Source organism: Callorhinchus milii, unplaced genomic scaffold (genome assembly GCF_018977255.1).
Source record: "Callorhinchus milii isolate IMCB2004 unplaced genomic scaffold, IMCB_Cmil_1.0 Scaffold6, whole genome shotgun sequence".
In the NCBI taxonomy this organism is placed as follows: Eukaryota; Metazoa; Chordata; class Chondrichthyes; order Chimaeriformes; family Callorhinchidae; genus Callorhinchus; species Callorhinchus milii.
The window spans coordinates 4,540,925-4,685,103 of NW_024704747.1; the positions used below are offsets into that span (position 1 = coordinate 4,540,925).

General features: G+C 40.6%; 1 protein-coding gene across 1 annotated transcript; it reads right to left on the reverse strand.

Annotated features, from left to right (window-relative positions):
• Positions 1-1,313: 1,313 nt before the first annotated feature.
• On the reverse strand, positions 1,314-64,791 carry LOC103180467 (activin receptor type-2A). Its single transcript, XM_007896356.2, has 11 exons — positions 64,483-64,791; positions 23,879-24,086; positions 23,604-23,710; positions 17,871-18,025; positions 10,628-10,771; positions 9,750-9,893; positions 9,128-9,273; positions 8,534-8,648; positions 7,419-7,557; positions 5,985-6,115; positions 1,314-4,666 (listed from the first exon to the last, which is right to left on the reverse strand). Exons 1-11 carry the CDS (start codon positions 64,535-64,537, stop codon positions 4,472-4,474), a joined length of 1,539 nt encoding a protein of 512 aa, XP_007894547.1. The 5' UTR covers positions 64,538-64,791; the 3' UTR covers positions 1,314-4,471.
• Between the last annotated feature and the right edge of the window lie 79,388 nt (positions 64,792-144,179).

Genomic DNA, 144,179 nt, shown 5'->3' on the forward strand with positions numbered 1-144,179 from the left:
AGATATTTAAATCTATCACCCAGTGATATTCTGGAAAGGTTAGACTACACAACCATAATTAAACGAGCATAATTAAACTGACATCAATATTATTCAGATGCAGTGCTAACTCTGGGAGGTTGAAAAAAAACGGATAACATTTTTATCTGAAACAAGTACTTTTGCAAACAATGCAGTCACAATGCCAACAAGAATCTCAGTTTATATTAATATTAGCAAACACTCGGTTCTTACCTGCACTTTAGCAGCAACTGCAGGGCAGAGAGGATTAGCCACTAAAGTGACTATCCTCCATATAAGAGTCAATCTAAATTGAACATACACGAGTTAGCACATCTATATTGGGCAAGCTTTTACAAACCATAGTATGGGATAATGACAATCATTATTTAGGTAGTCATAGGCTGAGTGATGACAGCCCAGTGTGGATTTGTTATAGGCAGGCCTTCATTGACAAATCAAATGGGAGTTCTTTGATGAAAGGATCTAGAGAAGAAACAGAAGTAATTTCAGAAAGCTTGAGATAAGATGCCACATTAGATGCTGGTTAAAAGATTAAGGGTTTGGTATTAGTAGAAAGGTGGCAAAATGAATAGAAAGTTGGTTAAAGGATAGAACACAGAGTGGGAGCACATCAATGTGAAAAAGAACACGAGTTCTGACTCCGGATAATAATAATCCTTGCATTTGAATACAGCGCCTTATCACGTCTTCGAGTTGTTTCAAAGCGCTTCACAGAATATACTGTAAAGTGAATTGACTGGGGGAAACGCGGCAGGCAATTAATTGCACACGGCACCGTCCCTTAAACAATCGTGGATTGAGCGACCACATTTTTTTTGACCCTTACTAGTGCATGTGCATCTGAGCATCCTTCGTACATCTACCGACAGTACTCAACACGCACTCGTGGGTCCTTAGTGTTATTCTGGAAAGGTTAGACTACATAGCCATAATTAAATAAGCATAATTAAACTGACATGAATATTGTCTTTTGCCAATACTCTCCGGAATTAGATAACCAGGATGTGTCACTCCGGGAACTTGAGCACGCATTCCATTCTAATAAATATTTCGGGAATTTCCATGTGTAGGTGGGATGCATGGTTTGGATACTCTTAAGCATGGTGATAGGTTTCCGCATGTGTCAGACACTACCCAGCTGACTAAAACAAAATCGTGCACGTAGGGCATCTGAAAGTGAACACTTATTGTATAAGCCGTAAAACTCAAGGTAGTGCATTTAACAAAAACATAAACCACGTACAGTACCAAACTTTAAAAATCTTCAAACAAAATACGAGCAAATATACTCCATTTCATGTATAGAATGCATGTCATACAGCAGTCACTATACAGTTTATTCTTAGGGGAACAGCAAAAGTTTCTGTACAATATTTAACAATCTTATCCATCTATCCAGGCCTCTCCCTGGGGCCTCTGTTTGCTAGGTATTTGTAGAAATTGCCAAGTACATATCCAGTATTACAGTAATTTGTGCCCACAAATGCACAGAACATTGATACAGACTAAAGCAAACATAGCTTAGAGGTATGTGTATCAAACAAACTGCTTTAAGAACTCCCTGGTGGTAAGTTCTGAGGTAAGCAATGCTTAATATAGAGTATATTTTGTATCATTCCGTCCAACAGACCCATCTTGCGAGTGGCCACTTGTTATAGACAATTCAGTAGAAATGGTCATTGTATTGCATCATAAACTCGAATTGTACTTCAGAGCAAACATGTCTACCCTACAAAATGCAGGCAGCAAACGGAGTTCAAATCTACCAAAGAATAATTTTGGTAATAGTTTAAAATTTGACATTACAACGAACAGTTTGTTCTCGGGAAGAAATGATACAAACCACACTTTATATAGTACAAGTATTTCAACAGAGAAGATTCCTCTGGCTGTAATGAACCTGTGTTTTTGAGACAGACACCAACTGACGGTTTAATCTGAAGTTGTACAAGTGGGCATGTTGAAATACATACACCATTGCATTTGCCCTTTCTTCCCTCTCTGCTTGGAGTATGGGGACAGATTTTTTTTTCTTCTTTTAACGTTGCAATTTTCTTGCTCTGAGGCTGTGCATAACAATTAGTGTTTTTTTTCTCCAGTCTATTAAAAGATCTGTCATTTTCATAAGCAAGCACTTCACATATGCATAAAACATTCATTCACAGTGAGTTCCTGATTTGCAAATGTTTTAAAGCTGCAATATATTCTAGGAGAAATTTAACATGGGGGAGGGGAGGGAAATAATGCAAAAAAAAAACTAAATGAAGTTATTTTGTAGAAAGTAATGCTAATGTTCAATTTTCTTCAGTATTGTTAAAACCACTTTTGGTAAAAATAAATCTGATGCACTGAAAATTGGGTCTAATATTAAACAATTAAAATGTCAACTGAAGTCTGTTAGAAACTTACTTGCACTCTAAGAAAAAAAATTCTGACACCTGAAACTTATCATGAAAAATACCAATTGTAGTGAACCTGAAGGAGAGAGAAGCCAGTGGGGCTAAAAATTCAGGAAGAGATGAGAATAAAGAATACACAAAAGGAATATCAGGAATATTTCGCTCTAAATTACAAATGTGTGCTTCTTATACTTTTTTAGTGGGGTCTTGGAGGAGGCTGCTGAGAACAAATCTGTAAGGAACCTTTTTTCTCAAAAGTTGCTTTCATGATGATATACTGCAGCTTTAACTAATACTTTTTTTTGTCACTATTCTTTTACAATGGGATCCTGACAAAATTAAGAGCTTTAAGTGAACAAGCTCTTCATAACGCAGTCTGTTCGGTCAAACAACTCAACTTTAACTGTAAATCTATTGTAAAATATGAACACTTCAGTGTTGTTAACTATCTCAACCATTTGGCACCTAATCACCATTCACACAGTGTAATTTTACTGGTTTTGTGGTAATCTACACTGCGTTGTTTTGTACTGAAGGATTCAGTTATGTTGTGACAATGCAATGCATGGTTAACACTCGGTTGAAGACAACCAATCCCTAGCCCTAAAGGGTGATCTGAGCAGCACTTATAGTGGTTAGTTTTAATTTAAGTTAGTTCTGCTACAATGTGTAAAACTGTGTATCTGTCTGGGAACAGAAGAAGTCAGTACCAGTCATCTCTACATATATCTATTGCATATATTAAAAATATAAAAACTTATTTCCTTTGTCCTGAAAGCTTTTATAACCTATTCAAATGGCACTACAATTAGTGTAGGTCTGCCACCACAACTCAAAACAGAGAGGGTTTTTAGGGTAACAAATTCCTGAGGTTATGTTGGTACAGTGACAGGTAGAGTAATGACTGCACTTTTGCTAACAGATAAGCAAAATTACTTTACATATGTAATGAAAGGGAAAACTTAAAAATGATATATTACTTTACAAAATAAAAGCATTCAGATTTAAAACACCTCCAGTGTTATTTATATATCGCAAGCTAAAAACAGAAAAGCATGCGTACACCTTCGAATTCTCTATAGACACAGCAAATCTAAAATAAGGAAGTGCTTTCGGAAGCCAATACTGGGGCAAAAGATACTTGCAAAGCCTCACTTAGCAAAGGAGCTATTAGAAACGGACAACTGCATGATAAAAATTATTACAAGTAGCTAGCACAGGAAAACAAGGCAGAAACACTTGAATGGCCATCTCCCATTGGCATAGAAAGGTATAATTTACCTTTTTTTAAAAAATGCAGTAATTTTATACATAAAACTACATTAAGGTCAATTTTCAATTCAAATCTGTTAAGAGTTATCAAACTAAAAGTACTAATATAGTTTATCAAATATGGAAACTGAGGTATACCTTGTTGAGGGAGGTTTATGGTTATAATGTAATGCTTGAAGCTTCTTTGCTATGTCCCATCAAAGAATCTTGATTTGTTTATACATATAACAGCAGCACACTAAACATTCACAACTATGTCATATTGGCATTACAATAGTTCTTTGTGAACGCAAACAGCAAATGCGATAAAAACGAATTGCCCTTTTTTTCTGAAATGAAATGCACTGTCATTAAAAACTAAGTTTTTTTTCTGAAGGACTGAAACATCCTTTTGAGAAGCCACCTGGTTCACTCCAGCTTTGACCGCCCTCATTTTACCAAAGGAAGAACCAACGTCTTTCTATGGCACGTTCTTGAGGACTCGTCTATTTTCCTGCTCAGCTTCACCTATGTCAGAAGAACGTAATACATACTACTTCTTTCAATGTCTCCAGTGAAGCTTATTGAAGTATTGAGTGACCCATGCTATAAACATGTTGTCTTCCAATGCCACCAGCAGTGGTGCACTATGCCTTTTTTATCCACTCGTCTTTCCATTGGCGACCAGTTCTTTAGCGGGTAGAGATACGATACTGAGTTTGTCGTAACCGGTCAATTAAATTCAGCATAGCAGCTCTATTGAGAGTCCAGTGTCTGTCTTATGACCCCTAGAGCCATCATAGGCTGGATTCTTTGGGTGGAAAGTCAACATTTGTTACCATGGTGACTACTGTCACAATGTTATCTGTAGTAATGGTGCTCGTTAGTCTTTGCATCTGAGTGATGCGTTCTGCTACGCAGCAAGCAGATAATCTGGCCTCCGCATCGTGATCCCAGCATTCTTCCGTCGTCTCACACAGCACGGCCATTCCCTGTCAGGGGGGGGGAAAAAAAATTTAATTGATCAGATTGAAATGAAAAGTGTTACACTTCTAAAAGGATTCCACAATACATAAATGAAATCTAATTTGGACTCATCCAATGAATGACAAGTGGGGGATTGGCCCCAACATCAGGCAATGTGGAGTCCTGTAGCTCAGTGCTAACCACTTTGGAAGCGAGAGACCTGAGTTCAATTCCAGGCAGAGGGCGAAACCTTGGGCAAGTTTCCTTACTCCACACAGAGCCTAATAATAATCCCTCCAAATACCAAAAACAATAATAAATTGGTCATTTTCAATCTACGACTGTCTGTGGGACATTGCTGTGCACAATTGGCTGCCGCGTTCGCCCACAAATATACAGTCAATTCACTTTACAGTGTGTTCTGTGAAGCGCTTTGGGACGTCCTCCCGACGTGAAAAGCGCTATATCAAATGCAAGGATTATTATTATTATAATAATGTGGACTAGAAAGTTCCAGGTTCAAACTTTGGTATCACTTGTGTCGTGCTCCCATTGTTAAAGAGGCACCATCATAGACTATTACAGGACAGAAAGAGGCCATTCAGCCCATCATTCCTGTGGCATCCACCCCATTTTAAGGTGTACATAAAGCGAAGAGAGGATTGGTCTCAGCTGTGATGGCTTCCGCACTGAAATAGTCTGCCAGAATTCAGTACCAAGTCTCACAGAAGAATAATGGGCACAGAAAATATTCAACAAATTAAAACAATGCATTAATTCTTCTCATGTAGAGCCAAATACATCTAACGTTTTTTGCCACTTGCTGCATATCCCAACTTAGGCATAATATTATTTCAACTATACCGATTTGTAAATACCATTTTTTTAAAAAAAACTTCAGAAACTGAATAAACTAATAAAATCTGTCCAGTAATGAACACAAGTAATTTTATTTAATCAGCTCTGACCTTTTATGCAAAGGAGCCAAACTGACAGCACTTAAAAGGCTACTACAAATGCCAAAATCCATCTTACTTAAAACTGGAGAAGCAGAATTTGTTTTACTCTAAAAAATACAATGCGTAAAACTTGAAATCAATATGTATCTGGACTTTTGATTGCCCATATAACCTTGTTCCAATTTTCTGAGCATTCGCAATTCACCTTCACCGAATACTTTAATCAAACTGAGGTGTTTCATCTTGTTAATATGATGGAATAGTATACAGATTCTTTGTGTTGCAGCACCTCTGTTGAGCAGAACATACTGCAACAAATCATAAGGTTTGCTGTTCAGAATTGCCCCTCGAAAATAAAAAAAATCCAGAAAGAAAATTTACTCACAGGATGTTTTTGCCAACATTCTCTGAAGAGAGGCCTGATCTTCTTATGCACAACCACATCTTGCATATCCTCAAGAGATGGATGCTGTCCGACTTCCTCTTCAAATGGCAACATATATTCATCCACTGGACCTGCGGGTCAAACACATTAAACAGCATCTCCTCAGTACAGGTTTCAAATATTGATCAAGACAACAGCAAACATTGCCCCTAAAACGTAAGCGTTTCTGCTATTCAGTTTTTTTTAATAAGGTCAGAGGTAGGAAAAATACATGTCGTCTTTAAAAGGGGGGAGTGTATAGAGCATCAAAACACAGAATTCTTTATATTTGTAAGAGACAGAGGACATTGAATGTAAGAGAAAGCAGTTAGTGTTAATCTGTAGAAAGGGTCAGTCATAGGAAGATGTATACCGATGATCACCTTAAACAAAACTGAGATAGGAGTGGACTGTTTTTGAAGTTCGAGAGGAGGATTTTGCCAAAGAAAAGAAAATGTGTACTCTTTAAACTCAAATAGGTTCAAAGACTTTTTCCCTCTCCATTCAGCCAGACCATCTGGGTCATATAGCTAACATGAAACTGACAGTCAAAGCATATTTGGGAGCTTTAACTTTTTAAGTGCTAATCTAATTGCATTTATTTTTAACTCATTTTGGACTACAAAAATTATTGGTTGATGAATGTGGTCAACGAGGCCAGTATATAAATGAAGACTGCCAGTGGGTGCAATCCACCCCACCCCATAAAAAACCTTCTTCAATGGTTAGTCTCAAAACAGTCACTAACTAAGTTTCAGTGTTGCCTAGTTGATTGGATTAAGGCATTGCTAATATATAGTTTGATCTTTGTTTTGAGGGATAGTTTTCTTCAATAAGTATCCACTTTGCTAAAACCTTCTTTAAAAGTGTATTGGGGAGCTAAGCAAATGCAACCTATAATGAAAAATATAATAATTTGGTAACTCAATCCACGAGTTTGTGAGCACTGCTGCGCTCAACTCGCTGCTGCGTTTCACCCACAAAATATACAGTCAATTCACTTTACAGTATATTCTGAAGTGCTTTGAGACGTCTCAATATCAAATGCAAGGATTATAATTATTATTACATTAACCTATTATTAGATGTATTAGAAGCAGGTGGAGGAGTGGAGAAATTGCAATGGGGTACCAAAGAGAAACAGCAGAGAATTCCCACAGCCTTAGAAGCTACAGGAAGTAAATCTAGATGACTCTGCAATTGAATCTTGGTGGACAAGAAACAGAACCTTGGTACGGAGGATAACCGCTAGGAATGTTGCCTCCGTGGTCTCACAGGCAGAAGTGGTACACAAATCAGCATGATGAATATGGTATGTGAACTTGAAATTGACCGACCACCACAAGTAGATAAATGTATTTTGCCGTTGTACGGAAGAAACAAAATATGACCCACCATCTGCAGCTGTGCACCTTGATGCCAACTCCCAGAGTACAAGACCCATCGAGTACATGTCTATCCTTAAGAATGCATCCCTCTGGAAATTTATGGCACCTTCCAGCACCTCTGGAGCCATATACCTTCGAGTGCCCACCTTGGATGAAGGAAAAACAGAAGTTTTTGTGAATTCTGTAAAATGCAAGCTGCCATCTTCAGGTCGTGCCTGAAGATCTTCCTCTTTGACCGTGTTTATGGTCACCTCCCTCCTTCGCCACTGTCAAGCTCTCTGGGATGCAGTGCTGTGTGAGGGGTGCTGTGCAAATGCAAGATGTTGTTTACTGCAGAAATTTCCATCAATCAATCATGGGTGGCAGTGTCAGGATTCTCACGAACATCCAATGCAAAATGACTCTAGATTTTTACCAGAACGTAAGAAAAAAAATGGAACAGGAGAGAATGAAAGAATATGCACAAAAAGGCAATTTTCATTCCCTGCACATTTCAAATTCATCGTACGATTCACGTATGTTCTTGTACAATTCTGATTAAATTGTCACAATCAATGCAAAATCAAGTGGGCGAAAAAAAAAATCATAAAAGTAGCTTGGGAGATTAGAATCTCAATAACTGTGAGACATTTGCAAATAAATTGTGGAGTCCTGTAGCTCAGTGGTTAGAGCACTCGCTTTGCAAGCGAGAGACCAGGCAGAGGGCGAAACCTTGGGCAAGTTTCCTTACTCCACACAGAGCCTAATAATAATCCCTCCAAAACAAAAAAAAACAACAATAAATTGGTCATTTTCAATCTACGACTGTTTGTGGGACATTGCTGTGCGCAATTGGCTGCCACGTTCGCCCACAAATATACAGTCAATTCACTTTACAGTGTGTTCTGTGAAGCGCTTTGGGACGTCCTCCCGACGTGAAAAGCGCTATATCAAATGCAAGGATTATTATTATTATTATTATTAAATAGCCTAGGATGCATTTCAGATGAGGTTTATGGATTAAGGCTTAGCCCAATTTATTTGTGACTTTAAAATCACAAGCAGTACATCAGAATGACTCGAGAATTCTTAAGTTCTCATTTTTCATATGATAATTTCTGGCAACATTTTTGCCGTCTGTACCTGTCCATGAGTGTCGCCAGCTGACTTCCCCGCTTCAAATCTCAAAGCTAGACCAAAGTCTCCGATACAAGCTGTGAGGTTGTTCTTCAGCAGCACATTTTTACTTTTGAAGTCCCTATTGACACAAAGCAGAAATCTTACAAATTAATATCAAGATTTCAAAAATCAAATTGCATTTCTTCAATAACAATAGCAGGACTACCTGTACAGCACTTGTTTTCCATTCCTATATAAAACATTCCTATATAAGGTGTCAGTCAGCGTGGCTCAGTTAGCAACATGTGCCTCTAGGTTCTGTGTGCACACTGGGAGTTTGAACTCAGCCTCTGCTGACACTCCAATGCAGTCCTGTTTGAGGGCTGCAATGTCAGAGGTGCTGTCCTTCGGATGAGATGGAAACCAAGGCCCCATCTATCTATTCAGGCATTTTAAAAGAGAAGGAAATGTCTCCCAGTGACCTTGCCAACCATCACCCAGATAAAACAAAATGACCATTTGCTTCATAGCTCTGTGTGGGGAAATGGGGTTTTACAAATTAGCCACCAATCGCCCAATCTCAAAAATAATCCCTGTTGCAGTAAAGCAGCAGCGTACCTGTGAGCAACAGCAGGTTTGTGCCCATCCTTCAATCTAGGAATATCTTCATGAAGATAAGCAAGGCCTCTGGCCATGCTCTCAGCAATGTGACATAATTCATTCCATGTGATCACATTTGCTTTCAGAAAATCTGAAAGGGAACCCTGGAAAGGTACAGATTAAAAATTAAAGTCCTTTTGCTAAAACTGATTTACGCACGACTCTTTTTCTTTGGGATCATTTACTTTTCTAATATTCTTACTAGCATTATCCACCTACATTATGCATCTTTTTAAAGGACTCTAGATATTCCTTAGCACACAAATATATATAAAAAAGTTATATTCAACAAAAAAACATGGGGCTGTTTTGGAAACAAAAAGTCCACAGCGTTTTGATTAATTCCTCAAATGTGTTCTATGCATCAACTCACATATTACTGTTTAACATTTTTAAGCACTCTGAGATGTACTGAGGGGCGCAACACAAATGCAAGCTGTTGTTGAAGTAGTCTTTATTTTTGCGGTGACATTATAATGGCCTACAAAACTTTTACTGAAGTCAGGATTAAACAATAAGTGATTTCAGAAGCTGAGTTTTCCCTCTACAGTCTGGGCTACAGTCCTCAAATCTATTTTACCTTTTCATGGAAGGTAGTTATCAACCACAGCTCCACATCAATATTTGTGCCTCGTTTCTCTGCACCAAGGAAATTCAAAATATTGTCATGTTTCATTCCAGGTAGAGTGAAGATTTCATATTCGTTTTGCCAAGATTGTTTGTCCTACAAACAAAAGGTAGAAAACAATGCAACAGATCAATGTGGGGATCAAGCTTTACTGAGCAAAGCACTTTACTTTAATAGAACCACAATATTGTAAAATACCTTTATATTAAATTGCCCAACAATATTATGTAGAAACGTAATATTCAGATCCTAAACATCAAACATTTGACCAAAGTGCTGTGACTTACACCCAGCTTTTTGCTCCTTTGCTGCTTCAACCCAACAGGTGATAAACAAGTGGTGTGTGTGTGTGTGTGCGCGCGCGCGCGCGCGTGCGTAAGAAGAAATCTCAGACTTTTTCTGAGTTTTTAGATGCTGCCTTCCGAACAAACTACATAAACTGAAAAAGAAATAACTGTTAGCATGAGGTTACCTCCAGTAAAGGGGAAGCAATTATAGCTAAGCAACATTAGCAGTAGCAGAGATACTCTCCTAAAAAGGCACATAGAAAACCCTTCGCTGTGTTCGCACAAATAAAATTGTGTGCACCTGACTGGCGCGATTCACCCGCAAAATACAATCTACTCTACAGTTTATCCTACGAAGAATTTTGACACGTTTTAACTATTTGATAAGGCACTTTTATCAAATGCACGGATTATTACGGAGACCGCCTTCGTCGTTTGCATTGAAGCAACGTCGAGTGAAACGCATATTCACACAAATTGACAACAGGGGGAAAAAAAATGAGGAATGGGAAGAAAAAAGTAACAACAAGCACTGTACTGTACCTGAACTGGGAATATTTTGACGGCCACATAGTCATTGAGCAGCTGGGCCTTCCACACGCAACCAAAGCGCCCCCTGGCTTTGATCTCCAGTAACTGCAGTGGTTTCAGACCAAGTATGGGAGAAGGTGGAGGTGGCCCGGGGTCCTGTAAAGAGTTAAAATAATTCTGGATGAGAAGCTCGTCAAAAAAAAAAAATCTTGCGTTTAATCTACGAGGAAGAAAAGGTCATCCAACCCCATTGTTGCAAAAATCTCTATTCCACATTTCCTTTCTGATAAGCATTTTGGAAAAAAAAATCATGAAAATTCAAAACGGGTCGAAACGTGTTTTTTTTTGAAAATCCAAGATAAAGGCCGACCCACCAAATGTTATGTCCTATGGAGAATAATTCTAGAACTTGACATTGGGGGGGGGGGAGAAAGCAAGTGAATAGTTATACAATACAATTTTAGGTTTAATGTAACACCTTGCAAGTCAGTAGGACACCCGAAAGTGCTCAACAATGCTGACTGGGCACCTGAGCCATACTATATTATTACGCAATACAAAATTACATTTGTATAGACCCTTTCATGTCTGGAGGACGTCCCAAGGTGCGGGACGGTAGGCATTTGGACTATACATCTGGCAATGGATATTTTGGGCTCTAAATTTTTTTTTTTTTATAAATCAACTGTACATAAGGCAATTTGCATTTACGTGCAGCTTCTTTCGTTGTAAACCTGGAGCTGAGAATATTTCATTAGCGCAATAATTTCAAAATGGAATACAAATTTCAAATTTTTTTTTGACAGAAGTAATGGTGTTTCAGCCTGACACTCGCGGATACAAAAACGCTGTGCTCTCAAACTGGAAAGCAAACAGCAACCATCAGAATATGCTCTGCAAATACATGTCTCATCATTGATATCTAATAATACAAAAATTCTCCCCCTGCAATTGGTTGGGGTGAGAAGAGAAAGCTACAAGAAATGGTGAGTGAGTGCTTTCTGTGAATCAAAAGTCCTCAGCCTTCTTTTAAGCTAACAGTTGTCATGAGGTCCAGAAGCAAGTCTTTTGCAGCTAAGAAACCTGGCTAGAACAAGCTTTATTAAAATATTGTTGAGCAAAAACATCCGAAAATGGTAGAGTTAGCAGAAAGCTGCCCAACAATCACCTAAATCAAATTTTTAAAACAAAATCCAGCACCTCAACAAAAATCTAACACCTAAGGTTTGCAAAATTCATGAAGCTACACTGAATAAAGGTGTGTTATAACAGTAATGGAAGACTGAAGGAAATGTATGAATCCATAAGTGAAAGAAAATGTTGCACATAAAGCATGAACACTGGTGGAATGCTACATACAGGTGCACACAAATATTCCTTTGAGGGGACTTGCAAACTAGGTTGTGGTGCTTGCTGGCAATGGTTGACAACTGTCCAAAGACCGTCTAGTCTACCTGGACCAGTGCCCCAAACTGTGGAGAGACACTAATGGAAGACTGAGGTAGTGGATGAATGTTACACCTAACATGCATCTGTATAAAATGTTTTCATTTTGGGAGGGGGCCCTGACGGGATAAATGACGTTTGTACAGAGGAGCTGATAGCATTCTGGAAAATTCGCCCACAAATATACAGTCAATTCACTTTACAGCATATTCTGTGAAGCACTTTGAGACGTCGAGAAGACGTGAAAAGCGTTATATCAAATGCAAGGATTATTATTATTAACAGTTGATCTTTCAGCATCGATGCGGTTTCCCCATTTCAGGTATTTATTTAATTTCTCAGAAGTTGATCCCTCGTATCGCAACAAATATTACACTTATCTATGTTATTCACTTGGTAAACAACACAGACAACGATCAGGCCCGTCAGTAATGCTGTAGACCAGACTACACTTGGTACAATTAAATGTTTTAAACTGCAGTAAACCTTTTTGTATAGCGATGACATTGGCAAAATCTTTTTGTGGCTCTTTTAAAAATTAAGTATACATTATTTTCAACAAACAGACAATTTTTTTAAAAAGCAAAGGAGCATTAAATATTGTGCACTTACTATCAATGCCTACATTTAAAAACTGTAAACAATATATATTTATATCTCTAAACAAATTTATTTACAACAGGATTAAATACAATGACAAAACAAACTTTTGGAGAGGATTCAACTAAAATCTGGGAACCAAATGTCGTTCCAGCTTGTGCATTCACATTTTCAGCTGCAAGAACACAAGCATCAGTGTTTGTAAGGATGTCAAAGTTTAAGTGTCATCTACAATCAGTTTTCATTGATGGACTCAACCTCAAGTGAAATGTAGATAATGCAGAATTAAAGGGGAAAAAGGGGAGAGAAATTCTCTCTTGAAACATTGGCATGAAAAATGAGTGAACCCTCTAGATAATCTGATATTCCAAACCTGAAGAGTTACGAGTTAATTAAATTTATCTTACCTCTATCTCTATATGAAAGGCATGCTTGAGAAAGGAAAAGCAAAAGAAATTACTGTTTGCGCAAAGCATGGAGTCAAAACAGATAAAGCATTTCAGTGAATGATAAATGTTCTCAGAAGAATACTGATGCATTTTTTTTTAATCTGCCATCTGATTCCTGGAATTGGCATTAGCTCGTGTGCAGAGCTTATTTCAACATCTGCAATATGACGAACACCATTGCTGCATTGTTGATACAGATTGCAGTACTGTATGAATACCATAATACTTAGTACTGAAAATCGATGCAAACTAAACACAGATTGAATGGAGTGAAAATGAGCTCAATGGTCAAAATTTCAAGCAAAATCAGAAATAAAAATAAGTCTGTATGGCTATTAGAGTATCTCAAATTATAGTATTTCATTCAGGATATAATGCCAGTTTTTTGAACAAAATATTAATTGAAATTAACTTCTCATCTTATTTCCTTGGCATCTCCCCCTCCAACAAAAAAATTAGAGGGTTATTCAATTATTAAGTTTGAGAATCCCCCCAGACTTTCAATTTTGATGTTCAAAACTTCTACTTAATACTGACTTAGAAATAATACATTCCACTATCTACAACTCACAAATGAAAAGAAAAAAAACAAAAAGCTTAATACTCGATTCAGACAGCTGAAAGAATTATGGTGACAATATACGGCAAGTGATTTATCTGTAGCACTGTAAAAAAAAAAGAGAATCCAGGTGACTTTAAAACAACTTTTCAGCTGCGTGTTAATTTGAGTCTTTCACGTGGTCAAAGCCGCAAATGTTGCGTACTCAACTTTCAAGGGATTCCAAAAGAGACTTTTCAAAGGAAAAAGTAATTCAAGGAATTTACAGATTATGGATTAAAGATGTTCACTTAGTGTAAAGTTGAAGAAAATCATAATTTCTTCACAATATTACTTATTGATAAAAGTAATCCAGAGACAAGTTGCTGAACGGTTATTCTACAGAGCTCACTGAGGAGGATGCATTCAATGTACATTGCTTAGTAGTAAATGGTTTCCATAAGGATCCTCTAAGTATTAATCTTCTGAGAAGCTACTCGCTCCAGTTTCCAAACCAATTTGGAGGTGAACATTTTCACTTTGTTCCTACAACAGTCAAAACTCTGTGGAGGCGGAAATTAATCCTTGTATTTAACGTTGAGCCTATAACATCAGAATGTCTAAAAGCATTTCGCAGATAACCATCGTGAGTCGCGGCTGTGCATTTGTAGGCAAAGGTGCCAGCCAACACCTGCACATTTTGGTCTCACAACCAGCCGTGAAGTGAATGACCGATTTATCCAGAGGAATGCTGCCTTGACACTTGAACGAGACTCCTCTCTCTTTTCTAACAGTGTGACGGGGTATTTAACATCCACCAGAAAAGGTAAAGTGGTTCATAAATAAGAGATAGAGACAGTCTGAACTGGAGTGGCCAATCTCAGCTGGGAGCAGTAACATTAGTCTCAGGATCCCCTTGGCTATAGCAGAGAAAAATATCAGCCAACGCTCCTACTCCTCAGCACCATCCAGTGATCACCGCTGTAACTGCACATGCAAAGGCCCTAAACTAAAGACAAGACGAACAACAGCAAATAAAATCTGCTGTCGAATCTCACGCAATTCGGAAGATTGCAGAGTTTTTTTTTTTCAAAAACCACCCGGGGGATCACGTCTCAAAATAAGTGAGCGACTTTCAGAAAGAAAGGGTACAGGGCAAAACTGAAACATTAAAACCGCCTTCACGATAATCGGAAAATATATTCGATAATTTAAAGACGCTAAACATACACCTGAAAAATTTGGACATCGCTTCAAAACTATACAATGATGCTAATCCGTTACAGTACTTTATTTGGTTGAAATAGTATGCTAATAACTATGTAAGACAGTTGATAATGTCCTTTTTCTAAGAAATTGGCCTTTTTGAAATTGCACTAGATTCATATGAAGAAATCTTCAGCACTATTGGAAGGGAAGTACAATAGTTAGTAAGATAACCAATGAGATATGTCCTAACAATAGGATCTGAATTGTTTTATTCACATCTGCCATGTGGCCAACTGTCAGAGAAAGATTTAACACTGGAACTTTCTTTTCAAAGCCAGTTCAAATTAGTTAGTTATTTCAAAATGTTGAAATCCTCTTTTACTGGGGGGGAAATATTCTAATATCAATTGCATTATTTGGTTTCATAAATATGAGAAATTACAGGACATTTCCAATCACACTAAACTAAATATAGTGAACAGAGAACAAAGCAGGAAACTGAAAAAGGACAGATATTTTAAGCGAATGTTTGGAATGCTGGATAGTGCAATTCGATATGCAAAGGTTTGGATACAAGAATTACAAAAAGGATAACTTTTTAAACATAGACACATAAGATGGGGCAGGACAATAAAGATCCAGGGCTCAGATGTGAATTAAAATATTTTGCGAGTACAGAATGCTAATCAAGAAGAATAATGAGACACTGGGCTAGATTACAAAAACATGGAATATAAAAGCAAAGACGTAGTGCTACAGTTGTATGGAGTGTTGAGTAGATCTGACTTGGAGTAACATGTTAAAAATATGGAAAAAATTGGTGCTATAAACTTTATGGCAGAGTAGAATAGAAATTGTTTGGCCCACTGTATACCATTCCTTACAATGTTCCCATCTGGCTTTCCTGAAAAAAATACTTAAACCTATTCCCCTCCTACAAGTTAATCCATCTTGGATAAATATATACCGATTTAAGATCCTATCGTTGAAAGATACTATCACTGACATTCATGAATTTAAAACAAAACTGGGAAGCGTTCCACAGCACCTTTTTTTCTTAATGCATCAATTGCATATCCACACACAAAATATAAATAATACACAAAAAAAAACTAAGGGGTGAATGCATCCGAGAGAAATAACATTTTACATCAAAAGATATGATCAAAGCAACATTAGCTGTGCGCAATTGACTGCCGCGTTCGCCCACAAATATACAGTCAATTCACTTTACAGTGTGTTCTGTGAAGCGCTTTGGGACGTCCTCCCGACGTGAAAAGCACTATATCAAATGTAAGGATTATTATTATTATTATAACTGAACTTGCAGCTTTAAACACTGGATGGCAGTAATACCTTATAAAATTAATTCTCGTTGATGCAAAAAAGCACTGAGTTCTTGCGAATTGACAATGCAGAGAAGCAAATAAAACACACATTGTGCAGAATCACTGATTAGCCTGTGCTGGAAAATTCTACATCAGTCCCGTGACTTTGTTGTGAACTGGCAGTATTCAAGTTATTTGTATGGGAATGAATACTTCCTTGACGAACAACACAAGGTGAAATTGAAGGTTTTTTTCGGTTCACGTCTCAAGACTTTCCTCTTCGACCGTGCACTCACCTATCCCCTCCCCCGGCTCGGCGCCAGGCTCCGCCACTATCAAGCGCTCTGAGACACTAGCCTGCAAGAAGAACGCTATCTAATGCAAACTTGTTGTTTTAGTCTTAATTCGTAGCATGTTTTGACACAGATTTCAGATGCAGCACTGATAACTGCTCAGCTACTGTCAGCTACACACTAAGCCAAAGAACAATTCCACTAAATTAACGTCATTCAGCTAGATGCTGATGAAAAGCTATCATTCTGCAATGAGGCATCACCTGAGTTCAAAAGGTAAACAAATCCCTCCGTTGCTTTGTTTAAAATTGCAATTAACATTTATGTCGCGCCCTCCGTGCTGGGCAGTGTCCCAGAGGGCTTGGCAGCGGCAGCATCTGACACCGTGCCAGAGGAAGAGGTGGGAAGGTGTCGGTCAGCACGATCAAAATGGAAGCTCTTTAGGCGGGATTTGAAAGTGGGAAGGGAGGGGGCAAGGCGGAGGGATTGAGGGAGAGTTCCAGAGTTTCGAGGCGTAGTGGGTATGGAGGTTTGTGCGGGTGAGGATCAGGGCGGCAGAGCTTTAGATTAATTGAATTTTGTGTATGGTGGAGCTGGGGAGACCAGCGAGGAGGGCATTGGAATAAAATGCAGTCTTGGTCAGGGAATGGATGTGGGGTAGATTCAGCTGCAGGAAATTTGCGCTCCTCCAGGCCTTGATGCCCATCAAACAAGCTGACAGGACTTCAGTGGACTGTTATCTAAATTTAATTTGTTAAATTTAATTAACGAACGGAAGGCCTATGGAAAGAAAAATCCCAGTCCAATCCAAATGTCCATGTCTCGAAGCACTCAGTAAATTTTTAATTTATTTTGGTTTCAAGGAGCTATCGGAAACCACTACGAGGGAGGAATTCTATAAAGTACTGTTCCCATTTGCTCTCACTAAAGATAGTTTTAAAGTAAGCAGTTCAGCCCAATTTGTAAATCTATTTTTGTTACTGTATAATTAAAGTCTCTGCTATTCCATTATCAACTGACCCAAGAAATAGCAACTAGTTTATTAAGAGAAGTATTCGGAAGTCTATACAACCTTGTCTTTCCCCGCCTGGAACCTTCCTTCCACAAGTACCAGAACTCTTTGGCCAATGCTTACAAGACTAACATCAGACAATTATTCACATTGAAGTAAGGTCATTGTTACAATCCTGCATCCCTACAAAATCCAGTTAACAGTATTTAATATTTTTTGAGAACAATGTACAACTTTCTTCCCAAGCCCAAATATTACTTACGCACATCAAAAAAAAGGAATAATGTTTTAGGAGAGCAGAAAAATAAATATGTATTAAAATTATCTTTTCATGTGCAAGTTTAGGATGAAATAACTGAAAGGATCTGTGAGTGACATACCTGAGTTGGAACAAGCACTGGTGGATATGCCAATTTATGATGCCTGTACATCCAGAAAGAGAACAGCACAACCACAGCAAATCCCATGATGGGTACCAGTGAATAAAGCAATATGTTGAACAGTGGTGGTCTTGGTGGAACCGGATTTGATGTTGCTGTGAAGGAAAGAAAATAATGAAGGAATTGTAGGAAACAAATTGCAGCACTGCCAGACCCAGATTACACTACTTACAATGAATTCTGAGGACTTAATGAGTTCGCTGCATTACAGGAATCTGCTTGGAGTAAACCAGCAAACCATAAAATTCCATTTACATTGAAAACATTCCATCTGTTGGGCTTATTAACTAGATTCAGTAAAACTCTTGTTATAATGAAATGATGACCTTCCAATTATGAATATCAGGACACTAACCTTCATGGACTGCTTGCCACCCCCCACCACCTCACCTCTAAGTGGGAAACTTACCTATAATTTTCTCCTGTTCAACAATGGACCTATCCTCATTTACTGATAATAAACAAAGGAATAATTTCTTTAAAAATCTTTCTAAAATGTTGCTGCATGATGTGTTTAATAAATCCTGTTTAAGCCTGAAGTTTTTATTTGAATCTCTTTTTGCAGAGGAGATTAAAATGTTTCAATAAAATTAAATAGTTTATGCATTATACCATACATTTTATTTGAAGGTTATCTTTAGGGCTTCCAATGTTTTCTATATATCTTTACTGACAGATTGGCTCCTATAATATCAGAATAGATTGAACAGCTGTTTCCCGTAGGGACATTATTCTAGATTTAAGATGTTTCAAATGTAAACAGAGCTTCAGATCCTCAATTTTACAAAAATAACTGGAACTGACAGTCCCTGTGGGTTACATATAAGAAATGTTGTGTTTGCTGTTACCCGTTAAGATAGCTTTAAAAGGTTGTCCACATCACAGCTGACATGCATTATGTATTTTGGCAACAGAAAAGAACATCAATACAAAGCAATAAGTACAGCAATTCTAAAGCAATGGCAGCTAATTTCCAAACGTGCAAGAGCTTTTTTTGCCTATGTTTCAGTTGCAAGCACATTCATTCAACTAATCCAAAACAAAGCATTGAAGAATCATTCAGATTTGAAATCAAGTGTGTTTTTGGAGCAAGATCTATATATACATATATTGTATTCAAGATTGTATCTTGAATATAATTTAGATGTTAAGATGGGTTTAATTACTACACCAAATTTTTAAGAGAATTTACGCCTTTAAGAAGTTATAAATTAAGTCATGTGTTGACTGCACGACACCCACATGATGTGATCTGCCTTTCTTACATTGTATATATGCTAAAAAGCCACTTTATATAAAAAGACGAGAAGAAAGTTGTAGCTATAATCAAACATGGACGCAACTATTTCTGATGCATTCTTATCAAAAGGTTTGTAAAAATCGGGATAGCTGCAATATCAGCATTTAGTGGGCCCGACAAGGTGCTTGTTTTTATTACATTCTGGAAACTTCCACTTACTGCAGGAGACATAGCATTTTATGCACAGGAGGTTCTTTTATTCCAAACTATACCAAACCAAGGTGCCGAATTACAGGTGAATTTGTAACGGTTAGTAAATGATAATACTCATTATTAAAATTGCTCCAAGGTTGGGTTGTAAACATAAGTTAGTGAAGTTTCATTAGGTTGCAGAGGTAGGAAGGAGTAAGACCGTGGACAACTTTAAAGGTGAGGAGTAGGATCTTCTGGAGCATGGGGAACCAGTGGAGCCGCGTGAGGATGGAGGTGATGGGTTCATGGAGCTTATTGAGGGAGAGGACACGAGCTGCAGAGTTCTGAATAATCTGCAATTTATGGAGGGAAGAGTTGGGAAGTCTGGTGAACAGGGAGTTAGCATAGTCAAGCCTGGACATAATGCAAATGTGGATTAGGGGTTTCAGTAGCCCAAGGGAATAGATAGTGGCAGAGGTGGGCAGTGTTACGAAAGTGGGGAAGGCAGAATGGTCAATGTTACGGATGTGAGGTTTAAAGGACAGTTGAGGGTCGAACAAGACATCAGAGTTCTGTTCTAGCTCTGTGAGGTGGAGAGTTCATCCATGAATAGTGATGCTGTCAACGCCTGAGGTGAGGAGGCGCTGATGGGAGCCAAGCAGGAGAGCCTTGGTTTTGTCGACATTCAACTGTAGGAAATTGGCCCTCATCCAGGATTTGATGTCTGACAGACAATCCGTCAAGACAGCAGTGGTCCTGGAATCGAGGCTGGAGGTAGAGAGATAGAGTGAGGTATTATCTGCTACATGTGGAAGTTAACCCCATGCCTGCGGATAATATCCCCGAGCGGGAGCACGTAAATATTAAAAAGGAGAGGACGGAGGACAGAGCCCTGGGGAACACCATACGTGACGTTGCGAGGGATAGAAGAGAAGCCATTGGTGTAAACAAAGCAGTTAACTGCTAGATTTAACTTTTTTTTGCCGACTAATCGAATTGTGTTTGCCCAGATCATTATTGGAGCGCTTAGTCTATAAATCTCCATGGCTATTAAAATGTTAGAAGCAGGAAAACTTCACAATTAAAAAAAAAAACACAGAATATTTCGGCATGTTTAAAACCTAGGACGGTCATCGTTATTTTCTCAGTGCGGGCATCGTTAAAATGGCGGGAGAAAGATATTTAGGCAGAGTTTCCGAAGCTGATAAAACTTATAAAACCATAAAACTGCCAGAGAGCACGTAAAAAAATAACCTTCTTAGTAGCTGGTTTTAGCTTGTTAGTAATTCACAACAGTACCGCAACCTGCACTTGTCTTTTGCCAACCTGCCCTCGGGTTCTCTGTGCTAGGCAAACAGGGGAAGGAAGGCTGTACATTTTCTCTTCTCCTGAAGACATTACCATACTGGCAAACAAAAACTGCTTTGGGGAATTTTCAGTAGTTCACAACTGAGAGACTAGCACACCTTGCATTTGTCAAGGTTCTTGGCTGACCAAACAAAAAGATGAGCATCAAAGTAACACTGAGCCAAATAATCTGTTCTTGTCTTTCTTCTCTAAATATGTAACTTTAAATCACTCCCCATTTTCTTCAAAACACAATTGTCTATTTTGAAGGACACTGGGAGGAAATCCCTTCTAGGCAGCTTCAAGAGATCATTAACATCCACCTGACCCAACAAGCCCTCATTTAATGTCTCACCCAAACAACGCCACTTACTCACCTGGTACTGCATTGGAGTGACAGCACAGACTAACTTGAGGCACTTAGTTAGGACTTGAATCCACAATGAACCCAGAAGCAAGAGTGAAAATGACACACATTGGCTAAGTGCGGAGCCAATTTATTGTATTTTAATTTAAGAGAAAATGCCAGAGAATTTGACCTCCCACATCTCGTTTCACGTGCCACATCATTCCCACCCTCGCTCGCCTCCACTGGCTCCCCATCCCCCAGAGGATCGAATTCAAGATCCTCATCCTCACCTACAAGGCCATTCGCCTTGCCTCCTCCCCTTCCTCCTTCAAGGCCGGTCTCAAGACCTTTCTCTTTGACCGTGCCTTCAGCTCCCCTCTCGACTCTCTTCCCCCTCCCCGCTCCCTCCCTTCCCTCCCCTCACCCTGACCATTTCCCCCCTCCTCGCTCCCTCCCTCCCCTCCCCTCACCCTGACCATTTCCCCCCTGCTTGGGTCCTGACCCAACTGTACAGCGCCTTGGGACGTCCTCCCGACGTGAAAGGCGCTCTATAAATGGAATCTTGTTGTTGTTGTTGTATACAATTAGACACTGTCACAAGTAGACATGTTTGGATCGCACCAATTCAGAATCTTGGCAGATTTCCACAAGTTCATTTCAAACAGTCATTGGAAGTTTGTGGAGTTAACAAATATCCCATGTTAATTCAGCACACTAAATAGGTTATTTGATCAGATCATCTCCATTCCAATTGTAACCCTTTTCCATCAGGACACACAACTACTTATTTTTTGCCTGCATTCGGATCTATTGCTATTCACTTCGGGTCTATTTTCCTCAAACCGAGACTAATGCAGAGTTTTACTAGACTGTTCCAATACAACTTTTATGCCTCAAAAATACTTGTATGCATTTGGGCATTGAACTCTAAAATGACCACTTACTTGCCTAGTTTAAAAAAAGTACCTGCTCTTTTCCATTTAATTGTAAACTTAAAAATTACAGAACGTAGTGAAGATAATTACAGAACTGGATATATTGCTGGAACACTGAATTAGCAGTTCAATCCTAGGACAATTATGTGTTTGCAATTGAGAACCTGTTTGTTCCAATAGAATGCAAAAAACTTAAATTATACAATGCATTCCCTGGTACCCCAAAAGCTTAGAGGTGTAATAACTACTACATTTGTTAAATGGGAACAAAAAATATGTTTTGCCATAGGCACAATCAGCAATATTTTCATTCTTATTGGTGCCAACTCAAATATGAAACTTCAAAATAGTCCTACTGATTTTACATAATGCAAATATAATAAACGTGTGCTACTTTTAATCTATTTATGTTGGTGTTCCAATTGCTGTTTGCTATCAAGAAACACCAGATGGAAAATGCTTGTTATGCGAACGTCAAGTGAATGTAAGATGTAAGAATGTAAGATCGGTCTTCCCTGTGATGCCTCTTGGTCAAATACTCTTAACATGCAATTTCTGCCCACACATGAACAACAACAGCAAAATTACGTTTATATAGCGCCTTTCATGTCGGGAGAACGTCCCAAAGCGCTGAACAGTCTGGTGTCGGGGCCCGAACATGGGGGAGGTGTAGTTGTGAGGGAAGGCAGAGAGGTGGGAGGGAGACCAAAGGCACAGTCGAAGAGAAGGGTCTTGAGACCGGCCTTGAAAGAGGCAAGGGAGGAAGCGAGGTGAAGGGATCATGGGATGGAGTTCCAGAGCGTGAGGGCAGAGAGGCTGAAAGCCCAGCCACTGATGGCAGGGCGGTTCGGGCGGGAGACATGGAGCAGGCCAGAGCCCAATGAGGGAGAGAGCAGGTTGGTAGGGAGTCAACAGGTCAGAGAAGTAGGAAGGGGTAAGGCCATGGATGGTCTTAAAGATGCGGATGAGGATCTTGAACTCGATCCTCTGGGGGATGGGGAGCCAATGGAGTCGGGCGGGGGTGAGAGGGATAGGGTCGCGGAGCTTGGTGAGTGAGTACACGAGCTGCAGGGGAGTTTTGGATGATCTGCAGCTTGTGAAGGGAAGAGTTGGAAAGAGTGAAGAGAAGAACAATGTCCACCTGGGAAAGGTAGATGGAGAAAATCTGGTTCCTATGGAACCATACCTCAGCAACGTCAGGAGGAGGGAAGAAAACAAGTGCACAAAAACAGGACGGGCGAGGGTGGAGCACAGGTACTGTGCAATGAAAAATTCAAACTGGTAAATTTCATAATTCTCTCCCCCTCCCAAAGAGGTCCATGGAAAAGGAATGAAATGGAATGCAAATTGAGGATTCCAGCACATGGAATATTTAGTTTTATTCAAAACATTACATTTCTTCTAAACTTCGATAGGAAAATATACTGTTTGCCTAGTTTTGTTTATTTACAAAGATACCCAATGTGAACTGTAACTTTTGCAAACTTGTCTTCAAGCAAAGTATGTGTTTCAAGATTTGAAAAAGTTCCTGTTCAACTTAACTATCCATTCATAATGGTCAATTACTCAATCATTTAATATCTAGAAAGATAATAAAGATGCAAACTTACGTTGCGGTGGAATAACCGGGGCATAAAAGAAACGCTCATTACACTTGGTACCTTCGCAACAACAGAAGAACACATCGGGGCTGGCTTTTGTTTCAATGCATTCACCCCTAGAAGACAACAAAATCACACCCTTTTGTTTTACATTTCTGCAGTTCCAAGTGGTCACACTGAACCGTATTAAAACTCACAATGAGGAGAATGCTAAGCTTATGAATTAAAACAGCAAAGCTAAGAATTCAGCAGTATATTTGAAAAGATTATCATGTAAAACGTACTTGTCATAGCAGTTCCGGTGATCCAGCCAACAGCCTTGTTTCACAATTTCTATTGAACCAGAGTTGTTTTTCCAAGTAGCAAAACAGTGTCGCCTTTTATCTTTTTCCCCATCACACTGTTCAATGCCACTGCGATTTGTTCGATCTTTCTCCCAGTATGCATTGAAGAAAATGCAGATTTGGTTCTCGGATCGACCCAAGATTGCACCTAAGAGGACATTTGAAATTCAAATTAGTTACGTTAAAATGTAAAAATATCTCAACACAAAAATAAGCTTGGCCTACAAAACACTGGACATATGCCAAAACATGTTTTGGGATTAGTTTAAGCAACTGCCACATACACATTCTGCAAACAGTCCTTTCTTTGTGAGGACACACCATAATACAAATAACCCTTACAACTGATGCTTTACATTGCCAAGCCATCTCAAAGTGCTTCACAGGATTCACTTTCAAGTGCAGTGACTCTGTATTTTGTAGGCGAATAAGGCAGCCATGTCGTGCGCGACGATATCCCACAAACTTCATAGTGATAAGTGGGTCAAGAAAAATGCATTTCACTGCCAAACCATCCAAATATTTTGGGAGAAGTAAACAATCCAAATATCCTGAGAAAGGAACTTTGTAGCAATGCCATTTGTGAGATTTATGATGCAATAATGGTTAACAATGCTGGAATATATGCCAATATCTTTGACACAAATCTTGCATAATACGGTTTATTACTAGTTTTCTGTTGTACTAACATAAACAGAGCAACAATAGTCAAGCATTGCAACATTTCAGTCTCCATGTTCTGAAAAGGGTATTGTTCAGCTTCACTGATTATATCGCTTGTAGTCATTTCAAATAAACTTAAGGCTTTTCTCTAATATAGTACAGAATCTAAAACACTTGCAATTGCTGCAGATAAATCACATTTTTGCAAGCAAATTACTGGTACATATTGTTGAAAAGACCAGCAGTGACCAACAAGTGAAATACCCTGTAGATTTGCAGTTAGTTACTTATTCTGCCCAGCGTCAATCTTGCCTTCTGACGAATACTTCCCAAGAGTAATGACACTGCGAAAGTAAACGTAAAGCTGATACCCTTGCAGAATACAAGATTCTGAACACTGCAACTAATCTATCATATCTTTTTACTTGTACACTACCTGCATTGAATAATCTGTTACAGCATGGGGTTTTAACTCCTTCAAAAGGGCGGCAATGTTTTCCGATCGAACATAAATTACAAAATAGGAATTTCGGTACGTCTACCAGAATATCAAGTGTTTTTCAAATCCCACCCAAGCTTTTTTAAGGACAGTTTTACCTTTTGTGTAAAAGTCAGGTGCACACTTTTAGTTTTTAAAAACAATAGTCATTACACAGGACACTTTAAGTGCTTCGAAATATTCAAGATGATGAGATGCCTAAAAAAAATTTATTTTCTTTAAATTAAATTTTTCTTTAATCCCACTTAACAGAAAATTCTATATTGTAATGTATTAGTTAGGCAATATGCAAATATCAACAACATGTATTTATACAGCACCCTTCACATGAGGTAGCATCTCCTAGAAGTGAAAAGGCCAACAAGTAGGTGCTATACCTTAGAATGATAATAATAAATAATAATCCTTGCATTTGATATAGCGCCTTATCACGACTGAGACATCTCAAAGCGCTTCAGATTATATTGTGAAGTGCAAATGTAATTTTGTTGTGAGCGACTGTACTTTGCGGCAATACAATGTAGGTCCTTCACACAATGAATTAATCATCATGCTATCAGGAGGTGACGGCGTAGGGCAGGTAATTCCCATATTTAGGATTTTAAAAAATTGCAGAGAGCATTCTAGGCTGTTAAAAAGTCACTATTCCTGTTTAAGGAGTCACAGAGACCTGGGAATGTTGGCAAGTTGCCAGACACTTGGTTGGCCAAAGAATGGTTTGTGGAGACGTACAATAATTTAGGGGAAGGGAGACGAAAGCTGTGTTCAGTTAAACCACACTATCTGCACATCTATTTGCCAAAACCTTTCACAGGTGGATCTGGATTGAACGGTTGGTGTTGCGCAAGCCTGGCACACAGTATTGAACTTGGACATCTAGAACATGAAGTTGTCTGGCACGTCATACTTCATACACTTAATCCTCGACGAGACAGACTATTGGAGGAAGAGCTGGACCAGAATTTCTGGCTATGTAAACATTGGTGTAAACAATTATACTTCAAACATTGTAAGAGAAATATGACCCCTGTTACAATGTTAATACAATTCAAACTTTGTAATTGTTTGAATCTCGTGAGCAGATAACTGCTCGAGGGATTCAAACAATCTTTCAAAGGGAATTGGATATTTTCTTGAAAAGAAAACAAATTGCAAGGCGATGGGGAAGGGAGAGTGGGATTAATAGGACAGCTCTTTCAAAGATCCGGCACAGGCACGATGGGTCGAACAGCCTCCTTCTGTGCTGTAGGATTCTACGATTCTAAGCTCTAACTGTTGGAATCATTGCCCAATCCGCAGGGATATTACGCACGTCTGAACTGGGGGTAGAGGATGGTGACAATGCTCTTACATGATTCATGCAGAGTTGTGCTGTTCACCACAAGCTCGTAGCGGGTTCACAGCAGTTCCTGCTAAACACCTAGTGAGAACTCAAAGCTGCACTTCTTAAATGACCAACAAGTGACTACCCTGGGAAGGGGGTAGAAATAAGCAGGGTCTCTTCGCAGCTGAGGCGGCCCCAAACTGATGTGTCTGGCAATGAAATGTCAGAATTGAATCAGCCCATTGTGGCGATCCCAGTAAAGTCTGGTTACAGCAGCCATACCACCTCGGGTCATCAACAGGACTTGGAAAGGTAGACTGGGGATATTTCTTCCCTCTTGGCTCCTGTTAACCCTTCAAGCTAAAGCCCTAATGGGTAAAGATGGTGCTAGTGGATAAGCACACAGTGCTCTCAACGACAAGCTATGCAGTTTTAGCTGTTTAAACTCCAAAAGTACCTAAACGTACACTTTGGGATGCCAAGACTTGGCCCTCGCTGATCTGACCCTTACTCTGTAGAATTAGGTAAACAGCATGTGTCACCTTAGGGAGAGAGAGCTCTTTTCATTCAGACATAGGAAGCTTTCCACGTGTAGATGGCACACACCTGCTGAACTCTCTGTTCCTCCAATATGTACAGTAGTTTGCATACTGATTGATCACCACCCTATTGATTTGAGATATTTTCACTTACACATATTTGGGATACGGAACTGATTAATTCTGAGAGCCCACTGTCTACCTTTCTGCAGAAAACTCTGTTAGACTTGCTTGTAAGAAATAGCCATAAAGTCAAAATAATGGTGATAGAATATCCCCAGCCTCCAAAAAATACCAAAAACAATTTCCTTAGGTTGCAAAATACCTTGATACTTGGCTTGTTTTTGTTTAAAAAAAATGAATATAGGGTACTTTTCTAAACAGTCCAAAACCACTTTTGTAGTGCTTATATAATCCTTGATTGGATTTCAATCAGCCTTATTCCCACATGAACTAGATACATTTTTTAACACGATACCAGGAGTAGAGTTTCAAACAATCAATTCAACAATTCTCCTATTGTTCAGCTCACTGCTCCAACGTAGATATTTGCTAAGTTTAATTATAACCACCAATAAAAAAACAAAATTATCACCTCTCATCACATTTTGTTGACTATGCACATACATTTCAAGCTCACAACAGACAGACTGCTTCAAGCTACTAAAATATGGATCTGGTTAACAGATTTCAGAAAGATAGAAAACAAATTCAGTTCTGTACTTTTTAAACCATGGACAGAAACTAAACACACCATTAAGTACAACAGAAATAAGTATCCACTGAAAGCAAAATGAATAGGCATGTGCATATCGTCAATATGAGGTTTTTAAAAATATGCCAGCTTCTAAATTCGGAAATTCAGGATTTTGCACATTATGCACATTTCCAGTCCTACCTGTAACACACAGCAAAACCAGATAAGATAATAGTAGTTGGGATTTATAAAATTCCAACACTCCTGATATCAATGCAGCTGCCAACAAGCACTTCTGCGTCCACCTTTCAAACTGTATTTGTTTCTCCTGATATCCCATGGCCAACATCTTTAGCATTGGGTGAAAAACAAAGCTGTAATTGTTCAGGCCATTAGCACCATTCTCAAGTGTCCAGATCGTCATTGTGGAGCTTAAGCATCAAGTATCTATGCTATATTTGTTTTACCCATCCTCAGATTGCACCTGAAGACTTTCTTCTTCGACCACGTCACCAGTAATCTCTCCCGTCCCTCCGACTCAATGTCAAACTACGCCACTATTCGGCGATCTGAGAAGCTATCCTGCACTATAGGATTGCAAGTTGCTATTGTTGTATTCAACCAAAGGATCTTTAATATACACCTTCATAAACTGACCAGACCTCAGCTTAACATCTCATCTGAAGGATGGCACGCACCTCCAACAATGTAGCAACTCCTCTGCACTTCATTGGATTGTCTACATAGAATTTGTGAAAGTAGTGAAAAATTTGGATTTACTTAGTATACACCCGAACAGATCAACATCCAACCCAAACTGTCGAATGTCAAAACTATTATGCCAAAGCGGTTTTGATTAAAACATCAATAATCAACTAATCATACATTCAGAAACTGTACACAATATTGTTTAGTGAGCAATGAATATAAAAATCATTTGAACATTGTGCTTTTACACTTTTTTTCTGATCCTTCAGTTAAAATTGCTTTTTGGTCAGCCAGGTATCTGACACATGTGGAAACCCATCTCAATGCTTAAGAATATCCAAGCCAGAGTTTTGTGCATGCCAACTACTCATGGAAATTCCCGTGTTTGGAGTGGAACACAGACTCGCCCTGGAGCAACACATCCTTATAAACCAATTCCGGAGAGTATTAGGCACAGGTTGGCAAGAGCCAAGGATGGCGGACCTCAGAGTGTGTGTTGGGGTATAGCTAACCTTGTATAAACTGAATTCATCAACTAAAACCTCATAGCTTCCTGCTGCTTTGGGCTTGTAGGGCTTGTAGCTATGTGGGAAGAATCCACTGGTCTGTCCATGTTTTTCCGATGAACCAGTTAAATATTGAAATATTGAAATCTGATTTCTCATACAATTCCTTACCACATGCTTTAGATAGGGTTAGTACTATTCAGAAATGCACTATAAGCTAGTACTTTACGAGCTTGGTAAAAATTGCTCGTAACTGGCATAAGATGAATTCATCAATGTACACACAACTAGATCTACTACAGCTTGCATGGTTGTTCTATAATGTCTGACTTACTCCTGAATCAAGTCAACTTCATTTTCTTTCTAGACATTGCTGGTGGGTTTGAGCCAAGCAGAACAACTGGCATCTTTCCCAGGAAATTTCCCTGAGGTTAAAATGCATTAGGCTCCAAAGCACAGCGTGTACAGCACAAGGTTTAACTGTAATCATTTCTTGAAACTTTTGCTATACACAGATGATGTAACCCTATATTGCACACAGTACAGTACCAGAGAACTTGGTAGCATTAACTCTTCTGATGTACCTATTACCTATGTGCATTAAATGTTTTAGAAAGTTGGCAAATAACATTTTAAACACAACCCACTGGCTCCAAAATGAGTCAACTCCAACTGAAAATGTTTCAATACAAATCATAACTTCAATTGGAATTCCAATACGTTTCCATTACAAACCTTGCATAGCATAGCAAAAATACAAATTACCACAACATCCACTTGACAAAATCTGCTCAACTGTTGACACATATCAACTTCAAATACTGTATTCATACCCACCAAACTAAAGGTGCTGAGCGATATAAGAGGCAATAAAAAGGTAGTTATCAGGCTTCGAAAAACACACCGTTATTTGTCACATAAATGGTTACAGGTTTTTGCAACTAACCTATTTGCTAAATGCCAGAACTTTTATTCCAAGTTAACTGCTCTGAGCAAACTAAAAAGCTGATGAATTGGATGCACAGGCACCTGTTTCAAAATATCAACAACTTGCAGCGATATACTGGAGCACCCTTCATGCAGGATAGCGTCATGGAGCAATGCACAATGGTGGGGTTGGATCCCAAGCAAGAGGTAAGTCTGACGGTGGGATTCAAAGATAAGAAAGAGGGGGCAAGAGGGACTGAGGCAAGATGTTCGGGCCGTAGTGTCTGAAAGCAAGGCGGCAGGTGCAGAACTGAGGAGATGAGCAGGGAGCGTTTTTGAGAAAACAAGGCAGAAGCTGATGAAGACAAACAAAAGAAATACCAAGACACCTGCCTCTGTGTTTCAATGCTAACTAAAGTCCCTAAGGGGGTTATCATAATCGAAGGAATCCATATAATGCCCATAGCTGAAATCCTGACTGCTATCTCCTCCCCTCTCTCCGCTAGTATTGGAGTATTTCTTCTATTTTCTGCACCCCTAGGCGAGATTAGCAAACACATCAGATTGAGGATTAAATAAGGAATTTCCCTGGTTTATTTATGACTCAGCACATTTGCTCAGTGGATCTTTGGAAACACAGACCTTTAAGCCTCGCCATATCCTCTGTGGTCTAAGTTGGTTATTACAGAAAATTAATGGAACAGCTGGAGTATTAAAATGTCACTCATTGATATGCCTTCCTAATTTATCTTTTACAATCATCCTTGGATTTGATGTATCGCCTTTCATGTCAGGAGAACATCTCAAAGCATGCCACAAAACTTTATGATAAAGTGTAGTGTATTTGAGATAATCTTTGAAGTGCACGTAGTCTTAAGTATAAGTAGACCTGGATTTTGCAGGCTATAACACAGACACCACCTGGACTTGACAAAGAGCCGGCAGTTCTGCGTAGCTATTCCAATCATCATGTTTGGGGAGATTGTCACTGAAGTAATGTGATCTCCTGTATGTATAAAATAACTTCAAGATACATTAACTGTTCAATGAAATTCTTGCGATTCAAGTTATATTTCCTATAACTTGAATAGCAAGAATTTCATTGAACAGTTGGTACAGGATTCATTGGTTAGGCCACCTGGAAAGTTAGCTTCTTTATGCAACAATGAAAAAAGGTAAGAGTCCTGAAACTTAGTCAACCACAATTCATGCATCATTTGCACAGATGGTCAAAGATAATCCAATAAATGCTTGAAATACACTGCATTAAATCACTTCAATTGATAATCATGCTAATCATGTGCAAGGCAGCTTCCTACAAATTGCTTCCAAGAAAAATAATAATAAATTGGTCACTCAATCCGCAACTGTTTGTGGGACTCTGCTGTGCACACTTGGCTGCCACATTTTTCCCACAAAATATACAGTCAATTCACTTTAATACATTCTGTGAAGCACTTTGAGGCATCTCAAAGACGTGATAATGTACTGTATCAAAAGCAAGAATTATTTTTATTATTGCTACAACGATCAAAGCAATGTCATTCCAGGTTTAGCCATCAGGAAACTTGCTTGTTGCCTGCCTTCTGGGAAAGGTAACTTTCTGGACATTGGAAACTTGCAGTCCAAATAGAACAATGAAGAGTTCCTATATCATGCTTCAAAAATTGGCTGAAGTTTCAGATTGCAGCTCTCTTTTGATTTTTGCTTATTAATTGTAAATTGAAGGGAAAACATGCAAAGTTGGAAACTTTCAAAACTAAATGCAAATTACAAGCCAAGAACAAGTAAGCCATTGAGCTATCTATCCAGCACGGTTTCAATGTTCCCCTCTTGGAGGTGGAGAAGTGGGAACTGGAATTGCAAAAGTAAAGTTTACCCACCTTAAAAATATTACCTTTTAAAATGATTCTTTTTTTTCATTTTTAACCTCATTTAGCTAGTTAATATGAAGCACGTTTAGTAATTAGTTTCTTGTTCAGTGCTATTTCAGGATCTACCCAATTTTACTCAAAATAAAAATTGTCAGCGATGTGCATTTCAGTGCAGTTAAAACAAGAGAATTTAAGTGGCAAGATATTAAAGAATGAATTTTTAAAAAATATGTATTGCATTTTACTTGTTCTACCAATGTTCTACTAATCTCTGATTAGCTAAGCTTGTATATACACCCGCGCACGCGCACACACAGAGTAGGGCCCTTGTATGCTTCTACATTTTTAAGGAGCAAGGCTCCAAGCAGTTTTCCCCTCCTAGTTTGGGCAACAGGAGATATTGAATGAATGAGGTGAAAAAATAATGAATGGTAGTACACTGAATTTAAGAAGTTGAGACAAAGGAACCCGAGCGATATTACGAAAATAGTAGCATGCTACACTACTGTTTTCAGATTGGTAAGCAAGTACTGCTTGAGCTCCAAGGTCTCTGCACAGGTCTGAATACTTACGGAAAGAATATTTTTGTTTTTCGAACAAGTACTATTGTTACAGAACTCTGAAGGGTCTCAAGTCAGGAAGTCAGCCAATTATGAACAGCCTACATAAATTACCAGCACAAAGCCTAGATCTTTAAAACTATAGCTGTCACTTGCTGCGTTCTCCTAGGACTTTGGAACATTTATGTCCGCTCTATGGTTGTGATGTGAAGTATACTATACGTGGATCTCAGGCCCTTTGCTCTGCAACTTCAGTCTATCAAGAAATTTGAATCGTTAAGTAGCAACAACTTCATGGCTTTCCCTGTATACAAAACAACAGAGTAGCTGTACAACAGACCAATGGACAGAATCTAACATTTCAATTTTTATTGACTAAATATAAAAGAACTCAAAATAGTTTGTGGAAACACTGATTGCTCTTTCAGTTAATAATTGATTTGTCAATTGCTTCTACTGGATAGAGCTGGTTAACACAAAAACAATTCTAGAAAATTAAATGTGTATTAATATTAAGACAGATGGCATTCAAGTGTTAGTACTGTGACTTCTTGTCATTATGTACATTTGTGGTTTAAAAAATAATTAGTATATATTAACGGAATCTGTATGTCTCCTTTAAATACATGCCTCATTTCAATTTTTTTAAATTTAGAAATACCATCAAACAGACAAGAAACTGTGCACGTACATAGTTCAAGCAATTATTTTTTAGTCATATCAACTGCATCCACACTACAAACAAGTTTTTCCTCCTCCTGATCTACCACGTTTCCCCCACAAAATAGTCAATTCACTTTACAGTATACCCTTTGAGCCGCCTCGATGACACGATAAGGCGCTGCATCAAATGCAAGGATTATTATTATTACTACCATAACCTCAAATTATATCATAAAACATTTTCCCCAAGCGCTGAAGAGGCAAAGAGCCCAGAGAAAACATTTGAACAGTTTAGTAGCTCTAAAACCTGAATTCAAAAAAAGTTTCTGTCTCACTGCTCATTTTACTTTCAATTGGACTATCTTGAAAACACATCTACAGCAATGGAATAAACACGGGAAGTGCTTACGAAGAACATATCCTGATAGGATAAGAATACAAGCCACCACCCAAGCAACATTCCACGGCAAGGAATTCAATCAAACCATATTTGGTCATAGTTTACAAGCAATTCTGAACTTTGAACAATGTCTGTTAATAACATTACACCCACTTGCATTTTTTTCTCACACCAGGGTATACTTTCAGTCACGCAACTTGCCCTTCCCAAGCTCCTTCAATATCATTGTGCCAATTTTCAGTCTTCCGCACATATTTCAGAAGAAAAAAGTCGAATTTTTTAAAAAAACAAGGAAAGTAGTTTTTTAAAAAAAAAACCTATCAATCGTGCCAGCATCAAGCACTCTCAAAATGGGGTAAGTTGGTCAGATGCAATGTAAAGCAACTTCTACATGTCGTGACCCTAACATCAGAAAGGCTGTAACATCATCTGCGCCAGGTGTGATTCTCCCTGCCCCAGAATAATAAAATACACCACGAAAAGTACACAGAGCTGGGAATTTGATTACTCAGACCCATAGTCATTTCTCTCAGTTCAGAAATATCCCAATGAATTATACTGATCTTCATACAAAGTGTTCTGCATTTCGGGCAGAGCAGGTAGGATAAAGAAACAACAATAATAATAAATGCATTTGATATAGCACCTCATCAAATCGTTCAGACATCTGAAAGCACTTCCCAGAAGATATTGTAAAGTGAATTGACTGTCTTGTAGGAGAAACGCAGTAGCCAATTAAATATTTATTTCCCAGCATAGATTAGTGACAGGTGCCTTTTGTGGTTTGGCATTCCGCATAACGCCTCGTAAATTCCAGTAGTCTGAATAATTATTTTAAATCCTATATTGTTTGCTCTAAACTGATGGCAATTTTTTTTATTCCATTGCCATGGTCAAAGTGACTCAGAACATTTTGGTTCCATAGCATTTGAACATCCTTAACTATATGTATAAATTATGTTCCTAACTAGATACTCATGCTAGCCTTTTCAAAGCTGCTAATTGACAGGATAGCAGCTTTATCTGAAAAATTGTTCCACATACTAATTCCTTTGAGATGAAAAATATTTCTTCTAAATATAAGATCTTGCTTCAGGCACTTAATTTTGTACCACTTCTCTAGTTCTGACATTACAATTCAAGTTAAAATCTGTTTATACCTACAATAATAGCATTCTAAAACTATATCTTAATATTTTTTTTAAAAAAGTTTAACTTTATTCAATTTCACAAGCGCTCTGGGACTCTACCCTCCATGAGGGGTGCTATATAAATGCAAGTTGTTGCTAATTTAATATGCCTGAATGCTCTTCTTTGAACTATCTTCAGCGCATCAATTTTCTATTGAAGGAATGATGCTCAAGACTGCATGCTACTTCTCCATCCTCCAGGCATCAATGAAATAGCCAATATATGTTAAACTATTCAGCCTGCCTGATTTCCATTTTCCCTATTGTTTTTAATATTTAATTACATTTTTCTGTATAATTGCATCTTTGTGCCTTTAGTCACTATGCTCTGAACCTCTGGAAGTCTCTCCCTCAATCCCTCTGCTTTCACTCCTCTTTGCCCTTCTTCAGATCGCACCTGAAGACTTTCCTCTTCAAATGTGCCCATGGTCATCTACCCTTCTCAGCACCAAATCACACTATTGTTTAGTACACCAAGATACTACCATACGGAAGGACCCTATGTTATAATATTTTCTCACAGGTTTTACTTCTTTTGGAAGTGGATACATTTTAAAAACATTGACCCGTCAAAATTTGGCTCCAAACAATTTTTTCTGAGTCATTTTTAAGGCTCAAAGTGTATAAGATTGACAAGTTCAATCCTTGACAAATAAAGCACGTCAAATAAGTCATCCAAAAACACTGCTACAGGTCTAGAGTATATGTTTTGGCAGCTGTGGAACCTGATTGAGGCCCAATATGGGTTAATTGAAAGTCAAAGCAACATTTTGATCTGTTTATCTGCCATTCCTCAGAAGCCTAACCATAAATATGACTCAGATTCCTTTCAGTGAGATAATTTTCTCTTAAATATATGGGCAAACTGCTTGGTGTCATCTACAAAACGTATTACAAGAACCATCATTCTGTAAATAACCCAAACAGAAGGGAACCAGAACAGATTCTTGTGAAATTTTGCTAACCACAGGCCACAAATTAAAGCCTTTTTAAAACTGATCATCACCTTACAATTTTAAATGAGACTTTTCAATTCAAATAGTTACTTTTCCATTGTTACTGCAAAATGTATTGTGTGTTTTTGCATCCAGCCAATGTACCAAACAACCATGAAGTGAATGGCCAGTTTTATCTGGGGGATTGTTGGCCAGAACACCAGGAGAAACTCTATCAAATAGTGCCATATGATCATTAATATCCACCTGAACAGGCAGAAGGGACCTGGGTTTCACATTTCCCTCCAAAGGACGGCAATTCCAACAGTGCAGCGCACCGGTGCCCCAGCTTTGGATTGTCAGCCTAGACTGAGTGCAAAGTGGCGCTTGAATCCACAACCTTCTGAATCAAAGGCGGGAGTATTAGCAACTGAAGCTGACACCTACCTGAATTGTCCTCACCAACCAATTTAGTTACCTTCACAAACAATGAAAACAGATTTGTGAGACCTGTATTGCTTCTAAATCTGAGCCAACTATTCCTCAAGTGTGTGCTAACAACATCCATTACATGTTCAATATATCGCTAAGATAACCGGTCAATTGATTAGGCTAAATGGTCAATGAATCCCATCTTCTTGCAATGCATATTTGTGAGTGTAACATTAACTTTGTTCCAATCCCTTCGACAGAGACTTACTTATGGGAACTCCTAAAATATTAGCTTGATGCTAATCTTTTGACTGTGAACTTAGATCTTAGTGGTGAATTTAGCTTTATTTGTTTGTTTTTAGACCACACAATCATAGCGCAGTACATGATCGAGGTGATACTGCTACCAATTGAGGTTGCAGCTTGCAAACACGTTTCGCTTTGAAGACTCATTGTTCAATTACTTAGATGAAAAATAAATATGAAAAAAGTTCCTCTCCTTCAAGTACTGTACTCACTAATGTAAATTATAAAGACAAACTTTTAATTTGCTACAACCACAAAATAAACAAGACTTGCACGTGATATAGCACCTAATGAAAAAGTCTAAAAAGAATAAATTACATTTATAGAACACCTTTCACGTCAGGAGGATGCCCCAAGGTGCTAGTTTGCACCCAAGCTGTAGGTTGGATACAAAATGGATGGGGTTGGGAAGATGACCAAAATAATGCTATTGGGTCATTACCATCCACTTAAATGGAACAGCATATATTCGAGGAGTATCATAAAATATACATACTTTGCATTGTCTAACATGCCTATACCATTGGTCAGGAATTGCCCTCTGAGCTATAAGTCTATACACAGAAGACTCAGACACAGTTGAAAAGACATTTAATCTCATGAGGACTGAAAAGTAGAATGTGATATATATGAAACAACCAGCTTTAATCAGATCAAAGTAAAAATGGATGACAGTCTAGACCATAATCTGCTCCAAGACATCTTTGAAATAGGACACATTTGCAAGGAACATGTACTGTACGTAGAAAAGTGTTTGTATATTTTTATAAACAGCTTCCAAATCAGAATTTCCTTAATTCATTTTCTTGTGAATCTCAGTAAAACACATACGATTAAGATATATGCTCCATATAGATTTTCTTCAAGATGCTAGATAACACTTTTTTTTAAAAAAAACACACATTCCAGACACGTGTCCTAACATGTTTCATTATTCAGGGTTATTCATATTTTCCAATTACAAAGAAGCATATTTTTCTCTAAACAAGATCACCTCCATGTTATGCCTTTACCAGATCAAGAGATGTGGACACATAAATATCTTCCACGTGATTCAGTGATGAAAATAAATTCTTGCATTTGATATAGCACATTATCACATCATCAAAACGTCTCGAAGCACTTCACAGGATTTACTGTTAAGGGTAGTGACTCTGTATTTGGAAATGAATAGGCAGCCAATTTATGCATAGCAATGCGACATAAACAACTATTTTGACCTTTTTTCCAACCTGGGGAATTGTTAGCTAAGACACCAGGAAAAACTCCCCTTCTTTTTTCAAATCATACCAAGGGATTTTTAATGTCCATCTGAACAGGGCCGACAGGACACCTGAATGGCAGCATCTCCGACAAAGTCCCAATGTGGGGTTTGAACCCACAACTTTCTGACTCATGAAGCAAGCGTGCTACCAACTGAGCCAGGCTGGCACTGCTGGGGTCACTTACTAGGAACAACAAGCTGAAAAAAATCAAAATCATATAAATAACTAAATTAAACTCAGTTTGTTAATGTAGGTGAATGCAAGTTACTGTGGAATGAAAAGGGAGACACAAATATTCCAAAGGTGGAATAGAATTACATGAAAGGAAAAGCTGAAAAAGACCTAGGGTTACCGTCTTACAAAGCACGCACTGTCTAAAACAGTAAAGGCATCAATAAAGCAAATAGGATCTTGAGCTACAATTGTTTAATAGTTGAATTTAAATGATCCAGCTGATCACAATGACACAGCAGGCTGCCAAAGCCTAGAAACAGAGTAGAAGGGAGTAACAAGGCTGATCCAGTGCTGTAAAGTGAATTGACTACCTTTTGTGGGCAAAACAGCAGCCAATTGTTCACAGCAGTGTCCAAACAGTTGTGGATTGAGTGACCAAATTATTATTATTATTAGGAAGGATTATTACCCCCGGAAAAGTGATCCGCCAATCGACTATCAGCCGGGTTTCTACTCACTGCTTGATAAACAGAGACATGTGAAGTGAGGAAACTTGCCCAAAGTTTTGCACTGCCCGGGAATCAATCCCAGGTTCTCTCGCTTGTGAAGGCGAGTGTTCTAACCCCTCTGTTACCTTGGTTGATCATAAAAGATGCTTAACTATAACATTTTACCAGGATACAGAAAGTAAACTTGCAACATTATGTAAAGGTAGCAAGTTAAGAGTGAACAATTTCAGCATTCAAGGCTAGGTTTAAAACAGACACCAGGAAGCATTTGTTTGCACAGAAGATAGTCAACAGCTGAAACTGGTTACCAAAAAGGCTGAACTTATTTATGAAACCCTTGTAATGACAAAACTATAAAGTTGGCTATCTGTAAAGATCGAATGTTTTGAAGGAGCTTCAACTATAACCCGCTTATGACCAACCCTTTCCTTGGCTAAACAAAATTAAATTACCCAGAGATAGCTAACTATGGCAGAAAACCAAAATGCTGCAGATGTTCTTTCAAAATTTTGAAACTTATTAAATTGATGAGGGTTGTTTGAATTCATCATTGATGGTGAAAAAGATTGGATAAGCTTCCTATCAATTTGGCTTCAATTTTCTATTATAACAATGTTCGGCTTGCAAAGCACATATGGAATTTATAGAATTATCATGCAAAGACACTGATACAGTTAGAAAGACATGCATTTAGAAAATCTTCTAGATTCTAATTCATTAAAATAATTAAATTAGTTCTAATTAACATCTACTTATTTACCTCAATTAAAAAGGCATTACAATCAATCATAACCAGTGAGAAACAAGTGATCTCAAATGTATATGTTTTGGCAAAGACCCAGTATTCAGGCCCAAAAATGCTCCAGATTAATTGGTTATTCACCACGTAGCTGTTTGTGGGTTCTTACTCTTGCAAATGATTGCTGCATTTGACATCAGCATCGGCCTCACCAATAACGTTACATTATTTTTTGTACTTTTGAAGATTAATTGTTAGCGTGCCTTTTTGAGTCATCAATTCTAAAAATGCGATAAAGGAGATGAAGTTTCTACAAAAACAATCCGTTGGAAAACACAATGTTCTTAACACAATATTTCCAAAATCACATGTGAATGAATCTTGCATTTTGTTTACAAAAAAGTTGAATTGCTTTCCACAAAAACAATTAGTGAGGTACATAATCGATTTTAAGATTATGTTCTGGCAAAGACTGTTTTCATAAAAGAAAACAAAACAAGGGAATAAATCTAGAATATAATGTTCAGAGATTTTACATGCCAACAGAAAACAATTAAATACAGCATTCCTTGTGTTTATCTTGGAATACTGTACTCTGTAATCTCACCTCTAGGTTTTGAAAAAAGGTTGAAAACATAAGTTCTCAGTTATACAATAAAGCTGTGCATCAATAATGAATGAGGTGTAAAATGACATTGGTTGTCGCACTGTTCACTTCCTCTGCTGTTGATTGTGATTTAGTGATGGGGTAGAGACAGAGAAGTTGTGCTCCATGTAGACGTCTGCTCACTTTCTTCTGTAAAATGTTTCATGTTCGAAATGAACTACCAGGACAGTTTGCTTTTTAAAAAAAAAAAATCACTGAATTTAAGTATTCAGTAAATGTTATTTTTCAGTTTAAATAAAGTCATTTATCGCACCAATTGCAGTTATACTTGAAGAGTTGTGCCATACTAATGATACGAGACCAATCCCAAACTGCTGATTTCAAAGGATCTGACATTTTGCTGCACTTCTGACAAGAGCTCGGAGCAAAAAAAAAGCTCATTCCAACTTGTACCTTGACTTCAGAGCTGTTAAGTATTCTGTTACAAACGTGTTGTTTTTTGGCTCCCTTTCAACAAAAAGTATATTTTATATCAAATATTTATATAGAATATATGAAATAGTTATATAAAAATACAAAAAAAAAGAATTTCACCCATTGTTCTGGCCAACATTCTTCCAAATTGGGTACTTCACTCATGTTTGTCTGCGAGACCTGCCATGTACACAATGGGCATCACATTTGCCTACAAAGGCAGCAACTACACTGGACAATAATTACTATAATTACAAAAACACAAGCTTTGTCTTTCCTTGCCAAGCTCCACTGGCTACCTGTCCCTCTGCGGATTTATTTCAACAAAAACAATTTACTTTAGTACAGCACCGGTCACACCAGGAAGCCCTCGATTTCAAAACGCTTCACCCAATGCATGCAAAAAATCTCCTAAAGATATCCCCCTGTGAATATGTTTTCCACTTCCTGTTCAGTGCCCACATTTCTCTCCGTGAAGTCCTTTGAAACATTCTTTTCCACCAATGACAAGTGGCGGTTGGAATTGCCTCGTGTTTGCAGCAATTTCAAGCATCACATTCCTCACCGTAGCCCACACAAAATAAGTCACTGAATCAAATAAAAGGTAGCCAGGAAAACGGTGCAAAATATGACTTACAATGAGACATTATGCTTGGCCTCGGTTATCTTTACTTTGCATCGCAACACATCAATCCTGTGCACGTGCACAGAACAGAAGCCGGACAGAATTAGTAGTACAGCAAGACAAATGAGCAATGTGTCAACCAGTTCACCACTCTTGTGACCGCTGCAGGTGCAAGCTAGCTGCGTCATTAGACCAGTCATTGAAGTCAGTGAATTGCTTGGGGATGGCTTAGATCCCAGCTGCTGTTGAACTGGAGCCTGTTATCCTGGTTCCCCCACAGCAGTCCTAATTTCAGCATCACCGAACATAGTGAGAATGCCATGATAGCTGAAGCTGAGAGCAACCTCAAAAGGTTGAATTTCTGAACTATTCCGGAGCCAGCATACGGCCATTACAAATATAAAGGCTCATAGATACGACCTGCCATTCATTCTGCTCACAATCAGCCAATTTAGAATTCAATCAATCGATACAGTGCAATGATTCAATTTGCGTGCGAGCAGCATGTGGAGAGAGCGGCCTCCATCATTTTGACAATACTGAAATTCATTGCTCTAATTTTTTTTAAACACACCAGCTCATTATTTCTTTGCTGCAATAACAATAAGCCTTGCATTTAATGTAGCATCTTATCACGCCAATAAAATCTAAATATTGAACTGGATTTACTGTATGGTGTAGGCAAACGCAGCAGCCAAATTGCACAGAACAATGATCCACAAATAGCCATGACATGAATGATCCCAAGTTTCCTTTAAAACGGAAAAGGTTTTTAAATGCACAATAAAATCATGCATATGCTAACAGTTAACGATAACAAATGAACATCTTTTTTATTGGTTTTGTCTTCCATCATTATTTGCAACTAATTTTAGTTGAAGTCAAGTAAATGCAAGGAGACTTTCATTTTCAAGTAAGTAAATGGTGACATTCTGCAGAATCGGATAACGTGAAATACTGTCTCGTCCATGGTCAGTGTCTGATTTTGCCTATGGTGTTAGAGATCAATGGACCAAGTGGATGAAGAACATTGGGCTACAAAACAATTAATTTGGCATTGATTTCCACCCCTCCCCATACCCCAATTTTTTTTTTTTTTTTTTTGAAATGCTCCATTTTGTCACTTCAAATTATGCTCAAATCATTGTTTGGTTATATAAAACTGATAGTTTTTATGTGAGAAGATAGTAATTGGTTTCAATTAAACTTATAATGTTTAGGAAAAAGATATGCCGAGCTTAAAAGGATAAGACTATTAGAAAGTTTATTCAAAATTGCCAAACACTAAAGTCTCTGATTATAAAGCAAGATTTAGATGCAAAGATTATTATATTTAGTTACTGGACCTATTGAGCTAACCAAGTAAAATTTGAAGACTATATTCCAAAAGTTTAAACATACATTTTATATGTATTTTCAAGGTATTTGCATCTTGTGCTTCCATTGGGTTCGGTAAGTTTAAACATTAAAATCACAAGTTAATTTATTAATAATGCTTTTAATTTGTATGCATTCACATTTTTGTATCTTCAATCTCACTACAAGCTGTTGAATTTGGGGGTTTTAATAAATCTTCATTAAAAGGATGAATTTATTTAGAGATTCTGTTGAGAAGGGAATTTTGTATTAAATGTTTAATTGCATTTTATATCTTGGGAATTTATTTAAACATAGAAACCCCACTTTGAGAGTTTACGGATGTAACCATAATCATCTTGTCCTGACTTCACCACGATCCTCAAAAGGCTCCTCTGGCTCCCATCTCCAAAAGGATTGATTTCAAGATCTTCCCCCCCTCATCCAGATTCCCTCACACCCCTGTATATCTCTTTGACCTATTCAAGCCCCACTTTTATGCCCAAGTACATCCCTTGGCACTTCTGCATCACCTCGGAGGCTGTGGCTTCAGCCACTTATGCCCTTAACCTATGGAACTTCCTGCCTCGATTCCTCTGCCTCACATCCTTTTTTTTTTAATCTTTAAATCTCACTTTAACATTTATCTTTTTGACCACACCAGTACCCCAACAAAAACTCTGGGATTCCCAAGTCTTGACTCTCACCAACCTATGCCTAATATTCTCTGGATTAGGTAAGGAGGGAGGAGTGCAAATTCCATTCGAGATATTGGGAAATTTTTATGAGTAGCAGTGATGGGTTAGGGCCCACTGGCCAAAAATAAACCTTCTGTTGAATAAGCGATAATTTATCAGAAACACTGTGTGATAGAAGCCTATGAGAATTTCAATATCTTTATAAAGAATCTCTCTCTTTCTACAACAAAATGGATTTATATAGCACCCTCCACGCGTCTCAGAGCAATTTGCAGTAATGGATCCTGGGGGCTGAGCCAGGGGAGTGGAAGAAGGTGACCAAAGGTGTGGTCGAAAAGAAAGGTCTTTAGCCGAGACCTGAAAATAGGAAGAGATGGTGCAAGGCGAAGGGAATGAAGAAGGGAGTTCCAGAGCCTCAGGGCGTAGTGGTTAAAGGCACGGCGCCGATGGTGGAGCAGAGGATTCGGGGGACAAGGAGGAGGCCAGGCCCGGTGGAGCAAAGGCAACGGGCACTGTTGTGAGGAGAGAGGAGTTCAGAGAGGTAGGGGAGGTGCAGAGGAGTGGAGGGATTTGAGTGAGGATCTTGAAGTCGGTCCTCTCCGGGACAGGCAGCCAGTGCAGTCTGGCAAGGAATGGGGTAATCAGGGAGCGGAGCTTGGTGTGGATAAGAATGGGGGTGGCAGAATTTTGGATGACCTGGATTTTATGAATGGTAGTGGAGGGGAGATTGGCAAGGAGGGCAATTGAATAGTCCAGCCGAGAGGTGACAAAGGCATGGACCAGGGTTTCAGCGGCTTTTGGAGTGAGGTATTGGCGGAGACGGGCGATGCATCAGAGATGGAAGAAAGGCTGGTGCTGGTGAGGGACCGGACGTGGGGGAGGAAGGATAATTGGGTGTTGAACCTGATGCCTAGGTTGCGTATGGGTTTGGAAAGTTTTAGGGGGAGGTCGGATAAGCGGAGGAGGCGAGAACCATACGATTTTAGACGTTGACAAGAGCCAAAGAGTATGGCTTCCATCTCGTCAACATTTAGCTGAAGGAAATTCGCACTCATCCAGCTCCTGATGTCTGACAGGCAGGTTGACAGAACATCAGGGGACTGGGGTCGCAAAGTGAGGTGGAAAAATAAGAGTTGGATGTCATCCGCATACATGTGGAAGTGTACCCCATGTCTGCGGATGACATCCCCAAGAGGGAGCATATAGATTGGGAAGAAGAGGGGGCCAAGGATGGATCCGTAGGGTACCTTGCAGGTAACCGGGTGAGAGCGGGAGGAAAAGCGGTTTGTACAGGTGAGCTGCTGGCAGTTTGTGCGGTAGGACTCGAACCAGGCGAATGTGGTCTCACTGAGTTGGATGACGGAGGAAAGGTGGTGGAGGAGGATGGCGTGATCGACTGAGTCGAAAGCGGCGGAGAGGTCCAGGAGGACAAGGAGGCGGAGGGAGCTTAGCTACAGATAGAGAGGATGTCATTTGAGACTTTCACAAGCGCAGTCTCTGTACTGTGGGCAGGGCGGAAACCAGACTGGAGGGGTTTGAAGAGGAAGTGGGAGCAGAGGTGTGCGTGGAGTTGATTGGCAACAACGCTTTCTAGGACTTTGACGAGGAAGGGCAAGTTTGAAATAGGGCGGTCGTGGCTAGGGTTTGAGGGAACTAGGGAAAGATTTTTGAGGAGGGGGGTAATGACAGCAGTTTTGAGGGGGGCAGGGACTGATCCAGGAGAGGGCATGGTTGATAACATCAGTCAGTAGTGGGCAGAGGAGGGGGAACTGGGTGACCAGCTAGTTGGTGGGGAGGGGGTCGAGGCATTGAAGTGATGGTGGGTGAGAGGGAGGAAGGAGAGATGGAAAGGAATGAATGTAGGATGGGTTCGTGGTAGGAACTGATGATAGGGAGGGTGAGGGGGACAGAGAGGGAGTAGTGGTGGGTGACAAAAGGCAGGTGGATGAGGCTGCCTGGCAAATGTTATGTATTTTGGTTGAAAAGAAGCCCATAACCTCCTCACACTTAGATGTGAAGATAGAGGAGACCTGAGGGGGCGCACGGAGGAGGTAGTGGGTGGTGGAAAAAAAGGACTTTGGGATTGCATTTTGCCTCCAAGATGATGTTGGGAGTAGAAGGCAGTTTTCATGTGTGTCAGAGAACGGTGGTACCTGTGGAGATGCTCGAGCCACAGTTATGGTGAACTGTCAGGCCAGTTTTCTGTCATCTGCGCTCAAGCAACCGGGTTTGGGTTTTTAGGGAGTGGAGATGATTGTTATACCAGGGGGATAGGGTGGGTTTGGAGATGGTCCTGGATTTCAGGGGGACGAGAGTGTTGAAGGTAGAGGAGAGGCGATCATGGAGCAGCTGGACACCTGCTTCAGGATCTCTGCAGGTGGAAGACCAGAGGGATAGGATATTTGAGGATGTGAGGGCCTTTGTGAGGGTTTCAGGGGTAGCCTTTTCCACGGGGGGGTAGAGTATGGTTGAGGGCTTGGAGGAGTAGAAAGGGGTGCGAGAGGAGAAGGAAATGAGGAAGTGGTCCGAGATGGCCTTGTCCACTATGCTAAGGTCAGAAATGGCAAGGCCGTGGGTGATGACGAGGTTGAGGACATGGCCACCGTTGTGGGTCGGTAAATTAATGTGAAGGGTGAGGTTTAGGAAGGAGGAGGGTAGTGAAGTCAGAAGTGGTGGTGCAAGGGAGTTGAAATCGCCCATTATGAGCAGGAGTTCGGAGCAGGAGGACAGGGAAGAGACGAGATTCAGAGGAAGGAGCCAGGGGGCATAGGGGGGCGGTAGACCAGAAGGATTGTCAGTGGGAGAGAAGGATGGAAGAGGGTGAGGTGCTCAAAGGAGGGGAAGCAGCCAGCGGAGTAGGGGGAAAGACCAAGGGAGCTTTGGAGATGAGGGCCTCCCGCCGCCACGTTGGTTTGGAACTGGGGTGTGGTGGAAGGAGTAGCCTGGAGGGGAGGCTTCAACTAGGGGGAACGGGGTCATTGGGGGAGAGCCAGGTTTCTATGAGCCCAAGAATGTTGAGGTGCTCATCCATGATGAGGTCATGGATGGTGAGGGCTTTGTTAGAGAGGGAACGGCCATTTTGAAGGGAAATTCGGGTGGGTTTGCTGGTGGGAGGAGAGGGATGCAGAGAGGATTTTAGGGTGTGCAGGAGTGGCTGTGGAGTGTAGTGGGAGTTGAGATTTGGTGAGGGTATGTATGAGGGAGGGGGAAGTTGTGTTTGCCTTAAAGAGGTGGCTTGTGCGGAGGAAGTGAATAATGGGACACTTGGGGTTGCTGCTCTGGGCCAGCCACGATGGGCCCAGCGGAGGATGCCAGGCTGTAACAGAGGGAAGTGATGATGGAGTCGACGAGAGAGAGAAGAAGCTGGGGGCGGTGGGAGAGAAGGACAGAATGGGAATAGCGGATAGAGGGGGGTGGGAGGAGAGCTATTTAGAGTGGAGGGGAAGGCTCGGGTCAAGGCGGCAGCCAAAATGCGCACGCAGAGACTGGGAGCGAGCGATCAGCGGTCCTTCGATGAGGTTAAAAATATTACTGAACTACAAGAATACAGTTTTGAATATGACAAAACATAAGAGGTGGAAAAATAATTTTAAAAATTAGCAAAGAGACAAGAATAGCAACATTGTGACAACACTTATTCTCAATTTGCTGACACCCAAATCAAGATTAGGCCCACTAGGAAGAAAATTTAAATTCTATATCAAAACTCAAGATGAAGTATTGGAGTGAGTGTCTGGATAAGGACTATGCCCGAGGAGAAACTTATTTTGAGGTCTACGTAAGCAGTTTTAGAGCAGTCATGCATGTGGATATGATTTATGTCCCAATTTGTTTCAGAGGTCGAAGAACAGTAAAAACACCAAGGAAAACCGTACACTAAGATCTTATAATATGTACTATGAAACCATGCGGAAAGGTTCCATTTCAGGAAATCAACAGGCGATCGACGACTGCTGTCCCGCATTGACTCTTGCAGGAGAATATGGTCAGCTTAATTTTAGAAGTCACTAAGACAAATTAACAGTCCTCCACTTCTGAGGTTAGACTCAGCATCTGCTGAAGGCATCTATTGGAATACTTCACCTCTGCAAGGTGCTGAGCTGAAAACTTTTAAGTTTCAATTATATCAACAACTTGCACTAATATAGCACCCTTCACACGCAGTAGCGTCCCGCAGCAGAGTCTGACCCTGAGTCAGGGGGAGAGGGGGGTAGCCGTAAGCACGATCAAAAAGGAATGTCTTTAGGCGGGATTTGACATTGGGAAGAGGAGGGTAAGGTGGAGGGATTGAGGGAGAGAGTATCATAAACAAATGTCCATGATGTTCAAGTAATGTAAGCCAAGGAAAGGCTAAGACCCTTACTGTTTATACCCGATCATTGTAATGTCAGCACCTATGCACATAACCTGCACCTCATTCCTCACACTTGAGTAAAACTATTGCTTAATGCTAATGAACCTGAAAAACAGGCTCCTTCCACTTCCTGACACTGGGATGCGGCAGAGGTATTTGCAGTTCAATGCTATATGTGCTCTCTTTGCTGAGAGGATATCAATTGGAGGTACAATTTTCTGTGTTAGGCCTTAATTTAATATAGATTTAAATACAGCACCAACCTCAACGTAACAGAAGTTAGCTAATGGGACCTATGTCCAACTCATTCACCTTGGACATAACTTGACGCAGATCTCAAAATCCAGAGGTCGTGATGATTGCTGAAAACTGTCATGCAAGCTTTGATGAACTACAGCATATTTCCCCCGACAGTATGAAACATCGGGAAAAGTTACGTCTTTCTTGGAATGTTTCTGAGAGCAATTCATGCTCAGACTTGATTCTCAATCTGCCTTGGAGCCAAAGTACTGCTATTTGGCAGAACCAGAAGTAGGTCTCTATGTCTGGATAGATTGGTAGCCAAGACACAATTACAACAAACAGAATAGTCATCTCAAGCATTTTTGAGGAGTTCAGAGTAAGCATTGCATTATTAACAAACTGCAAAGGTAGTGTCATGGCCATCAGTCATCAATAATAGCTTTTACCCCAAGTTTGGAAACTAGGAGTAGTATAGACTGCAGTAAAACCAACACAGGAGGTCTCAGTAACAAAATATTGAGGGATAGCAAGTATCATAACATTTTTTAATAACTTTAAGTAACAATAAAAAAAACTTCACAATACCACCTGTGGATCAATCCTAAAAAATGACAACCCAAGAGTAAACAAAAGTGGTAAGATACTTTGTGCCGTGGGTTGACAGTAATGTCTAGTTGAATCCTGAACAAATGAAGAACAATATTTGTAATATTTTAACTTGTACTTTTATCATTTCTACTTCTAGCTTAACAATCTGTGCCAAAATAATAAAATTCAAACATCTAGTATAGATTGTTCAGATTCATCTAAAAGGTGAAGCAAACGAGTCAGGAAAGGACAGTTGGAGGATGCAGCAACAAGCTGGCAGAAAAATGCTGATGTACAAATCTGTATGCTCTTCTTCATGCAGTTAAACTTCAGCTATTGCATTCACTAATTCAAATTTTTGTTAATCAAAAAATGATTCCTAAGAAACTGTTATTCTTAACACCCATTTTTGCTATCAGCCCTGTATTAACATTCATTTTGTGTCAGATTGACCTCAACTGAAGTACATCCTTAGTTAGGATTTTGTAAAGAGGGCTGTCCCATAGTCAGTAAAAATGTCAGGTATAGTGTTATCTGTCTAACATGTGTGCTGATAACTTTCTTAAGATGTACATAGTCAGATTTAAATGAGGTTTAGCCAGATCAATGCAAATCTTGTTTTCTAAAATGCATCAGTGAACAGTAAGATGAGATTTCCATTCTAATGCTGTTAAACTTCTGAGATTTAAACGACCAGTGATCAATTAATGCAAACCATGACTTGAAGATAAAAACAGAAGGCGCTGGGAACACTCAACAGGTCAGGCAGTATCTATGGAGAAAGGAAAGTGAGTCAACGTTTCGGGTCTGCAAACCTTCATCAGAACCGGGGCATATTGGGAGGGAGAGGCTTTTAAGGGCTAACAGAGAGGGGGGAGGCAGCGCAAGGAAGACAAAGGAGAAAATGGGGTAGAGGACAGGGGATGATGGGTTAAAGAGGTGTTAATGATGCAGAACAAAGGGGGGATTGCAACAAAGCAGTGGAATAGAAGTGTTAATAATGCAGAACAAAAGATGGGGGGGGGGGCAAAACAACTTGCAACAAAACAGGCCGATCTGGGAGAGAAAAGGTGTGTCTGGGACCATGGTCACAGCAGAGGGGGAGGGGAAAGGTGAGCTGTTATGGTCTGAAATTGTTGAAATTAATATCGAGGCCACAGGGCTGTAAGGTCCCTATCAGATGAATGAGGTGCTGTCCTCGAGCTTGCGTTGTGGCTCGTAGGAGACTGTGGATGGAGAGGTCAGAGTGTGAGTGGGAGAGAGAGTTGAAATGGTAAGAAACCAGAAGCTCAGGGTTGTGCTCGTGGACTTGAACGATATTTACTGTATGCACAATGGCTCTTCAATTTCCCAACCGGCACTATACTTGACACAATTACCTGTGAAGCGCTTTGAGATATTTTGACCTTATAGTTGCTACATTTTTGAGGGTCAGCCGAGAGCCTGACACATGTGGAAACCCATCACCATGCGCAAGAGTATCCAAACCAAAAAGAGTTACCACCTATACGGAAAGTCCAGAAATATTTGTTGCAACAGAATGCATACTCTCTCCCTGGAGGGATGCATCCTGCTGACCTAATTCCAGAAAATATTAAGTATAGGTTGGCAAAAGCCAAGGCTTGGAGACTCGAGAGTGCATACTGGAGTTCTGCTGGAGTCCTAACCAGCTACCACCTGCCACGGAGAGTGCAGCCTGGCAAGCTTTCCCATTACCATTACACCTTTGGCTAGCAGGGATAACGGCAGCTGAGTGGGAAGAATCCCTGTCCCCAGCGACAAGTCTGCCCTTCCAGGTCCTGCCGATGAGTCAGCCACGTTGTCATCAGCAGTGGCCTGGAGTACCATGAACCTGCCTGGCTCAGGAACTGGACAACCAAGCCAACCACAGAGGGTGGGCATGATTTTGACATTGCATTGCCAAACATATCACCTTGGAGCCAGTTCAGCTCCGAGGAAATCTGCTTACCTCCCCCAAGGAGTCTAATAGTTGCTACATCAAATGTAAGGATTATTAACATTATTAAAAATTGACAAGCAATGACACTATAACCAGTCAGACTGACAAATTTGTACAAAATCAACAATGCATTCTTAGGTGATAATGGCACTGAAAACTAGCAAGGAGTCAAGCATACAACATTAACCTGCCTAAAGTCTAAATAGCGAGCACCTGATTGGTTCTGTATAGGTAAATGTTCTAGACTTTTTGTTATACATTTTGATTTTCACCAGGTGTTTGGTTTGGAAAAGGAAGAAGAACGTTTGAAGGAATTGTTAGGTTAAAAGGTCATGAAAGTAACACTACTTTGAAACTTAAGAGTTCCACTCAAAATTGCGTAAGGGGACCTCAATGCCTGTGTAACTTAGTTAGCATTAAAAGGCACTGTCAAAGAAAACAGTAGGAACTACTGAGGTATCAAAATAAAATTAACAGACAACACAGGAAACTAAGAGAAGCTGTATTTAGTGACCAACAAGAGATGCATCTCCCCTAACTAGCATGGAAGTGATAATTGAAGCTGCAAATAGTTCTGCATAAGAGGGATACAGTTTTGTAAAAACATTCACCTCAGAGCCCTCCACGGTTAAGTAGCCACTCTGCATGTGCAAGCAGGCACATCCACACTAGTTCTCACATCCGCACTTTGCGGTAGATAAAATATAAAATAGTTGTCAAGAACAAGAATTTTGGCTGATCCTTCACTCTCCAACTTGAAATATTGCAGTCAATTGTGATTGTCTAACTTAACTACTGTCCTGGTAGAGAACAGCTTAACTCAATACAGACCATGAAACAATTGAACTGTATGGATCAATACTGTAGCAATGTGGTACATTCACCTTCTAAGTTGACATTGGAATTCTGAAGATTCCTACAGAAAGATGTTTTTCAGCCATCTTTCCTTAAACGCTCCTTCGATCAGCAGGTTCAGAAAGGTTATATGACCTTTTTTTAGGCTTAGCCTTGACAGAAAGCACACATGAGAATTATTCAAATATCTAGTTTGATAAAAGTGAAACTAGTCCTTCCTTACATAATAGGCATTTGACACGTTCCTACACAACAACAGACTTTTCATTCACAAAATAGTTAAAAACATTGAACTGAAGGGTAAGTAAATTCACGTAGAACCAATTCCTGTAAATCTAAGCACGTTTACCTGTAAACATCATTTGATGTATTAAAAGTATATATTTTCATCATAACACACTGTTGAGGAACACTGGAAAACATATTGTGCTACAGGGTTAAAGTTGAGTTCAGTGCGTTGTATACATATCAGTTCTATTTTCAAGTTTAAGGCGTGAACCTCTCTGCACATTCCACTGATCTATTGGCTGCTTTCCTGGTGTTGCTGTGGTGCTGGAGAGTAAGAGTTGTCGAGAGTAGTGCTGCAGTTTATTTAAACTGGGTTGGAGGGAGAGAGAAACTGAAAGCCCATCATTGTTTTTGGTTAAGAGCTATATGCGTATCATATGCTCACTGTGTTGCAAAATTGAATTTAAAGCAGCGCCAGTGGTTACAAAAAAACTGTTTTTCAAGTCAAGTCTAATGAATAAACTGTCTCATAAACATCAGCATGCCGTTTGCACAATCTACATTTGCCTTCAAATACTGCATTACATTTCAAGTTCAATGTCACAAACCATTCTGCCCTTTTCACTGTTGACCTCAACGTCACCTAGTATTATTACAACAATAATTTATTTAGCGCATTTTGCTTCAGGACGTCATTTCAAAGCACTTTGCACAGCTGACTGAGCGCCCAGGTTGGTGCACGTTGGGGTGGGGGAAGGTGACCGAAAGCATGATTGAAAAGGTAACATAGGATTGTTACATCCAGTTTTTTTTAAATTTTACTTTTTTTCCACTTAATATAATATTAACTAGTACATAAGCTGTGAATGGAAGTATGCTTTTTAATTTAAAAAAAAACTAGCTTCACACTAGTCCACTCATCCTGTGCTCAGTTACTAGGTAATTGCAAAACATTCAGAGATGCCACTCACAAGAGTCAGTCTCAAGTAGGAAATGCTTGATCTCAACTAAAGCCCATACAACATTAATTAGTTTAGCTACATACAACACAGGTTCTCCAATGGACCATAATATTTCTGAGTTTAGAATAATGAGTGGTTTACTTGGGAGGCAAAAAAGGGTATTTTTTCAAAGTGGAATTTCTATCAAATATATAACACTAATGTTAACAATACATACATCTTCACAATGAATGCTGCATAAAGATTGTATAAATAGTCATTACAATTGAAAAAATAACAGGACGAGTAAGCTCTCTTTAAAATAGGTCACATCAATTTAGATAGTTTTTTGCATCTGTGCTGTAATACATTGGCTCCAATACTGACCCATTTACATATTTGCAATATACATTGTGTTTTCTTAATAAAAATAATGCAAGACTTCTCAACCTGTCCCCACTCACAAATTCAGGAATCGGGAGTCTCATTGGAGCCAAGGGTAACAAAATGCTCAATGAAGCCAGTCTAGAGAATTTTATTTCTTATATAAAAGGTTTCTAAGCATCTGTTCTCTTACAAACCATTATCATTGTTTTTCATGCAAACTATGCTAATGCAGTACTTGGGCTTTTATGAGTAACCAAGCAGATATGATGCCTTTCTTTCTGCTATCCCATCTGTTTGAAAGGGCATACTGAACAGAAAGGTCAGTGGTCTACTTATAAATTTACATAAAATATAGACCAAATGTGTCGCTTCTTTTGAAGAACGCCTACAAAGTCTCTAGTCTGTTCTGCATCAGACAGGGGTGTCTGCAAGTAGTTCGTCAGAGATATTGACGAGACACTTTTTCATCTTTATATACAATTGGGTGTATTTTTTTTTGAATATGCCATCAAAAAGGTAAACAAATAAGAAAACTATAAAAACATATATTTTAAGAAATCGATACAAGATTGGAACGCAGCTTGTTCAATGGATTTATCTGAAAACTTCCATTTAATCAGGATTCTAAATTCCTCGAGACCAAGAGATATTTGCTGAAACTACGCAGGGACCTTATGTGAAGCAAGCTGGACAAAATATCAATACATTAACAAGATGTGATCTCAACCACATAAAAAAGTAACAAGACTTGCATTTTCAGGTGCACCACATTTCACTGCCCAAAAGCCGACTTCTAAAGGAAACCGATGGTTACTTAAATCAGTAGCATCATACAGTAAAATAAAACAATGGCATGGATAACCGTCGAACCCAAATTACTGCGCATTTCCGACCCATTTCAATTACCAACAGTAAGTTGGCATAAGGAATTGGGTATTCAAAGGCTTTTCAAAAAAAATCTCAATATTGTACAGCTGAATTCCTTAAAGTATTTTTGCGACAGACTTCACAGTAATTTGCTTTGTTTATTTACCAAATAATTTACATTTTAATTAAGCACTGAACATAATAAAACTGTAGTTTTCAAAATAGTCGCACCTAATCCAAAATAATGAAAACAAATCTCCCAGGATCGTCAATAGAGGCAACTAAAAATGAGGGTATTTCGTTCCAATTTATTATATTCATTTATTTAGTTTTACTGTTGAGATAATTATAAACTGACAGTACAGTAGAAAAGCTATGGATTTAAATTTGAATAAATGGATTTAATCCATTATGTATCTAATGTGTCATCTGTTTCAGAGCCTTGTAAACATAAGGGAATAATTAGTACACTAGATCATTTTACAAATATGATTGGATCAACATGGAAAATTTGCAGATGTATTTTTTTATGATGGATTATGGGTTGCTAGCTATGCATTTTTATGTATCTGCTGTGATAACTACCGTTTCAACATACTAAAACCATTACATAAATTAAAAAGGTAAACATGAAATAAAAGTATAATTTGTCCAGATATGTACTCATGGTGGTTGTGCTTTCTCTCCAGCAGCGAAGATCAGCATCACCGGCAATGAACCATTTATAAATCTTAAAGATCGGCATTTGATTCATTACATTTGGCACCGTTGGAGGAGAAAAAACAAATCCATGACAAGTGCTCACAATAGTATGAAAACAGTAGAAAACCTACGGTGCCACCAATCTGGAGAAATTTACGAGAAATCAAGACCCTCAGTGTAATCTTTGTAATCAAGTGGAGGCTCATTATCATGTGGTAGTTAGGGTCCATAAAATGCCAACCTGCTGTATAATGAGGTTAAATCGCCAGTTTCACTGCAAATATATTCAGCTGGCTAGCTTCCCACACTAAAATGTCCCAACGTCCAGATCATCAAACTGCTGCCATCACATTTCGTGTGCATAAGCAACCAAGCCACATTGGTGACAACCCGATGACCCCGAAAGTCAAACATTTTTAGCCCAGGGACCAGATGGCACACGAGAAACAACCAATGAATAGAATCCACACCTCAATCGTGTTATAAACAAATCAGCACTATAATGAAGTGTGTTTAATGGGGCTGCACTGTACAAGTCAATTTTACCCCAAAGAGAAAAGGTGGGTTTAAGCAATTTGTACAAATTTCACTTGAAATTTTTTTTGTTGAAAGTGGTAGGCCAGCTTCAGTCTGTTTTGTGCTGAAAAAGTTAAAGAATTTGACGAACACAGATCTGTTACTTTGCCCGAGTATACAACAATAAAATTACATTTGTATAGCGCCTTTCATGTCAGGAGGACGTCCCAAAGCGCTGGACAGTCAAAGTTTCAGATCCGAGCTGGGGAAGGGTGGAGTGTTGGGGGGAGCAGTTATCGAAAGGTTGAAGAGATGAGCATCGAAAGAGGCAAGGGAGGGGGCGAGGCGGAGGGATTGCGGGTAAGAGTTCCAGAGTGTGGGGCAGAGTGGCAGAAGGCCCACCCGCTAATGGTAGGCCAGACAAGGCGGAGACGTGAAGCAGGCCGAAGCCCGCTGAGCGGAGGGAGCGTGCAGGATGGTAGAGGGTTAGGAGGTCGCAGAGAGCAAGACCGTGGAGGGCTTTGAAAGTGAGGACCAGGATCTTGAACTGTATCCTCTGAGTGATGGGAAGCCAGTGGAGTCAGGCAAGGATGGGGGTGATAGGATATTCAATCGGATATTTCATTCAGCTTCATAAGTGTTAAGCTTCAAAAGCTTAAGAGCACAGAGCCCGGTGCGGGAGAGGACACGGGCTGCAGAGTTCTGGATGATCTGCAGCTTATGAAGGGAGAAGTTGGGGAGGCCAATAAGCAAGGAGTTTGCATTGTCAAGCCTTGATGCTATGAATGAGGGTTTTGGCGGCCTGCGGTATGAGACAGTGGCAGAGCCGGGCGATGATGCAGAGGTGGGGGGAGGCAGAGCTTGTGTAGCAGAATAGATCTAGATGCCGGACTACAGGCTACAGGTGTATTATGGTGGGGAGCATTTCTATCAACTCTCAAGTGGGAATTGGCCAGAGAGTTGCATGTAGGCAAGACGATCAATGTTGTAGAAGGTAAAGATAAATACAGAGCAATTCAACTCGATCGGAGCAGTATAGGTGCATTGAACCTAAGAATCAAAGCCTTTTTTTTTAAATCTAAAAAATAACCTGTGCGTTTTGAGGTTAGTAACAGGAGAAACAGGGGTGGTGGGGGCAGAGAGAATTTGACACAAAGAGGATAAGTTTGGTTAAAAATATCTGTATTTATTTAAGATAAAAAAAATCAGAATAAAACATTTGCTTAATTGATGAACACAACTGATACAACACGGGACAGTTATCTGAACTAATTGGGACTGGCTCCATTGCAGACAAACAGTGTGGTTTACGATAGTAATCCTTACATTTCATATCGCACCTTTCACATGTATTTTTCTGTAGGAAAGCATGGCAGCTCATTTGCATAGAAACATACTAAAATAACATTGCCTCTTCTTTAAAAAACGTTTTAAAATCTACTTCTAACTGTGCCCTTCACTCACCTGACGACTCTGGTTTCCACTCCATCTTTGAGAAGCATTTTGAGACATTTTCCTAAGTGAAAGGCACAGCTGCTAATGTCATATAGTCAGGTGGCCCCTCCCAGAATGGTCAAAAGCTTCTGACTAGATGGGGTATATCTGTAACCGATCAGCTTCCCTCCATTAAGGAAATTACCAGAATTTTGGTACTCTGTTAAAGTGAAGACTCTTGATAAAGAAAAATGCTGAGTTGTACACAGGGAGATTTTCTACATCTAGTGGGGAGTACTTTGTCAATGTAGCCCTATACAGTATTTCACTGTCACACTGCCCAGGACCCTAAAGAAAATGAAACTACAAAGCCTGACAAACTAAAACAAAATAGATTTGAAACAGAATAGTGAGAAAATAAAGTATCTAGATAAATCAGATAACCACAAACACAACATTCAAGCATGCTGATCTGTGAGTTTGGGCAGGAGGCTTCTCGTCCTAAATCAGAATCTTAGAAAGACATTACCAGTGGAAGGAAAGAATTTTTTTTAAAATGCCAAAAGTTATCTGGTAAACTACTCAATGAATATTGATTCGCAAAACAAAGAAGCACAAATTATTACTGCAAGCACAGCCCATCAACAATTTGGATCTCTAAACTTAAAACAAATGAAACCAGTACAAGCAATCTACAATATAAAACCACTTAGACTCGTATGTTAAACCTGAAGTGATCATCTTGTCTTGCAAACATAAATAACACGTATGTAGTGTCAATTGAGTAATTTGATACTTTTTAAAAAAAACGTCAACCATTGCAAATTAAATATAATTGTACTCTGGAATTCCATGCATGGCACGTTGGACTAGAATAGAAAGAGCTTTATCCTGAATCTTGTTTATCGTCAAAACTGGTGAAAAATATTTTTAAAATATCAAATTCTCACATACAGCTATTAACTCAAGAGCTGCTGACATTCACAACAAAAAANGTCTCTACTGCATTTTACAACCTATGAAATTCCAGCTTTGCAAACTACTGATGCAGGTTTTTTTTAAAAAAAACAATAAAACTCTGTGGTTATTTTTTTGTCTATTTGCCAATACAGAATTTTACATGGCCAAGTCTTTCAGTTCAGTCTATTATACTTAAACTATTGTGAAGACTGGTCAAAGCTTATGAACATTGGAGCAGAAGAACCCCTTAATGCATAAAGCACAATTATACGTCTGTATAATTGTATGCAATCATTTTCTGCAGTTTTTTTTCCTGGCAGCTACATTGGTTATAGTTGCCAAAACATCCGTGCTACTAGAAATAAGGAACACATTTTGGGACAATGAACAAATAACCCATTAAGTGATGATAGACTTCATGTTTCACAACTAAAGAACGTGTATTTTTATAACACTTCATGTCTAAGCATCTCAAAATGCTTCATAAAAATAAAAAGAATCCAATGTTATGACGATGTTATTGATGCAGATAAACTAAAATTGAATGCTTAAAAACTCTCAAAAACAGTAGCATGAACTAAAGTAGAAGGTGAACATACTGTTTAAACTACTTTTTACATTATAGTGTGATATTACATTATAGTGAGTATGTCAAAATGGGTGGTAGTGAAATAAGATTACGTCAGCAAATTGAGGAGGAATTGGATAGCTATTTGGCAAATAAGTCGAATGAAGGGTAGGCTGAATAGCAGTGCGTGTGTGTTTTTTTAAATTTGGGGGTTGGGCAGATTGTTGTCTTTTGCAGTACTGTATTGACTTATGTTCCTAGAATAGAACCTGATTGGCACTTGCCTCATTGAATGAAACTGATTTATTTATTTGCTTTTTTTAAAATAAATTTTTTTCCGTGGTACATATATTGAGGTTTTTAATGAAACAAACAGCACACTCTATGCTATTCATACTGTATTGGTTTCACAACAGATTTGTGGTCACACATTAATGCTCTGTAAAAAGAATTAGAACAGGAATGAGATAATAAATGAGGGAAAATGCACTTGTTTTTGTTTAGCTATTATAAGAACCTAAGAATTTGATAGGCAAAAGAAGACCATGGTCCATCAAGTCACCTTCCACCATCCTGGCAGTGGCATGACAGAAATAACATACATATACCAGAATTAAGAAATGCCAGGGGTTGAAAGACAGCTGCAGAGGGAAAAAAACACCTCAGCAGTATAATGAGAAAGATGGGCAAAAAGAAAACAAGATGTTAATAACTTGCATGAAGGTGAGGAACCAACAAAACAGATGAGGAGGCAGCATGAAACCAAATGCAACATGCCAAAGCTATCAGAGGAGAGCTTAACATGACCGAGGAGCAATGCACACTTGGCGTTACACCTTTATTAAGGTGTAATAAAGCGTGCTTGAAGTTCCTTAACCAATCAATCTTAGCACAGGCCTGAAACCCTATTGGAGGACACATGCTTATGTGCGTCATTGATCAACACTATGAAATTTAACAATTTAAGAGTAAATTTGTCCTGGATCAAGCAAAGAGCACAATCACATCAAATGAGAAGCAAGCAAGAGTAAATGCATAGCTGATCAAAGCAGCACATCCAATAAGAAGTCCAGATTGGAATCTACAATGGGATTTCAACTGGTTAACTCAGTTTACAGTGCAGAGGATTGAGTCCAACTGTGAAGTCATTGATCATACCAGGATCATACCCCAATAGATCGGAACCTTAGCCAGATCCAAAAAGTGTCACTGAATGTCTGAACTCCCACATTACACTGTAATAACACAACACTGCATTGGCAGAGTGCCTTTCACGTCAGGAGGACGGCCCGAGGCGTTCCCATAACTTATGGGCAACTGTGGAGCTTTATGTTCTGGAGACCCCAGAGTTAGTTGCGCCTAAAAATCACAATCATAATACCTCACAAACTTCTGGATTAGCACATTCTTATTAAAAACTACATGGGAGTTTCCATATATTCAGTAACAGGACTTTTAAAACTAATAATATTCAGTAACAGGACTTAATACTGTAATAATATTCAGTAACAGGACGTAATACTATAACAGGAATGGTGACAGGATTATCTTTTCAGTCAACATTGGATTCCGGGGGACGGGGGACGGTGAAGAAGAGAAGTTAGAAGAGAAAAGTGCTAAAACTCAACACGAAGCATGTTATTTGGAACACACAACCTGAAAATGGTACAACAACTAAGAACATAATGATGGTATTTAGGCTGGCCATTTGTGCAATAAGTCAACTGTAAAATGCAGGCAAGTCCATTTCTTTCATGGCAGATAATTCAGTTAAGCTCTCAAAAAACTTTTCAGCATTCCCTTGAGTTTTTTGTAATAAGTAAAGAGGCAATTTAAAGACAAATTCAGGCAAGTGAAACTTTTTTTTACATTTATTGTAATTTCTCTGACATAAGGTTAATGTACTTTACAACAAAAAGATTAAAATAGCAAGAGGAAGTCACTGCATTGAATTTCCAACTTCATATACACCCAATATTAATATTAAGTACTCCCAGGTACCGCACAGTTCCATTTATTCAATTTGCTTATCAATGTTGTTTTTAAAACATGCATTACACTTTGTCAATTTTCGCTAAACTAGAATAGGAAAAAGTGAGCTCTGCACAGAGGAAGTATTGATTGAAAGTTATATTCAACAAAGCTAAGTATGTGAAATATCATGAATATTACAATTAAGCAATCTTTAACTGTTTAAAATGCAAGGCACACAAGTCTGTGTGACAGGAGTAATTACATTTTAATTATAAAAATAAGTTGACAAATGTGTTCACTTAGATCAGCATTATACTGAATTTGAAAAATATCCAAGTACCTATCTAGGATAGAGTTTTAATGGTAGTCTCAAACATATTATATATATGTATATATATATATTTGAGACTACCATTAAAAAACATATATTTAAAACATATGAAACAATTTAAGGAATGCTTGCATATTTCAATATTTAATGTCAATATTTAATAACTCCTTCAGACGTAGATATTCATTATTCTAGATTTTGAAAGGCCCAAAACCACCTTCTTAAAAGAACATTTGTAAAAGATTGAAAAGGATATTTAATGTAGGTTAGTGAAATAAATCTAAGTGGAAAACTGAAGGTTGTGCCCTGTCACTGCAGCAAATCCAATCCTGTTACAGCCCTTCATGAGCCAATGCATTGAAGAAAATAAATTCCTGACTTACAGTGATGGCATTAGATTGTGTGGGCAAAACCAACCAGCCCAATTCAAATGACTGACACAGCAAGTTATATAAAGTAGCAGGAATAAGTATACATAAGACAAGTTTAAAGACGAAACAATTAATTAAAAGCACCAAAAACATTTGCTAGGGAACACAGACCACTCCCTCCAAGAATTGCAATATCAGTTTTTAGATGGAATGCGAGGCAATGCATTTAACCTTAACTTCAGATGATAATACACGAGTGCAACATTTCCACTTCCCCTCACCTTTCTGACTCAATAAAATTGTCCATTGAGGTGAAATTTAACGGGACTTCTGCATTTTGCACTTTAGTTCACAAGGTAAAGGACTGAAATTTTGAAATGCATACCACTGCAGAGAAAGGAGAGATTTTTCCTCTCATCAGTCATGGATGGCTTCGAACAAAGGTTCCAGAGTTGAAAGGGTAGTATTCTAATCCACACTACCAAGCCAATACTCTATTCCAATTTACTGTGCTTTGCAAAGTATGAAATTCCAGTCATAACTTTCATTTAATGAGGTCCACTGTAGAACCAAAACATTCAACAGCTGACCATAAAAGAACATGTAATCAAACAATATTTCCATCAGATCTTTTCAAAGAGTCAAACTGAGCCTACATCATGCCATGGATATTTCATAGGATTATGTCGAAATAAAAAAGTGATATAGTCCATGTTTTCAGTTCTGTAGCTTTATTATCTCAATGGTTTCCCACAGTTTATAAACCTGTACCAAGCATAGGCAATGTAAAGCTAGACACTCTGCAGGGAACTTTGATATGGACGCTCAATGCAACACATAAAAAGTACCAGAGCATTTACATATCGCCATGGAACTCATTAAATACTGCTTTAGTGAAAGAAATATTGCAGATAAATAGTAATGATATTAAACTGGGAATGTTTGAAAGGGGAAGCTCAATTATCTTGAAATAAAAATATATATCCGAATTCACTAGGGAATCCTATATTATAGTAAATATTTTGGCATGTATATGTATGCAAACCCTTTCACTAAATCACCCAATCATGATTAAAAAGGTACAATCATACCTGTACATTCTCGATTTTCTACCAATGAGTTATTATGGGACACCAAGTCCTCCTTTCATTATGGTGGCTAATTAAAGATTTAAAAACTAAACACAATACAAATATAAAAAAATACAGCAGTCAAGTCTTTTGAGGCGGATTGCATTGAGAATTCTCATTCTGGAGCTTGAAATATAGCTAACAACTTGCATCAATTTCACAGAAGGTTCAGCCCATGAGCCCTTATAGTAGGCCAGAGCTAGATTCATAGCAACATTTCAGCTCTTGTCATGCTAAATGTTATGATCTGAAGCATTTCTATACAAATGTGTGATGTCATTCATCGGAATAAAGTTATACTTTCAATGGAAGGAACTATTTCAATAAGTGAAATTACTCAGTTATGTGTTTGGAAGTTTGAAATAATTGCATCATAAAAACAATTCTGATTCTAAAATGGCATACAATCAAAATTCTAAAAATGTGATGACCTACTGATTAAATGCCACAAAAAAATTGATGACCTACTGATTAAATGCATCTCACATTCATAAAATGGATATCAGAATTGAACAAGGGCTAATAAATAGTTCTCAGTGTTTTTTCATGCTTCATTCAATTTACGTTCCTTTTGTTTTTGCAAAATGTTTGGGCAGTAAAATAAAACATTGAACTCAGATGAATGAGTTCATACTTCAGTTTAATTGCAAGCTTTTTAAAAAAAAACAATTTAAGGTCTATATTAAATACATTGCACTTCAACAACCGTAAGATTGACATGCAAACATCTTATATACTTTATTAGAGCAAATACTTATGATTTGCCTTGTGGTAAACAATATACATTTGCAGTTACAAAATATATGCTCTTAGATGCAAGAACATGAAAGCTAAAATGCACATTCTAAATCTGAGCTACTGCAATGGCATATACAGGATTAAAGTAAAATTATCAGGTTAATCCCTGTAAATGTAAAAAATTAATCTTCTAATAAGCTGGTTACACAAATCCTCCAATTTAGTTTTTTTTTAAATCCTTAGTAAGAAAACTGTATGGAATCCTTCAATTTTATTTGTGTGCAAACATGGTTCACACTTTCAGGCCAGAAATTCAAGTCTAAAATATTATTCAAAACTCACGAAAGGCAAAAGGTGCACTTAACCAATGCCTTGGCCATTTTCCCACTGCACAATGTAACCCACTATGAAGATAAATATCAGTGTACAAACCCCATTCACATGCATTACTTTATTTTAAAGTAAACAGATCTAAATTCCAAATACAATTGCTGCTAATTATTAAAAAGGTTAAAGATGAAATGCAGAGTGAAAAAATACTTGTATCAGATAGCAATGATCTCCAATAGTTACAAGTAGAGTGATATACCTAAACATTGTGGGTTAGATTTGACAATGTTTATTGCAACATGAGTACTAACCAAATAACGTTTTCAGCAAAATTGCTTGCACTGCCAATTTACTAAAGATGCCCGATATTTTTATTGATTTCACATTTATCAAGGAATGCTCCATTATGCTCTGTGCATAACGTGAAACCAATCACGAAACCTATATAAAGTATACCGGTATATAAAAATGCAAATAGTATTAGTTCCCAGTTAAATACTTCCAAAATATTTATATGCAGCGGATGTGTTAAGTATTATTTTTTTACAATAAATAGTACTTTCAAACTGTCGTTTACAACAGCCCACTTGGGTCGTCAGATATAACCACATTTCCTCCAGGCTGCCAGACGACAAAAAATATACTTTCCATAAATCGTTCCATTGATCGATCTCTCTCTAAACATTGCAGGGATCCGTGTAGCCTTTGTTTAACTGAGCGTTTGCTACCATTAGTTCGACTAATGTGAACGAGCAAGCTCCCTCATTAAAGAGCATGTTCACATACTAAACTAGGTTTGTGTTGCTTCTGAAAATTGCTGCTCGTCAGTGCATTGGCCCGACTGTATTATAGGCAAACTTCACATAGAAGGCGTTGATATAATCTGACTGTGCAGCCGGTAAACAATCTAACCTGTCCCGACGTTTTCAAAAGGCGTTCGCTTTGCAACAGTTCATTCGTCTCACACAATGGCTGTTTCACACCTCAAATAAAAGCACAATATTTCCTTGGCAGAACATTTGTCAACCGCTAAAATAGGGGGGAGAGGAGGAGGAGGAGGGGGGGGGGCGGGAGAAAACAATAAATACTGTAGATATTTCCGCTTGAGTGCAATGTGGCTTATGAAAAAGATCGTGCTTTCTAAACAGCCGATAAAGTATTTCTAGGAATGGTTACGAGTTCGATTAAACGGCCAAGGTTTTTTTATATAAATCGACCAAACCATCGGACCCATCGCGCAAAGTTGTTCTGCACACTCTGTTGATGGGAAAGCCCTCTTTTTTTGGTATTGTAATAAAATGGTTACTCTCACCTGAGGATGAGGATGGGGATGGGGAGGGGTGACAGGGACAGCACCTCGAGAACCAGAAGCGGACACGTTTGCACACACGGTTAACGAATACCTAAGACGTCGAGTACAAGATTCTGATCGCAGAAATCAACCACCGATTCCATTCCCACTCCTCCTCCTCCTCCTCCCCCAAAAAAAATCCCCTCTTTCCTTCCCTACACCCACAGATCTACAAGATACGGGGCAATGAGGACTTGGAAGGGCTGGGGCGTGGGAGAGAAAGGGGTGGTGGCGGTGGGGGTGAGTTTGAACATTAGGAACAACCCCAAACGATGATAATCTTTTTAATATTTAAAAAAAAGTTGGCGAAAAAGCGAACCAATGGTTTCCAGATCGGGTTGGACGGTTATTTGTTTGGTTGGAAGCAACAGCCAAGCCTTGGCTTGGGCGTGTGTAGATGTGTCCGAGTGCACGTATTTTACTAAGTTTGCCTCGTACCGAACAAGTCACCTTCGAGTGAAAGGATCTCGACACCTTAAGGCAGAAAACACACGCAGCCTTATTTTTGGGTGTATGTGTGTGTGTGTGTAAAAAAAATAACATGGGGAAAAAAAAGCAAAAAACAAGAAGCGCGCACACACACACTCACTCACGAGCAACACCACCACTGACTGCACGCAGCAGATCCCACATGTTGGCCACAAAAGGACTGGGAAACGTACTTATCCAAACATCTTATTTTTTTAGGGAAAAAAAAGAAAAAAAACACCAAAAAACACACACACACACACCGAAAATCACTGGGCATTTTTTGTAAATGTTTCACAATATATATATATATATATACGTGTGTGTGTGATAGTGATCTACATATATAGTGATATATATATATATATATAGTGTGTGTGTGTGTGTGTTTAAACAGATTTAAAAGGCATCAGAAAGAATCTGGGAGATTACACACAAACAAACGCGCGCACGTAAACACAACCACAGAACATGTAGAGATTATACATATACTCTCTCTCTCTCGATACACACACACACACACACAGATATATATATATATTTTCTATAAACCGCAAACAACAGAAAGTAACACCTACCTGAAGAGCACGAAATGAGGAAAACAGCCAACGTAAGCTTGGTAGCAGCTCCCATGATGTGAGCGAGAGGGAAAGCGATAGAGAAGCAAATCACGCTGGGGTTTCTCCGGGATGGATAGATCGGGGGGTGGGGGGTGGGGGGGGGGGGGGGGGAATACAAATAATTAAAAATTAAAATAAAAATCCCGGTCGGTTGCTTCGTTTCACCAATGCTTTTCCTCCTCCTCTTCCTCCTCCTTCTTCCTTTTCTTCTTCTTATTTCTTCACGACTCCACCACGTCTCCTTTAGTTTCGCTGGCAACCGTCCACCTCACAGCATTTTCCTCAGTCTCCTTTCCAACCCCTCACCCCGCCCACCTCCCACACACACTCACTCACTCATACACTCCCTCCCTCCCTCCTCCTCCTCCTCCTCTTTCTTCTCCTCCTATTCCCCCTCTCGCTCTCTCTTTCTCTCTCCCTGTCGCTCGCTCCTCTCCTCTCTTCTCTCGTCTTCGACCGTCAACTTCATTCAAAAAAAACCACGGGGTTTCGAGAGCGAAAACATCTTTTTTTCACCCCCCCCCCCCACCACCCCCTTTCCTTCCCCCTCTCTCTCCTTTTTAAAACAAAAACAACCACTTTTTTCCCCTTCTCTCTCTCCCCTTTCCTCGCTCTCTCTCTCTCTCTCTCTTCGGGTCGTTTCCGAAAAAAAATATTATTTTTTTAAAACCTTTTCTTTTTCTCTCTCTCTCTCTCTCTAAATAAAAGATTTTTTTTCTCTCTCAAATCTCCACACACACTCACCTCCGACACCTCCTCCTCCCCCCCCCCAAAAAAAATACAACCAGCGTGAGAGGAAGAAAGGGAAGGAGGTGGAGGGAGGGAGGGAGAGAGAGAGGGGAGGGGAGGAAATCTATCGCACCGTCAACAAGAGAGAGAGAGAAAAATCTGAGGTAAAAAGAAAAAAAAATGTTTTACCTTTCCTCACCCCCCAAAAAAATATATATAGCTAAATAAATCAAACCAAGGCAGAGAAAAAAAATACAAAGCTCTCTCTCTCTTATGTGTGTGTAGATATATATATATAGATAGATAGATAAAGAGTAGGCGAGCAAATCCTCGATTCCTTAAACGGGAACCGTGTTACTCCCCGAGTCTCCCGCAATTCAAATTAATCAACTAGGCCGAGGTCCAAAATGGCGACGCGATGTTTTTGTTTCCTCTCCTCCCGCCCCCACCCTCCTCCTCCTTCACCACCACCGCCGGCCAACCCCGCCCCCTCCTCGCCAGCCCCGCCCCCACCCTCCTCCTTCACCACCACCGCCGGCCAACCCCGCCCCCTCCTCGCCAGCCCCGCCCCCACCCTCCTCCTCCTTCACCACCACCGCCGGCCAACCCCGCCCCCTCCACACTAGCCCCGCCCCCACCCTCCTCCTCCTTCACCACCACCGCCGGCCAACCCCGCCCCCTCCTCGCCAGCCCCGCCCCCACCCTCCTCCTCCTTCACCACCACCGCCGGCCAACCCCGCCCCCTCCTCACCAGCCCCCAGCCCCGCCCCCACCCTCCTCCTCCTTCACCACCACCGCCGGTCAGCCCCGCCCCCTCCACACCAGCCCCGCCCCCACCCTCCTCCTTCACCACCACCGCCGGCCAACCCCGCCCCCTCCACACCAACCCCACTGCCACCCTCCTCAACCCAGCACCCAGCCCGCGGCCAGCCAACCCCGCTCCTCCGCACCAACCCTGCCCCCCCCCTCAACCCAGCACCCAGCCCGCGACCAGCAACAACAACAACAACAACAAGATTCCATTTATAAAGCGCCTTTCACGTCAGGAGGACGTCCCAAGGCGCTGCACAGTTGGGTCAGGACCTGAGCAGCGGGGAAATGGTCAGGGTGAGGGGGGAAGGGAGGGAGCGAGGAGGGGGAAATGGTCAGGGTGAGGGGAGGGAAGGGGGGAGCGAGGAGGGGGGAAATGGTCAGGGTGAGGGGAGGGGGGGGGAGCGAGGAGGGGGGAAATGGTCAGGGTGAGGGGAGGGAAGGGAGGGAGCGAGGAGGGGGAAATGGTCAGGGTGAGGGGAGGGAAGGGAGGGAGCGAGGAGGGGGAAATGGTCAGGGGAGGGGAGGGAGGGAGCGAGGAGGGGGGAAATGGTCAGGGTGAGGGGAGGGAAGGGAGGGAGTGAGGAGGGGGTAGAGAGTCGAGAGGAGAGCTGAAGGCTGAAGGTCAAAGAGAAAGGTCTTGAGACCGGCCTTGAAGGAGGAAAGGGAGGAAGCGGCGAAGGCACTGGGGATGGAGTTCCAGAGCCTGGGGGCTGAGAGGCTGAAGGCCCGACCACCGATGGTAGGGCGGTTGGGGCGGGGGACGTGGAGCAGACCGGAGCCAGAGGAACGGAGGGTACGGGCAGGTAGGTAGGGGGATAGTAGGTCGGAGAGGTAGGAGGGAGCGAGGCCGGGAATGGCCTTGTAGGTGAGGATGAGGATCTTGAAATCAAACCCCGCCCCCTCCACACCGACCCTGCCCCCCCCCCTCAACCCAGCACCCAGCCCGCGACCAGCCAACCCCGGCCCCTCCACACCAACCCCACCCCCCACCGCATTAACCCCGCGCCCTCCTTAACCCAGGCCGGGGCCATCCAACCCCGCCCCCCCCCACCACACCAACCCCCGCCCCCCACTACCCCAACCCCCCCACACCCCAACCCCCGCCCCCCACCACCCCAACCCCGCCCCCCACCACCCCAACCCCGCCCCCGCGACCACCCAACCACGCCTTGAAACCGCTTTCACTGTCAACCCCTCCCCTCTCAACCGCACCCCTCATCTCAAATCCCTCCCCCTGCAACTCTCCCCTCATCTCAAACCCCTCCCCCTGCAACTCTCCCCCTCCTCAACCACTCCCCCCCCCCCACCCCGCCCTCATCCATGCCCCAATAGAATCAGAGGAGAGGAGGTGGTGTAGGTGGGATGGGATGGTGTATGTTAATGAGTGGGGGGGGTGGAGGAGCTGGGGTGTGTGGGGGGGGGGGGGGTGTGTGGGGGAGGGGTGGGGTGTGTGGGGGGGAGGGGTGGGGTATGTGTGGGGGGGAGGGTGGGTGTGTGGGGGGGAGGGTGGGGTGTGTGGGGGAGGGGTGGGGTGTGTGTGGGGAGGGGTGGGTGTGTGTGGGGAGGGGTGGGTGTGTGTGTGGGGGAGGGGTGGGTGTGTGTGGGGGGGAGGGGTGGGGTGTGTGTGGGGGAGGGTGGGGTGTGTGTGGGGGGAGGGTGGGGTGTGGGGAGGGGTGGGGTGTGGGGGGGGGTGGGGTGTGTGTGGGGGGAGGGTGGGTGTGGGGGGGGGAGGGTGGGGGTGTGTGGGGGAGGGGTGGGGTGTGTGTGGGGGGGAGGGTGTGTGTGGGGGGAGGGTGGGGTGTGTGTGGGGGAGGGTGGGGTGTGTGTGGGGGGAGGGGTGGTGTGTGGGGGGGTGGGGTGTGTGGGGGGGTGGGTGTGTGGGTGGGGGAGGGGTGGTGTGGGGGGAGGGGTGGGGTGTGTGTGGGGGAGGGGTGGGGTGTGTGTGGGGGGAGGTGTGTGTGGGGGGAGGGGTGGGTGTGTGGGGGGGAGGGGTGGGGTGGGGGGGAGTGGGAGCTCTGACGTCGTGTGTGGTGGGCGGGGAGCTGTGACATCACAAGAAGAGGGGCGTTTTTTTTAAGACCATCAAGTTAGTCAGGCTCGTCGGGGGGGCGGGGCTAGAAGGCTGTCACCGCTCAACCAAGCTTTGCTCGGTTTGATTGACAGGCATTGGCTGCACTACAGAGCTGACATCATTAAATCTCTCTCTCTCTCAATGGTTTCATTGATGTAAGGGGTGGGGGGGGGGGGGGGGTTAGGGGTGTGTGTGTGTGAATAATAACCACAATAGCATTCAATTTATTAAATACTCTGCATAAGATTTAAAAAATCACCATACGTTTAATGCGCGCGCAACGTTAACATCGCAAAGGCATTAAATGTACGCGAAATTTAGATTTGGAAATCAATTCAATTTTAAATATATTGAAAATGGAATTTTTCGAATTTTTTTGGTTTTTTTTTACCCCGCCTCCAAAAAAAAGAAAGAGTTTGGAAGTCATCGAGGAAGAGGAGGAGAAAGGGGGCGGAAAGGGGGAAGCCCGACCGAAGCGAGAGAGGGAGTCCTTTGCATTTGGGATAAGGATGCTGCAGATACGCAAGGAATCTGATGGTTGGATTACAAGTGATACGCAAAGTATTGCAGGGCGTTTAGGTGGGTGGGTAGCACTGGGCTAATTGTTCATAATAATCCTTGCATTTGATAAGTGAATTCACCGTATATTTTGTGAACGAAACGCGGCAGTCAATTGCGCACAGCAGTGTCCCACAAACAATCGTGGATTGACGGACCAAATTTATTATTATTATTTTTATTTTATCTTTTGAAGGGATGTTTGCGGACTGAGTGTTTTTTTGGGTGTTAAAGAACGTTTTATTTCCAGTCGTGCAACTGGAGGTCAGCTAACAGTGCGCAATTGATAATAGGTGATCCAAAAAAACAGCTTGATTTGAAATTGTTCTGAAACTATATTACAATGCAGTGACCTTCCTCTCCCTCCATTATCCCTGTCCTCCCGTAGCTTAGCTAAGAAATTAATCAATGCAATACTGTAGGTTAAAAAAAACACAGTGCTGTACTGTCGTTTCTAGTGCAACTGATAAGAAAACAACCCACGCACTCGATGTTGAAATGGCAGCGTTGGTGCCGGGGTGATGATATCTCAAATTCTAATCAGATCGGAAATGTTGTAAAATCCGGATTGAAGGTGCATTAATCCGCTGTTTCAAAGGCCAAATATTGTACGACAGTACCACGAATCAGGAACTGATGTGTGTCACTCACACAAGTTCCTGTTGTTCCCCCTGTAAAGATCATCACGGGTTACCATTGAGCTCTGATCTCGATTCTTCTCTGAGATATCCTGATTGCAACTGAAACATTTCAGAATGCAAACACTTTGTTACAAGTTGAGCAGTAAACTCGGTTTTCAGGAGCCACAAGTGGCAAAACTACCAAAATTATTTTTGTCACCATCACTCAGACTCCTGAAACCCAAAATATAAAGGTGTTCTTTGCTGAACCCGAGTAAAAACGTTACTTTGGTGAGTTATACCAATGTTAATGTTGATTGTAAATTACGGTATGATTGAGTCCGCAGTGAATAATTCTTTTTAGGTTTCGAGAAATTGACAGCCAACTAGACAGAGGGTTAATTTTGGATGTAAAATACCTTTCAGTGAGTGATAATAATCCTTGCATTTGAATTTGATATAACGCCTTATCACGTCTTTGAGTTGTCTCAAAGCGCTTCACAGAATATACTGTAACATGAATTGACTGTAGATATATATATACACAATAAATGGGTTTGGAGGAAGGGAGCAAGAGATTGAGGTTAGATAAAGTGATTGCTGTTGTCACGTGGAGCAAAACAGTAGTGCAGAATCTGTTTCTTTGCTGTAATATTCTATGATCCTATGAAAATGTGAAATAGAGTAACTGGCGTTCAAAATGAGATGGGTAATGCTAAACAAAGATTTATTCATGGCCACCCCTAATGTTGCAATTTGATACAGTACTATGGTTCCTCAGAGTTCAAAAAGATCGAAATGCAATCAACCAATTTGCCAATTATACTCATTGGGGTATGGGGAGATAAGCGAGGTCTCTGTGGGATTGAGCTGGCACCAAGATCCCTCCTTGGCAACAGGATATCTGAACTGAGACAATTCCCTGTGGAGATCCCAGTCATTCGGTTCCTGAGCCAGGTGGTCGACAGTATTCTAAGGCACTGCTGTTGACAGAGTAGAGCAGCCCGTCTTGTCGGCAAAGATTGGAGGAGCAGACCAATCACTGGGGGAAGGGTTTCTTCCTACTCGCCTCTTGTGGGAGACAGCACGGAAATGCATATAACATTTTCGCCCACAAAATATGCAGCCAATTCACTTTGCAATATGTTCTGTGAAGCGCTTCGAAACGTCTCAACAATGTGATGAGGCGTTGTATCAAATGCAAGGTTATTATTATTTATTATAATAAATAATTGAAGATTTAGCAGATTTGAAGATTTAGCAGAACGATAAAATTACTTCTCCTCTACTGATTGACAAGTTTTGAATGCCCAATGAAAGTGGGTTATACTTTTCCACAAAATAAAAATGAGCATTGGTGTGGAGAAATCATTTCAAGAGCTGTTTTGGTGAAACAGTTAATTAAATGGTTTAGTTTTCCTGTTCGTTTTGGGATTCACTCACTATTATTATTATTTTGTAAAGAAACTTATCAACTATTAACTTGCTTCCTGCTTCTCAGGTCTAATAAACTCCTAAATAACAAGAACTTCTCACTGTCACTTACATAGACATGCTGTCAATAGCAAAATATTAATAAGGGACTCCCCATTGTATGTCACTCCACTTAACACGCAACAAGTTAAATTTTAGAAATTCTTGTAAGGACTTACTTCAGATAACTAGTCCTATAAGACGATGTCTTGCATTGCTAAAGCTTCCTGCCCTATCTTGTGACTGGTGCAGGCCGTCAGCAGAGGAACACATGTCCAGATGCATTGCGAGGCTTCTGGTCTATTGGAGGGCTATTCTTTTCCCCTGGAGTGACGAGTTATCACTGTACTTGATGATTATTTCAGCAACTGTTTTTATTACCTTCTCTTTTCTCTGTGCTATGCACTGCCAAGGATAATTTAGATGACCATCTGTGCAAAATTTTTTACCCTGCCAACAGTTCCCAATAGCTCCCAATGCCTGTGCACAAGAAGCTTCCAAAGAGTGGTTCAGGATGACTTGCCTTCTGTCAAAATCTCCCATCCCATTTCACTTGTAGCCAGGATGGAAAGTCCGTTTGCAAAAGAATTAATAGCATCAGTGTGGAACTGTGCCCAACGTCCCACGGTGAATCACATTGGTTAACGTATATACATTGGCAATAAATGTCACATTTTATTGATTGATGACAGAAAAAACCTATCTATTTTCTTTTTTAAAAATAAGGCTTGATCTCAGCTCTCAGATCAATGATAAGGATGGGGTGGTGTTTGCTTTATTTTTTTCACACGTAATAAAAGAAGACAAAGCAAATCAAAAGTTCTGGAAACATTTTGCATCACATTAGTATACAGGAAATCTTTATTTTGGTCTCAGTGGAGTCCATGACGCATTAACTAGGCATGAATATCTATTTTATTTCCTTTTCTAAAATCCTCACATTCATCTACAAATCCCTCCAGGATCTGGGCCTCGCTATCTCTCTGACCTGCTTACTCCCCACTCGACAAGCTGCCGCCTACGCTCGGCTGGCTCCAGCCTCTTGCTTGTTCCTTGTCCCCTACGATCAACCATCGGCGGCCGTGCATTCAGACACTACGCCCTGGAATTTTAGAACTCTCTTCCATCAATCCTTCTGCTTTGCCTCCTCCTTCCCTGTTTTCAGATCACGCCTGAAGACTTTCCTCTTTGACCGTGTTTACGGAAATTTCCCCACGACTCAGCATCAGGCTGTTAGGTGCTCCGTGATGCTACTCTACATGAAGGACAACTATAAATGCCAGTTGTTGTTGTTGGTCCTGTGTTCATCACAGGGCAGATGGAGTTTTCCTGGAACTTCCCTAGACATCTGTGCATGTCCGTCAATCTTTATGAAATGGCTTGCTTGCTTGCTCTCCTCTGTTATTCTGGTGCAGAGAAACCTCAAATAGTTGTATCCAACTGCCTGTTGTAATCTAATGTTATGCAAGCAACCTGCCTGTATGGATGTTGTGTGATCTGCGGAATATCCAGGTAATTGTTTGTTAGTAGGAATAATAAAAAAAATACTCTCAAGTAACTGTAGTTGCAATAAACACATCCTGATCCCATTGAATTCATCAGGTCCCGAGAATGATTAAAGTGCAGTCTGTGTGGTCTGCTAGCTGTCTTAATCTGCAAAGTGAGAAGCAACAATCTGCTTGAAGTTGATCAGGATTGGCTTGGAGATGTTCAGTTATCTCCTATCTCAATTATTCATGAGCCAGTTGGGTGTCCCTCTATTATGGCAGATAATCAAGATTATGCAGAAAATTAATCTACTCTACATTGTCTCCAGAATCCCCAAATAAGTCTACTCTGCCATTTAAGTAGGTGCTTACACATACCTGTTAATTGTTTATTTGTTGAGAGTCTAAATAATATGCAAAAATCTTGATATTTCCAAATTATACAGACACATCGAAGATAGCAATTAATGATTACCAAGATAGGTTTCACAAGCACTTCCTGTTTTCCTCAAGGTGCCGTAGAAAATGGTAATAATACACTCGAAAAAAGGATGATAGCAACCCATTTTAGCCACCTTTATTTATAGAACCCTCATTCATCCCAATTCAATTAAGTAATTTAACACATTGACATGGGCTGTGTTCGGTGATCTATAGGGTACTTGAATAGGAACAGCAATTTACCTGGAAATAATCCATGAGTGATGTCAGGCCTAATAACCGAAAGTAAGTTATAGTCCTGAGTCACAGAGTGGTGTATCCCAATAAGCCAATGTTCCCTTTCGAGCACCACATGTGTACTACCAAGGTCATATTTTAATTAAGAGTTCTTCGTTTATAAAGTAATAATGTATTTTGTCTGAGAAAATGTACACACACATTACTGCAGCACACCTTTGTCATGTCCTGTCACCGTCAAGGAGAGGAGCTGCTGTGCAGCTCTTGGCTAAGGGAGACTTGCTGTGTTCTTGAAGAGCCTGCAATGAGCATGCTGAAGGTATCTTCAACATGCTCATTTCAGGAGTTAACATGCTCATTGACGTGGAGTCCTGTAGCTCAGTGGTTAGAGCACTCGCTTTGCAAGCGAGAGACCTGAGTTCAATTCCAGGCAGAGGGCGAAACCTTGGGCAAGTTTCCTTACTCCACACAGAGCCTAATAATAATCCCTCCAAAACAAAACAATAATAAATTGGTCATTTTCAATCTATGACTGTTTGTGGGACATTGCTGTGCGCAATTGGCTGCTGCGTTCGCCCGAAGCGCTTTGGGACGTCCCCGACATGAAAAGAGCTATATCAAATGCAAGGATTATTATTATTATTATTATTATCTTGCGATACGCTGTATGGAGGTGGTACTCAACTCAACAGGACAAGTTGAAATTAATGTGAAAAAAAATTAAGCCATGGCAATGGACTAATCAGCATGGGTGAGCAGAGTGGCTTCATATATCACAAGCAACGTCACACGCTAACAGTAACTGTGGGAGGCGGACACTGAAAGCTATGCTTCCTCAAAATAAAGTAGCAAAGAAACAAACCCACACATTTAGTTTTTAAAAAGAAGCATTATACCGTATTTTTCCATACTCAATAAAAGTTGCCGATCCACGACCGGTTTCCTGAGATCTTTTCTTCCAGAATCTGAGGCAATGTTTTTCAACATGCTGACAAGGTAACTGATACGTGGACTCCTGTAGCTCAGTGGTTAGAGCACTCATCTTGCAAGCGAGAGACCTGTGTTCGATTCCCGACAGGGCAAAATGTTGGACAATTTTCCCTACTCCACACGCCTCTGTTTACTTAGCAATAAATAGGAACTCGGTTGTTAGTCGATTGGCGGATCCCTTTTCCAGGGATAATAATTCCTTTAAAAAAATAATAAATTAGCCACTTCAATCCACAACTGTTTGTGGGACACTGCTGTGCTCAATTGGCTGCCGCGTTTCGCCCACAAATTTACAGTCAATTCACTTTACAATATATTCTGTGAAGCGCTTTGAGACGTCTAGAAGACGTGATACAACGCTATACCAAATGCAAAGATTATTACTATTATTCCAGCACCATGGGACGTCCTCCCGACACGAAAGGCTCTATCCAAATGTAATGTTGTTACTGTTGTTGTTAATTCACTCCCAATATTATGGGACCATTCTAAACTCACGTTTGCTATGTTGAGACCAGATTTTGTCTTCACAAGCTTACTCAGCCCCTTGTGTCTTTAATGCTTTACCCAGTGACTAATTCAATAATCGCTTCCTCGGGGGTTTTAGCACTTACAGCAATGAGTGTTCACCATATCATGCAATCTTTAATTGAATGCCAGATTAGCCTTTGAGCACAGCAGCATTTAGATTCGGTAAACAACTGAGCTTGTTCACTAAGACAAAGGGCTCCTTTCTTTCTGGTTTACAGAGGCATTGTTTGGATTAAGCAAGTGCACAATATCATGCATTATGGTCGTAAATGTGTTAACAATGCTAGCCTGAGTTTTGGATGATATGAAAATGGTGTGGTGTCCCGATATGACACCTCATTAAACGAGATTGATTGTTAAGGGACTGATTCTGGCACGATCATGTATAATACGCCTCAATTCAATTGTTTCACAGGTGCCACTTTATACACAAATTATGAGGTGGGGTGTGGGGGGGAGGGGAAAGTGGGCAGCAACGAGTTTATTGCAAGTACATAGGGAGTACACACAACTATACCAATAGCAGTTATGTACTTACAAACAAACAAACAAACAACAGACGAAATTACATCTGTACAGCGCCTTTCACGTCAGGGAGGACGTCCCAAGGTGGACAGACAGAGTTACGGACCCGAGTTGAGAGTCGGGGTGGAGGAGGGGGGAGGGCAGGGGGGAAGCAGGGTGATCGAAGGCACGACCGAAGAGGAGGGTCTTGAGATGGATCTTGTAGGAGGCAAGGGAGGGGCGAGGCAGGGAGACTGCGGGATGGAGTTCCAGAGGGTGGGGGCAGAGTGGCAGAAGGTCCGCCCGCAAATAGTGGGTCGAGCGAGGTGGGGGACGTGAAGCAGTACGGAGCCGGTTGAGCGGAGGGAGCGAACAGGGATGGTAGGGGGTTAGGAGGTCGGGAGGCTCTCTTTTTAACCATGCTTAGCATGATTAATTGGTGAGAAAGCAAGAACATAGGTAGAAGAAGTTGAACATTTACAATTGACATTTTGTGATGATAAAAATGACAATAAAGACATAGCGCTATTGAAGGATGAATATCTAAAGTTTTGGAAAATGAAATTGCAGGCAGTAATCTGCAGTCCTGCATTGCTTAGAAAAAAGGCTTTCAGCAAAAGGAGCTGAAAAGATGTAATAATCACAGTTTTGAAACAAAGGTATATGTTGAAAATGAGATTTGGAAGATTGTTCTCAATGTGATATTGAGTGGGTTTTTTGAGAAAATAAAAATCAATTGTAGAGCATTGACTGAGGGATGGTTTGCTTTCAGGGCCAACAATTTATTGTTCAAGTGTTGACAAAATATTCTGCTCCAAATATTTCTATAAGCAGTCCTTCCAACAATAACAGTCCAACAACCCTGAGGCAATAGAAAAAAGTTCATTTCTGAAGCTTTTGGGTCCAGTTATGGAACAAAATGTTTCATTTGCACACAGTCAATACACTTTACAGTATATTCTGTGAAGCGCTTTGAGATGTCTCATCGACGTGATGAGGAGCTATTTGAAATGCAAGGATTATTATTAGTATTATTATTCAAAAATGGCAAGAATAATTTACTCTGCATGTGTTGCAGATTTTGAAATTCAATTTATTATGTTGCTGCTGAAATATGCATAGAAATAAAAAAAAAGTTTCTTTCACTAACACTTAAAGTGTGTGCTGTGATTTTTTTTAAGCCAAATCAAATTAAGTGGAGGTTGGCCGTGTATGCGATTGAACCAGACACAAGTTTGTCAAATATGAACGGTATTCAGCTGAACTCAGACATCATAATAAACATGTAGTTCAGAACATTAATTCTCATTAATAACTGTTCACTGATTCAGGTTGTGAACTGGTTATGTACTGTTCTTCCAATACTGATACAGCAAATAATTGGATATGACCAAAAATGGCTCTCATCCCAGTTCTCCTATTTATCTTGGCAAAACTATAACCAGTTGCTTAGCAACCTTTCCATCTCAAGTTATCAAACATGGGCAACAACATCTGGATTAATACACCACTTACTAATGAAATCCTTGTTAAGTTTGTTGATAACTGCTAACGAGAATTGCTGACCTGAAATTCGGGCTATTTTTACACTCATGCTAAAAGTATTTTCTTTTAAAAATTTAAGATTTAAGTGAAAAATTAAGGAAATTGTCCTAATTTGGGATTTGAAGCCGGTTTCTTTTGACAAAATGCTGGAAATCGGCTTCAAGATCAAGGCTGAATTGAATAATTTTGTGTAGTTCTGCGTCATCTTAAATTAGAAGCCAATTTGATCTTGCAGGCTAAGGCTTAGGTGGAATTCAAGCCTTGCTTTCCTATGGAAATGGTGCACTTTTGTGGAAGTTATTCTTCTACCACCACAAACCACACTTCCAGTTTCTTGCAATTCGAGTGTTTTTTTGGGGGGGGCTGTAATTATTTTTGACTGATTGCACATTTCCTCTATCAACTCGTAGTTTCCCGAAGCGAGTCAGATTGAGCTCTGTTTTAACCAGATCAAGAATAGAATTGTAATGCCCTCAAGCTGTTTTAAATATACATGTGCTTTTATTTATAAGGCTACAAGTTAGCCTATATCACAGTATCTGGATTTATTCCATGGTATAGCCTCATTTCTGGTTTACACTACTCCAGACCACTGACTTTCTAAATTTAAATAAACTGGATGTTGAGTCACCAAACTGCATCACTTCTTGATCTGGAGATCAAAACCTACCTTCAATGTATGACTAGACATCAAATTTGTACTGGTATTAAACCAGTATAAAAGCCATAGCTAGAAAGAACAATTTTGAAGAGGACTGCCAGGTTATGAAAGACTTATTGTGCCATATTGGTTTCATCATGAATATGCAGGTATAAACAGAGCTGGCTCCAGATTAAACTCTAGTTCGGAAGTTAGTGCAACCTTTGTGGTTGATATATCACTATAACAATCAGGATTTGGCAATTCAACTCTTGACAGTCAATCAATGTTTATTGTAAAAGTAGTCCTTTGATATAGGCAGGTCATTGATACACTAAGACATTCAACAATGTGATCCCAGCATGTGCCCTCAATTTTTCAAGGGTTTAGTTATTTATCTCAGATGAGCTAGTAGCAACAGATGCTGATTGGGAAATGGGGAAATTGACCATCACCAGAATAAAATGTGCTCGCTTGCCAAGGGCAGTAGATTTACAGATGACCAGAGAATCTTGCTCCAGGGATGGAGGGGATACAGCATTGTCAGAAAGTTGAGTTTCAGCTGCTTTGAAGGACTACTGGGTGTTCATCCTAAGAGTCACTTTCTTGTTTCGCAGATAAGTAGTTGCCTGTTTAATTATTCCTGATGTGCACTTGGCCACGTTGAGTGACAAGCCAATTAGCATTTTAGTTCCCTTCTCAACTTCAGCATGGATGGAAACATCCTATTGTTTTATGAAAGTTTGTGTGGAAAATCGCCTATTAAGTAACATGAGAATATTAAATAGCGTAGTCATGAAAATAATGTGACTATAAATGAGAGGAAATGCATCCCAAATCCTTATCCCACTTCAAATGCCTTACCGTCCAAAAAGACTAATTCTCTGACAAGTATGCTGCTGGATAATGTGAAACGTGTGACGTTGCATGGAGTGTAACCAAGGTTGACTGATCTGAAAACAAATAAATCCATAGGAAGCTTTCAATGTTTCCAGTCTAACATTCTTCTGTACTTATATTTTATCTGAAGCAGATGTGCTTCTCCTCCGGTTCATCAGAAGCTGACAGTGACAAATCCAAATGATTCATTTGCATTCAACAATTGTTATTCCCAAGAATTGAAGGTGATCGGGAAAATTAATAATCATGATAATCCTTACTTTGATATAGCACCCTATCATGTCGTTCAGACGTCTCAAAGTGCTTCACAGATGTGTGGAGTAAGGAAACTTACCTAAATTTTCTCCCTGCGCCGAGAACCAAACCCAGGTCCACTTGCCTGCAAGGCGAGCGATCTAACTAATATGCTACAGGACTCCACAAATTCTTTATCATTTTATCACCTGCACCAGGAGATACACATCAAAGTTCCAAGAACATTTCTCATATTTGGTGAACCATGCACATGTTGCAGTGGTCTTAGTCAACAGATGATTTGCAAATATACCTTAATTATATAGAATAGTTTCCTTGAGTTGTATTTGTTACGGTGTTGGACCTTAGTAACACTTTTCATATTGTTATGTCATATTCACACACGGGACCTGTTGACTACATGGAGTAGACTAATAAATTCTAGTTCAGCTATTCAGAGAGAGCATTTGGATGAGAACTGAAAAGAATATGAATAAACAAGAGAATAGAAACTGAAATCAGGTGTCAAACCAAGTGCTTCTATGTTGAAGTGCTTCCAATACTACCCGTTTATCTTGTGTTAATATATTCAACTACATGTGAGTTTCACTGAAAAATTGGACACGACGGTTGCTAGAGTTTAAGTGCTCCAACATACAGTCTGGCGTGAATGGTGCTATATAAAGTTGTTGCTGTTGTAAAGTTACATTGCAGTGTTTTGTGGCATATGACATCAAATAACATATATGTCATAACTGACCCAGTTTTGGGTGCAAAATGTGAAGCCATAATTACCACCAGTGATAATTAGACAATGTACGTATGTTTTACCCACAAACTATACAGTGAATCCAATTTATAATATATTTCTGTGAAGCTCTTTGAGATGTCTCAACAACGTGATAAGGTTCAGGAGCCCCGGGATGCCGTCCGGCATGAAGGGCGCTATATATATATATGCAAGTTGTTGTATAACAAACGCAAGGATTATTATTTATTATTTTTGTTGTAGCACTTTTCCTCCTTTCATCTTTCTTACCATGGTGCTGAACCAACGGCTTCAAGCTATTTATTAGGAATTCATAAATGAAAAAAGTGTTTAGCACGGGGCTGAATTTCATATCCAAAGCTTGTTTTCAAAGCTTCTTAATGCCAGTTAGGATTCTTGCTTAGTTGGCCTGATTCTATTTTCAATCCTGGAGCCACTGATTGAGTATTGCTTCACAGGACACTGACTAATTTAAGTTGGTATCCTATTTATAGCTGTTTCTAAATGCCACTCTGTGTGATTGGGAGCAGGAATTGAACGTAGAAATCTTTGAGCCCAATAGTATTCCAAGGCTGGAAAGGAGAAGCATTTCCACCCCTTCCCCCACCCACTTCCCTTAGGCCTCAGCACAATAGTATTGCAAAACACATTCTAACGCCAATCCTTAAATAAGGAACAGATTGTCTTTAGGGATATCCCAGTGTTGACTCCCATTGTTCCTTATGTTCATCGTTGATAACAAATATTTAACCTCTGGAGCTACTCTAAACTGTTTGATTTACTTTTTAAATTCTGGAACACTCTCCCTCTATCCCTCCGCCTTGCCCTCCCCATCTTCAGGTCGTGCCTCTTTGACCGTGCCTTCGGTCATCTCTCCCACCCGACTCAGTGTCGTGCTCCGCCACTGTCAAGCGCTCTGGGACACTACCCTGTGTGAGAGGCTCTATACGAATACAAGTTATTGTTGTTGGTGTTTTCTACTTTTCTATCTCTTTCTACAGCGGTGCAGTGTTGCTTCTGCAAACACATTCAATCTTTGGAGGTAGATTGTTTTATGTGTATTTAATGGATAATCCCTAATGGTAATGCAAAATGTCATTTAATTTTCCAAATTATTGGAGTGACATTTATGAATTAATTACCACAAAGGACGTGTTGTGAAATGCCCTTTATTGCATTGAATCAAAATCACAATATTTATTTATCACACGGTCGGTTTTATGAATGGGAACATTTAAATTGGAAAGTTAAGATCAGAGATTGGGAAATGGGAATCAGCAACAACAAATTTCATTTATTAATCAAAAAGCAAGAGATGTGAAGAGCTACATCAAATGCTCTGGGACACTATCCTGCATGAGAGGTATATAAATGCAAGTTGTTGTTGTTGTGATGAGTAGATTCAGTTCGCCATTTGTAAAAATTCAAATCAGTTATTTTCCCAGGAATCTAAAACAAAGGACTAAAACCAAGGGGGTTGCTTTGATTTGTCAACAAAATATACAGTCAATTCATTTTGAGACGTCTCAACGACATGATAAGGAGCTATATCAGATGCAAGGATTGTTATTGTTATTTATTATTATCTTGTTCACCAAGTGTAGTGAATGTGCTTATAATGGAAAGTCCCATTGTAAATGCAACCTAAAAGATTCATTGCACTTCATAAGCAGTGCAGAATAATCGGCTATGTTTTCAAAACTGTCATTGCCACTGCATTGAAAGCATCATTAATTCATGCTAAACTCTCTTTTCTCTTTGTTATCCCTGACTGGTTTCATCTTGGCAGCAGCATGCGGTGGGAGAACGACTGCTTTTCTTGTTCTATTTCTCCTATTACTGTGCGGTAGGTGCCTCAAAGTTGTCAATACCAACTGAGAGTATAATATCAAACTTTGCCGACACCAAGGAAGACAATAATGATACAAGACTGAAAAAGATTAAAATTTGGAAGATGGCCAATAGCAGAGTTTTTAGTGGTTATCGTTTGGAACCCTAACTCTAAGTGACCATCTTCACTGTGTTCACCTCAATCAAAACAAGTATTTCCTTTATAATCAGAGCGATAAGATTCCTCTAAAATGCTTGAATGGACTAAAAGCATCCTGAAACAGAATCTAATCAAATGCAGTAGATATTGTTTGTCTCCCCATCTGAGACAGCAGCTAAAGGACAAAACTCTCTCTGGGCTCTGGGACGTTAGCCTGCGTGAGCGGTGCTATATAAATGCAAGTTGTTGTTGCTGTTGTCTTCATATCTAAGGTTATAACTGTCTCTGTTGCGTTTTAACACATGCACAAGGTGAGATATGATCCCCAATATGGCTTCATCATCAGTTAGATATATAATACGGAACCCACCCAGCTACTCCAGCCTCAAATCTTTTGTACATCAAGATCTCTTCCTCACTCTTTTGGAAATGTTCTTTCTTTGGGGAATAGTTTACAGTTTCAGGTTTGTTCCAATAACATATGATGATCCTTTTTAATTGGAATGATAAGAGTCCTCTAAAACCTTAAGCAAGTTTCCTTACTCTGTTTTCATACCTCTGCTTACATAGCAATAAAAGTAGGAACCCGGTTATTAATCAATTGGCAGATCGCTTTCTGGGGGTAATAATCCCTCAAAAATAATTTGGTCATTCAATCCATGACTGCTTGAGAGAATGCTGTGTGCAATTGGCTGCCACATTTCTCACACAAAATGCACAGCCAATTCACTTTACAATATATTCTGTGAAGTGCTTTGAGACATCTAGAAGACATGATAAGGCTATATCAAATGCAAGGTAATTATTAGGCATTAAAGATTGACTTGGTTGCATTTATTATGTATTTACTTAGACCAGGTAGATTTGTGTCTACTGGTTGAATTCTGAAAGATGTTGCCAACACTTAATACTTATTTCCCTTCAGCATTCACAATTCCTTGCCATTTTGACAGTGAAGTGTGAGTTCTTTTGTTGACTACTCAATGTTCTTGGTAAACAAGCCATTGTAAGGGAAAAGAATATGTATGTGTTTTTCACCGAAAAGAGGACAGTTAATAGGATTTGTCTAGATTGGGTCAGATGTCAATCCATCTACAAACTTCTATCCGACTACCAGCATTAAAAGCCAACAAAAGGTAGCGAATGCATTGTAAAGATCCAACATTTCTGCTGTTCTTTGCCTTGTTGTTCATTGTTTTAGTCGTTCATGTCACATATTGGGTTCTATAAATATTCCAATGGAATATGTTTCAGTGGGGTATGGGGATTGGGCCGGGCATTGAAAGAATAACTTGCTCTGAGAGAGGTGCAGATTCGATGAGCTGAATGGCTTTCTTCCTCCTCACTGCAAATTTCTATGATTCTAATTTTAAGAACAAAATAAACCCATGCACAAATAAAAGGCCCTTTTGTGACTTTCCTCAAACAAACAAACTCACTACAGAGTAAGACAACATGCATTTTTCTCAAGCCCTACTCTGGTTAAGTCTGTCCGTCTGTGGACTGAATACTGACTTAATTAATTCCTTCCTACGGAACTTTCTAGTTTGGCACATTATTAATACACGTGGATGCTGCCAGCTTTCACATTTTCACCCAGTAGTGAGTCCAATTTCGGAGCACTACATGTTCCTTTCTGTTCAGCACAGCAATACATTATAATTCTATCAACCAAAGCCATTGTCCGAAATTTGTACTGAGATAGACTTTATAAATCAGACATCTATTTTATTCATTGTACCGATGGCTGAATGCTTTCAGTTCATTTGAATAATGTTTTTCAGCACTATGTGCCATGTGGTTTATGTATGACCTTGTGTTTTGTTTACCAGAATACCTAAAAAGTTTGCACTGCGACAAGCAAATAATACATTAATCTTCACGAAGACGATAGTTAACCTTAACTTTTCATTGGTCAGAGCTAGAGCAGGTGGACAGTGCAAGTCACTATAGCTGCTTGCTTTGCATTTGTCAAAGTTTGGTTTCGTAATCCTGAACACAATAAATGAAGTAATCTTCTGTTATCTTTGCTTAGAGCCAGCAGATCTTTATTGCTCTTATTATAAATCACATATATGTTGAAGACTAAAGTTCCTAGATAGCTAGTTTTGGACTTTAGCTCCTGATGTCCATGGAAACCTTCCCACCCATGTGTTGCCAAGGAATGCCGTCCCAAGCGATCTGGGGAGCTAACCCTCTTGAAGGGCGCTACATAAATGCAAGTTGTTGTGGTTGTGTTGTTGCATGGAATAGAGTGTGCTCACTTGTTTTTGCCTATAAAATATACAGTCAATTCACTTTGCAGCATATTCTGTGAAGCGCTTTGAGACGTCTCGACGATGTAATAAGGCACTATATCAAATACAAGGATTATTATTATTATGTGGGTGAAACGTGACAGCCAATTGCACACAGCAGTGTCCCACAAACAGTCGTGGATCGAGTGATCAATTTTTTCAAGGAATTATTATGACTTCCGTTGCGCAAAATTGGTCATATTACACGGTGCAATTTGTGGATGTTCATCGATCTAAATATGGTAAATTGCAAATATCCTGACAGTGCACTATTATGCTTTTGTAAATATTATATTTGACTTGGAATTAGAGTGGAATTCTGTGCCAAAATGTTTGTCATTGGACAAGCATTTACTATATTGACTTTTATCTGCATTGGGTAATATACCGTAGGGTTGTTAGAGTTGAAATGATCACACTGGCTAACAGTTTATCTTTATGATGTGTTTCAGAGGTCAATTACTTTTATTGGCAAATCCTACCAAATGTTTTAAAGCAGATGATTACGTTTAGCTATTAACAGGCGAAGTGTATCAACACCATATTAAAAGGTTAATGTTCAACATACTGTGTGTGTGTTTGGACACAAAATATATTATTTTAGTAATATACTGGAAAGGAAGATTTAACATTGTTTATTTCTCTCTCTGTATTTTTTTGGTCAGCTGGGTGTCTGATACATGTGGAAACCCATCATAATGCTTAAAAATATCCAAACCAAGCAGAGTTCCGTACTTGCCATTGGCTCATAGATATTCTCAGGTATTGGAAAGAGTTTGCACTCTCTCCATAGCTTACTTCCGGCTTACCTAAATCCTGAGAGTATTAGGCACAAGGTGACAAAAGCCACGGTTTGGGGACCCGTAGGGACTTAGAGTGTGTGTTGGGATACTGCTGGAGTACGACCAGCTAAAACTGCATAAGTTGCCATTGAAATCACTGTCTGGCAAGGTTTCCCAATGTTTGTCCAATTGGGACCGTACTACCCATTAGGGCTCTGGCTTGCAGAGTTAACAGGAGCCGAGTGGGAAGAATTCCTGCCCCCAAAAACTCGTCTACCCTCCCAAGTCTTACCGATGAACCAGGCTGGATGGGCTGCTATTAGCAGCGTCCTGGAATACAGTACTGCGGACTTGCCTGATTTCAGGAATTGGATTACTGAGACCACCACATAGGGTTGACTTGATTGGAATCCGTTCAGTTCTAAGGAGACCCCACTTGCCCCCCTCTCCCCACACCCAGGAGAATAGTCACTTGACAATAAAATACAAATTTACAGAGTCCCAAGGCGCTTAACAACACTGGCTTGCTTCATGGCTATTTTGCTTCATAGGACATTGCTATGAGTAAATTGGGGGACTGCAAATCTAGTCACTGTAGTTTACAGAAAGCTCTGTGAAGTGTTTTAAAATATTTTTGTGTGATAAGGCGCTACATCAAATGCCAGGATTATTATTGATTATTATCTCCCAGTACCACATGGCGATCTCCAATTGTGTAACATTAAACCTTGAGCTACTCAAAACTTCAGTAAAAATGAGGGTGAAGTTATATTTTGGGGATCTTATTTGAACTGAGATCTTGGGCACAGCAGGAGGTAATTGACAAATTGAAATTTAACTAAAGAAAAATTGATTTGTCTAAGAATTTTTTTGCCAATGTCACTCCCAGTACTAAAATCCTTATCTTAATTCCACATTGACAGCTACATTGTACCACACCCATCAAACATAGCTGTAAGTGCAATAAAATTCATTTTGTCTAACATCTTCATTCAATAATACATTGTAGGATATATGGTGCATGAACATTTCATCAAGCTGCAAAACAAATGACTCATAAGGTTGGATTATTATTTTTTAAATCCTTGCACTTGATAATAATAATAATCAAATGCAAGGATCATTATTATTTGGACCCCTAGAACATCAGGGTAGCTGCCACATTGATCTATACAGATCCAAATTCTACTGCTCACCATGTGGTTCGAGAGTCGTTCCTGGTACTTGCTATCCACCAGTGAGGTCTCAAACCTCATGCTTGCCACATGGCTAATAGTCAACTGGTGACTATTCTGGTGAGGAGATAACAAGGGTCTCTGAGGCTGATTTGGTTCCAAAGTGACATGTGTAGTAATGGAATATTAGAATTGCATCAATCACCTATGGCAGTCTTGTAAGGCCTGTTCCTGAGCCAGGCAAATCTACAGTACTCTGAGAACAGTAGTGTAGTGGTTACAGCACTTGCCTTGCAAGCAAGAGGTCCCGGGTTTGATTCCCGGCTGGGGCAAAAACTTAGGCAAGTTTTGTTAGTTTACCTAGTCTCTGTTTACAAGCAGGAACCCAATTGTTAGTCGATTGGCAGATCACTTTCTGGTGGTAAAATTCCCGCAAACCAAAAACATTTGGTCACTCAACCAGGTGGAGACCTATGGTTCAGTGGTTAGAGCACTCGCTTTACAAGCGAGAGACCTGGGTTCAATTCCCGGCAGGGTGAAACCTTGGGCAAGTTTCCTTACTGCAGACGCCTGATAATAATCCCTCAAAAAAAATAATAAATTGGTTGTTTCAATCCACGACTCTTTGTGGGACACTGCTGTGCGCAATTGGCTGCCGCATTTCGCCCACAAATATACAGTCAATTCACTTTACAGTCTATTCTGTGAAGCACTTTCAGACGTCTCGAAGACGTGAAAAGCGCTATATCAAATGCAAAGATTATTATTATTATTCCACGACTGTTTGTAGGACACTGCTGTGTGCAATTGGCTGACACATTTTGCCAACAAAATACACAGCAATTTCAGTATACAGTATATTCTGTGAAGCGCTTTGAGGCATAGTAGACTGCAGGAGGACGTAGACAGGCTGTGAAATGGGCAGACACATGGCAGATGGAATTTAATGCAGAAAAGTGTGGAGTGAAACATTTTGTGAAGAGGAATGAGGAGAGGCAATGTTGGATAAGATAAATGGTACAACTTTAAAAAGGGTTCAGGAACAGAGAGACCTGGGGGTTCACATGCAGAAATCTTTGAAAGTGGCAGGACAAGAGAAACTTTAGAGCCGATATGATTGAATTTTCAAGATTCTAAAGGGACTGGATAATGTAGACCATCATAAGCTCTTTTATCTTGTCCAGAGCAGTAGAACACTATTTCTGTGAGTGAGTAGTAAATGTATGGCTCCCTGGGGAGATGGTGGAAGCAGAAAGTTTTGATTCTTTCAAAAGAAAATTAGATAGATTTATTTCAGGAAATAATATCTTGGGATACAGTATATAGTCTGGGACACGGCGTGCTTAAGTGACTGCCAGGATGGTGAAAGGCAATCTGGATGGATCTTGCTTTTCTTTTGTCTAGCAATACTTATGTTCTTATGTTCTTTATTACTTTGCGCTTTCTCTTGCATGGAAGTAAGTTCCTAAGATATTCTTGTCATTGTTAGAATTCTAAATGGATAAATCAAGTGCAATTACATTGTAAGCGAATGAAGTCAAGTCAGGTCACCAGCTGTGAAAAAAGCTCATTGAACCACTTCTGAACAAGTAATTCACATTCTAGACATGAAATTTAGTGAGATTATTAAATGCAATGTTTCAGGGTTATGTACAAAATTTTCAATAAGGTTGAAAAAACTACAACAGGTTGAATACAGGATTCGTGCACAGCACAGAGTGGATAATTTAGTAGTTTTAACAAAACTATTTTCCTCTGAAAACAACCTCCAAACTTTAAGACTCAATCTTAAATTAATGGGTTTTGCCACATCTGATTTTAGACCATGAAACCTAAATGATATGTTATCCTGTGAAGCACTGTGAACCATTTCAAAGTGACAAAATCACTGTAAGAATACATGATCGTTCAAGTTTTTTCGATTATTAACTGGTGTCTTCCTAGATTTAATGTCAGAGATTGAATTCCCAGGTAAAGGAATTTGTTGGGATTCCAATCTTGACTGCCACTTGAACTCAATTCCTTCCAATGCTTGAGGGGCACTGGTTCTCAGCAGACCTATAGAGAGAAAGCTTCTTAATACATGAGTCAAATAGTCCTTCTAGGCGATGAGGAAATACCAACAGGGCCAGTCTTGCCCTACAAAACAACACCAACAAAATTACATTTGTATAGCGCCTTTCATGTCGGGAGGATGTCCCAAGGCGCTGGTCAGTGTATACAGCATTTCAGACCCGAGCTGGGTTCAGGGGGGAGAAGGAAGGGGAGGGTAAGGTGGGTGACCGATGGCATGGTTGAAGAGGAGGGTTTTGAGGCGGGATTTCAAGGAGGCTAAAGAGGGGGCGAGGCGGAGTGATTGGGGAATGGAGTTCCTGAGGTTGGGGACAGAGTGGTTGAAGGTTCTCCCGCCAATGGTGGGGCAGGTGGGTCGGGGGACATGGAGCAGGCTGGAGCCGGATGAGCGGAGGGAGCGAGCGGGTTGGTAGGGGTTAGCCCCATTGAGGGCTTTGTATGTGAGGACCAGGATTTTGAACTGGATCATCTGAAGGGTAGGGAGCCAATGGAGTTGGGCAAAAATGGGGGAGATGGGGTCACGGAGTTTGGTGCGGGAGAGGACACGGGCTGCAGAGTTCTGGATTATCTGCAGCCTGTGGAGGGAGGAGTTGGGAAGGCCAACAAGCAGGGCATTTGCATAGTCGAGCCTGGAGGTGATGAAGGCATGAACAAGAGTTTCAGTGGCCTGAGGGGTGAGATAATGTCGGAGTCGAGCGATGTTACAGAGGTGAGGGAGCGGGTCATGGCTTGGATGTGGGGAAGAAAAGACAGTTGAGGGTCGAACAAGACACTTAGGTTCCTGACTGGCTTGGTGAATTGTTGTGTGCAACCATGGAGGTTGATGCTGCCAGAGCCTGAGGTGCAGAGGCGCTGCCGTGAGCCAATCAAGAGGGCCTCAGTCTTGTTCACATTCAACTGTAGGAAATTTGCCCTCATCCAGCACTTGATGTCCGACAGGCAGTCTGTCAGGACAGCAGTGGTCCTGGAGTTGAGGGTGGAGGCAGAAAGATAGAGTTGGGTGTCATCCGCATACATGTTGAAGTTGACCCCATGTCTGCGGATGATGTCACCAAGGGGGAACAGGTAGATATTAAAGAGGAGAGGGCCAAGGACAGAGCCCTGGGGGATGCCAGATGTGACAGTGCGGGGGTTGGAGGAGAAACCGTTAGAGGCAACGAAGTGGAGACGATGAAATAGGAATCGAAACAGGCAAGGGCAGGTCCACGAAGATTAAGTAAAGAGGAGAGGCGGTGTATGAGGATGGAGTGGTCGACAGTGTTGAAGGCGGCAGAGAGGTTGAGGAAGACAAAGAGGCAGAGGGAGCCCTGATCACAGATGTTCAGAATGTCATTAGTGACTTTAACCAGAGCTGTTTCCGTGCTGTGGGCAGTGTGGAAACCGGATTGGAGGGGTTCAAAGAGGGAATGGCGAGAGAGAGCGGAGCTGGGACTCGACGATTCGTTCCAGGAGCTTGGAGAGGAATGGGAGGTTAAAGATGGGGCGGTAGCTGGAGAATAGAGATGGATCCAGGGAAGGTTTTTAAATACGTACTGTATAATAGACTTGCATTGATGGTGCTTGTGAGGAGCATAAACCCTGTCATTGCTTTTAATGGTTATTGGCGCTCAACCTGTGTATAAAGAAGCGTATTGTTTTTGTGTGTGACTCGGGGCAAAAGGATGCCACAATCAAGGGAGCTAACAAGTATTGAACGCCAGTCGGGCTTGTTTGGAGTTCCAGCCCTAAGTGATAATTGGGCACCAACTACAGGCTGACGAACACTGCTATAAAGCTGGTGGTTGCCAGAGAGAAGCAAGGGGAGTCTGGAGAAGATGGATGTAAAGGGTAGAGATTCCTTTTCAAAATAAAACCTTTCTTTTTTTTTATTTCTCAAAAACCATTGTACAAGTTTTGTTTTCTGGACCCATGTCTGCCTACAGTGCTAATGAAAACTTGTAATGTCATAATCTCTCTCAGGCTTTAAGCAGAAGTGAGCGGCAATGGGAATAGAAGTAAAATTATTCTGCATTGCTTGTCCATTTTATGCTAAAGACTCTGAGCGAGTATGTGCTGTGCAACACTGGTAGCAAACATCATATGGCGGTGGTGTGCTTCACTTGTGATACAAAGCTTAAAATCTTCAGAATTGTGGTGCAGCAATGTTATTTTTAGTTGTATTCATCAATTGAAAATAAAACAATAAGAATGGATGATAGCAATTCTTCCAATAAGAGATGAAAAACTCAGTCATATGGGTAGAAAAATTAAGGAAGGCATTTGAAAAGATCTTCTATTTCTTCCAAAATGACTTGTCATATGTTTCTTTGGTTGCAATAGGCAAGATTCACAAATGTTATCTATAATCTCCACCTCACCTGTCTCCTTATTGCCTCTGACCAAACGAAATGTTACACATTCCCCTGATTTATTTTCCCTTTTTGTGTTATAATTTTCCAAAGTAATGGATGTACACACTGGAAAATGCCCCATTCATTACTAATTATAATCTGGGAGCAATGTATTTTTCCTGGCAGACAGTGGCAATGCTCTCATTCATTTTATGCTGAGTTATACAGCTCATCATGCAGCTCACTGCTTATATCCAATAAGCGAGGGCTCAAACCTGTATTTATTCAATGTCTAATGGCCAACTAGTAACTGTTTTCAATTTTCATGTATCGTTGGGATGCATAGAACTCTCAGTTTGGTTTGGATACTTTTAAGCATGGTGATGGGTTTCCGTATGTGTCAGACACCTTGTCGGACACCCCGAAAAAAANTTCCACAGGGAGGGGAAGGTAAGTGGGGTAACCTTTGGGGCCTTAGTTGAATATTGGAATTGAGTAGATCTTCTGTGGTGACCTTGGTCTGCTGCCTGAGCAAGGCAACAACAAGGCATTTATATAGCCCCCCCTCATGCAGTGTAGCATCCCAGACCTCTTGACAATGGCGGAGCATGATGCTGAGTGGTGGGGAGGGGGTAAGGACTACAGTACTCCTAGGTATTGTTGATAGTGAGCGAACTAACTTGACTTGTTGAGGAGAGATCATTTACTGACAGCTGTGAATTTCCCCATAGTTTCCTGGATTCGGAAAACAGGATGTGTACTGCAGTCCAGAAACACAACAGGAAATTGTAACCTACAGGTTAGATACTCTTAAGCGCGATGATGGGTTTCTGCGTGTGTCAAAATTTTAAATTTCCCTGCTGATCGAAACGAAAAGGATGATGATATGATATCTGATAAGACCGAAACATTTTTATGCAAACATCCTTTATTTATTAGATATAAATGGAAATTTTGGTGATTTCCATATTCAGTTTATGGAATATGCTTTCACTAACCGTATCAATACCTGATTCATTATCTGTAGCTGTTTTCAAATGGTTGCCCTGAATATGAGTAACCCTTATGTGGTCTCAGAAAAACAATGGAAACTCTCAGAAAAACAACGGAAACTATTATTCACCGCCAATGCACTGAATCTCCCATTGCCTTGTGTTTTGTTAGTTCTCTGCCAGGGGAAAGGCGTGTCACCTCAATGTATTCTCTTCTTGTGCCTCCTTGTGACTGAAATGCGGAAGCAAATTCTGGACAGAAAGGCATGTATGAGGGAGGTTTATCTAAAAAAAACCAGAAGGAAGCTGTGGCTCTAATGAAGAAGATCACATTAATTAGAACAAAGCATTTGCTTGTTTGTAAACCCGATACGATCAACTCCATTTTGCCCTACAGGATCTTGAGTACCGAGTAACTCAATGGGTTAGCTTATCAACAACAAATTACATTTGTATAACGCCTTTCACGTCAGGAGGACATCCCAAAACATCTGTCACTTGATTCCAAGTGCTTTAGGTAATAGTAATAGTAATAATCCTTGCATTTGATATGGCACCTGATCACGTCTTCAAGACGTCTCAAAGCGCTTCATAAGATATACTGTAAAGTGAATTGACGATACTTTGTGAGTGAAATGTACATTGTAAACCACATTACATTTACCCTTCTCCAATCCCCTAAATCTCCAATCATCTTTGGTGCAAGCACATGACTATGTGGTTTATTTTCATTGTGATCGCTAAAAATAGTGACAATTTGTTTGTGATTTTATTTCATCAATTCACTGGTCCAACAGCCTAACACCAAGTAAATCAGCATTCTTTGGGGATTCCAGTGCTTCCAGTGAAAATCGGGCATTATCGGTCGAAAAACAATAAGTTGAAAAAATGTAAATATTTCAAGTTTTAAAGCTGTGAGCAAAACCCAAGATCTGTGGGATTTTCTAAAGGGATTCATTCATATGATTGCTTCACAGCGAACCAAGCAAACTATGTTCCCTGAAATCCTACCTAGTGTTCTGTCTTAAACATTTAAGGTGAGGCAGGATTTGCAATAAAACCCAGCTGTAATTTGGAAGCTGGTTTAATTTGGTCACTCAATCCACGACTGTTTGTGGGACACTGCTGTGCACAATTGCCTGCTGTGTTTTGCCCACAACATATACAGTCAATTCACTTTACAGTATATTCTGTGAAGCTCATTGAGATGTCTCAAAGACGTGATAAGGTGCTATATCAAATGCAAAGATTATTATTATTACATATGTTGTATAACAACGACTTGCAGTTAAATCGCACCCTTCTCACAAGGTGCTATTATAAATACTTTTGAAGGTTTTGTATTTTTTACAGAAGTCTTTTAAGCTCCTCATTGAAATTGATTGTTTTTAACATTAAATATTTCACGATAAACTTTTTTTTNATATTCCACCTTACTGAACTGCAATCGATACGTGCAAGGCAGACTACACATGAAAAAAGAAATGGTGTTCAAGCAGGTGTTAAAAATAACCCGTGTCTCATTGTACAGTTATCATAGGACCAGAGAGAATTGCAACACAGTAAAAGGCCATTTGACCCTTTATATTGGGTTGTTTGCTCTTCCAATGAAATCATTTACTCCAATTCCCTAATCTATCCCCGACCATCTAATACTCTTCCTCCACATGTGTGGATCTAATTCCATTTTAAATGCCAGTCACCTCTGCTCCAAAAGTCACCAATGCAATTCATTCCATACTTTTAACAATGCTCCGGGAGAATAATTTTTTCTTCCTAATTTCCCCTTTCACACTCGTAGTTATAAATCTTAAATATTAAATTGTACAATTTAAATTTTAAATTGCTTGGGATAATTATAATAATTTGATTTAGCACCTTATTATTTCTTTGAGACATCTAAAAGCGCTTCACAGTATATTACTGTAATGTGTAGTGACCGTGTTAAAGTTTAAATTTAAAATTTAAGTTTAAAATTAAATATTAACAATGAGAAGGCTTACATTTCACACAGCGCCTTTCATGCTGGGAAGACATCTCCAAATGGAGGACATACTGTAAAGCGAGGTGACTATGTGTGTTGTAGACGAACGAGGCAGATGATTTGCGCCCACTGATGTCCCACAAAAACAGCCACGAGGTTTACGGAACAAAAGGTTAAACAAAAGCTGTAAACTCTACCTACGTGAAATTGACTAAACCTTTTGCGGATATCATCCAGGGCATATATAAACAAGAAATAAGGTCACCTTAGCTGTAGGGCTTGCCATTGATGCAGTGCAGAATATAATAGGACGTGTTGCAAACCATTTCACAGTGCAATTGTTCAAGGTGACCAGCTTGCCTCACACAATTCATTGTCCATTCTCTGAACACTTTTTATTCCTGGTAAAATGGAAAATACGTGCCATCTTTAAAAGATGAATGATTTCCGTTAGAAAGATTTGTCTTTAGAAAGATAGATGACTGCTTTTATTGTGTCCTGACATCTGTCATGTAATTATAGATATTGCATTCAGCTATACGTAAGTACTGGCAAAGCATTTTGTACGCAGTGCTCTTGTCAAGACAACTGTAAATATACTAAAAAGGGACTTTGCTCGCTACCTAAAACCAGCAATAGGTGTGCAGAAGAGGCAAACTTTAACATTATTACTTTGTTAAAAGAGAATTTCATGGTGTGCCAGCACGGATGAAAACCAAATAAAAGCTGCAAGAACGATTTCGATCTTAAAACTTGACAAATCTTTGGGCGAAGGAGGCATAGGCGACTTGTCATGCATCCATTAGGGAACAGAAATCAAAAGGAACAAATCAATTTTCTCACGGTAGCAGTGGATAGCAAATGCCGGATGCAAATTTAGGGGAAGTAGAATGGGACGCATTAAAGTATCTGAAGCAAGTAATTTATTTTTTTAACATAGAGGGATCGCGGTTTGAAGGGGTGCAAGCTTGTTTCAATGCAAATTCAAATCTTACGTGCCCACAGATGTGCGCGAAATGAGCGCGAAATAAAAGTTTTATTCTGTTGGAAAAGCGTTGAAAATTGATATCTTTTCCCAGTTATTTCGTTCCTGGGTTTATTTCCCGTATTGCCCTGCTGATAGGTGGGCACGTACCCTGATCTAAGGCGTTTTCAGTTCTATGACAGGCCACATGAAGGTGCAGTCAGGTTTTTTTCTGCTGAAACAGTATTTCAGCGAGCGAATATTAAGTGTATGGAACAGGCTCCCGAGGGAGACGGTAGCAGCAGAAAGCATTGATTCTTTGAAAAGCAAATTAGATCAATTTCTTTTGGGAAAAAATAGCTTGGGACACAACGTATAGTTTGGGACACGATGTGGGCATGCCTGGATGGTGGAAGGCGAACTGGATGTCTTCTTTCGTCCAGCAATTCTTTCACTTTTATGTGAAAGGTGCTATATAATTACAATTTGTTGTTGCTGAAATGCAACCGTGCGTCTGTCTAAATCCCTTTGACACACTGCTGCACAGGCTCACTTCACAAAGAGGCTGGCAATATTTTAATAAGATCCTAATTAAAGCTTCATTGTTTTGGATGTGTTTCCCCTTCATACAACGCCTCAGAAATTTGCACATTAAAGAACACATTTGGGAAATCTCAGTTGAAATGTAAAGCATGTACTTAAGCACTAAATAAGTACTGAATACGCAGTTGCCAAGATATGTGGAGCCGTGACATGTTACCTTGAACAACAACAACATGCATTGATATAGCGCCACTCACACAGGGTAGCATCCCAGAGTGCTTTATTAATGATATAGCATTTGATACAGCACCTTAACACGTCATTGAGACTTCTCAATGGGCTACGCAGTATACGGATTGACTGTGTATTTTGTGGGTGAAACATGGCAGCCAATTGCACGCAGTAGTGTCCCGCAAACAGTGTTGTGGATTGAATAACCCAATTTTTTTTTGAAAAGTTTTTTTTCTTAGAATAAGTATTTTAAGCAGCGGCAGGGGATCCATTTTTAATTCAATGGATACCAATCTGTGTGGTCCTGTCTGTTCTGTCTTCGCCGCTAGTTAAATATTTAAATATCGAGGTGCTGCTGATTAGAATAAAACAACCTGACATCGAACAATTAAGAGCTGAGCTGTAAAGGCTTTCATCTCCACACTCCAGTGCTACTCACTGTTCAGTGTTCTGGTAATTACAGCAAAAGATAGCTTTGCCAGTATTCAGTGCTCGGAAGTATGCACACTGGTGCGAGGATCACACTATTGGGTGAAAAGTGTGATATTTTATGACCCATTCAAATCATAATAATAATCCTTACATTTGATATACCACCTTATCGCCTCATTGAGACAACAACAACAAGATTCCATTTATAGAGCGCCTTTCACGTCGGGAGGATGTCCCAAGGCGCTGTACAGTTAGGTCAGGACCCGAGCAGCGGGGAAATGGTCAGGGTGAGGGGAGGGATGGGAGGGAGCGAGGAGGGGGTAGAGAGTCGAGAGGGGAGCTGAAGGCTCGGTCAAAGAGAAAGGTCTTGAGACCGGCCTTGAAGGAGGAAAGGGAGCAAGTAAGGCGAAGGCACTGAGGGTTGGAGTTCCAGAGCCTCGGGGCTGACAGGCTGAAGGCCCGACCACCGATGGTAGGGCGGTTGGGGCGGGGGATGTGGAGCAGACCGGAGCCAGAGGAACGGAGGGTATGGGCAGGTAGGTAGGGGGATAGTAGGTCGGAGAGGTAGGAGGGAGCGAGGCCATGAATGGTCTTGTAGGTGAGGATGAGGATCTTGAATTCGACATCTCAAAGCGCTTCATAGAATATATTAAGTGAATTGACTGCATATTTTGTGGGCGAAACACGGCAGCCAATTGCGCACAGCAGTGTCCCACAAAGAGTCGTGGATTGAGCGACCAAATTATTATTATTATTATTATTTGTTATTTTTCTGAGGGATTATTACCCCGGGAAGGTGATCCGCCAATCGACTAACAGCCAGGTTCCTGCTTACTGTCAGTAAACATAGGCGTTCAGAGTAAGGAAACCTGCCTAAGGTTTCGCCCTGCCCGGGAATCGAACCCGGGTCCTCTCGCTTGCGAGTCAAGCGCTCTAACCGATAAGCTGCGGGACTCCACTGCAGAATGAAATGCTGTAGATTTCCCCCCCACCCTCCGATTTAAATAACGCAGTTGATGGGATGGGTGGGGGGAACTGAAAGAACGTTCTCTTTGTACAACTTTTGTTGTTTGAATTATTATTTTAAAAAAGCAAATTTAATCTGTCATAATGTTCTCTCTACGTGATGCACAACATTCCCTGGCAATAGACACAGCTGTCGGACCTGGTGTGTGCTCCTTCAACCGTCTAACATGGTGGCTGAAAGTTTGGTTGCAACTGGTCCTCTCATTTTTCCCTTCCTCTCTGTGCCTCGCGAGCTTGGCACCTCTGCGGTGGCTCAGTGGTGATCAAGGAAGCAGCATATGGGGAATTTCATGGACATGAACAAACAAATTTATCAACCAGACGCCAACTCACTAGGGCCAGCTGGCTCCCACGAAAGTAGGATCAGGAAAAGAATTGGGCGGATGTTTGTTTTCTGCACTAACAGTTGCCTCTCAATTAACACGTTCTGATGATCCTCATGTGACACCGTCCATCAAGGAGGCACAGACGAAGCCGCATTCTTTCAGCTACTTAACAAGATCTGTTTTTCCACTCATCTTTGTCAAATTTGGTAGCAAAGGGAAAATAATAATAATAAAAGTAATAACAATCCTTGCGTTTGATATAGCGCCTTATCACGTCTTCGAGAAGTCTCAAAGCGCTTCACAGAATATACTGTAACGTCAATTGACTGTGTATTTTGTGGGCAAAGCACGGTAGCCAACTGCACACAGCAAGTGCAAGGATTATTATTGTTATATGTTGTTGCATCTCACAATGAGATTGCCCCAAATCTCAGGAGACAGTTGTTGTTGTTGTTGTATCTCACAATGAGAGATTGATAGCCTCAAATCTCAGCAAACACTCTTTATTTATTCAGAATTTTCAGTTTCATATGCTGTAAAGCTCAGAATCGCAAACTGCTAACTCGGGAGAAACAGCTTTGTGTTTTCGTAACCTCACGGTTCATAAGCAATAAAGCTCTGCCTTTTCTTTTAAGCTTTGATAGCATACCTGCCGCCTTTTAAACAGGATATCTTGTGGATACATCAAGAATCATTGCATGAGGTAGTGAGTGATGTAATGGAAGTTGTGGTTCAGAGGTGTATTCTTTGTTGTGAGAAAAATCGAGTTGGGGGTGTGGGGAAAAATATTCAAACGAAAATCTAATTAAATTGCTGCGAATGTCTGTCTGTCCTTTTTTGCATGAAGTTGCAGATTAAATACAGCGATGTGTGAGGGAGAGCCGAGAGAGCTCAGGATGTGCTTGTGAAACTAGTAATTCCACAAGATAAATAAATGGGAAGAAGGAAATAGGAAAATAGCAACAAGCAGAAGCACTGAATAATTTGCTGCTGTTACTTCAATAAAATTATTCGTAAATGCCAAAGCTGGCCAGAAATGATTTTCTTCTAATCTTTATGGAATTTGCAAATGGCTTAAACCTTCATCAATATTTCCAATTCATGAGATCTTTATTTCCATGATTTACAAAAAAAATTCAATTTTTTTTGCGCGTGTTGTTTAATTCCCTTGATGGTGCATCAAAGCCTACTCATTACACCCCACCAAACCACACATCAATTGCATTTGGTTCTCTCTGCTGTGAATCTTTGATTCATATAGTCTAGGCTGACATTCCAACGCAGTGCGCTCCATTAAACCGAGGTCTTGTCTGCCTGTTCAGATGGATGTTAAAGATTCCACAACGTTATTCGAAAAGAGAGTCCCTCCTGCTGTCTTTTTGCCAATAATTCCCCACAGCCCGGCTAAAATTTATCATTCGCTTTATGGCTGTTTGTGGGATGTTGCTGCGTGCAAATTGGCTGATGCGTTTGCCTACAAAATACAAAGTCACAACACAACAGGTGCTTTATCCCCCAAACACTGTGAAGATATGGAATGTTCTTCCCCAGAATAATAATAATAATAATCCTTGTATTTGATGCAGCGCCTTATCACGCCGTTCAGGCGTCTCAAATCTCTTCACAGAATATACTGCAAAGTGGACTGAATGTGCATTTTGTGGGCGAGAGCTGCAATTAGGGTTTGACAAAGAGATAGACAAAAACTTGAGCAGTAGATGTATAATTGGTGTAAGGCAAAAAGGAGGGACGATAAGATTGAAATATCTGCCAACATCTAGTGAATTGGTGGAATAGGCTCAAAGGTTTGAAAGGCCTCGAGTTTGTTTCCGTGCAGGATTATACTGTACATATTTAAGTATTATGCCTCTGAGCTATCCATTTCAGAGAGTTTTATGTTTACGTATTGGTAAGCGACACTTATAGCTGCAGAAGGAGAGATAAAGAAAGCCTGAAATATTTATTTGTTGATAACTTGCTGCCTTCAGCAATTTAATTGTTGTGTGCCTAGTACTCGAACGAAGATAATCCTGCAAGTCACGCAAATCCATTTGTTTTCAATGTTGGCAAAGTAGGTCTAAATACAGATGTTTACACATTTCTCCTGCAGTGTGGGGAGACTAGGACACCCAATGGCTGTACCGGGATGTAATTGAACGAATGGTTCTGAAATTCAAAAAACATATCCCCTTTCATCGGTTTTGTTACCTTAGAGCCTTCAAGTCAGAAAATAATGGGAACAGCATTAGCTCTAAGACCAATGTTGTTCAGCATTATAATAATATTAATAATAATCCTAACATTTGGTATAGCGGCTTATCACGTCTTCGAGACGTCTCAAAGCGCTTCACAGAATATACTGCAAAGTGAATTTAATGTAAAGCATTTGTGTAGGTTGAAAAGGATTTACACAGTGTTGGGGGGGGGAGGTAGGGAAGCCTATTATACTTTTTATGCTAATATCCCTTTCTAGGAAGGAAATCCTTAAGTTCATAAGAAGAGCTTGTTTGTGTCCTTAGGGAGGGTTATGTCCCTATGTGGCTTAATTGCACAAATGCAATTAGATGGACTTCTAGTGAACTGTAAATGTACATTTTAGATTACATTAGTTTTCAGATAGAACATTTCAAGGGGAGAAGATAGACTGTGTAATATTTTCATGGTGGAGTATGTGGTGGGGAGTAGTTTAGATATTCAGTCAGGATAATTGTAAATAATAATAATTCTTGCATTTGATATAGTGCCTTATCACATCTTCGAGACATCTCAAAGCATTTCACAGAATATACTGTGAAGTGAATTGACTGTATATTTTATGGGCGAAACGCGGCAGCCAATTGCGCACAGCAGTGTCCCCACAAACAATTGTGGATTGAGTGACCAAATTAATAATAATAATATATTAATTCTTCTTAGAGGGATTATTAACCCTGGCAAAGTGATCCGCCGATCGACTAACAACTGGGTTCCTACTTACTGCTCGGTAAACAGAGATGTGTGGAGTAAGGAAAGTTGCCCAACGTTTCGCCCTGCCCGGGGATCGAACCCAGGTCTCTCGCTTGCGCGGTGAGTGCTCTAACCACTGAGCTACAGGACTCCACAGGATCCCTGTCTTCAGAGAGAGTGTGGAATTTGGAGTGGTGGTGGTGAGAAGGTTATACAGTCGGTCAGATCTGCTCTGTATGGTTTATCCCTTGCCTGTACACGTGCATACACTCTGTATTGTAGTTTCAACTTGTTAGTTGTTCTGCAGTCTTTTCCTTCTTGGTGAAAAATATTTTTGTTTCTTTTTTCAAGGAACCTGTGTCTTTTTTTCCACACAAATTGCTTTTTGCGCTACCCAAAGCCTTGTGTATTTGTTAAAGTCTCTTCTCCTGTGTATGTCATTGCGCAGGTCTGGCGCTGTATTGCAAATTGATCTTTTCGGGGCTCAGTGCTATTTGTCCAGCATTGCCATGAAAGTGCAATCACTTATTGTGTTCAATAATAGGCAATACAGGGCTATTGTAAAATCAGCCTTCTGAATACACCAAAGCTGTTTGAAAACTAAGATCCTTCCTATCAGCAGGTCTGAAGACATTCCGATACAAGATACCCAGCCGCAACTCAGAATTGGAATAAACCTACATGCTCCTTTGCTACCTTTTTGATTCCAAGACACATGTTTTTTCTTGCAGACCCTTTGCACTGGATGGCTGTACAGAAGTTACAGGTTTGGTTGGTAAGGCCCTGCTAGGAGTGAGTGCATGTTCTGAAAGTCAAAACAAGTTCAGGCTAAAGGCAAGCCTAAGGCAGTCCTTGGAGGAAATAATTTCAGTGGAGTGACGCGTCAATCAAATATTGAACAAAGTAAATTGCAGACTGCTACAGGAAGCACCTTTCAAGCTTTGCAGATGGCAGAAGCGTAACTCCTTGCGCTCAATTAACAAAGCTTTTGCTGATGTGGTGAAACCCGATTTCTATGCTACTTTTCTTCCCCTATGTATGCAAATGGCATTTTCTTTAAAGACTAATTATCCAAACTTTCTAAACTGAGCTTGCTGTGCGAGAACAAACACAGCGATATGCTTTGAGACATCTCAACAACGTGACAGCATAGAAACAGGAGTAGGCCATTCAGCCCCTCAAGCCTATTCCACCATTCTATAAGACCATGTTTGATCTGTGCCTCAAACAATCTGTACCTAACAAATACCTATCCACCTTGAAAATGTGAATAGATCCATCATTCACAGCCTTTTGAGTTCCAGAGTTCTACTACCCTTTAGGAGAAAAACTGGCTCCTAATTTCACTAAAGTACTAAATCAAGTGGAAGGATTATTATTATTAATATTAAGTTTCACTTCCAAGTCTAAAACTTGGTCACCTGTTTGTCAATTGCCTCCCCATCTTTCCTCAGCAAGGCTGGCTCTTGTTGAGGTCTATTGATTTACCTTGTAGTTTTACAACAACAACTTACATTTACATAACACCCGTCCCGCAGGGCAGTGTCCCAGAGCGCTATACGAATCCCCATGAAATGCAAAACCATCAAAGTCAAGGATAACAAACAGTCCTTTTCCACCAATTGGTAAGAATCAATCCTCTTATTTCAGGTTATTTCAGTGACCACTTTGCTGCATTTGTATAGCTGAGCACTTCTTTTTATTACAAGTCTTGATCAAATACATTTCATCGCACCCACGCAGCCTGACTGGACTGAGAATTTTCACTTAACCATCAATTTCACCTTCCTTTGGCAGTGATATTTTGAAGCACTACTTGAAACATTTTATTGATTTCTGTCAGTTTTTTTTAAAAACACTACATGTTAAGGCAAGTGGTATCCACAGAAGTGAAAAAGATGATAGCATTGGCTCAGTGCACACTAAGCCTTTAGATACTTGTTACTGAACTTTGTACGACAACTGTGGTTCTCCTCTTGTTCCCTGTTTGGAATAATTGATTCCAAGTCACACCATTATTTGGTTATGGGCGGTCAGTGCATCTATTGCTCCTCAGGACATTTTGTGTGCGGTTAAAATTTCATAGAAATAATAATCCTTGCAATTGATATAACATCTTTCACATCGGGAGAACATCTCAAAGTATGTCACAGGACTTGCTGCAAAGTGTAGTGACTGTGTATGATACGCAAAAGATGGAGCCAATTTTGGGTCAAAAGGGATCTTTAATGCCCACCGGAACAGACACATGGGACCTTGGTTTAACGTCTCATCTGAAGGACGGCACCTTCAACAATGCAATGCTCCCCCAACACTGCATTGGAGTGCCAGCCTGAACTATGTGAGTTCAAAATCCCGATGTGGGGCTTGAACCCATAACCTTGTGAGTCAGAGGCGAGAGTGTTACCAACTGAGCCAGGATAACTGTACAAAAATCATAGTCTTTAAGAACGTGTTCTTGACGTGATCGTGCAGTTTATACGCCACTTGCTGTCGAGTAGAGGACACAGTGAGGACATGTGATGCCAGCTTGCCTCTGGGTCAGACAGTGGTGGGTTTAGGCCCCACATTAGGATATGAGCTCATAGGCTAGACTGTCGCTCCAGTGTAGTGCTGGGGGAAACCTGCCATCTTATGAACAAAATGTCAAACCAAGTGGATCTTGTCAAAGTCGATGTTACAAATCCCATGATCCCGGTGTCCTTATTCCAACATTCCTCCAAATTCAACTTGCTATTCGTCTTGTGGCTCCTTATGAGACCTTGATGATGAAAATGTGGATCCATGATGATGGCAGTCGCATTTGACTGCAAATCAAATCATTGCATTTGACAGTAATTACCCGTGAAGCACTTTGAGATTTTTCAATGTAATAACTTTCAATCTATATAAATGACCTGGACTTGGGTATAGGGACTATAATTTTGGGAGGATAGTAGCAGGCTGCAAGAGGACATAGACAGAATGGTAAAATGGGCAGACACGTGGCAGTTGAAGTTTAATGTGGAGAAATGCAAAATTATACATTTTGGGAGGAAGAATGAAGAGAAGCAATATAAGCTGATAATACATTCTTAAAGGGGATGAAGGAACAGAGAGACCTGGGGGTTCATATCAGCAAATCTTTGAAGGTGGCAGGACAGGTAGATAAAGCTGTTAAAAAAGCATACGGGATACTAGGCTTTGTAAATAGGGGCATAGAGTACACAAGTCAGGAAGTTATGACGAACCTTTATAAAACACTGGTTAGGCCTCAGCGAGAGACTGTGTTCAGTTCTGGCACCACACTCTAGGAAGGCTGTCAAGGCATTGGAGAGGGTGCAAAGGAGATTAACCAGGATGGTACCAGGAATGAGGGACTTCAGTTATCAGGAGAGGCGAGAGAAGCTGGGATGATTCTCCTTGGAGCAGAGAAGGTTAAAGAGGAGACTTAATAAAAGTTTTCAAAATTAATGAGAGGATTTGATTAGATGAACAAAGAGAAACTATTCCCACTGGCGGGTGGGTTGGTAACCCGAGGACACTGATTTAAAATAGTTGGTAAACGAAACAGAGGGGAGGTGAGGAGAATTTTTTTCCACACAGCGAGTTATTGGGATCTGGAATGCATTGCCTGAAAGGGTGGTGGAAGCCAATTCGATAACAACTTTCAAGAGAGAAGTAGATAATTATTTGGGGAGGTCAAGTTTGCAGGGCTATGGGGAGAGCGCGGAGGAGGGGGATTGATTTGAATAGCACTTTTCAAAGAGCCGGAACAGACACGATGGGCCGAATGGCCTCATTCTGTACTCTATAATTCTATGATAACAGGAGCTATAAAAATTGTGGGTTGATTTTCTTTTTCCAAATACTGAACCCAAGATCTCCTTGAACTTGAGATATTAATACAAAAATTAGAGGCCCACGTTATTAAGGGGACAGTGGCAGTTTGGATTAAAAACTGGCTGAGTGACAGAAAGCAGAGGGTGGTGGTTAATGGGTGTTTCTCGAAATGGAAGGAGGTGTGCAGCGGTGTCCCCCAGGGATCAGTATTGGGACCACTGCTCTTTCTAATATATATTAATGATCTGGACTTGGGCATAGAGAGCACTATTTTCAAGTTTGCAGATGATACAAAGTTAGGTAGGGTAGTAAATAGTGAGGAGGACTGTAACCAACTGCAAGCAGACATACACAGAATGGTGGAATGGGCTGACATGTGGCAGATGGGTTTCAATGTGGATAAGTGTGAGGTGATACACTTAGGTAGGAAAAATGATAGGAGGCAATATGCTCAATCTTAAGGGGGTGAATGTACAGAGAGATCTGGATGTTCAAGTAAGCGAATCATTAAAGGTAGCGGGGCAGGTAGATAAGGCAGTAAAGAAGGCATTTGGTGTACTGAGCTTTATTAGTAGGGGCATAGAGTATAAGAGTAGGGAGGTTATGGTTAATCTATACAAAACACTGGTTAGGCCTCAGCTGGAGTACTGCGTCCAGTTCTGGGTACCTTACTTCAGGCAGGACATCAAGGCACTGGAAAGGGTGCAGAGGAGATTCACGAGAATGATACCAGGAATGGAGACTTAGCTATGAAGACAGGCTGGAGAAGTTAGGACTTTTCCCATTAGAGCAGAGAAGATTACGCGGGGACCTGATAGAGGTCTTCAAGATCATGAAAGGTTTCGACAGGCGAGATAAGGAAAAGCTGTTTCCGCTGGTCACAGTCTTAAGATATCTACCAAAAGAAGCAGAGGAGAGGTTAGAAGAAATTTTTTCACTCAGCGAGTTGTTCGAATTTGGAATGATCTGCTGAAAGGGTAGTGAAGTCCAAATCGATAACAGCTTTTAAGAGAGAACTGGATAGGTATCTGGGGAAGACGGGTTTGCAGGGTTATGGGGAGAAAGCTGGTGATTGGGGTTAGTGAAAGTGACGCTCTGTCAAAGAGCCGCACAGCCTCAATGGGCCGAATGGCCTCCTTCTGTGCCGTAATATTCTATGAATCTATGAAAACCTGGATTTCCACAACTCACTGTCCAGGTGATTCCTTAGAGTAAATGATGGTTGCATTGCTGATAATGTTGCTGACAATGATGGGTAATGGTGAGTGCATGAGAAGCGTTGATATTGTCAATTAAGAAATCATGCGTTTGTCTTGTCACAATAGTCTGATCAGAAAGTTACTGGACACCTCTTTTGCTGATACTTTAAAATAGAAACAAAAAATACATTTGCTATTGCTAACTGCAGGTCACTCAGTGAATAATCATTCAACCGGAAAGCCCATTATTATAATAAAATAATAGTAAACCTCACATTTGTTGTAGCGCCTCATCACGTTGTCAAGGGATCTCAAAGCACATCGCAGGATTCACGGTACGGTGCTGTGACTATGTATTCTGTGGGCAAACTAGGGAGCCAATTTGTGCACAGCTGTGTCCCACAAACAGCTATGGAGTGAATTGGCCAATTTTATTTGGGGGATTATTGGCAGGAGAAGCTCCCTTGTTGTGTCAGAAAACAAAGCCTCAAAAAAGATCAATGCATATTAGCATTTTATTTTTTAAAAAAAATGCACACTGGAGCATTCATTTGTCAGAGTATTGCGATGTTCAAAGTTGCTCTAAGCATTCAAAAGAAATTCCCTGAATGACCCTCCTTGCACACCACCTTATCCTAACCTAATCCTAAAATGAATGGCACTTTTGACAACCAGGCAAGCCTTCAGTGAGCCATAAATCAGCTTAGCTATGGAAAAGCAACACAACACACCCTTAGCAGTGGGTGTATTGCCCTGCAGCGATCTGTTTCAAAAGAGCCTTATAAAGTTTGAATCATTGACTAATATATCTTTTGACGTCAGGATGTCAGGTGGGAGGCAAACAAACAAAGCAATGCTTCCAGGATTCCTAACTGAAGTAGTAATACATTATTTAACCAGTTTCCCTGCTGTAAGTCCCAATTAATGTGGATTTATAATATGTATTAGTCCACAAAAAAGTAATGTACTTTTCGAATATCAATGTGCTTTGTGATATTTAGGGAACTTGATTGCACAGTGTGATTATTATTGCTTGTGTTTTATAAGAGCACAAAGCAGATGGAGAGTTTCTGTGGGGTCAATCCTTGACATTTCTTCTTTGAGTGTGAAAACGCCAGGAATAAATATTTTACAGTCGGTCAATACTGCTTTTCTACATCATCCGAGCTACTGTATTTTAAAAAATAAGAAGCATAATGTGTAGCTAATTTTCACTGTAGGAATTGGTATTAACTGAGACATTAAACACGGCTCTGGCTCCCCAATAATTCATTGTGTAAATACATTAGGTGGTTTGTTCATGAGCTAAATAGACCAGAAAGGTCACTGTTTGATCCTCAGGCCTAAGTGATCTCATTTGAGGGCCATTGGATTGCGGGCCTCCAATCAATGGCAGGCAGGTTAAACATAAAGACAGCATTCACAGCCTCATAGGTATCCAGTAACTTCCTTCAGGAAAGTACGTGTGTGTGCATGTGTCTAACTTTGTAGGTATGTGTGGGATAATAATAATCCTTGCATTTGATATAGGGCCTTAACACGTCTTCGAGAAGCGCTTCACAGAATGTACGGTTAAGTGAATTGACTGCATATTTTGTGGGTGAAATGCGGCAACCAATTGCACACAACAGTATCCCACAAACAGTCCTATGTCGAGCAACCAATTTTTTTACTTTTAAGGAATTATTGCCCCCGGAAAAGCGATCTGCCAATCAACTAAAGACTGGGTTCCTACTTACTGCTAGGCAAACAGAGGCGTGTGGAGTAAGAAAATTTGCCCATCGTTTCGCCCGGCCAGGAATCGAAACCAGGTCTCTCGCTTGCGAGGCGAGTGCTCTAACCACTGAACTACAGGACTCTACAATGTCATGGAATCAGATAAAGAAAGGAAAGGAGCAAGCTGGCCTGTATTGTACCACTATGTTCAAATAACTTGCCAAAGATACCACCTTTCAAAGGGTAACTGATAAGTTGAAGCAAAGTGAAGGGTGCTGTTCTTCCCACAATACAATAAAGCTTTCCTGATCAAGAACAGAGCAGGTACTTTTGACACTCGATTAATACTGAAAGGATCCACTTCCTAGTCATCAGAGTTTGAAGTGGGGGTGAGTATTGTTTTAAAACTACTTTGTGCAGGTTTTCACATACACACCCACACATAGTCACACACGCAGAGTAATCCTGAGCACCTGGAAGCAGCAGCATTTGATAATCAGAATAAGAACATTCGATAGCAAAATGCCTTGAGGGTGCACGCTCCTCCCATCTGTAGAGTATGCCCAGAAGCGTAATTTAGTGGGAAATTCTCTGAAAGTTTTATAATAATAATCCTTGCATTTGATATTGAGCCTCATCACATCTTCGAGACGTCTCAAAGCGCTTCACAGGATATACTGTAAAGTGCATTGACTGTATATTTTGTGGGCGAAACGCGGCACTCAGCAGTGTCCCACAAACAGTCATGGATTGAGTGACCGAATTATTTGTATTTATTGATTTATTTATTTGAAGGGATTATTACCCCCGGGGAAAAAGATCCGCCAATCAACTGACAACCAGGTTCCTACTTACTGCTGGGTAAACAGAGGCGTGTGGAGTAAGGAAACTTGCCTAAGGTTTCGCCCCGCCCGGTTTTAATATCATAAAGAAAAGAGTTTGGAATTCATTACCCAATAATGGCATTAAAAAGAAGGCACGAACAAGACAGAAAAGGGCAGCTTAAAATTGCAATGATCTTATGGCCTGCTGATCTGTAGGTTTGCAGGAGGGAGCAACTGAGAAATCACAAGGGGGCTTTCATTGAACAAAACACTAAAATTACTGGAAATCTGAGTGCGATAATACAATCAATTCGTCATCAGCTGTTGGATTGTTTTATTTAAAACTATGATTCCCAAGGAAAAGCTTCCTGTTTGCCGGCTAGCAAAACCTACATTCCAGTAAGACTCTTGGCTCGCAGGAAAATGCTTTAAAAATGATTAACGACAGGAAGGAACACAATTAAGTAATTTACTCAGTTAGCCCTACTGCTACTAACAATGTGACTGCAGTTCTTAGGAATGCAGGACAGGAGTAGGCCATTCAGCCCCTGTTCTGCCATTCAATTAGATCATGGCTGATCTGTACCTTAAATCTAAACAGCCGCCTTTGCCCCATATCCCTTGATACCCTGACCTAACAAAAATCTATCCAGCTGAGTTGTGAAAATTTCAGTTGATCCAGCATCCACAGCCATTTGGGAGAGAGAGAGTTCCAGATATACACATTTTAAAGGGAATACCAATTTACCAACCATAAAAAAATTATTACTTTGGATTATAATGGAGGTTTTTATATCAAGCGTACACATCCTAGAGTGCTCAACAACGACGACAACTTGCATTTAGATAGGGGCCCTTCCCATGGGGCATCTCAGAGCCTTTAACAGTGGGGGAGCCTGACTCCGAGCTGGGCGAAGTGGGGGAGGTGTCTGTAAGCACAGTTGAAGAGGACAATAGTGAAAAAACAATAGTGACAAGAACGACTTAAATTTATTCTCCGAATAGGGCGAGCACATGGGTCCTTTGAGAAGCACAATAATTCCGATCTGATATGTTTTGCTTCGGAAAACAACATTTTACTCAGCACTACTGCTTGTGCTCTCTGACAATTGGATCACTTGTTTCATTAATCTATCTGCTAATAAGGGTTAACTGACCTCTTCCTTGTATCTCTACAATGTGCGAGTGATTTAGCAAAAGCTCTGATTCAGTATTTCATTGATGTTTTAATCTGCTTAGGTGCTTAGCATTTTGAGGATCAGATATTGCTAAGAGTCTTGTTTGCAACTGGCAGGCAATTTGGTGCAGTCATCTGATGCACAGTGTAGTTCCCTGATCAGCACAAGGCTCATCTGTGGATAGAATTCAAATTGTGACTTGCTCGAATTCAATTAAGGACAAATCGAGATTCACTCGAATGGTTGAAGTAAGTTTGCATCTGATTTTTTTCCCCCTATTCAATGCTTCTCACTTATTAAAAAAAAGCGTGCAGGCCCTACAGTCCGTATCGCGTTTCGGCAGCTATGGTATTTTTAAATCACAGAATTTCAATCCCTCAGTCACTGGAGACAACAGCAACTCATGTTGAGGCAATACAGTATTAAAGGCGCTCCATCAACTGTAAGGGTTATTCTCAATATGACTTTCCAAATCTGATTAGCATAGGACAAGAACATTCAATTTTCCGGCTGTCACTATGCTGAAATGCACCCACTGGATTTAAGCGTTGCTGATATTTTTTTATATTTTTACAGACAGCAACAAACTGAAAAATAAAAACACATTTTGTAGAATTACGGAAATTGTACAGCAGTGAAAAAGGCTATTCTGTCGAACTAGTCTGTGCTGATGCTCACACTTAAGGCGATTTCCCCTAACTCCTGCCCAATAATAACATCTATTTCTATTATTGTAATTACTTTTCTTCCCTATTGCTTTTAGGTCGACCTCACCATACGCCATCTCTCTGGCTGGCAAGGCACGGCAGATTGCTGCTAATTCTCGTCTTCTGGCAGTTAAGTCCTGTAGTGTATTGGTTGGACCGCTCGCCTCACAAGCGAGAGGACCCAAGTTCAATTCCTGGGCAGGGCGAAACCTTAGGCAAGTTTCCTTACTCTACAGTCTCTGTTTGCCTAGAAATAAGTAGGAACCTGGTTGGTAGTGGATTGGCGGATCGCTTTTCCAGGGATAATAATTCCTTCGAAATAAATAAAAATAATAAATCGGTCACTGTTTGTGGGACACTGCTGTGCGCAATTGGCTGCCGAGCTTCACCCACAAAATATACGGTCTATTCACTTTACAGGATATTCTGTGAAGCGCTTTGAGACGTCTCGACGACGTGATAAGGCGCTATATCAAATGCAAGGATTATTATTATATTATAGATGTTGGTGTGCTCCAAGACATTATCCTGCATGAAGGGCACTGTATGTTGTTGGAGGAGGAGGAGGAGGAGGAGGAGGAACTGCTGTGACTCATTCATCCACATTTGGCTCCTCTCCCATCAAAGTGCTAAACTTCCTTTTGCCATCATCCCAATGTCATGGCTATAGAGATCTGGAATGGGGCACTTGTTGAGTAATTGTAACCATAACCCTACTTCAGTGCATTCACATTGACGCATGTCACTGTTCTGAAATAAAAAAACAATCTCTTCATCATAAGAGTCCAATTGACCTCAATAAATTGGTCAGGATGCCCTTGTACGTAAGTCAGTTATGGCTTTCAGTAACCAGCACTGCATTGCTGTTTGTTTTCTGGAAGGTTGCTGCTGCAAGCGAACAATGATGTTGCAAGGAAACCGACCGTGCCTTTTTTTATCGGAAACAGTGGACGAGATCAAGTGTTCCAAGGTCAATTATGCATGGTTATGATGTGACGCAAATCCTTCATCATCTCTAGCTTTAAATTCAAAGCATCCCATCATCCATTGTGTTGCAATTTGAATCTTAGTCTTTGTTAAGAGCCTTGTCCTCTGTACTTTAAACTCATTTAATTGCTCTTTCCCCTGTATTGCTTTTAAATGGCATAATAACAATAACATTTTACACTTACGTATAGCGCCTTCACTTCGGAGGGGGCGCAGGGGGATACAGAAACCGTAGAAATTAACAGAGAAAGAAAGGCCCATTGTATCAGTGCTTGGTATTTAAGAGCAATCCATTTACCTGCCCTTTCCAAATACCTCAGTATTTGACTCCAGTTTAGGTATTTATCCTGATAATCATTTTGTCATTATCCAGAACTCCAGAAAGCATATGTATTATCTTTTCCCCTACAGTCAATTCAATTTACAGTATATTTTGTGAAACACTTTGAGACGTTGCAAAGACGCGATAAGGCGCTGTATCAAATACAAGGATTATTATTATTATTATTATTATCACCCTCTCTCTCTCTGAAATGCTTTGAGATGTTTTCTGACAATGAAAGGGGTTACTTAAATGCAAATTATTCTTCTTGTTGTTGACTTTCTATCCTCTGGTACCGGTTCACCACCAGCAAAAATAGCCCATCATTTTTCATCCCCTCAAACCCTCTCATAATTTGCAACACTTCTGTTAACCTTATTGCCTGCTGGTCAGCTAATTTACAAACCTGTCAACGGTTTTTGCCACAACGTGAAGTTGCAAGCAGGGATTCACTCCTTATTGTGCAGCTTAAAAATTATATCTGCAACGACAGTATTTGGATTTGCTTCACCAACCCCCCTCAGCAATTAATAACACAACCAGTGGGCTTAGAGGGCTTGTTATTGTGGGCTGATTTCAGGGAGGTGAAGGACATGTCACAGAGGTCTCTGAGACGTACTGAGAACTCACAGCGAGCGAGCGATCGAATTGGACTGTTAGTGTAACAGAAAATGATTGATCGGTTACCATGATTAGTTACCATGGGTAACACAACAGCGGTAATAATCCCAGGTTATAAACAGAAGGCTGTTCCAATGACTATATCAGAAAACAAAGGCAAGTGAAGGAAACTGCTGTAAATAAGATTTAGCAAGCCTTCAAGTCTCCTGCCTTTGTGTGATGGAAGGATAAACCTGATCCAGCTTACTTATTGTCAATGAGGATTATGACAGTGGCAGAGCTCAAGACAACGGTACAGGATTCCAATCGTTGTAAACACTAAGACTACTAATGCAGTTCACTTTGCCCACAAAATACACAGTGAAATCACTTTACAATATATTCTGTGAAGCGCATATACGCTATCATCAAATGCAAGGATTATTTATTTTCCTTTAAGCACAGCCACCAATTATTACTAACAATGATTAAAAAAAAACTTCCATTTGATATGGCGGCTTTCACGTCAGGAGGACATCTCAAAGCGCTTCATAGGATATACTGAAAAGTGTAGTGACTCTGTATTCTGTGGGTATCTAATTTGCGCACAGTAATGCAAATTTAAGATCCTCACCCTCACCTACAAGGCCATTCACGGCCTCGCTCCCTCCTACCTCTCCGACCTACTATCCCCCTACCTACCTGCCCGTACCCTCCATTCCTCTGGCTCCGGTCTGCTCCACGTCCCCCGCCCCAACCGCCCTACCATCGGTGGCCGGGCCTTCAGCCTCTCAGCCCCGAGGCTCTGGAACTCCATCTCCCAGTGCCTTCGCCGCCTCCTCCCTTTCCTCCTTCAAGGCCGGTCTCAAGACCTTTCTCTTTGACCGTGCCTTCAGCTCCCCTCTCGACTCTCTACCCCCTCCTCGCTCCCTCTCTTCCCTCCCCTCACCATTTCCCCCTCACTCGGGTCCTGACCCAACTGTCCAGCGCCTTGGGACGTCCTCCCGACATGAAAGGCACTAAATGAAATCTTGTTGTTGTTGTTGTAATGTCCCACAACCACCGTGCAGTGAATAAACAATTTTATTTGGGGGAGAATCATTGACCTGGACACTCAAGAGGGAGAAACTCTTTTCGAATAGTGCCATGGGATCTTTGACGTCCATCTGAACAGGCAGACTGTTCCTTGGTTTAACGTCTCATCTGAAGGCTGGCACCTCCAACAATGCAGCACACAGCCCTGCGTTGGAGTTTCAGCCTAGACTATATGAGTTCAGACTCCCAACACGGGGCATGAACCCTCAATCTTCTGACTCAAGAAGTGACAGTGCAACCAACTGAGCCAGGCTGACACACAAGTCACATAGTCATTTATTGGCATTAAGAGTGCACCATCTTTTCACGAAGAGTTCCACCAAACCTTAGTTCCTGAAGAGGCTAAAGCAGAAGAGAAGTAACTGTCATTTTCACAATGACACACTATGTGTGAGTGAAACCAGGATGCCCTTGACACAATTCACATCACGTCTTAATCAATCTGTTGGCAAACAAATAATAAAGTTTGCCAATTCCTTTGTGGGAATCAGGTTGATGAGTCCTATCTTTCCTTTGCACTTTTAGAACATTGTGATTATAGGAACACAAGATACTGTGTTTGGTGAAGTGGAACATTAAACAATGCTGAAAATAATCTAAATATTACAATCTAATAATAATAATAATGTGGTCACTCAATCCACGACTGTTTTGTGAGACACTGCTGTGCTCAATTGGCTGCTGTGTTTCGCTCACAAAATACACAGTCAATTCACTTCACAGTATATTCTGTGAAGCGCTTCGAGATGTCTCGAAGATGTGATAGGGGGCTGTATCAAATGCAAGGATTATTATTATTATGAACATTTGGGTTGGAGATGTAAATGTAGACGTCTTGCAGATAGCTCATAATGGCTAAGACAGGTGTAATTGTTTTTATGTGTACTCTTTCTCTCGGTTAATTTTCTCCCTGCTTTCCGATCTGCCCACTCATTACACATTGCTCGGATAATAGGACCAACAGCTATGTCCCTGGATCTGGGCAATCATATTTTGCAACCATCTGTAATTGGAGACATGAGTGGTTTAGGATCAGAGTCTTTGAATTCCCCTGACTCCTCAAATCTTTCCCGAACTCTTCGTGTAAAGAATAATGGCACTTTGTACCCTTGTTGAGCATTCTGCTTTTACTTTTATCCCCACATCTTTGCTTGAGAGGAAGAAAAAGCACGTTATTAATCATAATAATCCTTGCATTTGATATGACGCCTTTTCATGTCATTGTGACGTCTCAAAGCGCTTCACAGAATATGTTGTAAAGTGAATTGACTGTACATTTTGTGGGTGAAACATAGCAGCCAATTGAGCACAGCAGTGTCCCACAAACAGTCGTGATTCAGTGACCAAATTATTATTATTATTATAATTTTTTGAAGGGATTATTACCCTTCAAACGGTTTCCTACTTACTGGGAGGTAAACAGAGGTGTGTGGAATAAGGAAACTTGCCTGTGATTTTGTCCCGCCTGGGAATTGAACCCGGGTCCTCTCGCTTGCCAGGCGTTCTGGCTAACTACTATGCGAGGAGACTCCAAACGGTCCATTGTGGAATTATCAGGCATTTCAAGAGAATCTCCAGTGAACAGTATGCAGCGTTGGTTACCACCTGTTATCAAAAATAAAACCAGACAGTGAGTGGGATGGGGCGTGGTGCTGTGTGGGTGTATAATCATGGCTGATGTTCTAATGTCTGATTTTCTGCCGATTACATTTCATTGAAAAGCTTAACCCTTAGACTGCTGGGATGTCCACCGCGAACTCCTGATGGGACAATTTTCAGCTCAACTGCAATAAATACGAAGCAAACTATTGAGACATGAAGGTAGTTTCACAGCTGTGATATTAACATCCGTTCTTCAGAAGAGTTGCTAAACTGAGGCCTCGTCTTCCTGTTCAGGTGAACGTTAAAGATCCCACGGCACTGTTTGGAAGGAGAAGGGAGTTTCTCCTGGTGGTCTGGACAACAACAACAACAACTTGCACTTTATGTGGTGCCCTTCACACGGGGAGAGTCTCGGAGCACTTAACAGTGGACACAGCTTGACACCGAGCCAGAAAGAAAGGGGAGGTGACCAGAGGTACGGTCGAAGAGGAAAGTCTTCAGGGTGTAGATTTGAAGATGGGCAAAGAGGAGGGATTGGGGCAAGGAGTTCCAGAGATTTGGGGGCATAGGAGCGGAAAGCATGGCTGCCAAATGTGCAGCAGAGGGGAAGAACGAAAGAGCGTAGAAGACCCAAGTCAGCTGAGCAATCCCCCAGATACAATTGGCCATTCAATTCATGTTTGCTTGTGAGTCATTCCTCTGCACAAATTGGCTGCTGTGTTTGTCTACAAATGCACAGTCTACACTTGTGCTAAAGGAACACCCCTTAATTGCATAATATAAATGGTTGGTCTTTCTTGTACCAATAGGCATTTCCTTCCATTGATGTGCATTAAATTCCAACCGAAACCCCTGTGATATCTATGTTATTGGTGCACATCTTCTCGAAAGCTGTGTAGTGTTATATTAGTCACCAGTTCATATTTTATAATGTTATTAAATACATTTTCCCTTATTAATAATATAAACAGCAGGAGTCACTCAGGAAGTTCCAGTAATCACAAGGCCCCGGACAGAACTCTTTCTGTTTGTTATCACCTTCTGCTTCCGATCGCTAGACTGGTTTTCAATCCAATTTGATATTCATGAACTTCTGCAAATTACATCTTTATCACACACTTGTAGGTGCTAAGAACATTGCCTCTGAAGAGACTCGGATTAAGTTAAAAACAGCAACTTTTTACTTAATTGCTTAAGGTTTTGGGCTTGAATTTTAGTACACGCATCTTCAAAAGCAATTTCACTACCTCTGAACGCTTGCTCACTTAGTAGAAAATCTTACAAATCAGTAGAAAATCTTTACCAGGGAGAAAAAAAACACAGACTGACAACATAGAATTTCATATACGTTAGGACTTTGGGCTCACGGTCGAGGCTGTTATTCCAATACAAGGCTGGAGGTGAGCTGTGTTGTCGGATTTGCCATCGTTTGATTAGATGTTAAACCTATATCCCATCTGTCTTTTCAAGTGGATGTTAAAGATCCCAGTGTGCTACAACAATAATAATAATAATAATAATAATACTCCTTGCATTTGACAATAGCATCTTATTGTGTGGCTGAGATGTCGCAAAACGCTTTACAGAATATACTGTAAAGTGGATTGACTGTATATTTTGTGGGCGAAACGTGGCAGCCAATTGCGGACAGCGTGGATTGAGCGATCAATTTACTATTCTATTATTATTATCTCTGGATAGCGTTCTGCCAATCGACCAACAACCTGGTTCCTGCTTACCGCTAGGTAAAAACAGAGGCGTGTGGAGTAAGGCAGCTTGTCTAAGCTTTCTGGGAATCAAACCCGGGTCCTCTCGCTTGCGAGGAGAGCATGCTACTCACTATTCAAAAACACGCTATCCAAAAAGGGAAGGGTGTTTCTCCTGGTATCCTCTCTATCCTCAGATAAAATTGGTCATTCACTTCATGGCTGTTTGTGAGTCATTGCCGTAGGCAAATTAATTGCCACATTTGCCTACATATTTCACTGTCAGGCCACTTTACAGTCAAATCGTGTGAAGCAGTTTGAGACGTCTCGATTAAGTGATAAGAGGTTATATAAAATGTAAAGATTATTACTATTCTATCACTAGTGTTTGAACAGATCCTACGAGATTCTTGAGGGTAAAAAGAGATAGGAAGAGATCAATTGTCAATAACTTTGGTAGCCTTTACTGTATGGAAATAGTTTTATCAGTCCATGGTTTATTCGTTTCCTTTAGCCAATTCTCTAATGGAATATGTAAAACCCATCATTTTTTTAAACATGTTTTACATCAGAGTGGAGTTTGGTAACGCTTGCCTTAACAGTTAATAGAACTGTAACCATAACTTTTATTACGACCGTATACTAAACAAAAACACTCAAAGAACCTCCTGTACAGTTTCTCAGTTCACCAGCTTCATTTCTTTAATTTAGTTTTAATATTCAATCAACAGCAACGACAACTTCCGTTTATGTAGTGGCCTTCGCACGGGATAGCGTTCTGGAGGGCCTTGACAGTGTCAGAGTCTGATTTCAAACCATGGGGAAGAGGGAGCGGGGAAGGGGGAGATGACCAAAGCACAATCAAAAAGAAAGGTTTTAAGCGGGATTTGAAAGCGGGGAGGGAGGGGGAAAGGTGGAGGGACTGAGGGAGAGAGTTCCAGAGTTTCAAGGCGTAGTGGCTGAAGGCACGGCCACCGATAGTGGTTCAGCTGCAGGAAATTTGAGCTCATCCAGGCCTTGATGTCCACAAACACGCTGACAGGACATCAGCGGACTGGGAATTGCAGCTGGAGGAGGAGATATATATATATATATTTCCAAACTTAATCCACATCTTGTAAACAACAGCTTGCCAGTTTCGGAAAAAATCAAACAACATTTTATAATTCATCATGAGCAATTCTTTCCCCAGGTGAATTAATCATTGCATGCCACAGTTGAGGTCATGCTGTCATTTCAATTTAGCTCCAATAAGTCAGTTTCAAATGTTGGCTGCAATCCTTCTTCCTGTTCATCGTTAAAGAGAGAAAATTTCACCTGCTGTATTTTAGTTCCTTTTCAACTTATTAACATTGTTGCCTGATGAACGAGTGAATGAATGAACATGAAAGCGTGTTGACGTATTGTGGTTGGATTAGAAAATCTGGTCTGGGTATTTCTTTTTCTAAATAAATTAACCAACATTATAAAATTCTCTAGAAGATCCGATAAGAATTTTACATTACTTGCACTAGGCTAATGTTTTTCTTAAAAGAGTGCACTGTACTGCATTATACCCCAAATTCAGTACAGTAATTGACTGTTCACCTCATTGCTGTTCACAGAATGCTGCTCGCACAAATGAACTGCCATGTTTGCCTCCGAAACAACATTCACTTGATTTATAATTAATCTAATTCCGAAAGCATATTCAAGACATTTCTTTGGAGTCAAAGGTATTACATTCATGTGAGTTGTTATCGTATTATGCTGCAACTAAACTTGTAAAACTTTGGTGTTTTGATCCGCAGGGAGTAATTAAAACTTTAGTGTTATAATCTCCATATACTTCCTGAACAATCTGTTTTCAACACGGCTCATATTAGCCTTGAAGGCACAAAAGTGTTTTGGCCGCAGTGCTTAACTGAAACGTTTCTGCTGAATGATGCAGTATGTAGTGAGGAACCAGGTTTACGCTTTCATTTGCAAATTGCTTTCGATTAAACAGGAAGAAAAAAAAACAAAGTATTAGTCCGTGGAGGACAAGTTTGTTTTTCTAATGTTATTGGAGAGTGGAGGGTGGTGGAAATCTGAATGGGTCTGAATGGCCCACTCCTATTCCTACGCGTGTAGTTGTGCAATAGGATCTTTAATTACATTAAAAAAGGGTCTGCTGACAATTCCTAAGCTGTTCTCTCTCTGGCTGGTCTTGGAACTTCGCATGCTCCTTTGTGGGAGTTTATAATGTTTACCCACATTTATAACCCCTTGCATTTTCATACAGGTGGCATCTCAGATCACTTCACAGGAGAATGCTACCAACTGAGCCAGCCCGACACCTGTGTGGGGACAAATGGCAACCCATCCAGGTCGTGTTAGAAACAGAGTTGCAGCAGAAATCCTGCACGTTTGGCGAGGATTCGTTGGCAAAACCGCAACAAATCGCTGCCATACATGCATTATAAATACAGCGTTAGTCCATGCCAATTGCAGAGCTGAAGGTACCTTCATGTGTGTGCTGCAGGAAGAGGAGAAACAAGGAGAGGGTGAGAGAAAGAATAGCCAAGTATGCACTTAACCAGATTGATCATTGCCCCTTTGATAATGACCTTATGTTGAACCTTACACAACAAGCACAAGATTGCACATTCTTCACTGCAGCAATATTGAAAAGAACGGGATCCAACCGTAGGAATATTACTCTTGATGTAGCTGGAGTAATTTAATAGTGAAAGAGCACTGGGCATTACATTACGAAACATCAATGAGTCTTTTCAGTGGCGCTCTGAGTGACTCGGGAGACAAAGATTTTGCACTGTTTGATCGTGAAGTTGAGCCAAATAAGCAATCTGTTTCAGATTCATGTAACATCATTAAAATTCTGGACAAATTAGGCTCTTGGATATGCTGTGGAATCGCAATGTGCCGCATTCAGTTGTGTGGTGTTCGGCTGCAATATTTTCAGGTTTGCTGAGAATATTTTCACTGGCAACGTAATGTTTTTTCCTCCGTTGCCATTACGGCACTGCTGTGCCATGTGGACTATCTTTGAGATACGCTGTACTGTGTTTTATTGTTCTTGGTTGTTTACGGTTTCAAATAAAGGCGGTGAAAAATTTGACTTTTTGTCAAGGATTCAAATGTGATCAAACTTCGCATTTTGTTCACCACAATATTTGAATTTTTCACCAAAGTATTAGAATTGCAAATTAATTCAACTCAATGAATCGGACAATATTATATCTCTTCCTTCCCCCTCCCCTTTGGGCACATTTTCCCACAGCTCATTTTCCTGGTTAGAGCTGCATGAAGCGATTTGAGATGTCCTCCTGACATGAACGGCGCTGTATGAATGCAAATAGCTACTGTTCTTTCAATGTTGGAATGTAAGAACGTCCTACTCCAATTGAGATGAGATAGTCTCACAAAACCTTTTTTTTCCATCTCCTTCCATTTTCTTTCCCTTTCTCTGCCAAACCCACAGGTATCCTATGAAATATTTGGGTTTCCTCCTGATGTGAAAGGCGCTATTACCAAATAGAATGCTTATTATTATTATTTATTAATTCATGGAGACCTGTAGTGTATTGGTTACAGCAATACCCTCAGTCAGACCCCCATCTGGAGTACTCCCGCACCGCACCTCAAGAAGGATATATTGGCTCTGAAGGGGGTCCAACGAAGATTCATCAGAATGATACTCGGGCTTAAAAGAGTTGATTTATGAGGACAGGTTGCATAAACTTGGTCTCTATTCCCTTGCGTTTAGAAAGCTGAGGGGTGATCTGATCGAGGTTTTTAAAATAATAAAGGGATTTGATAGGTAGCCACAGAGAAACTAGTTCCTCTGGTGAAGATTCCAGAATGAGGGGGAATAATCTTAAAATTAGAGCCAGGCCATTTAGGAGTCAAATCAGGAGGCAGTTTTTCACCAAAGGGCAGTGGAAATCTGGAACTCTCTCCCCCAAAAGGATCCATTCACATTTTCAAGACTGAAGTGGATAGATATTTGTTAGGTCAGGGTATCAAGGGATACAGGGCAAGGGCAGGTAACTGGACTTGAGGTACAGATCAGCTATGATCTTCTAGAATGGTGGGACGGGTACGAGGGGCTGAATGGCCTACTCCTGTTTCTGTGTTTCTATGATCAAGAGCCTTGATGACTCCTTCCCTCGGCATCATCTTGGTAAGATTATCATAGCGCTGTGTTGTGCAGAAGTTGTACAAGGGTTTCCTTTATCTCCACAGTGATTCATAGACTGTAATTACGGCATCAGTATTCTAACGTAGATCTAACTAATGATGCATAAAGGTTTAGCATTGCATCTTTGGTTTTATATTCCATATCCTTAGTTATAAAATCTAGGATTCCATTTGCTTTCTTGACAGCTTTATCCACCTTCCTTCCCTCCTTGAAGTATTTATGTACATTAAACCCAAATTCTCTGCTCTTCACTCCTTTTAAAATTTTATCACCTAACAGAAACTTGTTCTCCTTATTACAGAAGGTTGTTTATTTGGTAAGTGCACTTCTCATGTGCAACTGAGTGTACAGCAAAGCCCCAGGTTTAATCTTCAGCCTACAATTCCCACTCACAACCTAGGACTTTACTGCTATGTTCACATTACAGTAAGAACCAAATGATCTCAAGTTTTTTCTGATATCCAAATTCAACTACCTGGGAGTCCTGTAGCTTAGTGGTTAGAACACTCGCCTCGCAAGCGAGAGACTTAGTAAAGGCCGTATTAGGAAAGGAAAAAAATACAGAAAAGCATATGCAAAACAGGCTACAAAAAACACAATGAAAATAAACCAAATCAATCAGAACAAAAGAAAAATAGCAAAGTTACTTTGGCACAGGGATGGAGTAAAAAGCAGAAGGGAAGCAAAGGGATTGAAGAAACGTGGGTAAAAAGTGATGGAAAGCAAGGTTGAAAATTACTGAAAGGAAAGACGTGACAATGCACAGACGGGTCTTTATTTCGTTGTTACATCAGCTAACAATTAATTCTCCCCTTGTTTCTCTGACTCTTTTCATCCTTATATTGTTATTATCCTTAGTGTTGATGGGTTTGGATCCTTCCCCGAGGTCAGTCTCTCTCTCTCTCTCTTTCTCTCTCTCTGGTTAAACTACATTTAGAAAGTTGAAGATATTGATTGACTGATATAGGCCAGTGGCTAAGAATCTGATATCACATCAATGTGTTTTATGAGATTTGGCCCTACTGGTGTGTGTGATACTCATATCTGTCAACTATGTGTGAGATCAGTTTTATTGGTTCACAGCCTGGGTGCTAAATGTGATATATTGTATAAGCAAAGTATCACAACCTGAGGAGAAGCTGTCATTCATTCGTACCTCCTGTTGATAAAGCGTGGCAGGAGAGGAGTCTATAAACCCCCTCATCCTTCCTCTTGGCTGAATAATGATCACTTGATGTGAGTGTGTATGACTGGGGATGAAAAGGACAGGATTCAAGTCTAAAAATATATTTGAAATAAAAAACAACGTTACATCAGATTTCTGGACTGATCCCAATATAATTTTTTTTTCGATTTTTTTTTTTGGTATATTTTCATTTGTTTGAGACGGGAGAACGTGAAACCAACATCAACAGCCTCCACTTATACAGCAGCTTAATAAAACAACTCTTGCAGTTGGTAGAGCGCCTTATCACGTCTTCGAGACATCCCAACGCGCTTCACAGGATACGGTAAAATTAATTGACTGTATATCGTAGGCAAAACATGGCAGTCAATTGCACACAGCAGTGTCCCACAAACAGTCGTGATTTGAGTGATCACATTTTTTTTTGGAAGGGATTATTATCTCTGGAAAAGCGTTCTGCTAATCGACTGACAACCAGCTTCCTACTTACTGGTAGGTGAACAGAGGCGTGTGGAGTAAGGAAGCTCTCCCAACGTTTCGCCCTGTCCAGGAATCGAACCCAGGTCCTCTCGCTTGCGAGGCGACGTTCTAACCACTGAGCTACAGGACTCCTTCAGTTAAACTGAAACCCCGTCTCCCTATTACTGGTGGACGTATCTCCTTCAAGGCACATCTCAAGACCGTCCCCTTTGATTGTGCCTTTGGTCACCCTCCTACCCCTACCCTCCCTGCCCTCCACCCCTCCTGATCCCAATCCGCAGCTGGGATCCAAATCCTTGACTGTCCGGTGCCTTGGGTCATCCTCCCGATGTGAGAGGTGCTGTACAAATGTAATCTGTTGTTGTATATCCACTGCTGTGCGCAAGTGACTGCCGCGTGTCGCCCGCAAAATACACAGTCAATTCACTTTACAGTATATTCTGTGAAGCCCTTTGAGACGTCTCAACAGAGTGATAAGGCTCTGTATGAAATGCAAAGATGATAATTATTATTATCACGTGAAGTGCTTTGGAATGAATTTCCAATGTGAAATGTATTATTATTATTATTATTATATGTAGCACCTATAGATCGAATGGCCTCAAGACTCTGTTCAATGATGATGTGGAGAAAAACACTGGGCGGGGAGCAAAGGCAGGGAAAATTCTGAGTCACGCTTAGAGAGAGAGCGAGAGTTCCAGAGAGCAGAGGAAACAGCGGCCAAAATCTATGAGGAAATCTACATTGGAGAAAGTGCCTTGAAGAAATTGTGAAACAGTTGGTTGTTAAAATAGCAACAATAACCAATAAGTTCGGGATTGTCAATGGAAGAGTTTTGGGGGAAGTTTAGATTTGATTTCTGTCACATCGAGGATTATTACAGGATCGTGTAATACTTTACTACAAGTTGCTGTTTGAGATAAGAGCATCAACATATTTAAAAGGGACTGATAAACATATGAAGACAAACAACATAACAATCTTTTTATATATATACTGAGAGTGGGGAATTTTGATTAGTGGATTGTTTCAATGAAGGAGCTAGCACCAGGATAATAATAATGATAATAATAATAATCCTTGCATTTGATATAGCGCCTTATCACGTCTTCGAGACGTCTCAAATCGCTTCACAGATTATACTGTAAAGTGAATTGACTGTATATTTTTGTGGGCGAAATGCGTCAGCCACTCCCAGTCACTCCATTCTACAGTAAATCCTGTGAGCTCTTTCAGACGTCCTCCGTACCAAATGTAAAAAGATTATGATACGTTTAAAATCTATTGCACCGGGAGACAAAGCAAGATCACTGTTAAATGCAACAGATATGGCCAACTATATAAATTAAGTGTGAAAGCAGGTATTTCTGCTCTCCCCATGACCAAGTTGCCATGGAGCAACATTTTATGTGCGTTTGAATTACTTAAAAACTGAAGCACTGCGAAGATCAAATTTGCTGCAACATTTCAAAGGAAGCAGTATCCATAATCAAATACACTGAAGCTGATTTCACATATCGCAGCGTAGCCATGGTTGAATGAAAGAGATAATCCTTTGCCATGGTTCCTTGATCCTCATATGCATTAGGAATAAATCCTTTTGCTCTTTTTTGGGTCAAATATCCAGTATATAGACGAGACGCACAAATGATGGATTTGATTTGCCTACAAATGATGATTACTTATTTGTTTTATTTCTAGGTGTCTTATCATCTGTTTACGCGCATGTGTGTGTGTGTGTGTGTTAAGACACTTGGACCAGGGAGTGCTGAGCATTGCTTTCAAGTCCTAGTAATGGAAATTGCTAATGCGAGCAGTTTGGAAGTCAACGTTTGACGGAGGTAATCCCTTGGAAGAAAATGCTGTCGGATTTTAAACCTTTAGTATTTAAGCGTATAGCAGATCCATTAGCTGCAACAGTTCTGACATTCTACAGTTAATGCCGTGAACACGATAAGCAGTTGTTCTGTTAGTCACCCTTAAGGTCTGACCTCCTTGCTGGAAAAACTTAATTATGCAAATACTCTCAGCGCAACACCCAATTCAGGTGGCACTGCGAACAAATGATTAATGCGCTTTTTGCTCTTTATTTTGCAAATACTTCCTGCATTATTTGGCTTCCAATTATTTTGTGGCTCTCTGTTGAGGAGTAGAAGGTCATTTTAGAGACTTGTTCTTATTCTTGCTTACTGTGATCCAGGCTTGGTCGATGAAAACCACATCATAATAATAACACAATATTTCCTTGGAGCTGATATAATGACATATCACATCTTCGTCACCTGAAAGTGCTTTGCAAGATTTTACTGTAAAGTGTAGTGACTGTTTTTTTGCAGGAGAATGAAGCAGCTAATTTGCACACTGCAAAATTCCACAAACAGCCATGAAGTGGATGACTGATTTTTATCTGGGGGATTGTTGGCCAGTACACCAAGAGAAATTAGCTTCCCTTTTTGAATATTGGATGTTTAACGTCCACCTTTATCTGCCTGTTTATTCCCTCCTTTTCCTCACTCTTGGACCACGTTTTCGATCATCTTTCCCCTTCCCCATCAGCTCCCACCCTCAACTCGGGTAATCCTATCCAGATTTGTCAACCACGTTGAGATGCCCTCCCGACCATGAAAGGGGCTGTAGAAATGTATATTGTATTCTATTGGCTGCCACGTTTCGCCCACAAAATATACAGTCAATTCACTTTACAGTACATTCTTTGAGACGTCTCGAAGATGTGATACGGCGCTATATCAAATGCAAGGATTACTATTATTATTAATCCATGCCAGTCTGCAATCCGGTTGATTCGAGTTTTGTTTTATGCGGCTACTTCACAAATTCATTGAGCAATTATAGTGGAGAGGTATGTAAATAGCTAAACAATAACCTTGTACGAAGCATTCTTCAGCATCAGTCGCTGATTTTTTCACGCTTAAGCAATCCACAAAACCACCGACATCAGTGAATCACATTAAGGAATCTGTTTACAATGGCAGATTCTAGTACTGAATGCCAATTTTGTGATAATAAACAATTACATGTGGTGATTAATCTTGTTATCCTGACTTGGAAGCAGTTCTGCCAGTCACAGCTAACTAGACTGCAGCTGACAGGTTCCCCCATCAGTGTAAAGAGCACACACAGAATTTTTGTTGCATGAAACTTTACACCATAAACTTTACGAAGGGGTCCTGTAGCTTAGTGGTTAGAGCACTCACCTCGCAAGCGAGAGGACCCGATTTCAATTCCCGGGCAGGGCGAAATCTTAGGCAAGATTCCTTGCCCCCCCCGTGTCTCTGTTTACCTAGCAATGAACCCAGTTGTTAGTCAATTGGCAGATCGCTTTCCCAGGGTAATAATCCCTTTCAAAAAGAAACAATAGTCACTCAATCCAAGACAGTTTGTGGGACACTGCTGTGCACATTTCACCCACGAAACAAGTGCAGTCAATTCACTTTACGGTATATTCGTGAAGTGCTTTGAAGCATCTCAACGACGTGATAAGGAGCTAATATCAAATGCAAGGATTATTATTATTATTTACATCATTTACCATGGCACAGTTTTCACTGCTTAGTCATGCAGTGCTTCAGAGTGACAGCAAATGTTTTTACATCTTGGGGTCATGTAGCCACAACTGTGCGTAAAACAAGTGCAGAAATACTGTTACTCTGTCAAATAAGGACTGGATGCTCTTCTGTTAATTATGCTGGCTGGTAATATCAAAGACTGTCTATTCAAAGCAACGGCAAATTACATATGCGTGATCATAAGAGACTTACTATGATCCCGATCCAATAAAAGCAGTAACGCATGGCAAAACTAAGACATGGTTGCACCTGGTGCTAGCATTAAGGCAGCTCTGTATAGAGGGGAGGGTCAGACACACAGAGCTGTCTGATGACCTCTCATTGGAGCCAATTTGTGGAGTCCTGACTTGGACATAATGGCAGAGACAGCTGTGATCACAGCCTTATTCCTACAGGAGAGGTCGAACCCAGAAAAAGGAGGATAAAATAATAATAATCCTTGCATTTGATATGGCGCCTTATCACGTCTTCGAGACGTCTCAAAGCGCTTCACAGAATACACTGCGAAGCGAATTGACTATATTTTGTGGGCGAAACGCGGCAGCCAATTGCACACAGTAGCGCCCCACAAACAGTCGTGGGCTGAGTGACCAATTTATTATAATTACTTTTTTTTGAAGGAATTATTACCCTCGGAAAAGCGATCCGCCAATCGACTAACAATCGGCTTCCTACTTGCTATTAGGTAAACAGTTGTGCGGAGTAAGGAAACTTGCTTAACGTTTCGCCCTGCCCAGGAATCAAACCCAGCTCCTCTAGCTTGCGAGACGTGTGCTCTAACCACTAAGCTACAAGACTCCACATAAGATCCTGGTTACAGGGTATTCTTTGAGTGACAGTGCATCAGTTGGTCTCTCAGCGGGCAGACCATCAGACTCAATTGCCACGAGTTGCAAAAGATATAATTACCACAGCTATGCCAGGATCTATGAAACAAGAGACCACAGTACTAACACATCACTGGCACCGTCCAGTATCGCATGGCAATTTCAGTGTGGTCATTCAGTCTGCCCCCAAACCATCACAGCTTCTTTGGTGAAGAGGGTACAATCCAACATTAAGCTAGAGCAACCGTCACTATTAAGCAACACTGATTAAGATTTAATATAAAATAAATGGTAATGGCACAGCGTCAGCAGCCCTATCTGGTATTTTGTGTCTAGCTCCATGTCTCATTGATGAGCCAGATAGACATCAGCCAATGTGGCACTAAACATGATTAACTGGCCAGACAGACAGGTTGTGACCACCATCATGTCTTTGATTAGTGCAGAGCTGTCTGATGACCTCTCATTGGAGCCAATTTGTGGAGTCCTGCAGCATAGTGGTTAGAGCACTCACCTCACAAGCGAGAGACCTGGGTCTGATTCCCGGGCAGCGTGAAAGCTTAGGCAAGTTTCCTTACTCCACACGCCTCTGTTTAATTAGCAGTAAGTAGGAACCCAGTTGTTAGTTGATTGGCAGATTGTTTTTCTGGGGGTAATAATCTCTTCAAATAAAATAATGATATAAATTTGGTAACTCAATCCAAGACTGTTTGTGGGACACTGCTGTGTGCAATTGGCTGCCACGTTTCGCCCCCAGAATATACAGTCAATTCGCTTTACGGCATATTCTGTATTGAAATTTTGGAGGCTACTCTTCAAGACTCCTGACAGAAATATCAGAATCATACATACAGAGGCGCCAGAGTAAACATTATGAATAGGAAGTAGAAAAATAACTATACCATCAGGATGCCAATTCCTATTAATAGATCAGGCCCACCTCCTTACATACAGTCGTTTAAAACCTTATGGTCTTATGCTCTTTATGAACATCAAACCGTGAAACAACTGCAACTTTCCAGTCTTGCTGCGAGTCAACCTTTCGAAACCACCGAGGCAAAAGCCAAAGCTTGTCACATTTCTAAAGTAAAAAGTAGAGGAGCTCAGCTCTGCTGTCTGTGATAAAGATTCTTTGAGAAAATGTGCAAGATTGTCCTCCCCTGAGGCTTTGAACCTGTTATATTCCTATCATTATCTTTGCGCACACTCTCTTTTTGGATACTAAAATTGAATCTGCTCCTCTTTCAATCATTTGCTATGAGTTTCTAAGCAGTCTTGAACAATTGAGACCTGGGTCTTGGCTTTATAGGTACTCGTTATGGCTCTTTTGTACTTTAGATGGAGTCAAGTCTCATTTGAGCTTATTAGTAGGGCTTCCAAATGTTCACCACCAGTTCTTAATAGTGTTCACCAGATGCTCATTCAAAAGGCACATGTGATTCTGCAAAAGGATGTTCTGAATCCATCCATGTCTTCTACCCAGAATGTACAGAACACGATGGGGAGAATAGCATCTGTTTCTGATCTTCTGTGACGATAATTTCGCACTCTTCCACGCCTTGACATTTTGATGATCTCGGTTCTGTCAAACTGCCTTATAAATGCAACTAATTAAAACAACCGATATTTCACACTTTATTTTTCTCCGGCAGGTTGGGTAGACTCTAAATTGTACAGGGCAGAGCTGAGCAAAGAAAAGAGCCCTCAAGAACAAGCGGAATGAATGGCAAATGCTATTGAGCGTGCGAGAGCGCTAGCCTCGCAAGTGAGAGGACCTGGGTTCAATTCCCGGCAAGACGAAACGTTGGGCAAGTTACTCAACACGTCTCTGTTTACCTAACAGTAAGTTGGAACCTGTTAGTCAATTGACGGATTGCTTTTCCAGGAGTAATAATTCCTTCAAAAGTAAATTCAGGTAAATTGGTCACTTCAATCCACGACTATATGTGGGACGCTGCTGTGCGCAATTGGCTGCCGCGTTTCACCCACAAAGTATACAGTCAATTAATTTTACAGTATATTCCGTGAAGCGCTTTGAGACGCCAGGAAGACGTGATAAGGTGCTATTTCAAATGCGAGTATTATTATTTACTGTTAGCAATACCAATTCAAAACTGTTTCTAATCTCTTTGACTGCCTTCTTTCACCCTCCTACCCCCTCCCCACCCTCCGCCCCTCCTGATCCTAACCCCCAGCTCAGGTGCACATCCTTGACTGTTCAGCGCTTTGGGACATCTCCCCTTTGTGAAAAACGCTATACAAATGGAAGTTGATGTTGTTGGGCTGCTTCCCAGTTGCAAATAAAAGGTTAACATAATATAATCCTTAAATTGAAGAACATTTTTGGAGTGTGTCCAAGTTGACCAAACTTGACATGACATGACAAGAGATTTGAATACTTTGTTTATGTTTCCCCTCCTCCCACCCCATCCAAAACAATACATACTTATATTTAATACATAATTGCATCTTAATCCCAGACATTATTTATTGTCACCTAAACCTTAACTGGGAGAATGGCAGATGGAAGCTGTTCTTATTCACTTTGTTCTGACTGTCAATGAAAATCTGCATAATAACAACATAATAATATTGATAACCATATCCATAATAATATTATTAATAATAGTAATAACATTAATAATAATATTGATAATATTATTGTTCTTGTTAATTAATAAACCTTACATTTGATAGAGCGCCTTTCACGTCAGGAGGACGCCTCAAAGGATTTACACTAAAGCGTAGTGACTATGTAGGTATGTGTAGGCAAAAACGTGCAGCCAGTTAACGCACAGTAATGCAGTGCAAAGAGCCGCAACGTGTGAATGATCCATTTTAACTGGGGGATTGTTGGCCAGGACACCGGAAGGAAGTATTCTGTTTCCAACGAGCTGCAGGTCCACCACTTTAGCCTGCTAAAGTGACGCACCTTTTGAGATCGTCGGTCAGGAAGTGGAGCCAAAGCAAACGAAAACAACAACTTGTATTTATACATGCAGGGCAGTGCCTCAGAGTGATTAACAGTGACGGAGCCTGACGCCAAGCCAGGGGGAGGTAGGCGGTGACCATAAGCACGGTCGAAGAGGAAAGTCTTCAGTCGTGATCTAAAAGACGTGAAGAGCGCTATATCAAATACAAGGATTATTATTATTATTATTATTAAGAGTGGCAGGAGGGGCAAGGCGGCAGGAGAGAGTTCCAAAGCTTTGGGGCGTAGGGACTGAAAGCATGGCCACTGATGGTGGAGCGAAGGGGAGGAGGAACAAGCAGGAGGCCAGGGCCAGTTGAGTAGTGGAGAGGCGATACCCCAATCAATGGAGGGAGGAACCCATAGATTCTGCGCTATTTGATCAGGGATTTCCAACATTTTTATCTTTATTTATTCCTATGAAAATTCGGTGTTAATTACCCAAATGAATTACAAAAGTCCTCGGATCAAGCTATTATCCTCAGTGCCATTGCATCTTCTGACAAATCCCGACATACCAGCTATAGCATTTGTTAATCACTCTTGGTGGAGTGGGTGGTTGAATAAGGCCCCGGTTGTGATCTCTTTCGTGGAACACTTACAATTTGTTTTAATACTATCTCATGTCCTATTGGAAACAGCATTCATATCTCTTCTGATCTGACTTCAGAGCAAATCAGTCCACTTGTGACAATCTTAATCTCACGGGTCAGCAATTGGCGGTTTCTTTTATGCTCAATACTGAACCTAGTTAAAGCAGCAGGTTAAGTTTGACCCATCAATGGTGTATATATCATCCTAAACTATCCATTGAAATAAGATGGTCTACTGTGAGATACTGATTGTACAGCAGAACTAAATACAGTGTCAGACTTTCACATTAAAAAAATTATGTTTTATTATAAAACGTACCTCCACTCTAGCAAGCTACACAAACAATTGGCAAGACGTAATAAGACTTTCCAATCATCTCTGCACCAGGCGACTGTTTATGGGACACTGCTGTGTGCAATTGTCTGCCATGTTTCGCCCACAAAATATGCAGTCAATTCACTTGATAGTATATTCTTTGAAGCGCTTTGAGACGTCTTAACGATATGATAAGGTACTATATCAATTGCAAATATTATTATTTTTTAAAAATGTGACCTTTTATCATCAGTGAATAAAAGTCATGGTTTCTGCCACAAAGTTTTTACAAATTAATTTGCCTGATATAATAGGCAACAACATCAACAACAAATTACATCATTACAGCATATGCCTTTTGGTTAAGGCAGGTTTTGGTTAAACAGTAGGGTTGAAACCAGTTTGCTTTGCTTACCTCTGCTGGTAAGCAAAGTAACTGGTACTTTCTTGTACAAACTATTTTGACACTTCCACATATTTACTGTGCCCCCCGTGTACTCACTCACTCTAAACTCCGTACCCCCATCACACCTGTCCTCGCCAGGCTCCACTGGCTCCCTATCACAGAACGGGTTGACTTCAAGATCCTCACACGTGTCTATAAATCCCCTCGGGCTTTGAAGCCTTCCTACCTCTCCGACCTGCTTATACCTCACGCCACCATCTACCGCCTCCGCTCGACTGACTCCGACCTCCTGTGTGTCCCTCATCCCTTTCCTTCCACCAGTCACTACGCCCGAAACTCTGGAACTCTCTCCCTCAATCTCTCCGCCTTGCCCCCTTCCTTCCTCATTTTCAGATCACGCCTCAAGTCCTTCCTCTTCGACCGTGCCTACGGTCACCTCCCCATTCGCCCTGGCTCGGTGTCAGACTCCGCCACTGTAAAGCGCTCCAAGATGCTGCCCTCGTGAAAGGACGCTATATAAATGCAAGTTGTTGTTGTAATGTAAGCCAGATTGCTCCGTCTTTGTTTTAATAAGGTAACCAGTGCAGCATCACCAGTTCGCTGGCCTTTGCCACCCAGGGACTTCAAGTGTACTGTCTCTTTGACTGCAAGCATGATAGATTACCCACTGTTACCAGTATTCATCAGAACCACAAGCTTGACTCTTGGGAAGCTGTCAGAATGAAAGATGGATGGTATGAGTATCCTGGTGTTCCTTTCTGTTTCTTACCGCTTTACCAAAATGCAATTTGCCACTCTTGTTTGCTTTCTAATCTAAAGGCAATACACTTGAGCAGTCCATGCTGCGACCATTTTGAATGCAGGGCTCTCTACCCGCGGATATATTTGTTTAAGGTCACTTGGGAAGAACTGTCCTCAGTCTATCTCTTACTTCGCAGCGAGCTTTGTCTTTTCTTCCTTCACTTTTTCCGTGTTTCCACTCGACAAATGCTTTAACTTATCACTGAGTCCTGTAGCTCAGTGGTTAGAGCACTCGCCTCGCAAGCAAGAGATCTGAGTTGGATTCCAGGCAGGGCGAAACCTTGGGCAAGTTTCCTTACTCCACACACCTGATAATAATCCCTCAAGAAAAAAATAATAAATTATTTAAAACCCCGACTGTTTGTGAGACACTGCTGTGTGCAATTGGCTGCCATGTTTTGCCCACAAATATACAGTCAATTCACTTTACAGTACATACTGTGAAGCAGTTTGAGACATCTAGAAGACGTGCAAAGTGCTATATCAAATGGAAGGATTATTATTATTATTATTATTATCTTTTCTGAAAAGTAAAATGCTTTTTTTTAAGTGACAATTATCTTGCAGAGGGACAAGAGCAGAGCCTTAAATTGACGTTATTAATCATTCGGAAGAGCAAAGGAGTATCAGGTTGCTTCTCAAAAAAAATATTGCTCGCTCGCACTGCATGCAAATTGATATTTTCTTGAAAGATCTATTCGTGTGACCTTGACTTTATCATTCAAAAAGAAACATATTCACGTCACTGGATGTATGTGTGTGTGTGCGTGTGTTTTTTTAATGGGTAACTGCGAGTCTGCAATGCATAGGACTGACATGTGATGCTGTCACCATCAATTAGAGTCAAAATTCTGCCCATTGAGTAGAAAGCACTTTCTTGGAACTGTCCACTTGAATTACATTTATAGGTAATTTTGAAAGAGTCAGAAGCCATTCGCTGTCTCCTGTAAATTCTATGAAAGATTAGGATTCTGTGCGTCTTCGTGGATGGCAATTGTCTTGTGTAGAATCCTTTGTATGTTTATAATTTACTTCAGTGGTGATTATAATTTCTAAAATGATACCGTACTTGTGATGGAGATTTTGTTTCTGACTGACCTGAAGCATGAGAAACTTGTTACCTTGCAGAGGACGGAATTTCGGAGCACTATTCCAAATGGATTTCTGAATGGCAGACAATAAAGTGACGTCCGAAACTTCATTTACTGCAATTTAGTTGAAGAAATCTCACAATATTATACTAACAATCCTTGCGTTTGCTATAGCAACCTTATCATGACAAGACCTGGAAAAGCTCTTCAGATGATGCACTGTGAAGTGTGTATTTGTAGGCAGCCAAATTGCACCCAGCAGAGTGCCACTAACCGCTAAGAAATGAATGACCAATTTTGTCTGGGGTGTATTTGACTGGGACTAAAGGTGAAACTCCCTACTGTTTTCGAAACAGTGCCGTAGGATCTTTAACAGGCAGATGGGACCTTGGTTTAATGTCTCACCTGCAAGATGGCACCTCTGATATTGCAGCATTCTCCTTAAGCAGAGTCAACGGAGATTGTGAGCTCAATGTACCGGCATGGGGCTTGAACCCATGACCCTCTGAATCAGAGGCGAGATAGCTATCAACTGAGACAGGCTGGCACCTACCTCCACTATCAAGACAGAAAGTCGGATAATATTACTGATGTCTCACCCTGTGGTCTTCAATGGAAACAAAAAAAAAGGATTGCTTTTACAAAACTTGTCAGAATCAGTGTAAGATTTGGCACGATTTGAGGATTTGAAATCCCATTTGTATTTTTTTTCACTACTCTACAATGTAATTCAAATATAACATCCAGCCCTAACATTTGCCCCGTTCTGTGACATTTCAATTCTGCCTAATTGAAACTTAACAACCACTCGCACTAAAACTTGATGGTCTACCGGGAACTTTGATTGCCAATGAATGCGTCATTAATAGAGGAATCATAACATGCTCCAGATTGACTGCAACATGCCTTTTTGCACGCTCCCATGAATAAAGGATAAGGAAGAAGAAAACAGACGAAAGTTTTGTGAGGAACATGCTTCATCATGTCGTTCACCGGTTCCTCATGATATTACAGATTTCATTCAGGATACAGTAGAATATCCTGTTGACATTTTGCATGCATTGCTTTCATTTGGGTGGAGGGAAGCACTTTATAGTCTTGTCGTTTCATTGCTTGTATTCATTGCTTACGGTCACCTCCCCTGACTCCGCCACGGTTAAGCACTCCGAGACACCGTCTCATAAATGCTACATAAATGCAAGTTGTTGTTGTTAGACCACAAAATGTACAGTGAATTCACTTTACAGAATAAGGTGCTATGTCAAATGCAAGGATTATTATTATTATTATTTTGCATGATCTGAGGGAGAATATTTCTCATGTAATGTTGCCCAACAGACACAGAGCAAGAAAGAAAAACACACGGAATGGAAAACACGCAGTTCAATTTGTTAAACATTTTGTTCGGTTTCTCTGCCTTCATGCCTGTTTGATGAATAGGCTCAGAATGTTTCACAAACTTTTCTGGCACAGCCAGTATGGAGTGCATGGAGCCAACTGTACTTCCTTACTGAATAAACAACTATATCTTTTGGGGAGATATCGAGGCAGAGTATACATTTTTTAAAACATTTTTTAAACAAAGATTGGCGGATCACTTTCCCGGGGATAATAATACCTCCCCAAAAATAATTCAATAAATAATAATTTGGTTACTCAATTCACGACTGTTTGCGGGACGCTGCTGTGCTCAATTGGCTGCCGCATTTCGTCCACAAAATAAGCAGTCAATCCACTTTACAATATATTCCGTGAAGTGCTTTGAGACGTCTTAATGACATGATAAGGTGCTATATCAAATGCAAGGATTATTATAATGATAATAAACTTCACATCATTTCATAACATGTTTATGTTAAAAGTGTCGCAAGTTTCAACCTGTCAGGATGCAGATTGTGAAGTTATCACATAATTAGCACTGCTGATAGTTAGCACTGGATTAAACAGTCGAGATCAGGCAAATTATTGACTGGCCACAGCTGTGACTTACCCCTCTAGACTTCAGCACAATGCGTGGCATGAAATTGTTGCCCTTGGTACAGAAGTGCTGTTTCTTTGGATATTGTTAATTCAAATCACCGCTCCACAGACTGGCCTTGGGCCCAAGCTATATACCAAAGTCAGTGGTGATGGTGATGGGGGAGGGAGAATTAGAAAATATTTCCCACGTCGGCACTTTGGATTTGCATTCTAAACTGATCCTCCAGCTCTCTGATGGGGGAACGCTGCAATTTTTTATGTGCTGTCTGATCTCACCAGTTTGTAAATCTACCAATCTGTTGTCAGCTTGGCTTAGTGGAAGCACTCTCACTTCTGAATCAGAAGGTTGTGAGTTTGAGTCCCACGTCGGGGTGTGTTGTATTTTCGGAGTTGCCGTCCTTCGGATGAGATGTTAAACCGAGGTCCTGTCGGCCTGTCCAGATAACAACAACAACTTGGTTATATAGCGCCCTCCACGCCAGATGGCGTCTCAGAGCGCTTCACAGTAACGGATCCCGGGGCCGAGCCGGGGGGAGGGGGAGGAAGGTGACCAAAGGTGCGGTTGAAAAGAAAGGTCTTCAGCAGAGACCTGAAAATAGGAAGAGAGGGAGCGAGGCGGAGGGAGTGAGGAAGGGAATTCCAGAGCCTCAGGGCATATTGGCTGAAGGCACGGCCGCCTTAGGTGGAGCGGAGGACTCGGGGGACGAGGAGGAGGCCAGATCCGGAGGAACGGAGGCAACGGGACTGTTTTGAGGAGAGAGGAGGTCAGAAAGGTAGGGGGGGTGCAGAGGAGTGGAGGGACTTGGATACAAGGGATACAAGGGTGAGGATCTTGAAATCGATCCTCTCTGGGATAAGCAGCCAGTGCAGTCTGGCAAGGACTGTTAAGATGGACGTTAAAGATCCCATGGCACTAATAACAAAGAGAAAGGAGTCTCTCTTGGTATCCTGGCCAACAATCCTCCCAACTAAATAAAAATGTTCATTCGGTTCATGCCTGTTTGTGGGACATTGCAGTGTGCAATCATGATACCTATAAATACACAGTTATTCCATTTCACAGTAAACCCTCTGAGACATTCTTCCAACATGATAAGCCACTGTACCAAATGCAAGGATTATTATTGTTATTATCTAAATTGCTTGAACTTTACTGGATCTAAATAGATACGATGTGATGCAACACGTTTGCATTAAGGCACAGCTTGACACAGCACAATGGCTTGTAGCACACAGCGCAAGGTCCTTTGCATTTGCATCTGCTTCCAAACAGGATTCAGAGGGTCTGGTGCAGTAAGATGCATGAAAGGGGACTTTGTTGTGCAAAGATGTTCAAGAAGAGACACCCTTCTCTTCTTGTCTGAACCCTGCTATAGATATTTAAACAGTGTCTGGAATCAGGATCACTGGCATCGAGGAGAAAAATACACTGTACCTGAGGTAATGAAAATATACTATTTTGTCCTATCAAAGCAGCTGTTGCACAATGTAGCTAACGCATAAATATTTCCTTGCGTTTTCAACAGATAATAATACTGCGTATTAGACATTGATTTTTAGGGGAGTCAATAGACTGAACTATTTTGCCTGTGTTAGTCGGGTGGATTTGTGGACCATCAGTTTCAAACAAAAAACAGACAGTGAAAAACCTGGCCCGAACAGTTAGTTTTGCCTCATCGCTGAATTGTCCATAAGGTAATAATGCTTGAATTCAGATAGTGCACTTTCATTTTGTCTAGACGTCACAAAGTGCGTCACAGCAATTACTGACTGAGACGGTACCCTGGGTGGAGGGCGCGATATAAGTACAAGTTGTTGTTGGTTGTTGTTGTCGAGTGTAGTGACTGTATTTTGCAGTCCAAAGTGGCGCCCAACTTGCACACAGCGATGTCCCACTAACAGTCATATAGTGAACGAACAATTTTAATTTGGGTGATTATTGATCAGGATACAAGGAGAAACTCCCTTCTCCTTTCCAATAGTGCCAAGTATTTCTTTGTAAAGTTTGATAATACCTTAGCCTCAACACCCTAGGTTTGGAATTTTCCTGGTGGCTTCTTTGTGAAAGATAATTCGATTTTTGTGTTCCAGGAATACAGGATTGGAGCCATTTGGCCCATCAAGCCTGGTTAATGGGGAAGGTTGGCCGGTTGGCCAAGCAGCTGAAAGCATGGCAGACGGTGCTTTAGATGGTAAGCTATGTGGATTTAGCTGGTTGAACTCCAGCAGTATCTCAGCGCATACTCAATCCCCAAGCCTTGGATCTTGCCAACCTGTGCTGGAAATTAAGTAAGCAGGGTGCATGCCTCTGGGCAAGGAGTAGGCATTCCATCGCATGTATGGAAATTTCCATCCATAGGTGGCATAGGTGGATCTCTTAATCTGGTTTGGATACTCTTAAACAGGGTACTACTAAGTGGAGGTCTGTAGCTTAGTGGTTAGAGCACTTCCCTCGCAAGCGAGAGGACCTGGATTTGTTTCCGAGGCAGGGCGAAACGTTGGGCAAGTTTCATTACTCCACACTCCTCTGGTTACCTAGCAGTAAGTAGGAACCCATTTGTTAATTGATTGGCGGATCGCTTCCAGGGGCTAAATAATCCCTTCAAAATAAATAAAAATAAGAATAATTTGGTCACTCAATCCACGACTGTTTGTGGGACACTGCTGTGCTCAATTGTCTGCTGCGTGTCACCCACCCACAAAATATCCAGTGAATTCACTTTACAGTATATTCTGTGAAGCGTTTTGAAACGTCTCAAAGACGTGATAAGGCGCTATATGAAATGCAAGGATTATTAGCATTATATAAGCATGGGGATGGGTTTTCCACATGACCCAAACACCTGGCTGAACAAAACAAAGTTTATTAGATAATGGCATAACTTTTTATCCCGTTTTTCCATATTTCTGACAACCCTGACGTCACAATTATATTCCCAAGTTTCTGTTCCAATTCACAGACATTTAAGGGCGCCGATTCTCTTTTGACTGCTCACGCCACTTCCGCGGACCTTCGAGTAATCATTTTCCTTGAATGGCTTGAGTGGTTTTGCCATTTAACTAAATATAGTTTCTGTGATTAAAATCTAATGCATAAAGATGTAAAGGTCAGCCAACTCATTTGCAAAGATCATTGCATTAGATTTGTACAATTGGATGCCTTATGTTTCTGCCAAGAGCAATTTGTGGGAACCAAAAAAAAATGGGTCTTATTGGTTCAGTGTGAAGCTGAATATAGTTACAAGCAAACCTGTCTCAAGTAACTTTTTATCCGACTGTTAAAAAATTCTCTGCTTCAACATCCAGCATACTAACTGATTCACCAGATTTATTGACAGAGAAGAAACCAGGGAGGCTCTTCCAGGAGTCGGAAGGGCAGAATGGTCACTGGGAGGAGGGATTTCTTCCTATTCAGCTCCTGTTATCCCGAGCCAGACAAGTAGTGGATTACGGACAGTGTTCTCGGTATCAAGCTACGCAGTTTTAGCTTGTTAAGCTCCAGCAGAACCCCAGTGCACGCTCTGCGGTCCCCAAATCTAATCTGCACCAAATACTCTGCGGAATTAGGTGGGCAGGATGTGAGGAGAGTGTGTGCTGTACTTTCCATTCAAGACACAGAGTTCCATGTGTAGGTGGCATACATATATTGAGCTCTCAATCTTAAGCATACCGATGGGCTTCTGCATGTGTCAGACACCTGGCTTACCAAAAGTAAATGCCACATCGCAAAAGTAATAATACAAATAATCCTTGCATTTGTTATTTTGTTTTTTTCACATCGTCGAGATGTTTCAAAGTGCTCCATATGATTTTTGTAAAGTGTTGTGATTCTGAGGTGCTATCCCGTGTGAAGGGTGCGATATAAATAGAAGTTGTTGTGTATTTTGTAGGTAAGCTTGGCAACCAATTTGTGCACAGCAATGTCCCCCAAACTGCCATGAAGTGAATGATCAATGTTTACTGTGAGAGATTTTTGGCCACAGCAACAGTAGAAATCTCTTTTCTTTCCAAATAATGGCACAGGACCTTTAACATCCATCTGAACACGTAGACTATGCCTCGGTTTAGTATCTCATCCAAAGGATGGTATATCTGACAATGCACAGTGTCAGCCGAGACCGTGAGCCCAGAAAGTATAAAGCATAGCACCATAACTCCTCAATAATAATTACAGTTATTAAAAAGCTAACACAAGAATATAAAGCACTGCACCCATAACATCCTCGATAATAATGAATATTATTAATTTATAATAATCAGTTAATATTAATCAATGTTATTAATTAATAATATTATGATCAACAACCTCCTCGAAGCTTTGCCAGGATAAGTCTAGGCAAAGCCACACTCACATCCACCAATGTCAACCCTTCGATTCAGCAGACCTGACTCGAAGCCCAATTGCAGTTGAGTGATAAGAATAATAATCCCTGTATTTGATACAGTGTCTTATCACATCTTCGAGGCGTCTCAAAGCGCTTCACAAAATATACTGTAAAGTAAATTGACTGTATATTCTAAGGGTAAATCAGACAGGCATTCAATTTTTTCTCTTTTCCCCCTGAGGTTGAAATACTTCCACTATATGTTCGAACTAGCAATGCAGTCAACAATTTATAAAATTCACCGGAAAAAATTGCAGATAAGTTAGTGCCAGGCAACCTCTGGGACACCATGGCGATGATTAACTGGCTGTGAACCCATTGTACCATCAAGCAATCCCAAATTGAATGTTGAAAAGTGTGAAAAAAACAGGAACATTTGTCACAGGCCCTGTTTTGTATGGAAGGTACATTGCTACCTGTTCTGAAATCGGGCAAAAATAACTAACGAATGGAGAATTCAGAGCCACAAGAAGACGCTATGAACTTACTCATGTCGATGGAAAACAGGACACCTTCTAAAGAACCTTCTGAATAAGTCATTGAATTATCCACAGAAGAATCTAATTCTGTACAGATAACATTTCACATTCGTGACATTCTTTAACTGCGTAGAGATTATTAGACTGTTATGTTAGGAGAAACTCAGGTACAGACTCTGACCTCTATATTCTCTCAGTCCAGGTCTCATTGAAACCCTGTGATGTGTCCTTGAGAGATGGATCAGAGCCAGGACATTGAAGTAGCATCTACTGCATTAGCTGGTGGATTAGTTCACAGAGGATTAATACAACATATTATCTTATCTGTAGAAGAATTATACCAGCTGTTTTTTTTGGTCAGCCTGGTATTGGCCAATGTAGAAACCAATCACCATGCTTGATAATAATAATAATCATCCTTGCATCTGATATAGCTCATTGAGATGTCTCAAAGCGCTTCACAGAATATACTAAAGCGAAGTGAATTGACTATATATTTAATCCAAACCAGATTTACCATCTCCACTGACATCAACAACAACAACAACTTGCATTTATATAACACCCTTTGCCCAGGACAGGGATGCGATTGGACACAGAGAAAGGGAGGAGAGAGGGGGAGATGGCCATTGATGATTAATTGTTAGTCAATTGGCAGATTGCTTTCCAGGGGTAATAATAGGTAAAAAAAATTGTGTGACTTAATCCACAGCTGTTTGTGGGACACTGCTTTGCGCAATTGGCTGCCCACAAAATACACAGTCAATCCATGTTACAGTAAATCCTGTGAAGCGCTTTGAGACGTCTCAACGATGTGATAAGGCGCTATGCCTAATAATAGTCCCTCCAAAACAAACAATGATAAACTGGTCATTTTCAATTCATGACTGTTTGTGGGACGCTGCTGTGCGCAATTGGCTGCCGCGTTTCGCCTACAAATATAGAGTCAATTCACTTTACAGTCTATTCTGTGAAGCGCTTTGAGACGTCGAGAGGATGTGAAAAGCACTATATCAAATGCAAGGATTATTATTATTATTTGAAGAGGTAGATTTGAGGTGGGACAGAGACAGAGAGACAGAGAGAGAGAGAGAGAGAGAGCGGGGCAAGACAGAGGGGTGGAGGGAGAGAGATTAGCGATTTAGGAACCAGTGGTGGTACGGAGAAGGTGATGGACGTGTAGCAAAACCTGCGTTAGCCGATCGGAGGACTAGAGTAGGAGGAGATCTGTAAAAGCATCGGATTTGAACCATCGATTCCAATCACTTCAGGACCGTAGCCCCTGCTGAAGAATCAATAGTATAAAAGTAGCATTATTTGGCATCCCTCAGGCATCTCATTGCCAACATCCTCAGTCTCCATTATGAAGCAGTCTCTCTTGAGTCGTGATTGTATTTCTGCAATTTCCACATTGACACTCTCTTCTTGGAAATAGTCATTGCACTAAGTGTAAGGTCTCAGCTGGCGAAGCCTGAACTGTGAACGGTTGTTTAGGGTTAAATGAGTTGCCAGCTATCCCTTTCAAAGCACTGTCAGGCAATCATTAAAGTGCCTCTTTCTGTGACACCAGTTGATAGAGCAAAACGGCTGCTTTGGATTTATGAGTCAGATGTAAATGTGCCTAATGAGCCACAAGGGAGCCTTGGGATATCTGGGGAAATCAGACTTTAAGTAGTAGGAGCACACAACAGTATCAGTTTTCAGGGCTGTAGCAATGTCAAGTGCAAAGAAAGAGAGGTCCTCAGAGAGAGGTACCTTTAGTGGGTCTTTTTTGAAATAAAGCTTTGGACATCAAGCTATGGAGATGAATTTAGGTCCACTGTGGTCGAGCCGGGCTATTTTGCTTTGCGATTCACACAAATTTAAATTTCAACCTGGCGAAACCGGGACCCTGATTGATTCACTGTTTAAAAGATTAAGTACCTCGTATTAAGTTGCCAAATAAAAAATAACAGCCAGATTATGTATGACTTTGGAAAGCAGATCAGGGCTCCTTGTTTCTGAGATAAATAACAGCCCGAGGTGTGAGCCAGTTGGCAATGAGGCTGAGACGGCTTGTGTGCAAGTGTTGATTGTTTACGATTTTGTCGGTGCTTAAAAGAAAATGAGTTTTGCTAAAATGTAGCTACTACATAGGACTGAGGGGGTACATCCATTCAAAGCACTTATTCTTTATAATTGTTTCAATAACACCTATTACAAGAGGGAGCTCAGACATAATCAGACACAGCCTTACCCTGCAAATCTGTCTCCAGTCACACCCACTGAAATATACGTGTAGATATTGGACCACCTAGAAACTCCAGACAAGTCAACTCACTCTTAATTAACACTGCAACTTAATAATCCTTGCACTTGATAAAGCGCATTTTCACGTCTTTGAGGCGTCTCAAAGCGCTTCAGAGAATACTCTGTAAAGTGCAGTTACTGTGTATTTGTGGGCGAATCGCGGCAGCCAATTGTGCATGGCAATGTCCCAAAAACAGTCATGGATTGAATGACATAATGAACCTTATAATTTTTTTTTGATGGGATTATTATTCCCAGAAAGGGATCCAGCAATCAACTGACACCTGGGTTTCTACTTACTCCTAGGTAAACAGAGGCGTGTGGAGTAAGGAAACATGCCTGAGGTTTCTTAAAAGTTAGTTACACATCATTGTTGTTTAAGGTAAAATACAGCCTGTTTTTACCATCTTACAGCTCTGTGTAGATGGAGGACGATAGGGTGGGTGTTCTGGAAGGATGAGATCAGATGGGCCAAAGGGCCTTATTCCTTCATCCAAACCAATCTTGTGAAATCAATCTTTTGCATCCTTGTCTGTTGTTAATTTTCTTTTCAGAATGCCCCAGCACAACTTTGGGCTCATTCTTATGCTGACAGTCTTCCTTCTGTGTTATATGTCGGTGTCTGCCAGCCATCAGCTCTATTCAAAATGCCTTAGACATCGTTTAAAGCAAAGTCATTGTTACTGTTGTGTAACATCGAAATGAGGCCCTGTGGAAATTTGACATGAATGCATGCATGCTTATTAAGCAAGACAGCTATTTTTGTCCATCTTCGCACTTGAGACCTTCCTCTTCGATTGTGCCTGCATGATAATAATAATAATAACAATAATAATAATAATCATTGCATTTGATATAGCACCTCATTACGTTGTTGAGACCTCCCAAAGCACTTCACAGGATATTCTGTAAAGGGCAGTGACTGTGTATTTGGGCGAAAAGCAGTAACCAATTGCGCAGTGTCCCACAAACAGTTGTGGATTGAAGTGGTCAATTTTATTATTATTATTATTATTTTGAAGTAAATATTACCCAAATAAAAGTGATCCGCCAATCGACTAACAACCGGGTTCCTACTTACTGCTAAGCAAACAGCGGCGTGTAGAGTAAGGAAACTTGCCCAATCTTTCGCCCTGCGGAAATCAAACCCAGGTCTCTCGCTTGTGAGGCGAGTGCTCTATCCACTGAGCTACAGGACTGTGGACTTCTGCCAAGAAGGCAGTGATGGACACCATCGCTTCCCCAATGCTACCTGGAGCCTTCCCACCTGCTGCTCTTCTGTCACATCAACTGACAAATGGCCATTTTGAGAACAACTGCTGGAAGTGGCCATCTGTCCCTGGTCGTTGGGAAAAGTGTCATTGCTCTTGAACTCTTAGATGATGCCACAGGATTAGGTGAAGGAAAGGATGCAGTTCTAACGATTGTGGGTTTCCCAGGTGAACATAAAAACATAAGAATTGCTAGGCAAAAAAAGGACAAAAGTCCATCTGGTTCACCTTCCATCATCCTGACAGTCGTGTCCCAAATTATATATTGTATCCTGAGAGGTTACTTACTAACAGAAATCTATTTAGTTTGTTCTTGAAAGAATCAACACTTTCTGCTTCCACTGTCTCCCTGGGGAGCCTGTTCCATACATATACTGAAGCAGAATTTCTGCAGATTTGTTCTGAATTTACCTCCCTTCAATCGCAGGCCGTGTCCTCTGGTTCTACTGTTCAGTACAAGATAAAAGAGCTAATCATGGTCTACATTATCTGGTCCCTTTAGAATGTGGAGTCCTGTCCTGTAGCTTAGTGGTTAGAGCACTCGCCAAGCAAGTGAGAGGACCTGGGTTCGATTCCTGGCCAGGCGAAACATTGTTCAATGTTCAAAGAAAACAAGTTTCCTTACTCCACACGCCTCTGTTTACCTCGCAGTAAGCAGGCACCCAGTTGTTAGTCGATTGGCAGATTGCTTTTCCAGGGGTAAGAATCCCTTCAAAAAAATAATAAAAATTTGGTCATTCAATCCACAACTGTTCATGGGACACTGCTGGGCACAATTGGCTGCTGCGTTTCGCCCACAAGATATACAGTCAATTCACTTTACCATGTATTTTGTGAAGCGCTTTGAGACGGCTCGAAGACGTGATAAGGGGCTATATCAAATGCAAGGATTTTTATTATTATTATTAAACATCGTAATCATATCACCCCTCAACCTTCTCTGAGCTGGGGGGCTTTACAGAATCAGCATAAGCGAAGTGGATTCCTTGAGGAGAATTGATACCTGCATAATCTGAATGTTGTCCATCGAAGACCTATTAGAGAAAAAAATAGATCCCGATATTCTTCACAAAGCACTGACGATTACAGCCTTAATGAATGTGATCCACATATGTACTCTGATTAAATGCTGAAGCCACAGGCCTTGTATGTTTTCGATAAACTGAATTTCCTTCATAATTGGCTGTTCAATCCATTCATTCATTATTGTAGACACATCTCGTCTGTTTTCAATCCCTCAGTTATATTCATTTTGGCTTTGCTGCCTCCCTCCCTCCATCGTTGTCCTCATCTCTATCCTTCAACAGAAACTTGTTTTGTAGCTTCCAGCTTGATATTCCTTTTTCATTTAAATCACTCATTCCAATTTCTCAGTTGCTCTGTGTGTGTGTTTGTGAGAGAGAGAGATGGAGAGAGAGGGAGAGAGAGGGTGGGGATGAAAGGAAGGTATTCAACTTTAAAGTAAGGAATTGCAGGGAGAAATTGCATTAGTGAACTTGAACTATTCTTCATTGACTCTTCGGGAACTATGATATAGCATAGATTGCTACCCACCACATTAGCATACAATTCGGATCTCCCACTTCCAAAAATCTAGATGAATGAGGCGATATTTCACCAGTTGCCATAACTCTAAACGTCATCTTGTTTCAAGTCTCTGCAGTGATTTCAAAGACTGAAACAGAACAAAAGGGTCACTTCCTAAACCCACAGACAATGAGCTCAGCATTGAAGATAGATTCCACTAAATTCAACTTCTGGGTTTATTTGAATTGAATATAAAATTTAATTATAAAATGCAAGGTCTATTAGAATAATTAATGTGGGTATGTATTAGCTTTTAAAGAGCTCTCTCCAACAGCAAATTATGAAACGACAATCCACTGCTCAGTGTATTCTGTGAAGCGCTTTGAGATGTCTAAACGACACGATAAGGCGCTATATCAAATGCAAGGATTATAATAATATTATTATAATTGGGGATTTTTTTGCTCTGAAGCAAAAAAGGATAAAGACAATCTGAAATGAAATTTATTTTGAGACAGTAGGCTAATACATCAACAGACAAAAATAATCAATAATCCTTTTGTTATAGCATTTGATATAGCCTCTTATCATGTTGTTGAGATGTCTCAAAGTGCTTCATAGGATTATACTGTCAAGTGTGCATTATGTAGGCGAACACAGCAGCCAATTTGTGCATAATAATGTCCTACAGAAGAGTCCTGAAGTAAGTGAACGGACAATTTTATCTGGGGGATTGTTGGAATTGGAATTCCCTTCTCTTTTCGAATAGTGTCATGGGAATCTTTAACATCCACCTGAACAGGCAGTCAGAACCCCCCCCATGATGGATCCATTCCTTATTTAACTGGCAAAGCTCACTTCCCACCATCATCAAACTCCGTAAATTTGGCAC

What these genes read in the sequence shown, in the direction of transcription:
- LOC103180467 (XM_007896356.2), bottom strand. Translation starts at nt 64,537, where the DNA reads ATGGGAGCTGCTACCAAGCTTACGTTGGCTGTTTTCCTCATTTCGTGC. An exon ending in CCCGGTTATTCCACCGCAAC is followed by an intron (nt 18,026 to 23,603) that starts GTAAGTTTGCAT and finishes TTTCCTTCACAG; the next exon opens with CAACATCAAATCCGGTTCCA. An exon ending in AAGGTGCACAGCTGCAGATG is followed by an intron (nt 6,116 to 7,418) that starts GTGGGTCATATT and finishes TTTGACCCGCAG; the next exon opens with GTCCAGTGGATGAATATATG.